At 43.2% G+C, this 117,591-nt stretch overlaps 3 protein-coding genes and 1 long non-coding RNA gene across 14 annotated transcripts; 3 read left to right on the forward strand and 1 right to left on the reverse strand.

The window, feature by feature from the left end:
- Nucleotides 1-5,340: 5,340 nt before the first annotated feature.
- Nucleotides 5,341-8,915, reverse strand: rabac1 (Rab acceptor 1 (prenylated)). Its single transcript, XM_026183782.1, has 6 exons — nucleotides 8,737-8,915; nucleotides 7,230-7,374; nucleotides 6,827-7,039; nucleotides 6,568-6,665; nucleotides 6,022-6,123; nucleotides 5,341-5,781 (listed from the first exon to the last, which is right to left on the reverse strand). The coding sequence occupies exons 2-6, from the start codon at nucleotides 7,349-7,351 to the stop codon at nucleotides 5,693-5,695; spliced, it is 624 nt and encodes a 207-aa protein (XP_026039567.1). The 5' UTR covers nucleotides 7,352-7,374; nucleotides 8,737-8,915; the 3' UTR covers nucleotides 5,341-5,692.
- Nucleotides 8,916-9,180: 265 nt separating this feature from the next.
- On the forward strand, nucleotides 9,181-23,476 carry dedd1 (death effector domain-containing 1). Of its 5 annotated transcripts, none has more exons than XM_026183779.1 (6): nucleotides 9,181-9,292; nucleotides 9,660-9,766; nucleotides 10,838-11,358; nucleotides 11,435-11,563; nucleotides 12,062-12,202; nucleotides 21,515-23,476. In XM_026183779.1, the coding sequence occupies exons 3-6, from the start codon at nucleotides 10,887-10,889 to the stop codon at nucleotides 21,919-21,921; spliced, it is 1,149 nt and encodes a 382-aa protein (XP_026039564.1). In that variant the 5' UTR covers nucleotides 9,181-9,292; nucleotides 9,660-9,766; nucleotides 10,838-10,886; the 3' UTR covers nucleotides 21,922-23,476. The 5 variants fall into 5 exon arrangements, with proteins under 5 accessions (XP_026039564.1, XP_026039561.1, XP_026039565.1 ...); XM_026183776.1 differs by having other exon boundaries at nucleotides 9,660-9,760; XM_026183780.1 differs by having other exon boundaries at nucleotides 9,660-9,760; nucleotides 11,444-11,563.
- On the forward strand, nucleotides 14,020-19,463 carry LOC113031584 (uncharacterized). The gene is made up of 2 exons (XR_003273751.1): nucleotides 14,020-18,106; nucleotides 18,228-19,463. It is a non-coding gene; the product is annotated as an uncharacterized LOC113031584 (long non-coding RNA).
- Nucleotides 23,477-30,878: 7,402 nt separating the features above from the next.
- On the forward strand, nucleotides 30,879-95,200 carry pou2f2b (POU class 2 homeobox 2b). Of its 7 annotated transcripts, none has more exons than XM_026183828.1 (17): nucleotides 30,879-30,904; nucleotides 31,118-31,167; nucleotides 82,467-82,532; nucleotides 82,728-82,762; nucleotides 83,163-83,219; nucleotides 84,052-84,171; nucleotides 84,361-84,696; nucleotides 85,051-85,156; nucleotides 85,249-85,340; nucleotides 85,460-85,606; nucleotides 85,700-85,841; nucleotides 85,998-86,146; nucleotides 86,653-86,850; nucleotides 86,951-87,186; nucleotides 88,462-88,530; nucleotides 88,871-88,944; nucleotides 92,834-95,200. In XM_026183828.1, the coding sequence occupies exons 1-17, from the start codon at nucleotides 30,897-30,899 to the stop codon at nucleotides 93,160-93,162; spliced, it is 2,214 nt and encodes a 737-aa protein (XP_026039613.1). In that variant the 5' UTR covers nucleotides 30,879-30,896; the 3' UTR covers nucleotides 93,163-95,200. The 7 variants fall into 7 exon arrangements, with proteins under 7 accessions (XP_026039613.1, XP_026039615.1, XP_026039611.1 ...); XM_026183830.1 differs by having other exon boundaries at nucleotides 30,880-30,904; nucleotides 31,122-31,167; XM_026183826.1 differs by lacking the exons at nucleotides 30,879-30,904; nucleotides 31,118-31,167 and adding an exon at nucleotides 50,739-51,969.
- The last annotated feature ends 22,391 nt before the right edge of the window (nucleotides 95,201-117,591 follow it).

Genomic DNA, 117,591 nt, shown 5'->3' on the forward strand with positions numbered 1-117,591 from the left:
CCCTCCCCTCCCTTCCCTCCTGCCCCGTTTGTCTCCGTTCGTGTGCACTGTGTGAACCATTGTCCTCGTTAATAGCTATTACAGTACACCTCCCTCCCCCCCAAGTTGGTAAATACAACTCAATCTTTCTGTGTGTTCTAGGAAATCTATATAATTCTATACTGAATTTAAATGAAACAATAAAGGAAAAAAAATGTTGAACATCAGCTCCAGAAAGACATTCATGAGGACGATCAACAAAATTGGTGAGGTAGGGAAAAAAAAGTGAGAGACACTGTATCTGTCTCTCTTTTTGTATTTGATTTGGTTTCAGTTACTTTTGCTGGTTTCTCAGGAGGCTATTCGAACATGTAACAGCAAAGCAGGGCTTTATGGTAATTAAGTTGTGTTTTTACCAAAAGATAGAAGTCGCCAACCAAGACTTTGTGGTTCCTGTCACTGCAGGCGTGCCGGTATGATGTGGTGAAGTGTGCTGTGGAGTGGTGAGTGGAGATGATAAGCCCATGTGCCCGGGTCTGTGTGCATGTATGTGTTGGAGACCAGTGAAGGGCCAGCGGCCTCGGGCTGGGTCCGTCTTAGGTGGCTGAATGGGTTGAAAGTTGAGAATTAAAAAAAAAAAATACACAACTAGTAGAACATGTGTGTCAAATAAATGAAACCAACACCAATAAAACATCTAGACATTTAATACAACCTAGATCTGTCTGCGTGTCTTTGTCTGATTTACTTTTTGTACCACGGAAAACTTTACTTTTGTTTAGTTGCTCATATTTTCTCTTATTTTATATTTTTGGCTCAAATGAGTGCTGCTCATCAGCGTTGGGTGCACACACAATAACAAATCCTGCAAGAAAAATTACTTTGTGTTCAATAGATTCCACCGGAAGCACCGAACTGCATCTTTGAACTGGCAGTTTGTCGCCTGCATTCATGAATACTGACCAGTTGACATCATATTACTTCTACCTCCTGTCTATATTTGGCATTCACTAACAATTTTAGTAGACTACAACCCCTGAATATTGCACCTATATTTGATTTCAGCAAATATATATTCAAATTTGTAATAAAGCAATTTCCTCATGATGAAATATATGCAAAACACCATAACCCTTGCCCATGCAGTACAGCTTTATGCATATGAGAGTATAGCTCAGCAGAATATGACAGAATAAGAATTTTAGGATGAGATGCCATCTAGTGTTGCAAATATATGCACTTCAACCTACAAGACTGCATAATGTTCAAGTGCCATAGGGGGACGAGTTGGCGGCAGCCCAAGGTAATGCACCAAAACCACTCTATACGTGTCAGCATTGTCTGACTCCAACATAAATGAGTTCAGAGATGAGGCTCGCTCCCAGCAGGACCAACATACAAAAGGATTATTGCTCCATTTCCCAAAAGCCATCTCTTTTAAGTTGATAGAAAAATAATAGTGCAGGCAGTGTGTTTATATGAAGGAACAGCTACTTTTTTGATTAATATGCTACATTTCTGGAAATAAAGCAGGTCACCTTCAGGGAATGGGCTGCAAATGTGCTGCCTCGCTGAGCCACAGGGGTCATATATTTTAAATGAACTGCTTATTGCCTACCAAGTACACAAATCAAATAAATTATACATAATGTAATGCTCTATAATGTGAGAATTAAGTTTTGTGTGAGGTCACTTTGCCACAAAAAACAAAAAAAAAAAGAAAAAAATTAGGACACGTCCCTTTGAGGGAGAAAGACAAAAACTTTGTGGAATCGTTTCACTACCCAATGACAAATGCACGCATGCATACGCACACAAACACACACGCGCACCCACTTTCTGTCACTCTCCCTGACAAACACGCTCACGCTCTCACCCTCGTTCTAATTTCCCCCGTGTCTCTGCAGTGAGCTCACTGCAGTGCGACTCCCCCCCCCCCCAACCCGCTCCTCGCCACCCTACGTATAATAGAATATCGATCGCTTGCCTTTGCCGCAGTGTGTAAGCGAGTGCTCCTGTGGACGAGTGTGTGTCTGACTGGGGCCCTCCAAGGTCATCGCTATGGCAACCTGAGCATGGGGTCCTTTCGCTGTGCTGTCACAGAGCACAGGGTCACAGGGGTCACGTGAAAAGGGGGACAAGAGGGGGTTGGTGAGCGCTGCAGTGCTTGGTATACTGGAGGCAGAGGAGAGGAGCCACAAGGGCTGGAAGTGCCCTATTCCACTGTGTATTCAGACTGGAGCAGAATAATGAGAACATGTACAGACCTAAGTGTTGCCGAGGGACACCGAGTTCACTACAACTCCTGCTATGCATGCACAAACAAAAGTCAACTGTAATAGCAACTTTAGAGGAAATAAATATGACTTAATTTGATACTGAATAAAAAAGAAAGAAAGCGAGAATTGGATAAGCTGGCCTTAAGAGTTTATTGCACTGAGAAAATATAGATACAAAACACCCAACTTTTATCAGAATGTAAACGAACGATGAATTTCAATAAAGTATTTTACATTTATGTGACGTTACACCTCCAAGTTCCAAGCTAAACATGTATACATGCTAACAAGGAAATTATAAACCCGATGTAAAATACCATGATTAAGTACTGACCTTTAAAGATGTGTCATCATCAAGCCATCTATATAAGAAGCCTATCTGAATGACCAAACCTGCATTTGTCTAATAATAATAATAATAATAATAATAATAATAATAACAATAATGATAATGTGTGTTTGTGCATTAGCATTAGATACAGTTTTAAAGCTTTAAATTGCACTTTCCTTTGGAAACAATCACAAATTCTCTTTAGAAGTGTAAAGATTACATTGATACATATTATTCAAATCAGAGAGAATGTATTAGCCCAAATATCTACAGCAGAGAGCACAGCACAGATAGCCCATTAAGATATAAGCTGAGAAATATTGCAAGGAATGAAAGACTATTTTACACAAATCAGAGGCATCCAAGGTTTAAAATGAACATAGAAGGCATATTGTTACACCCCGGCCTAGGCAACCGGGGTGCAACGTAGAAAAACAAAGATAAGAAAAAGACACACGAGAAAAAAAACTAAAGCTCTCCACCAAAATCCCAAAACGAGATTTAAAGCAAAATACCACATTTATTTACATCACCAAACACCAGACGTCAAACTATTTACAACGGGGGGGAAGATCGCGACCATGACACACTGAAACACAAGGCTTAAATACATAGAAGGGCAATCAGGGAATGGACAACAGGAGGGAAACACAGCTGGGGCAAATTAGACCTGACGAGACAGGGAAACGTAAACTGAAAACACTAAGATAACACAGACTTTCAAAGTAAAACAGGAAACACATAACAGTCACGCCAAAGCAACACACCGACAACACCAAAACGTAACATTTCCCCCCACCCAAAAATCAAACATGTAACCCCAAGTGAAATGTTTGATCAAAAGCGGATGAAGGCTGGTGGAGGCTGGAGCGGTCCCACTGACCCTCCAGCAGACGACGAAGGCTGGAGCGGTCCCTCGGACCCTCCAGCGAAGGCAGACGAAGGCTGGAGCGGTCCCACGGACCCTCCAGCGAAGACAAACGAAGGCTGAAGCGAAGGCAGACGAAGCTGATGGAGGCTGGAGCGGTCCCACTGACCCTCCAGCAAACGACGAAGGCTGGAGCGGTCCCTCGGACCCTCCAGCGAAGGCGGATGAAGGCTGGAGCGGTCCCACGGACCCTCCAGCGACGACAAAGGCTGGGGCGGTCCCACGGACCCTCCCCCCGGCGAAGGCGGATGAAAGCAGACGAAGCTGATGGAGGCTGGAGCGGTCCCACGGACCCTCCAGCAGACGACGAAGGCTGGTGCGGTCCCTCGGATCCTCCAGCGAAGGCGGATGAAGGCTGGAGCGGTCCCTCGGATCGTCCAGCGAAGACAGACGGAGGCTGAAGCGGTCCTCGGACCCTCCAGCGAAGACAGAAGGCCGAAGCTGTCCCTCCTTCGGACCCTCCAGCGATCCTGGACGAGCCCCCATATGTTACACCCCGGCCTAGGCAACCGGGGTGCAACGTAGAAAAACAAAGATAAGAAAAAGACACACGAGAAAAAAAACTAAAGCTCTCCACCAAAATCCCAAAACGAGATTTAAAGCAAAATACCACATTTATTTACATCACCAAACACCAGACGTCAAACTATTTACAACGGGGGGGAAGATCGCGACCATGACACACTGAAACACAAGGCTTAAATACATAGAAGGGCAATCAGGGAATGGACAACAGGAGGGAAACACAGCTGGGGCAAATTAGACCTGACGAGACAGGGAAACGTAAACTGAAAACACTAAGATAACACAGACTTTCAAAGTAAAACAGGAAACACATAACAGTCACGCCAAAGCAACACACCGACAACACCAAAACGTAACATTTCCCCCCACCCAAAAATCAAACATGTAACCCCAAGTGAAATGTTTGATCAAAAGCGGATGAAGGCTGGTGGAGGCTGGAGCGGTCCCACTGACCCTCCAGCAGACGACGAAGGCTGGAGCGGTCCCTCGGACCCTCCAGCGAAGGCAGACGAAGGCTGGAGCGGTCCCACGGACCCTCCAGCGAAGACAAACGAAGGCTGAAGCGAAGGCAGACGAAGCTGATGGAGGCTGGAGCGGTCCCACTGACCCTCCAGCAAACGACGAAGGCTGGAGCGGTCCCTCGGACCCTCCAGCGAAGGCGGATGAAGGCTGGAGCGGTCCCACGGACCCTCCAGCGACGACAAAGGCTGGGGCGGTCCCACGGACCCTCCCCCCGGCGAAGGCGGATGAAAGCAGACGAAGCTGATGGAGGCTGGAGCGGTCCCACGGACCCTCCAGCAGACGACGAAGGCTGGTGCGGTCCCTCGGATCCTCCAGCGAAGGCGGATGAAGGCTGGAGCGGTCCCTCGGATCGTCCAGCGAAGACAGACGGAGGCTGAAGCGGTCCTCGGACCCTCCAGCGAAGACAGAAGGCCGAAGCTGTCCCTCCTTCGGACCCTCCAGCGATCCCGGACGAGCCCCCATATGTTACACCCCGGCCTAGGCAACCGGGGTGCAACGTAGAAAAACAAAGATAAGAAAAAGACACACGAGAAAAAAAACTAAAGCTCTCCACCAAAATCCCAAAACGAGATTTAAAGCAAAATACCACATTTATTTACATCACCAAACACCAGACGTCAAACTATTTACAACGGGGGGGAAGATCGCGACCATGACACACTGAAACACAAGGCTTAAATACATAGAAGGGCAATCAGGGAATGGACAACAGGAGGGAAACACAGCTGGGGCAAATTAGACCTGACGAGACAGGGAAACGTAAACTGAAAACACTAAGATAACACAGACTTTCAAAGTAAAACAGGAAACACATAACAGTCACGCCAAAGCAACACACCGACAACACCAAAACGTAACAATATAATCTGCATTAATGTGTGGTTAGACTTACGTTCAGAAATCCATTTTTGTGTTCTATGGCAATTTATGTGCTTAAATGAGCTTCAAAAAGCTGTCAGTAACATGACAAGGTACATTCTTGATACCATGGTAAGGGGTTAAAACACAGGGAATTTAACAAGCTAAGAAACATATATATGAACAGCTCTTCCTGTGTGCAAACATATTTGCAGGGTCAACATGATGACTGATAGCCAACCGGCGCCTGCTGATAGTTTAGCCTGGTCTTTATACGGGCTCCATGAGGAGCTCTTCCATGTCCGATCCCTCCAGCTCACGAAACGCAGCATGAGAGCCAATCACAAACAGCGTTGCTCCTGGGAAGATGAATTATAGCAGTATAAAATGGATGTGAAGAGAAAGTAACAAAGAAGAAGGTTTTTCTTACAAATGCGTGAACAAGATTTAGGTTCCACTATTAGAGAAATGTTAGCATTGCAGACAGCAGTGGAATATGTTCAATTATATTTCCAAAATCAGAAAAACACAATAACATTTTTTTTAAAACAAAGATTCAAAAGAGTAACACAGAACAAGTATAATGTGGTTTGGTTTACCAAGAACCCAAAACACGGCAGCGCCAGCTCCGGCTAACCAGAACGCAGGCAGAGAAATGGCTCCAGCCAGGCTCATCTGGTGAGGCGTAGTCAACTCTTTGCCTGGTTTGAGAACACAAATTATGACAGCAATTAAAGATTCCATAAAAATGAAGATGTTTTATTTTCTCAAACTAAAATCTTACATAAATTTAGCTTATTCTTCACTAAACTGACATCTTTTGTGGTTTACTGAGAACTGTAATAGTAGAGAACAATAATTTGCGGGCAGAAATAGGTTGCTTCATTAACCCATTGATTTAATTTCTATACACAACAATTTAGAGGTAATAAATAAATAAATAAATAAATAAATAAATAAATAAATAAATAAATAAATAAATAAATAAATGAATAAAGATATACAACTTAAAGTTTGATGTTTAATTATTCGAGCTAGCTTTATCTTAAAGTAGCTGCTCAAAAAAACATTTATATTACTTGCCGGTGATTCAACAAGCAGGTATTTATGTGATTGTCCGAGTTATTTGAGACACTTTTACTCACCGAGCACAACCAGTTTAGACTCCAAAGATTTGATGTGAATGATGTAAAAGGCACCGGCAAACACAGCCAAGGCGATCAGTAGCATGGGCGAGCTGATGCTGAAGAGAGGAAACATCAACAGTCCAATCGTTTATTACAGTGCATCAGCTGAAAATTTCATTCCTTTCTTTCTTTTTTTACTACCGCTTCCCTTTTTCCCCGTTTCTCATTGGCCTAACCAGATTTATGAGCTCCGAACAAAGTCGTGTTTTGGGCTTACATGCAGTAGAGGATAAGCCCCAAGAAGATGAAGGTGTAGTTGCTGTTGTAAATTTCCACATTTTTCACCACCCTCTTGCACAAGTCTCCAAAGTTGCGGGGTTTTGAAAACTTGCGCTGGTCTACAAAACTGGCCCAAGGTCGAATGGATAATCGGCGCTTGTCGAACCACTCTTTAGCCATGCTAGCTGAGATGCCTTTGGGAAGCCAGAGCCTATGAAATAAGATGAAGACATTAAGAACCAGAAACATTAAGAGGAGTTATGACATGTGCAAAATTTATATTATCACTTGGTGGCTCATTAAGCTTACAAACATTAGTAGCAGGTATAACAGATGCAGAAGCACATGTCAGCTCTATTGTGTGATAAATCTGAGATAGACAAACACATTTAAACTCATACTTTGCCAGGATTCCTGTGCCTCCTGTGCCTGTAGGATGAGCATCCTCAGCTGTGAACAGATCTCCTGCCTTGCTGTCCATGTCCACTTGACAGTTCTCCCCCTTTGGCACTCCAGATGGCATGTACACAGTCTGCTGTCAGACAACTGCAAGGAAGAAAACACAGAATGTAAATACCAGTTGTAAAACATTTCCATCACTAATTCTCAAGTCCCTCTAGAAGCAAATCTCACCAATGGATAGAAATGTTGAAATGCCACAGTTATTTTGATTCTAGGAAGTTAGGCAGTTATTTTGATTCATTATCAAATTTTAATTTTCATCAAAATGTAAAAACTTCCAAGATTCAAAAAGACAAAAGATAAAAAACAAACAAGCACTACAATCAAACTGACTTGGTCTCAAGATAAGGTTGAAAGAAAAAAAAAAAAGCTTTCTTCCCCTACACAACAACACTGGTGGATGAAGTAAGACTCATATAGGTTTAAAGTTATGATTCTCTGACTCATATTTTTGCTGCCAATGCCTTTTATTTTTTGTTATTCCTGAGCAGCTCATTAAAAAAAGTATTTTAAGCTTGACTATAATAAACCTCAATTAGCAAACCAGATTAAATTTATTTCAGGGGTGCCAATTTGTTTTTATATACACACACACAAAAAAATCCTGCTATGCAATTTTGCACATACTTATGATGTTGACTCCCAATAGACGTTTATATTTAGCAACATAAGTTGTTTTAAACCATCATATTATAACACCAAAATCTGGGCATGAAACTCAGTAGAAGTAAGATAGAATACATGTGACTGAAAGTGAGGCAGACGTAACAGTGAAGCTGGAAGGAGTGGAGGCTCAGGGTCATGGATGTGGAGGATATAATCAGCGAGATAGAGGAAATCTGATCTGCTGTGGTTACCCCTAAAGAGAACAGTCAAAAGGAGAAGAAGGGCACCATTCTGGCACCACTTAATTGATTCCCTCTCTTTGTTTATATCCATATAAATGGTTAACTAAAGTATTTATAAACAGGTCAGCCAGTGTAGAATGAAGTTCGTGACCAACACCAGTTTTTATATTCCTGCATTTCTCAGTCCTGTCGTTCCCAGAGGTTGAAGAAACAACACTCAACACAAAAGACCGAGCTTAGCAACAGTAGGCAGAGGAAAATGTTCGTCAGCAAAAGGGCTTGGTCAATGCCACATCATTAAACATACGACAACATTTCCAAGGAATACTCACTTATTTTATTTTTAATTTGTCAAGAATCCTAACTGAATGACATTTTTAAACCCCGGTATGTAGTCCATCATAACTCCTAGTTGTTCTTAATAACTCTTGTTGTTCAAATTCTGTCGCAGCTAGCTTCTCTGCTAATAACCACTCCAGTCGAAGCGGATTTATGATTTTATCGTAGCCCAACTTTACACACCTAAATAAAATGAACCGAAATAAAAATGAACAATATCAACTGCCAAATTTACAATGGTTTAATTACATATACTCACAGCAGGAGATGAGTTTAATGGGACTGCCTCAGACCTTTTGTTGCTGTTTTAGTTTACGGATATGATGTGGCTCTTATTTGCCTTCCTTGTTGTTGTTCCTAGCTGCCTTGGTTCCAAACACCGCCACCTACTGACAGCATCCAGCAGTTTTCCCTCTGCTACGTTTGGGTGTAGCCTGCTGCAGTACATATTCTTGTGCTTATATGCTTATGGACACTACGCTGCAAAGCTCGCTTAAAGTACTGATTTGTTTTTGTTTTGGTTTGGTTTTTTTTTCATGTGGAAGCTAAGACAAAAAAAGTAAAACGAAAAAAAAAAACAGGGGGGGGGGGGGGCGCCCTTGAATCAGCTGTCTTTACTGACTTGATCAATACGATAAAGTGACTGTTTATGAAAAACTGTCTTCAGATCAGTTCAAAAGATCAGCGAGAGCAAAAACGTGACTGGGTGTCGCCGTGGAAGTCAGGGGGCTGTGATTGGTCAATTCCTCAGCGTTGACGTAGTGCAGAACTGCACGTTGCTGTGGAAGTTACTAGATCATTCAACCCACCCGGAGGTGAGTCGCCCCCAGTTACTTTGGGTTTCTTGATTAATATCCCGTTAAAATGCTTTGAATATTAATCTACTGGTGCTTTTTTCACGCTTTCATGTATGTGACCCAATGCTTGTCGATACTACAGCCAATTTAAAGCTGAAGTAAGCTAACGTTAGTAGCTAGCAAGCGATATCCATTTCTGTTCTTTGTATTTATCGGTAATGCATATAGAGGAAAAATATATACATATATTTTAACCCTATAGTTACTGTTATATGTTTCAGTGCGTATATAGAAATGTAGCACACCTGTTAATTTCAGGTTTGTTATTTGGCTAAACCGCTGTTTGCATTGCAGTTCTTGATGTTTGTTATGCTTTTTTCCACAGATAAACGTGACTGGTTACATAACTTGTCAAAGGGGAAAATTTTGCTCCACCGGTTGTTACTGGGCGTCTGAAGAACGGCTAATATCTTTGGCTTCCAACTGGTTAGTGTACGTTTCTGAGCGTAAATGGAAATAAAGTGGTTATAAGGGGGTTCTCCGTTACGCGTTTAAAAACTGTTTCGAGCTGAGGGTGAAAATGGTGAAAATGGCAAGGACTGCTGAGCTAGCTGATGCAGCCATATAATGGTAGAGACTAGAGAACGGGCGTAACGCTGCAGTATTACGCCAACATGATCATTGACTGTGTTACATGGCACAAACGGCTTGCTATGTTTTATAGATGAATACAGTTTAGTGGTTAATGCAGTTTATATGTAGCTACACGGGATTTGTTGGAGCGGCGTTTTATAGCTTAAACAGCGACACAGATGACATTGTTTAGTGTATGTAATGCAATTAAAAGTAGGAGTATAGAACATGGAAGGAACTCGAGGTCAAGCCTGTTAAATGAGAATTGCAGCCTTTACAGGAACGCTGAGTACAATGCATTATGTGTACTGAAAAGTAAAAATGTCAACAAATGCAGTGAAAACAGCCCCGTTTCTCTGACATATTGTCCAGCTACCTAGTTTTTACCTGAAGAAGATGTCAATGTCTCACTAAAAGCTTCATCATCCATTGGTTCGATTAGTTGTACTTTGGCTACAGTTACGCTAGAGTTAAAGCTGCAGGTCCTCTAGTGAATTTGGCTTTCAGGCTAGAAAATATGGCACACTCTTCAGCTTTAGCTCTATTTTTGTTTGACCAGGTGTAAATGCAGATTAGATGTGTTGCTTTGGACTTTGCACTACAAGTGTTAGAGAGTTTTTAAAAAACATGTAACCACACCTGAAAATGCTTTCAGCATTCTACCGCTACCTTTGCCCTGTCATTTGTTCCTCTTCAGTATGTAGCATTATTGACATCTTGTTTTCTTTCTTTCTCTAACCCAGATTTTTTTTTTTCTGGCACCAGAATTTGGTGCTGATTAACAGTAGCACTGACATATTTTGGTTGGTTCCCTCAACAGCACCAGCTCAGTACCCAACCCTACTTATCTGGTTTATATGGTTACTCAGATGTATCTTGTTAGACATCAAAAAACTTTAATAGTAATTGTTCTTCTATTTGTTTTTGTAGTCTTATCACTGGCTGAAACGTGGGAAAGGTCCATAGCCAAATCCTGACCATGGCTGCAGTGCATCATCAAGGGTACCCACTCAGGGATTCACTGTACTGGGATGAAACAGAGTGCCTCAACTACTATGGGATGTTGTCTCTCCATGAAGTCTTTGAAGTAGTTGGTTCTCAGCTGACCGAGACTGACATTGAAGTCCTGTCATTCCTTCTGAATGAAACTTGCTCCGCGACACATCCTCTCGATCCCGCAGGCTGGACAGTTGAACCCCGTGAGGACAATCCAGATGATCCAGGTGTGGCCCCAAGTCCACAGCTACTAAAAGCATGGCAGCAATTAAAGCCTACGGGGTCACAGCAGCCCTTTTTGGACCCAAAACCCAAGAGTGGCCTTGAGCTGTTGCTACAGCTCGAGAGGAGAGGATACTTTAGTGATGGAAACCTGGCACCACTACTGCAACTTCTAAGAGTCCTTACCCGTCATGACCTGCTACCCTCAGTGTCCCACAAGAAAAGGAGGACAGGTGAGGATCTTGAGATTATGTCCTGCTGTAGTTGATCTCAAATAGTTTGCCATTATGTGTTTTTTATGCTTTTCAGTTTCTCCAGAGAGAATTGGACAGAGGTATGAGATAGAAAGCACAGAGTCGGTGTGTACTTCTGGAATAAGTAGCAGCTGCAGGGAGACCGAAACTCCTCTTACATCTTTCGCACATCAATTAGAAACTGGTAAGTTTACTGCTCTTTAGTATTTGGCCAAACTGAAGTACGTTCTTAAGTGTCTTCAAGCTGATTAATGATGATTTGAAAACGTGTGTGTGTGTGTGTGTGTACCAGATTCTTTTGTGGTTCAGAATTGGCCTTCTTTAGCCTGATTGACTCTGCTTATATGCAAAATATAAATTAAGGCATGGAAGCTGCTACTTTTTTTCCCACATAAATCGGTGCCTTTTGTGTATTTCTGACTATTATATATGTCAGTGATTATTATCCTAATTAAAATAATAATATTTAAAAAATAATTTTTGGTGGTTAAAACCTTTTTTTTGGATCTGTGTCTTGTGTGGGGAAGAACGCTGTGTACGCACCATGATCTTAACAGGCATTTTTCTTGTTGAAAGTTGTGATCAAATATCAGCAGTAAAATTTCGATGAAAAGCTAAAAATAGTCCTTTGCTGTTATTTTTGTCTTGCATCCCTGAACTCAGTCAATATGTTTTCTGTCAGGTATTTACACTCCTGTGGCTGGGCCATGTGCAAGTAGGCGGAGGAAGAAGAGGGGAAATGGCTGGAGCCGTAAGTCCAAGAAAACAAGCAGGCAAAGTCATCCTCTGCCTCCACCACCAGCGCCACAAAAAGTGTCCTGTGGTAAGTGCAACTCATGCATTTTCAAAGTGTCTTTCTTTTTATTTATTTTTTTGTTTTTTCTCTTGTCTTCTGTGGTACCTTCATCCTGCTATTTACCCCTGCTGCTCATTTTTCCTTCTTTAAACAGACGAGAATATAATTTTCAGCCTATTAACACCTCCCTGGCATCATCATATTTCCTGTTTAGTTTCTTCAATTCTGATGTTGTTTATCTATGCTAAATCTTGAATGCCAAAATGTTTAAAAATGCATAAAAGCGCCAAGTTCATGCTTAAGAAGATTCGTGTTTAAAAGTTAGCATACAATTTAACATGTTATTTGTAGACTTGGGAGAAATGGACAAATTAAATAGCAGTAGGGATGGTAATTGATAAGAATTTAGTAATTCCGATTTCTTTATCGATTTTGCTTATTGATTCGGTTCCTTATCGATTTCTCATTGCCTCCACTTTGAGAGTCGCCAGCACTTCTAAGCAGCATATCAAATTCATGCAAATTAATTGCGTACGTAATTAACTAGGTGGTGAAATGTTTGTGCATGTTGAAGGCATTTCCCCTCTTTGTTGTGATCAGTGTTGGGGTCACTACTCAAAAAAATAAATTAAAAAAGTTGTTGCACATATTTCACAGAACACTTTTCTTAAAAGTAATGCAGTACGTTATTTAATTACTTCCAGGAGAAAGACATTTGTTATACTACTTGTTACATTACTTTAGTGTTACTCTGTAAAATGATCTGAAACTGACCGTCTCATAATCACAAATCCTAATAAGGACAAACGTGATCTTTCTCTTAGTATTTAGGTATGAACACAAAGCCGACAATGCAAGTCGAAGATAAAAAACCATCACCAAGAGACTTTAAAGCAATCGTCTTGGTGATTCCACTGTAGAAACGGAGACTGCAGTATGACTGCTCATCAGTTTGTTACCTGTTGAAGTTCAGCAGTGGCTGCTTCACTATAACTAATGGCTCACTTTATCATGGTGCTGGGCTTAAGTCAGCATTCACTCAGCTTTAGCATCACTCTGAGTTCCTCTTAGTAGGGCTGCATGATTTTGCATAAAATGAGAATCACGATTTTTTGGCTTAGAATTGAGATCACGATTCTCTTTTCCAGTATAAATATTTATTGCACTTATTAACTGCACATCAACTTCGTAACAGTTGAGACTGAACATAAAAACAATAAGTAAACATAAAAACAACAAATGTCTCACGTTTTGTTGTTGCCGCAAAATGTCGTACTGCTTGAAATTCCGTCTCCACCGTTGCTCGACACTGCGTGTATAGAGCAGGTAGTGCAACAATAGAAAAATAGTTGCGGGACGGCACTGTGTAGCGTTTGTCTAGGGTGTTGATCATTTTCCTAAATCCCTCGTTTTGCACAGTGTTGATGGGAGCCATATCTTTGGTCAGGTGATAAGTAATAGCCTCCGTAATTTCTTTGTGCCTGCGGGAGTTCGACGGGTATAGGGAAGCGCTGTATAAGGTTCCCGTTATTGATGTTTGGGTGGTTGACCGGGACGGATTTTCTCCTGTCACTTTCTCGTCATCCCTGACGTGCTCTCTGTTGTTTTTTTTCCCTGCTAATTTTAGCATCACACGGCACAGCTTCTGTATCACATGGTATAAGGCTCCGCCCTTGTCATTTGTTGAGCAGGAAGAGTGAGCGCTTGTTTTCATGCAGAGTACGTCCCGGATCAAAATGCGGTACAGTCGTCGTCGTCTTTTTTTTTTTTTTTTTTTTTTAAATCGTTGTCATTTGGAAATGGGAAATGAGATCGCACATGAGTATGAATCGAGATCGCGATTTTCTAACGATTAATCGTGCAGCCCTACCGCTTAGCTTAGCGTTAGCATGCTGTGCTTGCGGAATGTTGAAGTTGCGTTAACAGTATAAGGCAGTTGTTTCTGTCCCAGTCTCCACTTTACCATTGCGCTCTCATCCTTTTATACAATAAAAAAATAAAAGAAATGTCCATATTCACGTCATAAACTGCACTACTGTTTTCCTCCTATTACACATAAACTAAATCAGCTGAATGTAGCAAGAGTGCAAGAACGGATAAGCAGGGTCGATAGGCAGGCAGACTAACGATTTGAAGGAAGTAGACTACTGGGAACCAGTTCTTGACAAGAACCAGTTCTCGATTCCCATCCCTAAATAGCACAGAGCGGTACACTAGATTCACACCTACTTATAAAAATGTGGAAGATGGTGTGCTTGCAAAGGCCACTGTACTTTACCTCTTCCTGGAGCTGCACAGAGTCCAAACATGTTCCAGGGTTGAGGAAACTTTTATTTTCCTTCTGTTTTGTTTTTCAACCCAGTGTCACATTTGGTGAAAAATCCGGACTGCAATATTGCCTAAAGCTCTCTGTGCTGTACAGACCACAGCGCTCATACTTTTTATGTTAGTACCAAATGTGCTTAAAAATCCTAGAGCTACTTTTAAGTCTGAGAACTCAATGTGATGCGCTTCCCTTTGATTTTTTTTTTTTTTTTAAAGCATTTCCACATTATGTTTTTGTTGGTACACTATGATCTTGTTGAGACTTAATGATAACCCTTTAACTGTCGTTTTTAAACATACAACATCAGAGTTTTGTTGCCTTATCAGTTTCTCCCTGTGGGAGTCCTTTATATTCTTTTCCCTTCATTCCACCTCTCTTTTCTCTAACCTTTTGGACTATGTTCAGCTGCTGCTGTTGATAAGAATGCTCACTGGTAGGCTGTGTCTTGTCCTTTTTTGTTTTTTGTTTTATTCCCTTTTCTTTCAATATAAGTGTCCAGTCCAATCACTACCAGATAGAGCCATTGTTCTGCTTTATTGCTAAGCTTGAACCAGAGTGGTTCTGACAACTGTCAAACCTTACATATCCCCCAAAAATCACTTTTTAGCAGTTGTTTGAAACTGTCTTAACGCCACTGAAAAGCTGCACTATGTAATCCATTGTCAACGTCCTTGCCCATATTTCCACTACTACCTGCCTTTAAGAAATCAATGGTAGTTTGTCTTGGTACAAAAAGACAGATAACACTAACATCAGTTTCCCTTTTGTGTGAAGTTTGCTTAGTCATTCATGTAGACTTTCCCAAACTTCTTTTGAATGTCCATCTTTGCCTGTTGGTCAGAAATATTCATTACAACAAAAGCCCGATGATTCTCACTTCATTCAAAAAATAAAAGAAGAAGAAATCATTAAGGACAGCCTTTCTTAGCTACTCAGGATGAGTGATGTGCCTGTGACTATGAACTGTTGCTGTCTTGACTCCACATTTGATTCCACCAGGTTGACTCAAGAATGTGACTCAGATCGAGTAACCTAAGACACAATGGATCATGGAGACTGAGGAACAAAACAAAAAAGTCTGTCACTCCACTCTGTCTGCACATACTGCAGTGTGCGCGATCAACTCAGTCATGCGCTCTCTCACAAGTCTGGGCCGATGCCTAAGGTAAAAGAGGCTCTCCCCCTTGTTACAGCAGGGGTTGGTGCTGCCACTTTGCTCTGTATACGATGCTTGTGTATCATAATGTAGCTGCTCCTTACCCTGTCTCCTTCAGAAAACATAATCTGCTTTAACAGAAAAAATCATCCTGTAATGTTCTCTAGTCTTGTGCACTGTGGAAGAAAAAAAGCTTCTATTTGAGATTTTTAGCTTCCTGCCTATTAATGACAAGAGTTATTGGTGTCAGTGTTTCACAGAACTACCAGAGTCCTCAGCAGTAAGTCTCAAACCCAAAGACTGTACAGTGATCTTGGGAAAACCTTGAGTCAGTTTGATTTTACTCAAAGCATACCGAAAGGGGAAGCGTGTAACGAAAGTATTTTAAATTCCCCAATATTTGAAATCACGGGAACTTAACATATTTTCACAAATATGTCCAGCAGAAATTCCAGTAAATGTGAGTAAGGCTTGGGAAAAGAATGAAACTAACTTCTTCCAACCAGATGACCAGATGCTTTATATGGGCAAGAATAGGACATTGAATTAGGCATAGCTGAAAACCTTTAGCTGTAAAGAAAACTAAACTGTTAGCCACACTGACAACATAGCCACTCATCACATTGTCTAACCTTAATTTACGTACACAACCTGAGAAACCAATGCAGCACAGTTCAATCTTACAGGAAAATTAAGTTGGCAGCGTAGTAGCCGAGGAAAAATACAGCAAGTATGTGTACTGTCAGAGTCAGTCTGTCCTCCATTTTAGAGCTGCCATTTCAGATTTTCCTGCAGAACTTTTCACAGTTAATTAAACTTTTCATCGTATGAAGGGTGGTGAATGCCTTCGTTGTACAACAGCCAGTTCTCTCTCTGGAAAGACCTAATTGGTCAGTCTCTAGTCATGGGCTAAAGCCTAAAAAGAGAGCTGAGAGAAGTTGCACAAGTCTAGTTTTGTCTTGGACAACATGCAGAAAGATTATTGTGGAAGCTTACAGAAAAATGTCTGCTTAACTTTGCTACTTTAATAAAATTCAGTAGCCTGTCAAGGAAGCCACCAGACTTAAAGCAAATTGCTCCAGCCTACTATTGTTCAGTCTGAATGATTCATATTCTGAAATGGCCACTGTGCACCAGCCCTGACCTTTGCTCATGTTACACAGTACAGTTTCTAAATGTTATTAAAGAGGATGACACCAGATGAAATCATGGAGGTTTTTAGCTGTGGTGAAAGTTTCAGTAGTAATGCAGAAGTGAAAGCTGTTCTGGTCATTTATTAAAAAAACGTAATGTCTGATGCCTAACCCAAACAGAGATTTAGGTTATATTTGACTGAGGTCATGGTGAGATAAATTAGGATTTACAAAATAAAATTAGAACAAGTACACTGAAGAGTTTAACTCAAAGTGGAAACAGAAATGTGTTGGACATGTTTGTGAAAATGCGAGTCAGCACTGCATATGAACCCATTGGAGACGTGCAAGGCTTATAAATGGCTGCCCTGTGAATTGAACTGACTCATATTATTTTGGCAAACTGAAACATCACGATGCCAGTTCTGGATGCTCAAGAGACAAAAAAAAAAATCCTAATTGGGCATAGAGTCCTGTTCTGTAAGGCCATGTATTCAATTGCACCAAATCTAAAATGGCTGCCAACAGACAGCTCTTTAAAAAAAAAGAAAAAAATGTCCATGTAACCTTTACTCAAGCCGTTCTGGGGAAAATCACCGAACAGTGCTCTGCTGAAGGAAGCTCATGCTGTATCTTATCTCTGTGCCCTGTGAGAGCCCTGGTGTGCGTTTGTCAAGATGGAGCAGAGATAGATAGGGCAGTTCAGTCCAATGCTGGCCCATAGCATTTGAACAGACCTCAAATACTCTTTCTTGTCACCATTCATCATCTCTTAGGTCATTTTCAGTGAAGTATCTCAATTACATTCTGACAATGACAACTGCTGTTACAAATGTCTTAAAGGTGTTTGCACATTCAGCTCAGTAGTGTTTTTGTGTCTAAATGGGGTGCTTGTGAAGGCCCTTCCTTGGTTTAATGAGCACTGTTGATTAACGGTGCGGCACAAATAAAGGGCCGGAAGATAAGGTTAAGAGATTTGGTCAAGGTAAGGGTAATCCAAGTATCCCATTTAGATTTTACCTTGTTATAGTTCAGAGCAGTAAATGCATTTCTGAGCTGATTAATTTGCCAATGCAAACTATTGGCCTTACTGAAGCCTCATTAAAACTAAGAAGTGACTGCTGTGCCATGCCTGCTTGATGTTGGGGGAGGAACAGTCCATTTAACCACTATGCAACCCACTTGTGCTTGTCTGTTTCTCTCCTTTGTCTGTGTTCGCAGTTCTAAACAGAGCACCCTGTGTGTCAGGAAAACTATATCCTCACACACAAAGAGAAGGAGAGAATGAACAGTAAATATTCAAACTACACAAAACGGTACAGAGGATTTATGTTTTTTTTTGTTTTTTTTTAAACTATAGGGAAAAAGTTCTTCAGGCAGACACAGATATTTTGCCTGTCTCTCAATACCCCCCTAACTCTCCACTCTCTTGGTCAGTTGTTCAACAGAAAAACGGATCGATAAAGAGTTGAAGCTCTCCGTGCCAAGTGACTCCTCGTAAATGGGTACTTAAACTTTTTCTCTTTTCCCCCCTCCCTCCTTTTGGTGGGGTGAGATGAGGAGCCAAACGGACTTGGTGTTTAAAGTGAGAAAATGAAAGCTGTGGTTCCTAATGTCCTGTCTAAGTGGATGTCTCTATGTGTGATGAAGCGTGAAGTGCTCTGTAACCCTAACAAAATGACTATCACTGTGTTCCTGTGCTTTTAAATGGCCTCCTCACTGTCACTATCTCTGCCTCCATCCTCCTCAGTATGAAATGGGAAGGCAAAATGGAGGACATCCATAAATAGAGTAATTGCATGAAGGGCAGGTGTTTATTGTACCCTCAGCCCTCACACACTCTATAATGATCCAAAAAGGTCAAATTGTTAATGGTGCTCGAACTTCATATTTTCCTCTATCCATACTGAATATTGTATAAAGTTAGATTATGTGTAGTCTGTTTAATCTTCTATGATAGTTCACACCTCAAAACACAAAAATGCTCAAACTGCAAATTTATCCATGTGCTTGCCACAACGATGGATACGTAATCTTTTTTTATATAACTTCATTAAATCACAATGGACTCCTGCTAGTGATCAACAAGTGTGAGTTTCGAAGTCAACACAAATCTGTTGGGGTGAAAAACTATAGCTTATTGTGTTGAAAACGTATGTGACTCGGACTGCAGCGGGTTTCCTTCAGGATTTCTCAGGAGTTTTGCTGCATTCAATTTACCCTCTACCTTCAGAAGCTGCTGCAGCGAAGCCTCCACACAGCATGACGCAGCCACCATCACACTTGTGGGGATAATGTGTTTGTAGTGGTGAGGAGTTTCTGACTTGTGAAAGCAGTGGGCAGAATTCATAAAATAAGCCTAATTCCACGTGGATCCTCCACTTTTGTAATGCCAGCTTCCTCTATAGTAGCCCGCTGGTTTTATAGGTAGTGTTTCCATGTCAGCTTTAGGATTGTGTAGACCTCCTGTAGACATCTTGGTGCTCTTCTTCACTAAATGTTGCACAAGTACAGTGTGCTCTATAGAGATGAGCAAATTTTTTCATGATATTAAACTGATGAGTCATGTGACTTAGCTTTTCTCTAAGTAATACTTTACAGTGACAAATCACTCAAGTGTTTGTAATGCATTTATAGTACTAGCCCAACTTTTTTTTTTTTTAAATATTAAATGAACATATAAAGGGAATGAATAGTTTTTACAGATGTTTTACATTCTGTGATGATGATCTTTGGTGCAACAGTTTTTCTATGTGTCTGGCTTCTGTATTGCCAATGAATTTACCACAAAAGTTATTTTAGTCTAACACAATTTATTGAAACATTGTAACACAGACATGATTTAATAAACAAAACTTGAACTATAATCGAAGGTTTCTTTAAAAAAATCTTGACATTTTATATTTTTGTACCATAAATCCCTTTTGAAGAAAACATTCTTCCTTCATTCAAATGATTTTCATGTAAAAACTACACATTTTAAACATGGCTTAAAATGTGTTGATTTAGTGTCCCCTTCTAACAAGTCGTCTGTTTTTATAGTAATCTAATTACAGACTTGTGGGGCATGAATGCAAAGCCACTGTTTGCTTATTGCTCTTCTACAAATGTTAAGAGATGCAAAATCAATGGTTTAATTCAACATTTGCATTTCTAATGTTGGCATTTTCCAAACTTTATCCCTCTTGAGTCTCGCGCCATTCCCTATAGCCCCAAACAAAACATGGCTGCAAGAGGGGTGGATGTGACTCTCAAGTCAAAGCGTGTGTTAAAGTGTACACTAATCCTCTGGTACATACATGAAGAAGAGTTCAAGACAGTCTCGTAATCATGCTTACCTTATACTCTGGGTTTTTGTCAGAGGCAAGCGTGAGTTTATTAGAAGTACCTCTGGGTCCATTTCATTCAAACATTTGTGATGTGACCATGTGCTGCTTATTCCTTCAAAATTAAGTATTTCATGTTGTAGCATTTAAAGCGGATTTGATTTTTTTTTCCTTTGAGCCATTTTGTTTATTTTTAGTCACAGTGCTCCTTTGTAAGTTTTTTTTTTTCTTCCTTATTTGCTTCATAAAATGTCATCATGCATTCAGATGCAAATATGAAAAAGCAGCTTCTGCACATGAATTCAGTGAGACTCTTAATGCGAATGTTTCTGGAAGAAATGTTGCTGGTAAATACTGTTTACATCTGCTAAAGGGGTTTGAATGGGAGAAATGGATTTTTGTTGCAGCAAAAGTCGTCAGAAGCTGATTTCCCACTTGGAGCTCTGGATTAATGACATGGGAGATGATCTCAGCGTTGCTCTTGCTCAGTACAGTATGTATCCTCTAATCTTTCTCGCTGTGCTGTTGCATGACCACCAATCCTGTTACTACGGAACTCCAGACGCTATCTATTCTCAGCCTTACCCATTTTGATCTGAATGAATCTGCCCTTTATAAACACCTGTCAGGAACAAAAGCCACTCCCGGGCTTGTCACTGCTGAGTTGTTTTTGTTACCCCCGCTGCGATATTTGCTCAGGGTGCCAAGTTCATTTAATCATATTCAGTATACAAACGCTACAGCCGTGATTTATGAGGACCATGCTGGCTGTCGTACAGAAAATTCTCATGCACCAGCGTCTTCTGATTCAGTCATGTTGCTAAAAACCATAAGTACCTAAAAAGGAATTGTCCATCCAAAAAAAGAAAAGGGATCTACACAGCCGGATGAGCTAAAGACGATTTCTCTCAGTGCTCTGAATATCTTTCACTGAAACAGACGAGAGGGGCTTGTAGCTGTATTGAGCACAAAAGTTCACATGGGTTGGTCTAAGTCCATTGCCCTTCGTAAATAATTTGCCCTGTTCCACCACCGTATTCACTTACTTTGTCATGATTTGGTAAAATCAAATATTTAAGTCCAGTTAGTACTCCTACAATCTCTTTTTGCTTGATGTCTTGCACAAAGTTGAATGAGCCATCTTTTAACATTGTTTTCATGTTTGTTTCTTTCTCTCCCCCGTCTTTGTTTCAACTTCATCACCCCTCCTTTTCTGTCATGGGCCTATCCATTCTTTTCTCTCTTTTTTTTTTTTTTTTTTTTTTTCTTTTCTGGGTAACCTTCACTTTCCTCCTTCCTTTTTCACTTCCCCTCTGCTCTTCCTACCATTACTCTCTCTCCTCACTGCCACTCACCCTTTTGTCCATCATTACTTCCTCCTCCCTCTGCCATTATCAGATATCCGCCTGCGTGTCCGGGCGGAATACCTGGAGCACGAATCGGCATTACGCAACGGCGTCGCCTCGGACAAGCGGCAGCCACTGGAGCGGCAGTTTGAGTTGTTCAGTCAAGCGAGTTCGCTGCTGCGTGCCAGAGACCTGGGATCCATCGTCTGCGACATCAAGTTCACGGAGCTGGCCAACCTCGAGGCTTTCTGGAGTGACTACCTGAGCGGAGCTCTGCTGGAGGCCCTGAAGGGAGTATTCATCACGGACTCTCTGAGGAACGCAGCGGGCTCCGAAGGCGTGCGCCTGCTGATCAGTGTGGACCAAGACGACTACGAGGAGGGCCGAAGGCTGCTGAGAGCTAAGAAAATGATGTCATCCAGTAATGATGGGCACCCAGAGACTCACTGGGATTCATAAACTGATCAGACTCTCTGGGGTGTATTATATTAAACTTAAAGAAGAGAAAAGGGAGGAATGTAATTAATAATGGGTACAGGCAAGCTTGGAAGCATTTGAGGCCTCCATTTGTTGCATTCCATTTAATGACCACTAGATGGCAGAACTCACCATTGGTTCTTTTGTGTTCATAAGGAGCCTTTCTTTTTGCCTTTTCTTTTTTTTTTTTAAGAACTGTCAAATTTTAGTTGGAAGTGTATTATTTGTAAATGAAATATAAATAATAATGTATCACTGTATTTTTTTTTCCTTTGGATTCATGCACAGGTGCTACATCAGGATGACACAGGATATATCGAGATTTTTTTCTTAGTCTCTGAGAACTGGAACAAGCAAGCCTGTGTCACCAGATCAAGTGGTAAGCCCCTCACAGCTTTATCTGTCTTACAAAATAGGGTTAAGGCAACTGGGCTACCACAAATGATGTAAAATACTAAGTTTTGGTTGACGCAAACACATAAAGCACATGGGTGTCCCTACCTCCTTATTTAACTAACTTTTTTTTTTTTTTAATGTGTAACCATGGACATTTCAGATTCCAGCATGAGTTTAAAATTCCCAAATCCAAAAAGATCAATTTAACCAGAACGTCAAGATTGACTGTTGGATACTTCTTTGGGGGTTTGGAAAATAATAATAGCTTTAACTGACAATTATTTTTATTGGATTCTGTTAAAAGTATAAAGTAACCTGCCAATAAAAGTTTCTGGTCTTCAAAGAAAAAATTAGATGTGGAAAAGTGGGCTGCTCTCACAACAGATTGACCCAACTTTGGATAGAGTCCACATCTATATCTAGATAACAAACACTGGAATTTCCAGCCCTGTGTACCATGATAACCCAACTTGTGATTGCTGTGGTCAGTGGATACAGCAGTTGCCAGTAGATGACAGCAGTGATTAGGGCTGGGTCTCAACAGACCATGGAAGATTCATCATCACAAGCTTGTCAACGGCAGCCCGGATAATGCAACAGTGGCTTGTGTCCGGGTTTCCAGCAAGGCCTCAGCAAGTGCTTCTCTCAGCAAGTAAGGCACAGGACAGTGCATCGGTCAATAGAAGTGATGTTGGGGAGATCAAAATCAAAAGTGCACATCCCAGCTCCACTCAGCCCTGCTATGTAGGCCCAGTAGAGTGGCTCATGGACAGCTGTCGACTCACCCTGCTGGAACTAATGCCTGGACTTCACTCATAGAAGACGATCAATAAGCCCCTTCACTCTAAGTCCCTTCATACAGGCACGACTTAAGCAGGCAGACACTGTCTGAAGTGCAGGTCTCTGCAGGACCGGGCACAGAAAAGGACAATGGACAGATTTCCATGTTTACTTTTGTGTGTATTTGTTAAAGGAATTAATTAATGTGTGTTTGTATTCTTTCATGAGAAGAAAGATTAATTCAATCAGGGGAACATTTTTGTTAAAGAAATTTACTTTATGAAGGTCAATTCTTTTTGTGGAAATCTTTATAAATAAGAAATAATTTCCTGTGAATAATAAAGAGTTTTGATGGCCTAAAGCTGTTTACATTTATTACCTGTTTGCGTCTCTGAAACTATCACCACTTGTAATCTGAAATTGTCTCCCAACTCTGAGGTTATTTTGAGCAGTTGTTTGAAAATTACGTGCCCTCCCCCTGCCCTGAAATGGTCTGAAGTGCTCCATTGAATGCAGGTCATCGTGGATCATGTCCTTAATTAGTTCTTGCTTTAAGATATCGGCATGATGAAACCCAAGAATAGCGTGTACCTCTAACATGTTAGTAATTCAACTGCTGTTTCTGGTTTGGCCACTTTAATTTCTTCTTCCATTTATGTGCTAAATTAATTGGACATGAAACCATTTTTTTTCCCATCTCTAACATAATTTCCTATTGATGGCACCTAAAGTGTAACTGTAAATAATAACGGTATCATGTTTATTTAAGGTTATTTAAAGCTTTAACATTTAACCCTCACATATTGATCATGTTCTGTCCCTCCACAAAAAAACAAACATTTGTTATCACAAGCTATTGCTTCACACTTTACTAAGACATGAAAGCCTAACAGCGATAATTCATGTCATGTCTATATTTTAATATTATTATATTCAAAGTGAAAATGGTGTGTAGAACTGTTAGGATCTATTATATAACCTCGTATAACCATTACATGGTTGTACAATAACATCAGAAGAGTTAAACACTGGTCTCACTTCTATGTCATAAAAATGTCATAAGTACAATTTATAAATACAAAACTTGACCCAACTAGTCTGTGGATTCAAAGCAGTGGTAAGAAACCTTGTGTGTGTGTTTTGAACACACATACACTTGCTGAAATGGCAGCTCAGGTCCCTCCATAGTCTTATGACCCTCACAGTCTTTCTTTTTATGTCTGTTTTAATATCGGCTCAGAATAAATAGATTATTATTTGATAAATGGCCTGTATTGTATAGCGCTTTACTAGTCCCTAAGGACCCCAAAGCGCTTTACATATCCAGTCACCCACCCGTTCACACACTGGTGATGGCAAGCCACCCTGGGGCGCACTGACAGAGGCGAGGCTGCTGGACACTGGCGCCACCGGGCCCTCTGACCACCACCAGTAGGCAACGGGTGAAGTGTCTTGCCCACCGACACAACGACCGAGACTGTCCAAGCTGGGGCTCGAACCGGCAACCTTCCGATTACAAGGCGACCGCCCAACTTTTGAGCCACAATCGCCCCACCTTTATTTGATTAATGTTTGGTTATTTTTACATTGTAAGGCACTAGCAGGCACACAGCATTCTTGCATTCATACGGTGCTATTCTAGTCTTAGTGACCAGTCGCCACAAAGTGCTTTTGACTACAAGCCACACTTTAACCTTATATTAACACAGCACTTCATTCTATACACTTCAGGCACCATCTACCTGAGAAGCATCTGTGGACTGTGTGAGGAAGTCAAAGTAGGACAAATGTGCACTCCACACAGAAAGGCCACAACCAGGATTCAGACGAACAGAACTGACTATGAGGTGATGTTGTTAACCACTGCAGCGCTGAGCCGCCCTATTTTGGAGCTTGTGTCCATGTCAAGACATTGGCTGAGCTCTGTATGACTTCTGTTCCTTATGTGAACCCTATATGATTGATTCTACAGTGTTTTGCTATTACACTGTCCACATGATCCTTCAAAGACCTGCAGGTGCCTGTCTCTGTGGGAACAGACTTCTCATGATGGTGTCAAGGTCCTCCTTGAACTCTGTCACCACAATCCCATAAAGAAATCCACAGAGACAAGCCATGTAGAGTTTTCAGTTTCAAACTTGTGTTTAACCACCATTTTATTTTATTTCACTCACACTGGTGGATCTAAATTCAATCACTATAGATACAAGTCAAGATCTTTGTGCAATTTAAAATATTTTCATTTAAGTGTATATTTTACAATTTAGAACAAGTCATCAAATTTCAGACTAAAAGAATGTGAATTAGGTTTTGTTGCTGCTGTCAAATGTCAAAACAGATCAAATTTGACCATATGTATGTAAGGGTTAACGTGTTTGTAATAAATATCTGATGCCGTCCTTACAGCCTAACTAGAGACATGGAATCTATTCGGTGACATGCAAGTAGATCTTTTTGCCTCCAGGGTGAACACACTGCCCCTTGTTCTTCTTCATAGGCGAACAAGATGCACCCCAGGACACTTAATGCACTAGCCCACCAATGGCCAAATGTGCTTCTGTATGCATTTCCCCCAGTGGAAACGATATCTCCAGTTCTAGAGAGAGTACACCTCACTCTGATTCTAGGAGCCTGTTGGTGGCCAACAAAGTCGTGGTATGTGGAGATAATCACCCTATTAGCAGCAAGGCCTTGGCAAGCTTCCTCTCTGCAGGGTGATGGAAGTGATTCATCCACACCCGGATCTCTGGCACCTTCATGCTTACCTGCTGAAAGGTCAAATTTGATAGTTAAGGGTCAGTTCTCTCTTGATGGCCTCGGGGATGTATCGCGCCCAAATGCCACATATTTACCCAAGTTCATTCCTGCAGTTTATAGCTCAATTGAATTTGAGCTTCTGAGCTTTTGGTCCCCTCCTTTTGGATCTGAGAAGCAGAGGAGGATCCATTCTCTGTGTCCGGTGTGTGTGCTACGTACCTACATTGAGAATGTTCTTTTTTGTGACGAGTTGTTTGTCTGCTTTGTTAATCCAGCCAGAGGTAGAGCTTTGTCTAAACAGAGGCTGTCCCACTGGATTATAGAAGCTATCTCACTGACGTACAGCACTAACGGTGAGCCCCAGGTGTGAGAGCTCATTCCGGGTACCTGTAGCTGCACCTAGTTGGCCATCACTGCACACTTTTGTCAGGTGCTATCGTTTGGACATTACAGCCCCTTCGGTAGCTCATACTATCCTTTCTGCTGGGTCACACACAAACACACTAATGTGCTGGTAGTACACCGTGCAGAGCGAGGCGTGTAAATTTGTCGCATACTTAGGTGTTGTACAGAGTGAATCGACTGAAAGGGAACGAACAGTTATATCTATAACTTCTGTTCCCTGAAGAAGAGGAACGAGGTACAACACAAGGTTCCACCTGCTGCACAGCTTGGTTCGGTAAGGGAACAGCTAGCAAACTGAGGGATGACTGTGATGACGGGGGTACATGTGCAGGCGTGGCCATGCGCATGTCATCACTTCAGCCAGGACACACTGGGCGTGATATCCCATACTTATGTGTTGTACCTCATTCCTCTCCTTCGGGGAACAGAAGTTACAAATATAACTGTTTGTTTTTGGACAGATGTGTGTTTTTATTTATGATCCTGAAGAAACACACTGAAACATCTGTAAAACAAAAAACAAAAGAAACCAAACTCAGTGTTTTTTTACAGATATTTTCCACACTTTTAGACAGTATATCATGTAAGGAAGTATGAGGGAACAATTTGATTTATAAAATCTTTAACTTTATAAAGAATCTACAGAATCGTTCGATGAGGGGGAAAAAAAGAAAATAAGGGGCATTACAACCAGAAAGCTGATTTTCTTGTAACATAACAGATGTTGATTTGTGGTGAATAGATGCGAGTTATTTCCTGATGGTCGGTGAGGTCTTTGAGTTTTCCCTGGGCCTACTTCGAGGTAATGAAGTCCTCTGATGTAGCCCAACACGCTCCTTGGTCACATGAATAAATGATGTAAATGTCGGCAAAAGGGCACTTTTTGAAGAGCCACCTCATTTCACTTAGTGACCCTTCACAGGCTTTGACTTTTTCTAATTAGTGCATGTCATTTTCAGCCAGTTAATTATCCTGAAGGTTAGACAACACCCAAACAACTCTTATAATTAATTTATAAAATGTTGTATCTTAGCAGTTATGTTTATTTAGGTTGCTCTAATAGTGCTATATAAGAAAGCTATAAAACCTATAAGACTCTTAAATATTTAATACACTGTTGCATCCATGTCACAACGCTTAACGCTGTCTTTAAAGACGCCACCATTACTGGATCGGTTAAGAGCACTCTGGCAACACCCCACGTCTAAAAAGCTGCTGAGTGTACAAATGAAGTTTTATTATTGAGTTGCCATCATGGAGAACAGTAAGCGGCACCAGCCCTCTGGGAAAAACCTGATAGGGCCATTTCTACTCTGTTCAGAGTGTGCCTTGTTTGATGGCCAGCTAAACTGCCCCAGGCTTGCCTTGGGGAAAACTGAGATTTTTGAAAGCCCGGTTCTCACCACGCCCAGCCTCAAAGCAAAACCAGCGACGTGATGCCCACAGGGATCCCCAGACACTCTGCTTAAGAAGTCTGCAAAACTACTGAGGTCTAACTCAAAGGATGCTGCCATGTTCCTCCTCTGAACAATGACTCCCTCTTGGATGGCCCCTGCCACTATGAGAGATTTGTTTGTCAGAGAAATTGGGACGCATATCTGGAACGCTCAGGAACATAATGCTCACAAATATCCAAGGACGAGACAACACGTCCCGCCGTTATTTCTGTCCAGCAGCTATCTGCTGCAAAACTCTTCATGAGGCTCCTCCATCACCTTCTGATAGTTTTTTCTGTGAAGAGCAAGAGAATTAGGTTGAAGTTGGTACGAGCACTGATAAATCTCTCCCAACTTTCCAAGAAACCATCAAATCTTCTTGGAAAGTCTTCTGATCAGTCAGGATTAAAATGGTGCTTAATTGTCTGGTGGTTAAGAATCAAGAAAAACAAGCAGCTAGCTTTGCCTACTGCTCCTTCTAATGCACACTAATTATTAACACAATGCATTTTGTTTTACAAGCGCCTCTTTTTACAGGACATGCTTCAGAGAGGCTTTGGGGTAACTATCTACTCCCAGCTTCATGATCTCTTGCCAAGAGATCATTTGTGTCACTTGTATGTTTGTGTGCAAATTCACACAGCTAAAAACATTTTGCAGGATTGGAAGGCAGAGGTCATGATGGTGGTGGTGCACAAACAGTGGAAGAACTCTTTAAATGATGTGAATCTGGTGTGTGTGTGAGGTTGTGATCTCGCAGTGTCCTTCTAGTGTCTTTATGGCAGGCTATCAGCAGCTAACTGGCTGCTGGTTCCAGCTTTTTAATCTTACACACAGGCGCGAACATTATTCATCAAACTCTGCAGGAAAGCGAATAAGTGCATCACTCAAAAGTCAAACTATTTCTTTGAAGAACACTTTCACCTTCTGGTGATCGAGGTAGCACTACAGGTAAAGGGTCTCTTTGAATCTGATTGCCAGCCATACCAAACTCCCAAAGTCTGCCATGTTCCCAGCCTAGGCTACTGCTGACCCAGAGAGCCCACGCCCCATCACCGCCGCCACAATCACCCCTCCTTTGCGGCTTCAGCAGAGCTTTCGGTCAAAAAAACTCCCTTCATGTCTCTCAAATCTACATCCAAGAGATGCTTTTGTAGATATTTTAAAGCACATGGTAGGGTAGGGAAACTATCCGACCAGTAGAAGCTGAGGCAGAAGGGAACCAGTGATGGAGTCAATTTTTTATTTTATCAATCGACCACTTTCAACATCTGTTTTCATTTTCTGTTACCTACAACATAACTTGGAGAAAACTAAATAAATCTGGCATTTTTTGTACACCACAGCTCCGTGCACATTTGGTGAAGTGAATGTTCAGCTGATTGCCTAAACCACTTCATCGAGACATCAGAGGTGATTTTGTGTTCGATGGTGCAAATTGTATTGGGGTGCAAAAGCTAATGTAATACTGGGTTGTGTGGCAGGGGACTGGTCATCATCCCGCTGAAGACTTAATTCCACTGTCCGCAGGTGTTCTTCTCACCTCCTTGATTGGATGGAGACTCAAGTCATCTCATGGTAGCTCAGGCCTAAATCAGTCTCCTATCGAAACGTGTCATCTAAAGCTGACAGACACTATAGCCTTCAGTCGGCCCGCTGGGGATGCTGTTATTGTACGTATACCCTGCAGCACATCGTACATTCCTCTGATGGGGGAAATGCTGTGGCTTTTATTGAGGGGGAAAAAATTAGATTAGGTGATTCTTCTCCGAAGCCATCTTCCTTGGTTTACCTCTCCGTGGTTGGTAGTCAGTCGCAGCAGAGTCCACGCAAGCCTTTTAAAATACAACATATGAGCACCTTTTTTTTTCTTTTTTAAGATGCCTGGATGTGAAGTTGAGGTTGGAAGTGTTGTTACAAAAAGTGATTTCCGGTACTTTCAAAAAAAATGTTTTGTATTTAAATTGCTGCAAATGAATTGTTGGCCTGTAATCTGCAAAACATATATCAAACATCTCTCTCATGAAAGATATTAAGTTATTTTGAGCCATAGACAACATTCATGTGACAGGGTAGAAGCTGCAATCAGTTATTGGAAAAGTGACTTTTATATTCCCTTTATTTACCCTGCTAAAAAGCCTCATTGGCATTAAAAATGTCTTTTAAAAAGAGGGATCTGGTCAAGACAGCAGCAAAAATTGCAATAAAAATAACTTAACAACTCTACAGAGATGTTTTAGGTGGGCAAAAAAGACTGGATTGGTTACAGTGTGTATACAGTAACACGAAACCCTATAGGTACTTGCAAAATAGGTCATTTCTTGTATTGAGGGATTATTTTATATATAATCCCTCAATACATCACGTTAACTGCAGTCTTTTACCAATATAAGCAAAGAGATTGCACATAAAAAAAAAACACAAAAAAAACACCGGAAATATTTTTTGCCACAACACTGAATTGGTAAATGAAATACGACATAAAACCTCATTTCAGTCACCCTGTTTGAGACCTCATGCTGAGCAGAAGGCAGTGATCTCCGTCTGTCTGTGTGTGTCGCTTTCTTCTGCTACCTGCAGGTGGCAGCATAAAGATGCATGACCAATTTGCGAAGGCCTCATATTCAAAACAGCAGAGCTGGTGAAAATCAGCTCAGCGGCATCATGTCAGAACCGCACGCGTCAAGAAGTTACAGAAGTTGGAGTGGAATCTCCTTCAGCGTTGATTCAATCTGATGTTTAACTGCGGGAACTTTGCTGCTTCTTTTATGCGCGTTTTAACCGGATTATTATGCAGGGCGTCTCAGATCTAGGGTCACGCCGGGCCTTTTAAACGTCTCTCAGCCGCAAAACAAACCTGCTGCCGTAAAATTAAAGTGGCAAAACAGCAGTCACAGCGTGACGTTTGTTTGTTTGTAATTACGCCTCCGAAATGCTGCTGATTGCTCATTTACCTCTGATGGGGGGCGTGACCCCCCTGCCTGCACTATTAGACGACCGTCTCGCCTCGCCTCGCTCACCGCTTCCTCGCCCTCTCTCACGCACGCGCTTCTTTCTCCTCAGCAGCACCACAGCCACCGGGTCGCCATGGAAACCGCTGAGAGACATACGTCGAGGGTGAGGGATGGAGAGAGAAAAAGGGACAACGAGGGACAGAGAGAAAGAGAGAGAGAGGGGGGAGACATGAAAAGGTTAGTGTGTTACCATATGACAACACCCCACCCTCTCCTCACCTCTAACCCCCCCAAACCCACACCCACAGCCCCTCACTTTAATGCTGAGCCCCTAACCCAGAACAACTGCCCCTCCACACAAACACACAGTGGCCCCCCTTACACGTACCTCTGCCTCCCCCGTATCCTCCTCTCCCCCATCATTTTGCTCTCCATCCCTCTCTTGTCCAGACAGGCTGCTCGCATGGCGGGGATGGAGACGTTCACCGATGGAAGCACTGGTAAATTTTCACACCCACAAAAACAAAAAGAAAAAAGAAAATTATTCTAAGGGGCGGAAGTGCAGGGACTTAACTATTTTCCTCCATGTGTCTTTTCACCCTTTACTGTCTTCAGCTGTGCTGTACACTTCCTCCTTCTCACCTTCTCACATCACAATCTTTCTTTTCTGTGTGAATTCAAGAGGGTTTTTTCTGTCCACTTGCGGGGGAGCCCGACTTTTCCTCATGGCAGGGTCCTGGGGAAAGGCAGTGCAGGGAAGAGAGAGGGGTAGAGAAATATCGGTCCTAATGATTTTTTGTGCGGGGCTGGGCTTTTTCTTTCTTTTTTTTATTGATTAGAACGAAATTAATTCACAGGAGCAGCCCTCGTGTTCCGACTCTCTCTCTCTCCCTCGCTCCCTCTCTCTCTCCCTCCCTTGCTCCTTTGCTCCGTGGACGAATAGCGTTGTGTCTTCTTGCCTGCTCTGCATGTTGTATGATCGCGGGAATATTTGATTCAGAATGTGCTCGGTGTTATGCATAGCCCATACGGAAACCACGCTGCAGCTGCATACCTGCAGTGCTTTCACGGTGTGCGAATATTACGCACGTTGTTAATCTCATAAACACAGAAAGATGGGTGTGTGTGTGGTTTGTTTCCATTGTTGCTGATCGCATTTTTATTTTTTTTTATTTTTTTACATGTAGCCCTCACATTTGAATTCATGCACGTCACGCCGCCGTCTGGGTCTGGGCTTGAAGGAGAATTAGTGCTGAAATCGAGACATCTCCAGTAATTTTCTCTACTCAGTCTCCATTGTTCCGCTGATTCGTCTTCGCTGTGTATTCTCTTTGTTGTTTGGCTCATAATTGTGACAAAAAAAGAAAGGCCACGGCTCGTTTGTGCGCTCTTTCCGCACACGCGGGTGTGAGCGCGACTGCAGGCCAGCTGCGGTTAATGGGCAACCTGTGTCTTAATTCGTGCATAATGTAAGGCAGCAGTTTACAGGCAGATTCTCTCCCGCTGTGGGTTTTTTAATCAGTGTGGTCGATATTTGCTCGTCGGTATCCCAATGTCCGCACATAGCAAAGAAACACCTCTGGGTGGCGAGGGTCTGATTCGCCGCCGAAGGGAAATCGATGGACAGACTGAGTTAATTATGAGAAAATCAATTAAAAGGAGGGGATCTGTGGGCTTTATAAGGCCGAGCAGGAGGCTCGAGTCGGCAGAGGAGAGGAGGGGAGCAGTCGGTGCTTACCTCTGTGCATGGTCGCTGCGCGATGCCCCCGCCGATCATTTGGCAAACCGCTGTGCTGCAGCCTTGACTTACACCGTGTGGAAACGCCTCTGCGTGGTATCACATAGAGCACACCACCGGCATGACTCTTGGCGATCCCCCCAAAATCATCAGATACCCCCGATTCTTTGGCCAGCTGTTGATTTTGTTTACGCACAGTCCTGCTCTGATCCACACCCCAGCGTCTGCTGCGGGTTCGTTCAGCTGTGTTTTCCACACACACACACACCTCTTTCCTTTTTGACCTTTGCTCTTCTTAAAATATGAACGTGATCAGATCCTGTTTAGGGCCTGCATGTCGCATCTTGACTAAAGGTTTCTTCTGAACACTTTGTCCCAAGCCTCGATCAATTCCATTGATGCCTCTTTATTTATTTTAGGGGATAGAAATGAGCTGCGTAATTACTGCTGCAGACTCAGCACCAGCGCTTTAGGACAGGGCCGAGTTCAAGTTCTTTGGAGTCATTTGCAACTTGTGACACTCGGTGTGTGTGTGTGTGTGTGTGTGTGTGTGTGTGTGTGTGTGTGTGTGTGTGTGTGTGTGTGTGTGTGTGTGTCGTAATATTAAAAAAGGCCCAGCATGTATGAAGAAGTGTTAACCACAGCGCACAGATGACTTTAAACCCCATGAGACTAAGACACACGTTATGGTCAACCGACAGTTCTCCTCACAGACCGCTGCACTGAAAGAGAAAACAAAGAAACGGGGCGACTTTCTTTTCGTATTTACCAATCACGTGTTTCACTCTATTATTTCACCCAGTTTGCATTTTCTGATTCTCATATTTAGAAACTTGTGTCTCATTAAAACTCTCCGACTTATTGCATATTCACAGCCGTGGCATCGAGGAACAAGTTGGGCTGTTTTTTTTTTCCAAGACAAGAGAACTTAATTCACACCTGAACTTAATATAGGTTTATTATTATTATTGTTATTATTTATTTGCATTGCCTTCTCTGTTTTTTGGTTATCATATAAAATTTATGCAGACGCCTTATTTTCATAATTATTCGTCCAGATTTATTTAAATATTTTATTTGATATTCTCTTATGCGCCTCATAATAATAAATTATTTAATATTCAGTGAATTATACTTTGAATTGGAGCCTCCTCATTATCGTTTCTCATAATAGAATAGAATAGAATAGAATAGAATAGAATAGAATAGAATAGCCCTTAAAAATCAAACACGTAGTGTTCATCTATCAGAATGTGTGATTTTCCTTATTACAATTATCTGCATTTTTCATTCAAAGTGAATATCTTAAATTTATTATTTGGGGAAGCTATGGTTGAATTAAAAACCCAAACTTTTAAAAAGTATCAATTTTAATTTGATGAAAACTTTGCATAAAGTTTTAGGCTAAATAGATAAACTGCCTCCGAACCGTTTCAGCAGCACTGACAATATTTGTTCAGTTGAATATTTCAGATTTCATCTCGCTTTTTCCTCCTGGATGAGTTAATTTTCACATTTTATTTTGATATTTCTTTCTGGGAATATTTAGATATTATTGTGCTTTTTTGCATAAACTGTGAATATTTAAATATTCGAGTTTATTTCACCGTCATTTTCACAGTTGTTGCTTCAGCTTGTTAAAGTCGTATGCACGATATTCAAATTAGAATCCACAGCTGATTTTAAACCAGTAGAGAGGGAGTCACTGAGAGGCTGATGTGACGCCTGCAGTTTAGAGGCAGCCATTTATTTATTTCGACTTAAATTTCAAAGTTAACTTTAAAAAAAATTGCTGCAAAGTTCAGTAAAATTTAGAAACCGTAGCTGTCTTATTCAAACACGAGGCCTCGTATTTAATATACATTTGAATGTGTTATCAATTCATGTGCTGATTTCGATGTGTCGCACTTCAAAAACTGTTAATTACGGAAGTGTTATCAGTAAGATCAGCCCAGCGCAGGGCACACAGTCGACACTCGAATTATGGGAATATAGTTCTGACGAGATTTGTAATTTAGGATGAGACCTGAGCAGCCAAATGGTTTTATTTCTTTTTTATTACATAGGTAAGAGGCAAAAAAAGAAATGTTTAAATGTAGGTGCTTCTTTAAAAAAAAAAAAGGAAACGCTTTTGTTTTAGCATTTTTCTGAAGTTTTTATAAAAACCAGGAATCACATATAAGGAATCTTACACACACATGGAAATTTAAAAATAAAACCTGCGCTCTCTTTTAAATATATAGATTTTTGTTCATTTAGCATTTGTAAAGGAGCGTGTTCCTGGGAGATTTTATTTATACTTTATATATTATTTAATGGGACTGAGCTGGCACCCTGACACCCTGTCCTGCACCTTATCAACTTCAAACAGACCACAAAACCGATACGTTCAATTTTATGGTTTATGTTAACGTGCATGCAGCCTGCCTCAAAGCTCATTTCATAAACGGTTTATTGGCTCAGGTTTGATGGTAAACAGCGCGATCGTGCCGGTGGGCTTTGATGTACATTTTTCTCTACGTTTTTTTTTTTTTTTTTTGGTCACTGGGCCACTTCAGTCGCTATCAGGCACCAGAGGCGATACAAAATAATCCGTTTTCTGCGCACGACTCTCCTCCCAAATGGTGCGGCGGCTCTCCGTGGCCCTGCTCACAATGCGCTAATGACCTCTGGGTCAAAGGTCGTTTGGCCAGTTCCTCAATTAAGGCGTTAAGATTGCAGTTGCACGATGCATCGCTGTTGTGAAGCGAAGGGACCAGAGGCCGGTATACAGAATATTAGGATTTCTAGTAGGTAAATTTCGCACCTCTGAATGTTCACCAAAGTGCAAAACACGTGTTTTAATAGTTTCTGTTAGAATTCAGTTTGTTTTTTCCTCACATCGTTTTGGGAACAAAACTGCATTTTAAATATTTAATATTTCTTTGTTTTTAGGATGTGGTTGATACTTGGTGTGCCTACAGCACAGCTTAGTTTTACTTGAATGTAATTGAATGGATACTTTTACACTTTGGTACAGAAAACATGAAGACCTGTGAGAAGCTATAGAACACATTGTCACTGTGGTGCATTATAGTTCCTATAGAGGAAAATCAAAAACTGTACGGCTGATTTTTGCTCTATGTGTGTGTGTGTGTGTGTGTGTGTGTGTGGGGGGGGGGGGGGGGGATTGAGAGTGTTTACTCCCACTCCCTCCTCAACATAGTCATGTATCAGTTGTGGTTGTTGAATGTAATCAGTGGGCACTTCCCGATCATCGCTGCATCGATTAGCTGATAAATGTTGGTGGGATTAATCATCCGAGATAGATCACTTTGTCGATGTCATTGTCTTTCTTACCCTGCCGTGCCACGCAGACCTAGGCTTCGCCAGCACAGACAGGACTTCAATAAGTGACAACAGAAAAGTGATAAATTGATCAAAAATGGCCGCAATGAAACAAGCCTCTTGTGAGGCCGCACATGTCCATTACATGAGTGTGTCTGCGGGGTTTGTGGTTGGAATACATCAAGGGCTCAGGGTTAAAGTTCAGCTTCATCCCAGACTGATGACCCTGCAGACTGACTGACCTTTTTTGGGGGAGGAGGCTGCACATACTGGACCAGCTAGAGAGAGAGGGGATGGGGGGGAAAGGGGTAGAGATGGGGGAAAAATGAGGTGAAATTTAGGACAGAAGGGAGGAAAAGCGAGAGCGAAGGTGAATCTAAAGAGGATGTCGGCGGGAGGGAGAAGCAGAGGTGCATGGTTACCGCAGTGGACCTTGAATATATCCTTGTGGTTTTGGTCGATCTGTTCAGTTGCGGTCTCCCCTGGTTTTTGTGTTTGGCTCTGCTTTTGAAGCAGTGAATTAACACCTGACCCCGGCTTCTGACCCTACCCCCTTCCTCCAGCTACCCCCTCCAGATTAGCAAATATGTGCTATCTGGTTTGGACACACACACTCACACGCACGTATTTATACAGCAACACAAAAACACAATCACACATGTACACACGTACGTACTTAATGTATAGAGAGTTTAAAAAAAAGGACAATGCAGCAAGTGTACAATGTCACACAACCTTTGCACATCCCATCGTCTGTCCACAGCTAATTCCCCCGAGAGGAGCCTCAGTGTGTCACTGCTTGTCACCATAACGGTCAGTCCGTAATGGCTGTCTCTCCCCACACAATGACCAGGGAGGCAGACTCCCCCACTGAGACACACACACACACTGACCCTCATTCATTTTTACCTGCACAGCAGAGCCTCCCCACACACACACACACACACTACAGGACGTGCTCCCACCCTGGCATCCTACCACACCCGTCAATGATCAGCGGCTTTTGTTCATACAGTTTGACAAAGGATTTGAGTTCGTCTATCAGAAAAAAAATATCTTTCGAGTTTAATCTGAAAAATATTCACTGACAAAACAAAAACCGAATCTTTGTGATTTTCAGTGGATCCACACATTCATGTATAGTGTAAGCAGCCTGTGCTGAATGTGTTTTTTTGTATGAAACCTTCTAAAGAGGTCTGTGACAGGACAAAAGGAAAAGCAAGAGAGCAACACGGGTGTGCAAAGTCACTTCACTTTAAATTAAACAGCAAAGTCATTACCACAGCGCAATCGTTTTATCTTAGAATCTGCTCTGTTGCATCAGCCCCTGGCATATATTTCTCTATTTTAATGTAGAGCTTTTTTTCTGTATTTTGCTTATTTCAGGGTTAAATTCAGATTTTTTTTTTAAATTAAAATAATCTAATCCAGTCTAAAATCTTATAGATATGATTAAAAAAATGATGAGGCTCTAATATGATGCTTTGGTTCGGTTTGTTATTTGTTGTTTGTTGTTTGTTTTTAAAAGAGAGGGGAACTGAAATGAAGCGATACTAAAATCCTTTTTTTTTCAAAGCAGCACACATTTCATAGTTTTTCTTGATAGATTACTGAAAATATTTAAATGTATAATTTTATAATTTGGGGGATCTGACAGGAGAGAAATGAGGAGAAAGAGAAGGAAAATAAATTGAACTTGGTGTGCTGCAGTTATTAGTCAGCACCTCGTGTCCTCTTGCCTCCCTAATTAGAGATATTGTCATTACCAGAACTGTTTTTTTTAAATCATCTAATCAATAAATCCAGAGTGTTTCAGCATTAAAGTATTGGCATAATTTAGGAGAGACCTAACACTGTAAATTAGTTTATGCTTCTTTCTTTCTTTCTTTCTTTCTTTCTTTCTTTCTTTCTTTCTTTCTTTCTTTCTTTCTTTCTTTCTTTCTTTCTTTCTTTCTTTCTTTCTTTCTTTTCTTTTTTTTTTTTTTACCAATATTAAAAGATTTCTGTGGCTTCTGTGCCTTGATAGTTTCATTCAGACTCTCTTCTCTCAGCAAGAATCAAACTTCTAATTCTTGGCAGTGTTACTGGGTCATGTTACCCATTGGGCATCTCTTTCCCCTCTCACCCCCATCTCCTCCACCCTATTGTGCTGAATGATGATGGCCGCTCTGGCCGGTAGGTGAGAGAGGAGGTTGGGAGTGGGGGTCTCGGCTCGGCTGGTCAGCAGGATTTGTAGTGCCCCCCCTCCGCCTGTGAGTGTCAGCAGAGAGCAGGCGGCGTGTCTGGCTCGATTAGGTTTCCTACCTATCTTCCCACTGTGTCAGACAGAGGAGGAAGGCAGCAGAGAGGGGGAGAGCAGCGGGAAGTTGCCCAGAGGAAAGGCAGGACAACAGAGGAAGCAGGAAAAATACATCTTTTTATCCCTGCTCTCTCCGTCAAAAGCCCTGTACAGTTTCCTCTTTCTGCGCGCCTCTCATTCTCCTGGTTTCAGCTCCTCCCTCCTTCCCTGCCTTTCTCACTTTGTCCTGCTCTCACCCAAACCCCTAATCCCCCTCCTTTTACCCCACACTCATTCCTTAATCTTAAAGCTCTTCTTCTCTACCAGCCCTTTATCAATTGTTCTCCCTGTACCTCTCTGTTACTCACCTCCTCCCTCTTCTTTCTGTCTATCACATCTGAACATGCCACCTCTCAGCATAACCCTTTTACACACTCCAGATGACTGCAGCACACCTTATTTTTTTTCTCCATCTTTTTTCCAGCATTTTTTTGCTTTGTTTTTGTTGCTCCGTTTGTTGTCTTTGCCATCATCTACGCATCCTCTTTTGCGCCACATCACCACCTCTTCGTCGTTCCTGGCCTCGTCTTTGAATGAGTTGCTGCTCCATCCACTGGTCTGCCTGACTCAGATGTTTCCATCACAGTTAATGTCAGAATAAATTAATTAGGGCTCATTTCTAAACTGTTTTTTCTTTGTTGGGAGAACTACAATGTGGTTGTCAGAAAGCATTTGCCAAATTTTTTTTTTCAACCCCAAGAAAGCTCACACCAATTTTAGTCACCCTGTCATTTTGTTGGATGTGATCAATTTTCTGTGATTTGGTCATTTTCAGCTCATCTCTGTTGTGTGAGGGTTCGGCTGTGTTGCCATGTATAGCTCGACATTTCCAGCCTTTCTCTCAGGGCCAAATGACGAATATGAAGTTTTCACTTGTGCATGTTGGAGAATTATCATGGACAGATGTTTCCATTAACAATTACATAATGAAATGACAACATAATGAGTGTTTCTTTCTTCAGCTGAGAAGCTACTTTCAGTTTCACAGTTAAAGTCTTTTTTTTCTTGTAGTGAGAGCGGGCTGTAATTTCAAACCCGGGTTTAACCACACAATGTTTCACAAACAGTCTTTCCGTGCCACCTCAGCACTGCTCATATTATTCAGATAACAAGAAAGCTTCTGTCATGTTCTACAAAACAGGATGTGTTTTCTTAATCTGTCAATGGCTCCGGCCCCTGAAAGACTTCATTTTGGCTGAGCAATGAAAGGCTCACAAACATCAATATGGCTGAGCAGGATAAGAAGAAAGAGCCATATTCCTGGTGTGTATCACTTTCCACCCCACCCCCCCCCCCCCCAATATCCTCACCCTATTTGTATGGTGCAGATATTGGGTCTCAAGCGAGAAATCAGGATTGCGTTCTCGCAGAATGGCAGCATCCGTCTGTTGAGCTGGAATAGGAATGTTATACGGAACCAATGCATCCGGACTGGCCTGGACATCTTGACAATACAACTTCACACTTTTTTTCTTCTCTCCCTCTCCGTCTCTCTATGTCTTTTTCTCTCTCTCTCTCTCTCTCAATAAGTTACTCGCCCTCCATCTCCATCACAACCACCCCGGCGTGGAGGAAGAGGTTTGGATTAGGCCTAAACACACAATCATGTCGGCTAAGCCATGACTGCCTGCTGATCACTATGGGTCCACCATGGAAATAAAGTCTGTGAAGAGAAGAAAGAGGGAAAGAGAGAAAAAAAAACAACAACAACAAGAAGGAAATCCAGTCCACTTCATACGCCTCTCACTTCCATTCTCTTTGTGCGTTTAACGTGTGAAAACGGATTGCTGAAAGGATGTCAAGAAGCAAGAAGAAATAGATAGGAGGAGAAAGACAGTTATCCTTGCTTTCCCCGCGCCGGTCACACTACAATGTGCATGGTTGATAACTAATTCAAAAAAACATGCATGAGCTGGATTTATCTTTTCAAATCACTGGTACGTCTGAATGCGATTTAAAGGCTGTTTTTATGCAGCTGCCTGTGGCTGATCAATGCTGTTCCTCTTGTCATGCTGTGGGTCCATCACATTGGTATACAGCCTTTCAACACTGGGCGAAGGGACCATTTTGCATTGTCTATGGAGAACATTTGGTTTTCAGAGTATGATGTATATGGATGGGGCTTGGGACTGTATTGTAACTGTCAGTGCAGAGAAGAGAACAGCCTCGGCACTGCAGACAGCGATTTCACCGATGTGCAGTCGTTGCTTTTGCCTCCTGCCTTTCATTCTCTCTTGCCCCCCCCCCCTCCCGCCTTCCCAGTCCTCGCTCATCCTATTTTCAGCCTTTCATTTTTTACACAAGGGGAAAATGAGGAAGAACAAAACCAACATATGAAAACTAAAACATGACAGAGAGGGGAGGGGATGGTGAGGGAGGGGAGGAGTAACAGAGGAAGGAGAGGCAATCTCAGAAAACAAGAGGGCTTTCAAAAGTAAGGGATGAAAGCTAGTCAGGCTGTTATTTTTGAAAAATGATCCTTGTGTAGTGCTCCTCTTAAGAGCCAGGTACATATTATTTTATCTTCCTGAGGAGACTCAGCGAGGTGTTTCAACACACACGCACACACACACAAATAAAAAAAAAACCTCAGTGATGCTTTCTTTAAAGTTGCACAATTTATTGTCTTTAATGGGATGCCCGACAGGTGTGTTTTAAATTGCTTATCGGCTTTGGCGTGAAATGTTTCTCTAATCACCTATCAAATTCTCAATTTTCAGATGCGCTTGCATTTTGACAACCAATTATTTTAAAAAAAAGTTTTTTTATACGTCAAATGTATGCACCAGTCCAAACTGGCAGAGTGCCCCCACATTACAGGCAAAAAATGCACACTTCCCCTCGCTAACACGCACTGCTCCTCTGTCCTTAATAGAGGCCGGTGCTGGCTGACACCTGAATTAGAGTGAAGCTGGCATCCGCACAGAGTCTTCTCGAGCTCCCACTTTGACCCTCAAAGCCAGGGATCCCACAGAGGCGCGTGATTTGATGCGAGGGGATGTTGGACTAGTGGACTGAGAGCCCTGAAAACATTTAAATGTCTCTTGGTTGCGGCTGGATCTGAGGATGTTGGTGCTCAGCGATAGTTAGCGCCTCTGCTTGCTGCTGCTGCTGCTGAGCCTCTGGGGCAGGCGTATGTTGAAAAACGCAAAGAAAAGCCATGAAGTTTTATGAATATTGATGTTTTAATTTGTGTTTTATATCATATAAAACATTTTCGCCTCTGTAGAAACTTTCAAAAGCTCTTTGGGTGTGAGCATCATGAGGCATATCCTTCATCATTACAGCAGCACAGATGTTTCTGCTGGAATATGTGGTGGTATGTGTGTGTGTATGCGTTCAACATGTGTCTCCTGTATCAATAGGTTAATAGCTGAGATGTCAGTTTCAGTGACTCGCTGATTAGTTGTGTGTGTTCACTAATCCACACTGGGGCGGGGAACTGTTGGCTTTTCCATTGATTTTAGCGTGGTGAGTAGGCAGAAGATAGAGAGAGGGGAGATCTATTGATTGACCCCAAATTAGCCCCCCTACCACAAACCGCCAAGTTGTTCTGCTGTTTCCCGCACTCAGCAGCAGCTCCCTCATTGGGCGCCCGCGCTGACAAACATTCAGTGCGATTGGACGCTTCGACCGGGAGCGCAATGTCCTCTCTTTTGATGTCACTTGATTTGGAAGTGTTGGCTGTTCGTGACTCCAGCTGTTGCTTGATTGGCTGTCTTGGTGAGGATGAGTGCTGCGCTGTTCTGTGTCTGATCACAGGGAGCGGCTCGGTTTTGGAGCCTTTGATGAAGCAAATAGTACCACTTCCAGAGGGAGGGTATTACTTTTTGTGTTTCTGATCACAAACTGTGACCTTATTTGTAAACCTCAGCTCTCTTTTCTATGGAATATTTAAACAAAAAAAGAGTGGATTAAAAGAAAAAAAAATCCAATTCTGCCCCGCCATCCACATCCGTCAACTTTCCCTTTTCTCCTCTGTTGTCCTTCATGACTCCCAACTGGTTCTTTATCACCATTTGTGTCGCTCACTCCCCGTCTTTCTCCGCCTCTCCCTCCAATCCCTCTTTCCTTGAGTCTAAGCTTTGAGCGCTCTCTCCTGAGCCTTTCCTTCCCATATATCACTTCATCTCATCCCTCTGTGTCTCCCTGATATTCCTCTTTAGGCCTCTGTCACTCTCTCCCTTGCTCCCCCCCTGTGTCTATGTAAGCAAGAGGAGGTTGTTAAACATTTTTCTTCCCTCTTAATTGTTTTGACTGGGCCGATTGGCATCCCGATTAGGCCCATTGATTTCCTGGCGCTAAGTGCATTGATTTTTAAATTTCTTATTGATCCCCGCTCTAAATCTCCTGCACGCTTACTCACACAGTCTCACCGTTCGCAGGGGCAGAGATGGAGGAAAGGATTGAGACAAGAAGGAAAGTAGAGGAGAGAGGGAAGAGGGAAAGGGGGAGAGACTGGTGTTAGGTAAATACACTGACCGGTGACAGCGTAGTGAATTAACAGAGTGAGAGACAAAGAGCAGGAGGTGAGGAGGCGAAACCAGAGTTATGAGCTTTAAGGGGAAGTCGAGTTAAATAAAACACACACGTACACACACAATACGGGTGTATACATGCAGTGTAGAAACAAAAGGCGCAAGAAAACACGGATAGCTCTGCAATCAAACTATTTTTAAAGCATTAAAGCATTTCTACACAGCGTAATGGGGATTTTAAATCAATTTATCTTTAGCACCTCCTGCCAAAAATCTATGAAATGTAAAGGGAATCAATAATTCTGTAATTATAACAAGCGTCAGGAACGACTGGCAGTAACGACTGCCAGCCTGGTAGCCGCCTGGATGGAACATGTTCATCTGTGAAGAATGAGTCACTTTATGGGTGAACAAAGGTTTATGAGGGATAGACAGATATTGGAAATGTCAGAGATGGAATGGAGTGTTTTGTCTTTGCCTTGCTATTTCACACGGTCTGCAGAGCCTACTGGAGACGTGTGTGTGTTATTTCTGGCTTATGACTGTGTTAGGTTTTAGAGGCCCGCTGGACTCCGAATCTTACATGCCCACTGGTGTTTCTCTGAAGGTGGTGGACCTAATTGGCTGTATCCGAGTCTCTGTGTGCGTGCGTGTGTCTGCGCTCACACGCACGCTTGAATGTGTGTGCGTGTGCGAGGGCTCGATGTGAAGTAAACGATGAATTCTTCCGGCGCATGCTCGATAACATGTATGTGTTTGTATATTTGTGTGTGTCTGCGCGCGCGTGTGTGTGTTTGACCTTTTCTTGGCTTAAGTGTTGAAGCTCAAATTCAGACATTCAGTTGATAGCATTTTCTTTTTATAGCCTCTGTACTTGACCAAATTGTGCTAACCTTTTCTAAAGTCATTTGCTGCTTTTCTGTCTCAGCGTGCAGTTGAGTGCCTTGCACAGCACACAATATATGGACCATATGTAGCATTACTGCGTTGCAATTACAATTTACTCTGCGTTGATCCACTTAAGATAAGTGCTTTCAAAAGGCAAGCAAACTATTGTCAGCAACAGTGGGAGAAAAACTTCAATATCACGACTGTTGTCAAGATGATGTAATGCCGCTCCGCAGTGGCATTAAACGCAGGATGTTTTAAAGAGTGCGCTTTAATAGCTGCATTGTTATGATGGTAAAGGCGGCAGTGACAGTTTTGATTAACCATTCTGTGTTTACATTTTCTGTCTGCAGTTTGCATCTGCAGAAAATGTAAAATAACAGATTTCAGGGTTGAGAGGAGTGAGTGCTGGCTAAACAATGGGAGATAAAGTGTTTAAAATGCATACCCTGGGCTGAACCGCTGTTTGCTTTGTAGTTATGGGGCCTATGTTTGCCCTGATGATAGGGATAGGGATGGCCTGACAGCACACATGGTCTCTCCCTCTCTCTCTCTCTCTCTCTCTCTCTCTCTCTCTCTCTCTCTCTCTCTCTCTCTCTCTCTCTCTCTCTCACACACACACACACACACACACACACACACACACACACACACACACACACACACACACACACACACACACACAGAGGGGCTATTTTAAAAATATTCGGATACATTAATATGTGGCTTTCCTTGTTTTAGATTACGCATGTATAAACACACGCGGAGGCGCCCGTGGACAATAAGACTCAAAGCGCCTGATGGTCACCGCTACTGACTTCTCTTTTAGATGAGAAGTAGGAACCTGCAGACTCAGCACACAAAACCACATCAAACACACACAATGTGTCCCTCTCAGCACACATACACATATATGATCAGGGCAGATTCTCGCATAAGGTGTTGCACTCACACACGCACACACAAGCGCTGACGCTGTCCTTGCACACACACCTCTCACACAATCAGCCAGACGGACCGACACCACTTCGTCCAACACACACTCAAAACATAACCTTGACCCGTCGTACTCCCAGCCTGCAGTCTCATACATACTTCATCCGTTCACTGGGGGATGACACACACGCACATACACACACGACTTTTCTGCACACACTAATCACACGGGGCCTGAAAAATGCAAACTCATACCAGAGGTTTGTGGAAAAAGACAACAGCTCCAACTTTATACCTGATGGAGTTTTTGAATTGATAGGACTTTAAATATTTCTTCTTGGTAAACAGTGAAACGTGGCAGAAAGTCTCAAACTCAAAGCTACTCAGCTCATAAGGAAATAAAACTGAGGATGGGATTGTTTCACTTTTTTTCTCGGAGACTGATAAAATTATTAATCGATTATCTAAATTGGTGCCAATTAATTTTCTGCCCACTGACTAACTGATTGATCAAGCGGTCGTCGCAGCTCCGCTAATGAATTTCAGATTTATCTCTCACAAATTGGGACTCTGGCTCCTCGTGTTCATCCAAATGCGTCTATAAAATTAGAGCAGATACAGGCCTACTCAGTGATGAATTTCACTGTCAAAGACAAATTCGAAATAAATCTCTCACTGTGGACTTCGAGCGTGTGTCGCACTCTGATAATTTCCACAATATCCTCTGCAGCCCCCAGGGGCAGATTTTTTTTCCTGTTATTTCTCTCTCCATCCTCTCCTGTTTGTTTCTATCCCTGTAAAATGCTGGTTGCTTTACTGAAATACTGCAGTGCTTTATCTGCCCTCTTTTTCCTCCCTTTAGTCCACTCTCCCTCCTCTTTTTTTTTCTTTTTTCCTCCCTTCTCTAACCTCCCCATCCCGCAACCCAGCCCTTTAGTTGTTGTTGAAGATGGTGGGGGGTGGAGAGGGTAAGTGTAAGGGTGGGGTAATGGGTGAGGCAGATAGGGGAGGGGGTGGGAGCAGAAGCAGCCGAGACCCAATGACGTGGGTGCGACATGTAACCGTGGCGCAGGAGAGGAAATCAATACATGAAAGGATGAGGAGCACTGGGGTGGATTACCGTCTGGGGCCCTGGCTACTGGAGGGATGCAGGGAGATGGAGGGGGTGTAGATGAGGCCTGGGGGGTTGGATTGTGTGTGTGTGTGTCTGTGTGTGGAGAAGAAGGAGGGGTGGAGAGGGCGAGAGGCCAGATTGTCCAGTCCCCTCTCTCCTGTATCCCCTCCCCTGACCAAGCACTGCTTGAATCTTGACCCATCCCATCAACCCTCCCTTGGCTTCTAAACACCGCTCAGTGCCGGTAGGCTGCCAAAGATGGACCTTCAGCTCTCCACACACGCTCATACACACATGCAGGTGCAGTGGACTCTATAATGTGGAGTGAATACATTGCAGCCACTGTGTGTTAACTCTGCCGATAACCCTACACTATCTGTGTGGGGCATAATCGGCTGATATTACCAGTGTAAATTAAAGAGCCCCAGCGAGGCTGTGTGTGTGTGTGCGCGCACGCGTGTGTGTATACGTTTATGTGCCTGTGTGCATGTAAGTTTTCAGCAGGGGGCTTCCACAGCCCTGCCACAAACCCAGATAATAAATATCTATTATAAATATCATTATTATTGGGCCAATCTCCACCAATAACTGAGCCTCTGTGAAAGATGGCATGAGGGACCGAGCTGGATATTGGCAATATATCAGCATTGATTATTGAGAGTGCTGACAGAGAGAGGGAGGCAAAGTTAATAAAAACTAATAAAAAAGACAAGGAATACAGAAAGAACACGGGCTTTAGCTGGATCAGCTGCTTGTTCGCTCGAGGAAAGCGAGAACGGAAGGCGGAGGGCTGGAGATTGTGGTGTACAGTCATCGTTTGTGTGAGGCTGTGTGTATTTTCTGCTTCAACATACGTGTATCTGTGTACGTGAGCGTGCGTGTGAAGTTTTACCATTCTCATTTGGGAATTTTTTTCGTGTGTGTGACTTTGACTTGTGCACACACACAGCTCACTACTTCTTCTTCTTCCACACCTGTATGTGTGTATCTTCTTGGATTGATTGAATCTTGGTTGGATGTGAACTCTACAGTTAGGATCCAAAGCCTGCACCACATCTTGCCTTCCCACACACTGGCACTTACCAAGATCCACAAACAGTACCTGCCCACCCACTCGCCAACACACGCACTGACAAAGACACCAAGAAAACAAACCTCATAAAAGCCCATGCATCATATCCATATTATCTTGACAAATCTATACATCATGTCAGAGCATGGCATTATGTGAATATTACATTTTGCCATCTGTTATTGATGTGTGTGTGCACGGAGAGGATATGAGAGGAGTGTGTTGACGCCTCGCGCTGCCCGGATGAGCCGGGACAAGGCGACAGTGAGAGAGAGAGAGAGCGTTGTCCATTCTAATAGGGCCTTGTTAGGCCGCTGACAGAGCCAGTAACGCCACCGTTGGCCTCCTATTGATTCCCAACCGACGCAGTTATTGATGAGTGAGAATTTAATTCGACCAGCTCGTTTGTCAACATGACATCACCATTTAACTACGACCGTGACATGGCCGCAAACACCCTCAGATGAGCCGGGGTCACACACGCGGAGCGGCGCGTGAGGACAAACACACACACATCCCGCCTGATCAGTACGAACCGTTTCACCGAGGAAAAGGGTTTGGAGTTTTTTTTGTGGTTAGAACTTTTCTTCTGCTTCATCATTTATAATAAAAACTAAAAAAAATCATGTTCAATATTCAAACTCTGTTTCTAGCCAGTCAAATCAATCATTCAAAATGAAGAACAGGCAATTACCAAGAGTGCAATAAACAATATGACTAATGAATGGTCCGTGTTGTGACTAATGTGTAGCCTAAGGATACTTTGGCTTTTTCTGATTGGACACATTTTTCATGCCACATCCTGACCTACAGCACATGACACAGAAAACATTTTGTGGAGAGAAATTGAACAAATTGCTTTCTATGAATAAATCTGCTTGTGACTACTGTAGGTGGGGAAAACTACATAAGCCAGAGTATCAGCTGCAAACAAACTGATTTGTGTTAAAGAAAAAACGCTGAAAGCAAAAAGAACTTCAAATAGTATATTTTTTATTTTCTTCATTTGATCTCTTAGTTTGATATTTTGTCTTTTTATTGGAGATGTTGTCTAACTGAATCCAATAATATGTAATAAGTTTTGAAAAGAGTGATTCAGGAGTTGTTTTTAAATATTTCACTCATTAAATAATTGTGGGGAGTAGCTGTGATGAACGGAGAAGTGTGTTTACCTATTAACAGTGTGTTTTCTCCATTAGCAGTAGCTTATAAATTTATTTGACGACATATATCAATATTGTGGCATCATAACGAGTTCATATATGTATATGATTTTTAGCAAATGTAATAAATTCTAAAAGTACAGCGCAGACATTATGTAATGCAGAAAAACCTGCAAATCCAGTGCAGGACACTGCAAGCAGAAGTCTCATTTATTTTGTAATTTAAAGGGAAGAAAAACTTTCTGGAAGATGTGAAGCACACAAATTACAAAAGATACACATTTATACTTTTTTTGGTTATTAAAAAGAATCATTCGGCAGTTAAATCTCAATCTCTAAACTTTATTTTTAGTTCCTGCTTTCCAGTATTACATCCATTACAGTATTTGTTATTTGTCCCTGAAAAAAATAGAAGCAAAGCAAGAGAGAGCGAGAGAGACAATTTTGGAAGAGCATTTTTCAATACAGCAGGGCAAAGATACAGCCCAGAAAACAATGGAACCAGCTATATATCTCTGTATGGATTGGGAGGCTTGATAGGGAGGGAGGTGGACAATCAGGACCATGGGCCTTCAATGAAAGCGGTCCAGCAGGGGTTATTGGCTGGAGCAGCCCCTCAGGGGAGCTCGCTCTCCCTATCTGTTTCTCTCTCTTTGGGGTTGTGGGTCTCACCACATCCCTTGGGGACTGAAACTGTAGAGCCCACCTCGCTGCGGGGGCCCTATAGGCACCAAGCAAGAAACACACGGAGGGGGCGGTTTGCAGAATTCAGGTGGTCAGTCCCAGACACATGGCCAGGTAGCGAAGCCTCTGTATTCTGTGCTTATTTTACCTGTCAAACAGTTTGCACCTGTGCAGACATGATGAGGGAAAATAACTTTAATAGAGGGAAAAATCGAAATTCTGCACATGCCTGAATTTGTGTGAAAGACGGTCAGTGAGAGGACATGAGAGTTTGTTTCTTTCCTTTAAAGTTTCAGCGTCTGCTGCAGAATAAGGAGATCGGCTCATCTGAATACCTGAAATCCACGCAGGTGTTTTGACGGTGGTGTGTTTTTATGTGTGACTGCCTCATTGATAGTTTTCTGTGTCTTTGTGGCCGCGTCAGGAGGAAGAAAAAGAAGAGTTTGGTAAGAAGAGCGCATGGAGGACAAATGGATGGATGCTGTATGTGTTAGCACCCCTCCTCCTCCCTCCTCACCCCCTCATCCACCTCACCCCTCCAACACCATCTTATTTTCCCCTCCTTCAATCTCACACACCCTCCCTCCATCCCTCTCTTCCACAGACGCGCACAACCACACTACATTCTACAAGAAATAATTGCTTTTGTCTGGAAGGAGTGCGGGGAGGAGGGAAAGGGGGCGCGCATGGCTCCCTTTGTGGAGAGAAGGGGGTCTTTGAAGGACAACTAGTCACTTCGCCCTTCCCTCCTTCTTTCCTCCTCTCTCTTCTTGCTGCCTCACCTCCCATCTCCTCCTTCCCTCTTATTACCCTGCCACCTTACTCCTCTTTCTCAGTTTTCCACTTTTCTACTTCTCCCCTTCCTCCTTTCCTTACTCCCCGTGTCTCCCGTTCTTCTCTCTCTTCCCTCTCCTCCTCTCCCTCAGTGGATCTGCGGATGTCATCTGTCATATGTGAAGCAGAGGGAGAAGGACAATAAAACCAGGTTGTCTACTACAGAGGATGACACATTTTTCATAATTAGGAATATGCCAGTTTTAGTGTGCGGCTCACATTTCTTGGCAATATGGCTGTCTGCTGATGACTGAGTAAATGACAAGTCTGGTGATGATGGGAAAGTAATTTATTGCACGTGCAGTTTCCATTAAAACGGGCCTAATCGCCCACAGCATTAAGTGAGCAGGCATAAACAGTCCTGCGGGATGAGGCTCTCAGGCCCAACAGGAGCAAGAGCTCGCTCATTCCTATCGATTTGCCCGTATTGACTGCAATGTTTAACGTATAGATTTTTCTATTTAAAAATCCATATCGACAATAATCTGGCGTGTAAGCGTGCGGCGTTGACTGATGTTGGCCTGTAATTGACAGCATGTAACATGTCGGGAGCCCGGGAGTGGGAGAGGGCAGAAGGGAGGCCGGCATGCGTGGAAGAAGGGCTTCTGGTGATCACCTTTGTAATGGAGGAGCTCGTCCCCTGACACCTGGGCTCTCTTGTTCTTTATTTTTATTGTTGCTCTTGTTGTTGTCATTTGTATCCTGCCTGCAAACTCAAATGCAAGCACTTATGCATGCACATGCTGCTCCTATCTCACTGAGTTTATAGCCTGCACTGTGTTTTCAGTCTGCTTGATATTTTCTCATGCCTGGAACAGCAGTGGTCGCTCTTGTCTTTCTGTCTATCTGAATAATGATAGACCCTACTCCGCTCGGGAGGGCTTATTAAACGCAGCAGTGATGAGATGACTTAATTGCGTGCATGCTGGGTATCCTGGCAGGTATTAGCACTAAGCACCTATAGGCATCCATGGATTCTCTTCATCCCTACCCAAGGAGGCCAGCAGTAATGCACTGATCACCATTGGCATCATTATAGCCGGTATTATTAAGAGGGGGGAAAAAATCCAGAAATCAATACAGGATACCTTTTGCAGCGGTAGTGAAAACGAGGGAGATGGGGTGGTTGGTGGGGGTGGTGGTGGCGGTGGTGGGTGGGTGGGAGGCAGGAGGGAGGGATTGAGGGATGGAGGGAGGTGCGGGGGTGGGGTGGTGGTGATGTGTGAGTAGTAGCGGGTCCTCTCTCGCCTCAATGTTGCGGCCAGCCTAGTGGCAGATCGCTACAATCCTGGAGGGAGCCGGGTCGAATGAGCTGTTGGGGTTCCCAAATAATATCGGGGACAAACAGACAGACAAAAACAGACACACAGACGGATGGACGGAGATAGGCAAGTGTTCCGATAAAACGCGACACCATAATTCGGATTTCAGTAGATACGCTTTCTTATTTCCGTTTGGGGTTTTTTTTCGGTTTTTAGTCTGATTTTTTTTGTTATTTATTTACCCGCTGTATTTATTTATTTGTTTATCTATCGATTGATTGCGTTTTAATTACTGCCTTGTGACAGAGAGCGAGGGAGGAGGAGCGTCAGGGCCAAGCGCGCGCGCGCGTTGTGTTTGTGTGTATATGTGTGTGTGCGCGTGTGTGTTTGTGTCCGTTCAGCCTTTTTTTGTCCCACTTGTTTATTTGGAAGCCTTTAATGAAGCTGTTTTAATTTAAAGAAGAAGAAAAAAACGCGCGAGCCGCCGCTTTTTGCCCACGCGGATGAATGTCTTACATGTAGCCTTCATGCAAAGGGAAGAAGAGAAGGAGCGCGTGCAGCTAGAGACCAAATACAGTATAGACCAAACCAAATAGTGCAGAAATCCAAATAAGACTTTCTAACTCTGCTGGCCTTGTTTTTTCACTGTCGAGCGCGTTGTTATGCGTCCTTGTTGTGCTGTTTTAAACTGCAAAGCGAATACCAAAGCCAAGCCCGGCCGGTGATGCTACAGGAATAGGCTAGCGACTGTTCTCATGCCTCCTCACACCTACAGGAAACGTTAACTGGTGAGGAGCGAGAGAGGAGTGTGAGGGGATAAAATAAGCTCCCGGGCCTCTATGTTTACTCAAGGAAAACGATATAGCGGAGCAAAGGTAACAGAGAGACGCAGGTGCATCGACGACAGACAGGTGACACGCAGACTTGTGTGTTTTTATTATTATTATCAAAGCTTACTTACAATAGGCCTGCAATTGTAACACAACTTTTCCTGTAGCCTGTAGAAGTGAGCTCTGATCTCCGTTCTGTCCGTCTGTGTGTTGGTCTGGACTGTAAGATAACTGCTTCACTCAAGGGACCATCCTACATAAATATATATAAATATCTAAATATAAATACTATGTTCTATGCACATTTACACCAAAACAAAAGCCGAGCACCAGTCTACAGATGTAAATAAAGTGCGCAGCTGGGGCTACATGTGTACACACCTAACGGCGAATGTTCTGAGCTCTCCATACCAAATATTGTCCAAAAGCTGTCTGCCAGAGAAACGGACGAAAGTGCAGGAGCTTCAGAGGACGACAGAGCTTGTTACAGTACATCTGACAGATTATTTGCATCAAAACAAGAAGCCGGAGGAAGATCATGTTTGTTCCTTTGCCGGTGCCGTTCGTGTTTCAGAGAGCTACCCCTGACCTCAACGCCTGGCGTCTCAAATCCCCTCTGGCTCTCCGCTCCAACTCCGGTAAGACATTTTTTTTCTTCTCCCTGCTACACCTCCTCCATGTCGGCCAAGCCGCGGAGACCCGCCCCGCCTGCCTCGCTCGGTGCCGATGCACTTGCAGCGGGCAGAGCTGGCGGCGCACACACCCACTTGCACACGCACACACACACACACACACACACACACCTCGAGCTCCTTCTGAGGGCTTGAACACAGTCCTCCGCACTTGCGGGGCGGCTGTTAAAAATCAGAGAAGCTGTCCCGGGCGCTTTGCTTTGTCCAGACTGATTGAAAATGAATTGCGTAAAATGTCCAGTTTCTTTTCGCTTTCCGTTCTGTGAAACGATGCGCCACTGCTCCACCCGTGTGTTGCTTAATTTCCACGACGCCCGTGTGTTCCTATTTCCGAGTAGGCTATTTTTTCTCTCCCCGTCTCCGTCACCGTCCTTCCCTTCTTCTCCACTGCCTGCGCCTGAGCCTCAGCCTCCGACTCTCCCCAACTAGACTCTCGGCAGGCAGGGAATATTCATGCCAACTTATCGATCCTGCGGAGATCGATTCCTGGGCCGGTGGAAGCAGAGAGAGGGGGAGATAGAAGGAGAGAGTAGGTGCACGGAGGAGTAACAACATACGAGAGGAGGCAATGGAAACGCTGTTTTCCACTCGTTTTTATTCCAAAGCCAACTGTTTAGTGTTTGTGGTTTATTCATATAGAATAAACCACAAACACTAAATAGACTAAATAACTTGTTAGTGGGTCGACTTTGAGCTCGAAGAACCTTACTGATTCTCCTGACTCAGATTTTGCTCAGACTTCCATCCAGCTTAGCTGGCAATGATCGCATCTTTGTAAACACCACTAGAAATGGACTTGGAGTGATTGCATCTCTCTGTCCCATTGCTTGGGCTGCTCCACGGTTGAGAGCAGACTAGCAGAGGGAGTGTGGAGTCAGGGAAAGGGGGGGGGGGGGGGGGGGACGCCGTCTGCCTTTCATCTGCGCTGATGTGGAAGAAAAGGATGCATGGTGGGAGCAGCCAGTCCGGCTTCAGTGTGTTGCTGTGAGAAACCTCTTGCTCAGTCTAGCATCCACTGTTTCTAAGACATGCAACAGCTACTTAGCTCTTTACTGGCTTAACATCTTTGCTTGCCCTGCAGTCCTGCGAGGATTGTATTGTTTTGGGAAGTGATGCAAAAGGAGGAAAATTAGGTGAAACATTAGTCATTAACTATTGCATACACATAGACAAACTTGTGTGAAAAGCTGGGTTAAATGTGTCTCATATGCACCTTGGCCAGTGGGTGAGCTCTTACAGGCCCAGTCCCCTGCGCTCCCCTCATTTCCAGATCAGTTCAAGCCCATTTGATTTGCCAGGCTTCACCCTTTACTCCACATACTCAGTCAACGGTGCACAGTGTGTGACAGTGAAGGGATAGGTGATAGAGGGGGAGAGAAAAAGAGCGTAGAGGGATGAAAGGGACCTGTTACCTGCCATATCTCTAGAGAGATACATAGAGAAGAGAGGGGAGAGCGGTTGGATGGTGGAAGTGGCAAAGGAGAGAGGGACTGGGGAGGAGGAGTTTTTTCGGTCTCCGCATGTTGAAAAATGGCGAATGTCACAACGAGATTAAAAAAAAAATGTGGAAAGAGAGCGAGAGAGAAGTGGGTGAAAGTACGAACAGATGACAAAGTGAAAAACGAGGAGGGAGAGGAAAACCCAGTTTGAGCTCGAGAGGTGAGAGTAAACCGAGGATGAGCCATTATGTTGCAGTGTCCCAGGCCAGGGCCGGCATCTGAATAAGCAGGCAATCTGATGGGATGTGTACACAGGCTGCTGAATTCCTTAGATGGCAGGATAACGTGATTCACAGTCCTCTGCTGATTTTATTCCAGGTTGATAACATAGCGCGAGGTGCTGTCCTTTCTGAACTCAGAGGGTTTGTTGCCAGGGGAGCGCTGGGTCACTTCAGCATCTGAGGTCTAAAGCAGGAGTTGCTTCTTCACCGTATATCAGCAAACAACAGGAATGATTTAATCTGAAAGTATTAAAGATGTCTTGATGCATGCTCAATCATCCAGGTAAGGAAATCCCAAAAAGTTGATTCTGTTTACTCATCCAAGTGATGAGAGTGACGAAATGCCTCTCACACTGAAAACGCCACATCCACATGTACAGAATCAACTTTTTGGGATATTAAAGATGCTAGGATTGAGTGGACACGCCCACAGAAGTGTGCTTTCACTTAGCCAACAAAGAGCCTTTAATACTGTTACACACACACACACACACACACACAGACGCACACAATGCTTTCTGGGTAGTTGTAGGGCTCTTGACTCAAGCTCTCAGTTAACTTGTCTCTTTGACTGGTGGCAGATCCTTGACTCCTTTGCGTTAGAGCCTTTTGTGGGGTCAAAGGTCACGGCGGGAGTGTTTGACTCAGCCCCACCTGACCCTTTTTAGCCCCCTGTGTTTTGATTCTCTTTCATGTTACAACAGGCCTCGAGCACTCATGCACAACCCCTGTGGGGGCTCACACACGCACACACAGACACACAGAGACACACACTCACTGTCATGAAACAGACAGACCATCATATACACTACCATAAAACAAGCACGTTAGGCTGTTTGCACCTGGACAGCAAGCTGCTGTAACTGATCCAGGTTTTGTTCTATTTTTAATGGCATTGTGTCTGTCGAGGTACAGGTCATGGCCACTGCTGTGTGAACTCTTTGTGTGTATACGTGTGTATGTGTAGTAAAGTGGTTTGTGAAGCCATCAGCATTAACTGGTATATGAAAGTTTAATGGGACATAGAGGAGAAACCGCAGGTTTCCCACACAGTGCAGGGCTTGGTATGATATGATATAATATGATATGATGGGACATCAAGAAGACTGGAGACTGCCTTTCTCTCTCTCTCACACACACACACACACCTGGATTCAGTTCATCTCAGCTATGCACCTTCTGTCACACACCATTAGCCACCATCTTCTACCATATACTCTCTAACTCTCTCTTTCACACACACACAAACACACACATGTGCACTTACAGTACGATCACACACGCTCCTCCGGTTTTAGCAGCTCGTGAGCTGTTTTAGTTCTGCCTCTGCATTTCAGACTGAGTAACATTTAACTATACACTTATTGATATTTGTTTTCCTCATAACATTTCCTGCCCGTGTACTGTAGGGCCGGTCTGATGTTATTATTTCCTTCAGTGTATTCCAATAAAATGTTCAGTCTTAATCCATTAATCAACATGTCCACAGCTCTGTGTCTGCGCTCGCTGCCAACTTTTAAGACATTTCTACATGTGTACAACGTCGCGCTGGCACGTCCTCGACTGCATGATGTAAGACCGTGCATGTGCTTACCCATTTGCTCTGTGTGTGACAGAGCGAGTGTGTGTGTGCAAGAGCATGAGCACACGTGCAAACTAGTGTGTGTAGATATAGATCGGTTTGTGGAGGGGAGCGTGCAAGTCGCAGTGTTAACATGATTGCAAATGACAAAATGTCAACCTGGGTTTGTTAGCAACATAATGGGGAATCAATAGACACGAGAAAGATGTCAATACTACATGCTTTATTGCATTAAGCTACCTCTCTCCTTCTCTGTAGCCCTCTCTCTCCTCTTCTTTTCCCTTTACCTCCCACTCTCTGCTCTCTGTCACAATACAATTCTCTCTCCTCTGCTCTCCTCTCCCCCTGGTAGTAGAATTAGATTGCAGTATATGAGCCAGCCACAGGGTTCTGAATGCTGCAGGCTGATGGCAAAATGCTCCAGGAGCTAATGGGCTGTTGGGCTCATCTATTTACGTATATTAAGCTCACATAGACGACCACAACAAAATCTGACAATGTGACGAGGCCCAAAGGAGGAGCAGCAGTGACGTCTTCTGTTTAACTGATGCATTTACGTAACGAGACAAACATACGAGTTATTGTAGGACACTTTTAAAATCATACACTCTGTAACTGTGTGCTATGGGTGACCTTTAAAATATATAGCACTGGGAATTAAGGCTTTTTCATGGTTTTGGATTAATCCAAGCAAATCCAGTCTATAAAGATTATTAGCAGGGTGCTGCTGTGTTATTCATGTTACAGTGGGGTTTAATAATTCCTTTTAATCCTATTAACTGTTTACCTTTTTATTGGATTTGCTCAGGTGTGCATATGCGCCAGTAGGTTGTATTTATACAAAGCGTGTGTGTGTGTGTGTGTGTGTGTGTGTGTGTGTGTGTGTGTGTGTGCGCGCGTGCACTGATGTGTTTATATTACTTGAGACTAATGTAGTATTAATGCTGATGAGGTCCCTCAGCTCATTAGCAGCAGGGAGTGGTATTGAGTTTCTCCCAGGGAACAGGAGCGACCGGGACATACACACATCCGCTGTAAATTCTTAACAACCATTAGTGTATTGATAACCATTATCATGCACACATATATATACACACACACCCACATTCACCAAACAATGACCTTTAAAGACATTGCTTTTAAATATGCATACTCCAGCACACAGGAGGACACACCACAAAAATCATGCAAACATATTCATCTGAACAGCACTTAGAGGCCATCCATTATTCTCCAATGTGTTCACAGAGACACGGACTCACACTCAGTCAAATGATTTTGTGCAATTGGTCACCGTGTCCGCTGAAATACAGCCTAGCATTAGTCCTAACCAGGGGCTGGGTGAGCACGCCACTTAATCAGACCTGGAGGCCTTAATAACAGAGAGAACACACACAGAGAAGGATAGATGGAGTGTGTGTGTGTGTGTGTGTGTGTGTGTGTGTGTGTGTGTGTGTGTGTGTGTGTGTGTGTGTGTGTGTGTGTGTGTGTGTGTGTGTGTGTGTGTGTGCGTGAGAGAGAAAGCAGCTAATCAACACATCAGCGGGAATAAATACAAACCAGCTGATTCCATCCTAGATATTGATTTACACTTCCTTCTGTGTTTTCTAGTTGCCTCTCCTTATCACTCCTCCAATAGCACACAGGCAATGTACATACTGAGGACTCAGCCATACTTGACCTCTACATGGGGGACATCCTCCTCTGAGTATGTGTGGATGCTCAGTCAGTGGTGGCCTGGCTGTGATCAGCGTCGGAGTGGTCATCGCCACAAGCCGCCAATCAAACTAGGCAGTCAAAACGCGCCTCTGAACGTCTGCTGTCTATACACTTGATTACCTGATCTGGCAAGATTTTTCAAAGTGATTTATTCAGACATCAGAGTAAAATCTCTCTACATTCCCCTGCTTGCTGGGACACGAGTATGCTGTTTCTTTGTGGCGATGCGCGGGTTCCGTCTGGATACTTTATTTGCTGAGATGACATCGGTCTCATTTCTAAACCAACAATGCGTTTTTTACTGGCCGCTGTCTTTTTTGTTGTTCATTGCCGCCGGCTGTCACCTCTGCCACCCTGCTCATGTGCCAGTACATTTAGATAATAAAAAGACCAATAAAACCCAGAGGTTTGATTGGGTGTCTCCCCTTAGCCCAGCAGAGCTGACGACTAAATCAGGGGTCCTTCTCTCCATTTCATTTAGCTGATAAGATTTATGGTAATGAAGGGTTCCTATTAACCTCTGGGGTTCCACTGCTGTCCTTCAGACTGAGGGTGGATGGAGAGTGCTTACCGATCAGGATAAGGCTGCGAACATATCTGCTATAAGCAATGTCACATCATTGCAAAAGCATCCTCTGGAGTGTGCATGCACACACACACACACACACACACGCACACTCATGCATACACATACTCTTCAAGAGCACCTCAGCCCTTTAAGAGAGCTGAATGCATGTTTAATCTCTTTTCTGTCTTTATTACTTCTGAGCATTTTTGCTTTTCTTTATCCTCCCCACCATTCTGCTCTCCATCCTTTTCCCTGCAGGAGATTCTGTTCTGAAATTAATCTGTTGTACTCCCAACACCTCTTGTCCCTTTTAGCCCCCTGTGCAACATCTCTCTTTTAGAACTGCACAGTCACGTTTTTTTATTGTTTGCTGAAAATACTCCAGAATTACAAACAATTGTAACTAATGATTTTAAATTTTACATTAGATATACGGGGGGGGGGGGATCTTAAACATCGTCTGGGTGTTGGTCATCTGTGACAGTTACTTTATTTTCTGTGGAAAGCAACAAACGAAAATACTTTCTTACACATACTGATAGCAGTTCGTCAGGGTGAAACCCTACACAAGTTTTAAGGGGGATGTTTCTCTGGAACACCCAACTGAACGAAAGTAAAATAAAATAAAACCACATTAAATGCACCCTCACAGGAAGTGGTTGCTTCTCTCTTCTACTACTCATTCTCTTTTCTCCATTGCCAGTTTCAACCTGCAGAGAACCTACCACTTGCACAGTTAGGTAAGGGGTCATCTAAACACAAGTAGGTAACTAAAATATGAGTAAATATAAGCTTAAAGATGAATTTGTATCCTGTTGACATGCACCATTAATATGGCTACCTATAATACATGTATACACTGCACATATATATATTTAAAATATGCCAAAGAGAAAAGAAAAAAACAGTATATCGTTCTTCCCTATCTCTCCTGCTCTCCAGTCAGGACCTTATCATGTAAACCTATCTTCGCTACAACCGGTTAGCAGGTGATTCTGAACCACAGAAGAAAACGTCATCAAAACACCAACCGCACTCTGATTGATAGACCAGCTTATACCAAAAATAAATACTTCAGCATGTGATTGGCTGTCAAACACCAAAGGTATAACCTACCTTGCACATCATCCTGTTCTCTCTGTGAGCTTTAGCAGGCTTGGAGGGGAAATCAACAGGTATGGAGAAAAATGTGCCTTAAACCCACACAGAGACCTAATTTTGATTAATATTGGGCTTGACCAACAACTAATTGCTATTTATCAAAAGGAAAGGCACACTTTAGTTAAGCTAGCCAACTGTAGTGTTAACTAATTTAAATTTTAGTAAAGCTAACTAGCATGAACGCTAGCATGGTTTGGGTTATATTACTAGAGCGATGTAAATAAGACCATAGTTACTGCAAACTAATATCATCATTAAAAAATGTGTGTATTAATTCTTTAGCATGTAAATTCTGGTTGTATTTATTTTCAAACAGTTAAAGTTAAGATCAGGTGGAGTTTAGGTTGCGCTAACTAGTGTGGTTTGAGTTTAATATTAGGCTAGTTTAAGCTAGTTTATTTGATATAATTCGATCTGAGAATATTTAAAACTGTTGAATTTATATTAATATGCTTTAAATGTTTGCTAATAACTTATAGCACTGCGCTACACATTAATATTCTCCATTCAATTAACACATTTAGCACATTATTTATTATCTGCCTGCCTATTAAAATTGATCAAAAACCTACCTTTTAACATCTACAAACTGTTTTTGATTCAAATGGAGGGACAGGTGTATTTAAAAAAATAATCACACCTTGAAGCCCTAGTTTAACTCGCTTTATGAATAATATTTCTGTGATTTAGGTTCTTTAAGAGAATTATTTTCCTGTCTAAATGAGGAAATTTCATTTTGAACGACCTCCAGTGTGTGTCACTAATTTCTACCTGCATCCACCGACAATATCAACTGGCTGTCGTTAAATGTTAGAAAGCAAAAAGGAAGGTAGGAGTGACAGAGGGAGGGCGCAACCCCTCCCTCATCTGTACAAGGGCTGCACCCCTCTGTCCCTTTGTCTGCTTGTAAAGGGGACAAGGGAGGAGGTGCAGAGCAGGGGGCCCAGGAGTGACTAAGTGACCTCTCGCTCCCCTTTCTTTTGACGCTTCCATGTTCTGTCCATTTTGTCATGCACGTCCCTCTCCCTCCCTCCTCTTTCATCCTCTTTCGTTCCCCCTTTTTTCAGCCTGGTTAAGTCGCCATGGCTGTTGGCTTCATATGTCCTATTCTCTCCTTTTTTATACCCCCCTCTGTCTGTCTCCCTTCCCCTCCTCTCTGTCTCTCTCCCTCTCTGTTCTCACATCTTCGGCAACAGCAGCCTGGTTGCCAAAGTGTCTGTAGGACACATTAAGGCCCATAAAAGCCTAGTCTGCGGTCACACTCTTAACCACCAGTCAGAGGTAGTGTACAAAAGTGACTTTAAATGAGTCTGTGATTACCCTGGAACATGGAGAGATACTGAAGTGGCCAAGAGAGTGCGAGACAAGGACGGAGCGTCTGAAAGGGGTAGAGAAAGCACAGCTTGAGGGTGTTTCTTGACTCTCTTAAAGAGAATTGAACAGAAATGAATATTTGTTTCTCTCTTAGCTAAGAACCAAAAAGACTACCTGAGTGGAACAAGCGATGACAAGTTGTAGTGGTAACCCAAATTTACTGGCCCCCCTCCTTCCCACACCTTTTACCACAAACTGCACGTCCCTCCCCTCCTCAACACCCCACTTCCTAATTGGCCACATGCTGCCATGAGTGACAAGTGTAATCATCAGTCAAATTATGATGGGGGGGTGTAGGAGGAAGACAGGAACAGCAGAAGGTGGCGGTGGAGGGGATTGAAAGGGCGCGCTTTGATCAGAGATAGAGAGGGGGTGAGTGGGCAAACAGACAGAGCTACATGGAAACCTGCTGTCCACACACCTGCTGCTTCATAGATGGGCAACATTAGCAGCCTCAGACCTCGATGGATTATTAAAAAAGGGGAAAAAAATCACAAGACAAGCAGTTCCTTAACCAAACAACGAAAATGCTGTTGAGCTTGAACTTGAATCTTTCTTGTATCTCCATTGCTTTAATTACAGTCGCAATACAGAATAGGGCAATAAAATCACCGGGTGTGGTAACGGCACGCTCTTTGATTTTCGCTTGGACACGTCAGGCCAGGTCCGTGTTATATTTGGACATAATTTGTTACTGAGAGCAGATGTTAGCTTTCCAGCCAGCTAACAAGGTTTACAGTAATTAGGAGTGCTGATGAAGCGCTTTGATTCCCTGGCTGTGGCGGCCATCTCATTAGCGGCTAGCTAGCTAGTGCTGCAGCAGGCGCTCCAGTCACATCCTATTAGGCGGCTCAATGTACACTCTGAATTAAGACCAGGAGATTAAGTGGAGATGAAAACTGTTGGCGTATACAGACACACACTATTCAGACTGTTTTTTTTAAAGACCAGAAAAGCCCATATATATATATATATATATATATATATATATATATATATATATATATATATATATATATATATATATATATATATATATATATATATACATATATATTAAATATGTACTCACATATATATATATGTGAGTACATATATATATATGTACTCACTGCTATAATAATGAGCTTGTTATAGGAGATTCCTACTCAGGCACTAACCCTCCCCCCTCTTAAAAAGACCCCAAATTTTTCAAAATCTGCTAATGCTTGTGCCGATATTTTAGTGAGAGAAATTTGGTTTTAACAAAATAACCTTGTGTGTGACTGCTTTTTCAGATGAAAGGACACATGCCACAGAGAAGAGATAAAAGGTATCACAGATTTTAAGACACAGGAGTGTGTGTGTGTGTGTGTGTGTGTGTGTGTGTGTGTGTGTGTGTGTGTGTGTGTGTGTGTGTGTGTGTGTGTGTGTGTGTGTGTGTGTGTGTGTGTGTGTGTGTGTGTGCGATTGCATCCAGGCAGTGAACTATTTCCCCCGTGTTTCTTACAAATGAAAGGACAAAATGCTTCCTTGAAAATACTCCAACACAGTTTTTCCCCCTTTCTCTTCGACTCCTCGCCATTCATCAATACTCGCTCCTCTCCTCTCCTCTTCTCCTCTCTCTCTGTCTCTCGTCGTCTTTTGTGTGATGGAGTGATTATTGAGGACGTGGCTCCTGTGTTTAACACTGGTTGATGAAGTCTGCCTTTGTCTGTCTGCTCTAACCTGTCGCAACCGGGACACTGCTTATAGCAAAATCAATACACAGAGTAGAAGAGAGAGGCTGGGCGAGGGAGGTAGAGATGATGGGGGAAAGAGGAGAGGGATTGCGAGGTGGCGGGTGGCGGGGTTGAAGGTAGATAAATGCACCGAGAGTGAGACTCAGGATGAAGCAGGAAGTCAGTGGAAAGAAAAAAGGAAGAGAAACATGGAAGAAAAATTAAATGCTCGACTCTTCCATTGCTCACTGTCCGAGTTTTAAACACGGCATTTGTATTTATGTTTGTCTTGCCTGTGCAAGGCCTTGACCAAGCGCCTGATTATATCACTTGTGGTGTGTGTGTGCAAGTGTTTTAAGTGTGTGTGTGAGTACGCTTGCCGAATGGGGCAACCCCTATCTGTGTGCGACTAGCTCTGTGTGTGTGTGTTGGACAGAGAGAGCTTCATTTGCTTCCACTCCCCAGAGTCAAAGCCGATGTCAAGAGAAGAGGGGAACAACAGAGGACTGAGGAGGAGAGAAGGATGGATGGGGAGAAGGAGAGGTATAGGGAGTGTAGAGGGTGGGGGTTTGGGTGGAGGGGTAGTTGTGTGAGAGAGGCACAGCTGGGAAATGAGAAATGCAAACCCCCCCCCCCCCCCCCTCCTCCCACCCTCCTTCTCCCTCTCCGTACCACCACCTTACACTCACACATATGGCACACACATACAGACACACACGATCCCCATCTCTTTATCCTCCCCTCAGGAAAGATGGGGTGGAGGTAGTGGTGGTGTTGGAGGAAGGAGGGGGGGGGAGTGAAGGAAAGGGAGAGGCAGGGGAAATAGGAAGAGATGGAGAAGGGGACAGATAGGGGCATTAAAATTCATGGTCCCTTTTTTTTTATTTTCCCTGCTGAAAATCAATAGTGTTTACTATGAATGAGTGGAACAGTGGACAACAGTGGTGCCGGGGGGACAGAGAGACAGAGAGGAGGAGGAGGAGGAAGAAAAGAGTAAGGGTGGGAGAGGTAAAGACGTGGAAGGGGAGACTTTATTGCGATAGGCAGAAGCACCGGAGGCCAAGGTTAAAGACCAGCAGGGGCAGCGAGACAGAAAAAGAGAGAAGCACAAAGTAAATTCAGTTGTCTTCTAAAACAGACATACTGCCTTGTAAAATGCATATTTATTGTTCTCCTTCATAATAATGTAATGTAATGCAAACCCTTACAGTCCCCGCACCAACATTAGATGTTTGGCTGGCTTTACTTGTCCACCTTTCCATTCCTCATTCCTCGCTTCAGCTCACTCTACCTTTCAAAGAACTGTGTGTGTGTTAATTGGCAGCCCACAAACACCACTGACATGGTCTCTCACCCCCCCCAACTTACACATCAACACACATACGAGCTGCAAAGCAGTTCACACTGAGTTGTTCAGCAGCCCTGACCCTGTTTCCTGCTGTTGAAAGCCTAGAAGTTCAGGATGGCTTACCAGTGTTTTGATTAAGCACTGCCAGTGTGTCTCACACCACTTGATCAAAGAAGAACAACTGTGTGTTTTTTAGCTGTTATAACTGCTTGTATCCTCCACATTTTTCATGGCAATCAAAGCTTTAAAAAAAAAAAGTTCTGCTGGCAAAATTCAGTCGCGAAAGAAAACGGATCATTTAGGATTGTCAAGTTTTACTTCCAAATTACTGCAAAGTTTTTTTTCCCTCGCACACAAAAAGGCATTTTTTTGTTTTTTGTTTCTTTATGGGTTTTTTTTCTGTTTTACATGCATGGTATATCAAACTCTCACCACGGAGTCTTGGGTCTTTAGGCTGTTTTGTGTTGTTTTCCGTGCTGGATCGCTTGATTTGTGAGTGTGCGCTTATGTGCTGGCGCAGCTATCTTATGCGTATCTGCCTCCCTGTCATTCTGCACACAGTAGTGCTCCTGTGCATATGGAACTGTGAGTGTGAGAGAGTGAGCTGTGCAGGGGGTGATATATATTCAGGCAGCTCATGCATTATGGAGAGTGAAGGTGAGAGCGTCTAAATGTGAACTGCTGGTATGTGGAGGGTTCAGGGCCAGTCTTACCGAGGCCTTTTGTATTAGCATAGCATCTCCATTTCAAATCGGCCTGTCAAAAACCAGCAGCATGTTTTATTCAGCAACAGATATTGATCACATTTTATGCATACATGCCAAATGTATATTGCATACTAAACCTGCACCTTTGGTTTGTTTATGATGCTGCTTTGCAAATATGCTGCATAAAAATGTAGATGTTTGTTATGCACATAAACTTGGGGACACCTCAGTGATGCAAACTGTATGTTTGTTGTTTTTGATGTGATAATTGGATGCAGTAATGTAGATGAGGCCCTGATCGAGGTGTTTACGTAGCAGTCAGAGTGCATACCCGTGTGTGTGGACACTGCACTGTCTGCAGGGATGAGAGGAGTTTACCGAGGTCAGAGTGGCACGGTGGTGATTTCCAGTGGGCGTGTTTTAATGCAACGCCGCAAACTTCAATTCCTCCATCCACTTACAGAGCCTCCAGCTTTGTGGTTAAAAATTACTTCGAGTCACCCTTATACATTAACAGACAGCATTTCACTACAGCAGCTGCTCTTTGTCTATCAACATGCCTTTTTTCCCCATTAATATTATATCTGTATGCATTAAACTGGCCCGAGGCCATCTCTGCTTTTCTATCACATGTCGTTTTTTTTTTTTACCATCACACTGCATCAGTGCCGCACTAAATCTCTCCTCTCTAAATGACTGGAGTGAATGAGAGGTTGGTCTCGGTATACGGGGGAAGAGGACAATGCGGGCTTTAGCTGTGCTAGAGCTTCCTTTTTCACCCTTTATGAGATGAGGTGGCCCATTTGCTGAATGGGACGTGAAGAAGGTAACAGCTGATTTGTTTTGGAAATGCTTTTTTCCCCCCTTCTCTTTCTTTTTTTTTTCTTTTTTCCAGATCACATGACTTTGTCCTCAAACTCCTCGCTTTCCAGTAGACCGAGGTTTGATTCAGTGTTATTTTGGCTGTCTTCTACCTCCTTGAATTTCTTTTTTCCCCCAACTATCTTGTCCACCCCCCATTCTCTCCCTGGTCCCCCCAGCCCTCTCAGTACTCTGTTCCCTTAGCGACTGTTTCCAAGGCGCCCATTCCCAAGGGCTGGAGGAGGGGTCCAGTGATGTCATCCATGCATAACTGTATACCTGTAATTGATGTCCAGCTCTCCCTTCCTCTCTGTCATTGTCACTTATTTCTTTCCTTTCTACATCTCCTCAGCTGCTCTTTGTCCCTACACAAGTGTACTTTCATATACACTTTAGGACATTTCTATGTTAAACAGTAAAGTATGGACCGCATATTTTTACCAGCACTGAACTGCCGTTTGACACGTGTTACAGTTAAAATCACAGCTCGATTCACACCTGTGCTTTTCTTCAGATGCCATGAATAATTTAAAAAAACAGGACAAAAAAACCTTTGTAGGACCGGCCTGATCACTTGGTCATGAACAAAAATTGAGCTCGATGTTCACTCATAACCCGAGCGACCTGTAAATAATTGCAGTTTTCACTGGGATTTAACAGAAGGGTGGAATTCCAATAAAATATCGCAGATGTTTGTGTCGGGGTTTGCTCTCTCACTTTAACAATTGTTACTCTTTTTTTTTTCCAGATTGCCCTGATGACGGCTTATTCTCAAAAGCCACTTGTCATCCTCAAAAATGATTTTAGGAAGTCTAGTTATTGGTTTGTGCAGGTTTTCTGATCGCTTGCATGCATTTCAAGACCAGACAAGTGAGATTTGGACTTTGGTACACACTACTCTTAAAGGTTTTAAAGCCCGAATAATTAAAAACCTCTTACTGTTTTCTATTTAAAGGATATTTGCTACCTGATACTGTGAACCACTGTGGAATTATGCTCAAATTTTAGTGTTCCTACTAGGGCTGGGCCATATCATACCGTTCACGGTAATACCGGTATAATGTTGGGCAACAATAAGAAAATGAAATATCGCGATAGAATATGGGTAAAACATTACGGCTATATTAGGCAGGCACCTCGCGGAGTGATATGTACTGTGCTTCAACATAATATTACCGTACTGTGTGTGTATAACCTCTTTTTAAATTTTGTGGATATTCTACATGGTTATGTTGAGGATATGTTGGCCAATTTTCACTGGAAATGCCTTTTGGTTAAACTGTCAGCAAGGAATTTGCATTTGCACTGTTAAAGTTTTAGATAACTTTAATGCACTTAAAAAAGCTGCTTGTTTAAGTGAAAATACATTGATGTTTTGTTTTTTTGCACTAATAAAGTTGTGGAGTTGTAAAGTATTTTGTCTAGTGTCAGTTATATCGTCAGTTATATCGTTTTCGCAAATTTTCAAATGTATATCATGATAAATATTTTTGGTCATATCGCCCTGCTCTAGTTCCTACTGTAATCTGTAAATTAAAATGAAACTGTACAGTTTAACCCCGGGTACGCTGAATTCAGCTGTTTTTTTTAGTTTTTTAACTTTGCACCACAACTTTCTGTGTAAACATCCATATTTTAATATTTTTTAACACTCACCTTAATAAAGATGGACCTTGGTTGGACTACAGTACACTAATGTGAAATTATAGAAATAAAAATTTAAAAGACTTCCAAGTTAATGATTTGAGATCAAACCACATTTATGGTATGCTTTATAAAATAAATTTTTTTCATTAATACAAAATGGATTTGTATTAATGCTATTCAGCTGTATTCGTGATACATTTTCCTGCAGTTTCGTGATTTGCTACAGTATATTTCACTCCCGCTACATTTGTGCGCTTCCCCCCTCCTCCCCTCTTTCTCTTTTTGATCCTCTCCCTGCATCCCAAACCACGCTTCCACCATCTCCTCTCTAGAATAAAATTCACTTCTGATTGAGAAATCACTCTGGTTTGTTCCACATTTTGATTTAGAGTCACGAGTGTTATATTTTAACACTATGAAACGGTCACACTTATCTTTTCGCTAGCTGTTAAGAGACAGACAGTTGAGCTGCCCTCTGTCTACAGTGTACATGACTCTCTACATCTGCTCCATGTTTAAAAGGTCATTTGTCAAACCTGACATTTTCTGCCCTTACCAAAGGTTTCCTCAATATACAGCCCGGCTTTCCCATTCAGAGTTTGCGTTCTGGGTTTTTTTCCATCTATTTGTTTTCTTTTGTATAAACCTTTTCTGACAATACGTTCCTCTTCGGTGTCAAAAAATATCAAGAGAGTAGGAGGCTGAATTCTATCATCTTGTAATGTTCAATAAACTAAGAAATGACAGATGTGGTTCAGTGTGTGTGTGTGTGTGTGTGTGGGTTGCCTGGGTAATGGGGCCAAGGACTGCAAGAAATGCAAGTTTCAACGGGAAGTGTAGTGAGTGGGTAGGCACACACTCGGGGTCTGATTAGGGATTAATGTGTGTGTGTGTGTGTGTGTGTGTGTGTGTGTGTGTGTGTGTGCGTGCGTGCGTGCGTGCGTGCGTGCATGTGCGTGCCAGCAGGATGTTTTTACTCAGCACAGGTTGTCACTATCCTGTTTCCCCCTGTGTGCCTTTTGTTCCTCCCCTACTCCACCATTTTGGTTTTTGTCTAGGACAAAAAGAGGCCCCACAGCAAGGCCCCCTACCTGAACACCACCTCCCTCCTGACATTTTTCAAAGCCCCCTCTCTTTGGCGCGTGCGCAGACACACACATACACACACTTGTAGCAATTTATCAAATGATATGCAAGTTTCCATATTATATACACTGTGTATACCACAGTCTATGTCTGCTTTAGTGTAGTTGTAGAAGAGCACAGCAGGAAGTCAGCCAAGATATGCATACATGCATGCATAACTTTCTGTGAGTATCTGTTTGGATGTGTGTGTGTGGGGGGAATCGATACGGTAAAGTATTACAATATTTTTGCAATATTGCATCGATATTTCCATGCGTCCATTCTCTGCTGCTTATTCAATGAGGGTGTCTCCAGGGGCTGGAGCCTAACCCTGCTGTCATAGGAGGAGAGGCGGGGCATGCCATGGACCGCTCACCAGTCCTTCGCAGTTCTGTTCTTGCTGTCAAGGCAAGAGTGCTAACCAATGCGCCACTGTGGCCCCTGTATCAATATTTCATGAAATAAAATAAATAAAATACTTTGGGAATACTACGAATAAGACGGATCATCTCGCCTGATAGGCAGCAACTTTTCTGCAAACTGACTGAATGCCGTTATTCTCAGAGAGATTGCTGCAGGTCTGCAAGTAACTGCAGTCTAATTCATAAACACAGACAGATTGCCAGCATGGTGCCATCAGTCTGAATGAGTCTTTGTCAGTGAGCACAACTCGAGGGGACTCAACTCAACTGGCTGCCAGCTGGTTATATTCCTATAAAACAGGAAGGTTGCTGTGCACAAATGTAATATTTAAATGTGAATTTCTGTAAGATGTAATTGCCAATCAGACTGACTCCATTTTATGGCAACATTTATGGCAGGTTTCAGTGACGGTGTCAGCACGCTTGACAGTCTCATTGTATTGTTGTTGGTTAAAACAGACAAAGTTTGACAAAGTTTGACTTTGAGGAAAAAACGCGATTAATCGCAGTGTATGTTACCGCAATAGGAATATGTCTCTGACGAGTACCACCTCTAGTAATTAATATGAGAGTCAAAGGGGTGTGAGAATTAAAAAAAACAGAGAATCATGTTATTTTAATAGATCTGTGTATCTGTGGCTCTTGCAGCTGGCAGAAATGACAGTTTTCTCTGGCCAAGTTTTTGTCCGTGCCCTGGAGTCTCCAGTTTGTGGTCGCTCGGTGTGTACTTAGCTAATGTCTTTTTCAGTCTCTCGCCATCGCTCTCTGTTCAGCTGTGTGTGCTGTGGTGACGGGAGGGCACTGGATGGCTCGTTGAATGAACTCTGTGGTTGTGCTGACAAATCAATGATAAAGAGTAATGACATCAACAATGTAATGCATCTCCTTGTGCTTTCATTGACTCGCCCTCGCTACCCAAACCCCCCCAAACTCACCTCTTAACGTTTATGCCACCTTGGCTCTGTGACTTCGCTTTGCACCATAAACGATGTTTCTGCCTCTTTATGTTTTGTCATTATATGTATCTTTTATCTGTGTCGTTTGTTTCTCTCTGTTGGTCTATCCTCTCTCCCTCCTTCCTCCCTCCCTTTCTCCCTCTCTCTCTCTCTCTATTGATCCAGTCATAGTTTTCTCAGTCTTCACAGTACTGGGCCGCTCTAATCAATACAGATAATTGTCTGCTCTCTCTCGATGCCAAACATAGTCTCCCCTTCTCCCCTCTCTCCCTTTTTATCAATGAACCCCGGTCTTCCCTCACTCCTCCTCACCCACCCAGCCTTCTCTCCCTCCAGACGGGGATTCCCCCTCCCCTAATGACGGGAGATAACCTGCTTTCTTTACCGATTTTTCTCCCACCCGCCCTCCCCCGTACACACACATACACATATCCCTGCCTCGCCCGCTGCCTCCCTTTCCTCCCTCGTTCATCGATTACCGTGAGAGTCGGGGCCCGGCCTGCCCGCCCTACAGATGTAAACACACACAGAGCTCGTGTTGTGGTTTAGTTGCTGTTCAGCCTCTCCTGGTGCTCGAGCCTTTTGGTTAATTGGTGGGATTCAACCGTTTTTGGTAGGTTACAGCACCTTTCTGTGCCCAGGATAATGCTAAATGGATTCACCATCTTGCCCCGTGGTGAAACCTGACCTCTGATTCGTGCCATCAAGCCAGGCTTTGACCATGTAGAAGGCTGCCGTTGTCTCGTTTCTTCCATTGTGACTTGCTTTAGGGTTTGTAGAGGAATTTGTCTTGGAGAAATTTCCGATCTGTGCAGAATCACCAAACTTTTCAAATATGGAAACTTTCAGTATGAGGAAGAGCCAGCAGTGGATGGAAATGGTGCACACTGTATTAATAATCAGCCTAAGAACTGAAATAAGAACATTTACAAATGTAAGTAAATAAACACATACTTATTAACTTAATATTTAACATTCATTATATAAATATTAAATAATAATATTAACTAAAATAGGTTTTGACAAAATTTGAAACAGTGACAAGTGGAGCGAACAGCCACAGTAGGACCCAGTGCAGCATTCATATTCTGTCTCTACATATGAAGTCCTGTGTGTTTAATAATGCATCCACCCATCCGGCCAACCAGGCAAGTTACAGGCCTGCAGGTTAGTGTACTCTGTGTGTGCGCATATGTGTGTATCTACCTTTCCATGCATCCAGTGTGGAGTATCCATCACAAGTCTCTGATGTCTCCTCTATCTCTGAAGTCAATCTGGAGCGGCACATAAACACACAAAAGCAATATCAGTGACAATACATACATATATACACAGTATACATAACCAATGTTTACATAAACATGTCATATCCACTTAGATCTGCTGAAACTGATAGCTGAGGCTGTGCTGTATTTCTTTTTGGTCTTTTTCCACGAGAGGGGTAAGTGAGATGGAGCTGGAACAGATAGAAACAGTTTCAGGTTAAAAATAAGATGATGGGAACACAGAACAAATCATTTCTGTTTGAAATGTGAGAGTGTTTCCGGAGCTTTATGAATATGTTTGCGCATTGGCGAGTTGCCTGTGCGAGCGTGCGTGTGTGTTTGTTTGGGAGCAGGCTAGAGCGTGCAGGTGCGTGCGTACATCTGAGACAAATACAGTATGTCTTGAGGCTAGGCTCAGGTTTACACGTGTGTGATCAGAATAAGCAGGGCTTTAAAGGCCAGCAGTGCAGTGGAGACGGAGGTGGGTGGGAGGGGAGGGATATTGTCCTGGAGGAGGTTTGTGAGGTGGTGTTGGTGGGGGGGGGGGGGTGTTAGAGCTGGGGTTGGACAGCAGACAGCAGGGATCTTCCTCACCCCCAGGGAGTTGAACCTACAACCCCTAACCTTTTTCTAGCCCTCTGGTCATGGACTTGAACCCTGTAACCCCCTGATGGACAATCTGTTCCTCCTCTCCCCAGCCTCACTGCAGCACTCTGCATGCCATTAACGGATAAAAAGGGTGCGTGTTGTGTATGTGTGTGTGTGTGTGTGCATGCATCTGTGTGTGTGCTCACATGCAAGAGTCAAGTGTTTGGTCCCTTGGCTTTGACTTTGACATTGGGTCTTGCTCCCTGTTCATCCACTGCTTGTCAAGAAGAAGAAGCGGTGGAAATAGAGGCAGGGAGTGAGACGGGTTTTTTTTGTTTGTTTGATTTTTGAGTTTCTAGTTTTGAAAGCTTCTGTAAAATTATATTTTATTTTATTTTTTTAATTGAATTTAAAAAAATGGTCTGTGGAGGCCTTTTCTGTCTCTCAGCGGACCCTAGCTCCCCCAGCGTCCCTCTAACCAGGACAGAAGCAGAGAGGTTTATGTATGCTCGGACCCAGCTCATTCTTCACCTGTCAACAAAATCATCCTAACAAAAAAAAAAAAATACAAAATGGGGATACAGTAGTGAAGAGGACAGGAGGGGGAGGTGGCAGTTAGTGAGACAGGAAAGATGAGGAAGAAATAGCACAGAGGCTGATATATTCCTCTCAGCCTTTTTTTCCTCCTTTTATTTCTCCATTTCTTCCCTTGTTTGTGTTTGTGGGCTTTGCTTATCAGATCCCAGCTCCATTCAGGGCCTCAGTCAGGGGAAGAAGCCAGACGCCTCCATCTCTCTTTCATTCAATCTCTGTCTCTCTTTCCCTCTTGCTTTCCTGTGCTCTCCCTCTCCTAACCTTTGAGAATAAGAGCCTTGAATTTGAATTTCAGAGCGACCTAGCGAGCGAGAGGAGGTTTCGAAGGAGGAGGAGGGTGAGGAGTAAGAGGGTAGGGGTAGCCGGTGGAGGGGGGGATGTTGGAGCTGCGGTCGTTGAAAAAGGGCCTGTTCAGCGCGTCCCCCGGCCTACCCCCTCAGAGTGGCCCCGATCGATACAAACTCGGAGCAATAAAGCTTTCCCCCTGTCATCTCTGCAGAATACAAAGCAGAATAGAGAGAGGGAGAGAGAACGAGAGGGAGAGAGAGAAAAAGGGGGAGAGAGAGAGGTGAAAAGCTGTTCCGCTAGCCAGACCAATTTCCTAGCCCCCCTCCCCTCGTTCGCTTCACCACCACCTCCCTAACACACCATCACCACCACCTCTATCACCCCCTTTCCTTACCTCCTTCTTCTTATCATCAGTCTTTCACCCCCCCTTCTTTTTGCACAATATATCCCCCTGACTGTATCGCTGAACAGCTATCCATAATAAATACAGCATAAATTAAGTATACAATAGATTCCCTGTTTGCCCAACTATCAGAGAAAGACAGGTGAAGGTGGAGGAAGAGAGAAGGGGGAGGAAAAGTGGCAAAAATGGTGGTGTGAAGTGGAAAGAAGTTGCTAAGGAGTGGGGTGGATGAAGAACTGAGAGGGAAGATAGTTATAGCAGAGGATGAAGTGTGTGTTTAAGGGGGGATAGGGACAAGGTAGAGAAAAGCTGGGGGGGGGGGGGTTACAAACAGAGAAAGATGGATGTAACAATACAGGTAGAAAGGAAGGTGGAGGAATATTGATGAGGTGGAGGAAGGAGCAAAAATGTGTGGGGATGTCTGAGGCAGCCATGGAGAGGAGACGGAGAGGTGAAGGGGGTCAAACAGCAATCCCTTGAATTGAGAGCCAATTACTGTAATTGTAATCTGGATTCAAAGCATAGAGACGCAGCAGTGACAGGCACAACGGAGGCAGCCGTGAGCACATACATGCACACAACGGACAAAGTGTGTGTGTGTCCACATCTCTGCATGCTGTGTTGATTGTTCTGTGAAACTGCAGTTGTGAGTGCATTTTGTGTGTGTGTGTCCCATCTCCATTCTTCTCCACTGAATGGCAGTGCAGGAGTCAGCCTGCCAATCAACTATTGTACTCTTGTCAATTTAATAATATTTCTGAGTGCTGACCTCCACCGCGCTGCAGCCATCGCTCTATGTGCTTGTGTATTTCTGTGTTTGTGTGTGTGTGTGTGTTCCTATATATTTCTGTCTCTCCCTCTTTCACCTCAGTCTAACCCCCACCCCTACCTCCCCTCTCCGACTCCCTCCCCCGGTCTCTGTCTCTTATTTTCTCCTTTATTAGAAGAAGATAGTGCGAATCCTTCATCTCTTCTTCACTAATTCTCTCCGTTATTGTCCCTCCGTTCAGCCCTCTGTCTCTCCGCACTCCTTCATTCGTGTCCTCCTTTCTTTTCTCACCATGATCTATATCGCTCGCCTCCTTTTTAAGTCGCGCACCGGCCTCCTTCCTGTCGTTTACCCTCATGCTTTTGCTTTCTCTCATTCTTCCTTTTGGCTTGTATCACCTCACATCCATATCTTTGCTACTGTTTCCTCCCCGGATCTCTTCCCTCCATCATCTTATCTCAACTTCCTGGTCCTCTCTCCCTCTCAGTCTCTTTTCACTTTCTCCCAGCCAACTCTTCCTGTCTCATTTTCATCATTTCCCTCCCCCCTTTTTGCTTTTTCATCATCATAGGCCATATTTAGGCAACTCTGTGTCCCCCCCCTTATCTTTCCTCACCCTCCCTCACTCACTCCATCCTTCCTTCCTTCCTCATCCCTCTCTCCCTCCCTCCATCCTGTTCGTTCCCTGGGGAGGTCAGTAATAATGGTAGTGATGGAGTGAGAGAGGGAGGTGCGATTATTGTCTTGTCGGGAGTCAGAGGAATCGATCGGCCCAGAAATATGAGGCGCGAGAAAGAGCCGCTGTGTCAGATACAATAACCACCCGCTCCCGGGGGCTTACACACATACACACGCGCACACACACACACACAACATACAGGCCCGCATTCGACACGAACATACACATTTATTTGGTTCGACGCAAGTGCAGACACTGACACGCACACTCGTTCGTACCATCTTTCTTTTTCATTAACGCAACGCGCACACATCCCTCTTCTTCTGTGGTGGAGGAGAGCAGCGAGGCAGCCCAATCATCTACATGCTTTGATCTGAGATAAAGCATAGAAGTAGATCTGTTCTGATCATTCTTCATGCACAGATAAAGGGCAAGGCGAGGAAAATCGCTCACACACCTTTCACTCACGTAGCTATAAACAGACATAAACACACACATACGTGCGCACGCCACACACACGATCACACTGAGACCTTTCACTGCTGTTGCCTGGCAACGTGGCCGAATGTCCAATCCGAGCAGAGAACAGTGGCCAGTGATGTCACAGCTGCTGCTGACCAGCAGGTCTGAGGGAGAAAGAGGCAGGAGGAGAAGAGAAAGTTTGAATTGGTGAAAGGAAAAAAAAGATGGGGGGGGTGTCACAAAAAAAGAGAGATGGGTGATGATGACAGGGTTTGAAGGAAAAGAGGAGGGACATATGAAGAAGAGGGCAGGGTGACAGGGGGACAGGTGGACAAAAGAACTTGCCCCTAGAGGTAGTGGTTGCCATAAAGTAATTCTGTCTGTATGTTGCGCTTCTGCACAACGGTCTGTGTTGTCCATGTAAGTGAGCATTTTTTTTGTAAAGTGGCCTCAGTGCTCCTTGATCTGGTCATGAAGCCGGGCCAAGGGAACCCAGTCCCTCCCCTGCAGACCCTTCACTCCTGCACCGAAAGAAGCAGAAGAACAAGAAGAAGAGTGGGTGAGAGGCGGAAAGATAAAGATTTGAGCTTCAACCTTGGTAGCGCCGTGGGAGAGAGCGGTGTCTGTCTAGACAAACCCGGCTCCCTATGGGCTGCCGAGATGATACAGAGAGAGGAGGGGGAACAGTGTGAAAGCAGGATGGAGGGGCAGAGGGGGGCTAGAGGAAAAGGAGCAATTGAGAGGTATCAGAAACAGGAAAGGAATAGGTGTTGCAAAGGTGTAGGCGGCTGAGATGGTGCCGGTCCCAAGGTAGCCAACAGTGTGAGTGTGTTTTAGCCCCTGCCGCTTCTCGTACAAAACCTCAACCTCTGTAGTCTCCACACTGCTCGACCTACTGTTTATAATCCTGCTACTCCTCATGAAACTGCACACCACACACACACACACACACACAATACACAAGACTGGATTCTAAATCTCTCACCTTGTATAATAAGAGTGTTGCTGTTTGACTGTGTGTTGGCTTGGTGGGTCCATCACTGAGCCGTGCTCTGTCCCCGTCTATACGAAGAGGAATATGATGGATTATATGAATTAGAGCCAGTGTGTGTGCTCCAAGCCCGAGGCTGCACTAGATATAGGAGGGCTGAGCCATGGAGGGATGCTGAACTGGTTTGGCGTCCTCAGAATCGTCCCTGCAATGACCCATTATACGCCGTCTCCTCCCATCCTGCTTACCCCAAGCAAGTTAACATGCTTTCTTCAATCTTTTTATCCCACTTTGCCTCTTCTCTATTGCTCACCTTTATTCCTGTCACTGTTTCACAGCTCCTTCCTTTTTCCTTTACTATTCCTCATTTACCCTCCCCCCCCCCACCCCCAATCTTAGTAACCTCCAATCCTCCCTCGCTACTTCTCCCTAACTGTCTGACAGTGAAGTGATTGATGGTGCTCCAGAGAACTCAGCCTCCCCTTATCCTCCTCTCCGGGGTCCCGCTATCAGATCGTGTGTGTGCATGTAACTGCGTGTTTGTTTATTGTCTTATAAACTTAACTTCTAGTGGTCGACAAAAACACGCACCAAAATATTGCACATTTGGTTGTTTATTATTATTTATTCAGTTTTCGCTGTTAGCAATAAGATGAATATGTAATTGCTGCTGGTCCATTAATGCTATGTGTTGTCCCCATTATGGCTAAGATTGGGCTTTCTTGGCCATTAACTGTATAACACACACACACAGAGCACACGATTCACCATCCGCTTATTAGGGCTACTCCAACAGCACTCCTGTCACACACACATACACATAAAAACACACAAAGACACATACACTGGTAGTTATCTGCGTAGATTGGGGTTTGAACAAAGGTCACGGCCAAAGCCAGGGTGCCTACATGACCTCTGACCCAGTGGACCGCCTCCTCCGCGACGCGCAGTCTGTCACTGTCCTTGGACGAGCCTGTTGGGTCGGTTCCCTCACAAACAAACCCTCCTTCTCTCACCGCTGATTACTAACAGACACGCAGATCTGCTCTCCTAATGAAGGCAGAGCTGTGTGCTTCAGATAAAACTGAAGGTGTGTTTCAGGCCTGAGTGTCGGTTTGGTGTCCGGTCTCAGAAAGAGCCAGCAAAAAACTAATTTATACACATCCTCGCATTCTTAGTTTTATTTGATCATCTCGGGTGGTTAAGAAAATGATAAAGTGTCCTTAATATGTAGCAGAGGGATTGATTTTTCATGTTATACAGTTTATTTTCTGTTGAATATCTAATTTAGATAAATAATCATTTATTAAATGATCTTGTGTATTTGGGAAGTTCTTTACCCATCACACCACAGTCTTGATCCTGATGTGATCTTTATTGTAACAACATATATGGACAGCTGTAGCCTCAGTCTCTTTTTTTTTGTGATTCAGGACAAATTCAAAACTGTGTCTCTGTATAACTGAGCACCTCCAGTGGAGTGCTGTATGCACTTCTTACTGTGCATCTATCCAGGAGTACATTGGGCTGTTGTAAATCACCACATAAAGTATTTATAAGGTTAAACTTGGGAACTCTGCTGCCGTTAGCTTTTGAATTAGTGAACTCGGACCAAGGGAGAAGGACGGGGAGGGGAGCGGTGCTCTGACTTCTCGTCTGTGGATGGTTCGTTCATCAGCTTTAGAGAATCAAGAGTGCCACCTTGTGGTCGCTTCATCCTGCTGCCAGGGCAGCACGTTGACACAGATGTGAAACCGTAGGCAGTATTAATGCTGAAACACGCTGATCTGCTTCCATATGATCATTCATTGGACTCAGATTTTCACTTATTTACCTCTTAGCCTTTTAATCCTTGTGGGCGACACTGATAACAACGCGTATATAGTTTATCTTCCATGTTCCACATTCGTGCCACATCTACCCATCACGTGTAGAGATTCACGTTGTGGGTTTCTGTGGTGTAGCACTCACTGTGGCGTGGTCAGTGGTACAGTGAGTGTTGTGACTGAGTTTTTCCTTCCTCTCGGCTTAGAGTGGAGCTGTGGTTGTTATACTTAGCTGAGGATGTCTCACATCTTCTCTTGTTGGTGTCGACCTCCCTCGACAGACCACCTTACGCCCACTGGTGTACTCTCTAATGGCAGTCCCAGCGTCAGACATAAACATAGATATGACCGGGGCGCGGGAGCCGTGACTCATGGTAAACTGATAAAACTGCAAGATCTGGCGTAGAATTTAGGGGGGGGGAACGTGATCAGCTGAGTTTTGGAGAAGTTTTGATCCTCCGCTGGGTTTTATAGTATATAAATCTATCATAGAGTCGTCTGTGATGTCAAACCCGCTGTTTTTCTCCTTTGTGTGTGTGAGTGAGTGAGCGTGAGTGTGTGTGTGAGTGGCTGTTTCCAGCCGCGCCATCACTTTCCGACGGCACCAATCATCCCCCTCCTTTTCAACTCCTCTATCTATTCGATCTCCTCGCTCACTCACTCACTCTCTCCCACTCTTTAACCTCTTGCGTGTCTCCAATTTCTTTTTTATCTTTTTTGTATTTTTCTCTCCTCTTTGAGAACAGTTCCTACTCTTTTGAGGCTTACTTCCTGTGTGTTGCAGGATGTGGGGAGGAGGTGGGGCTTGGGGGGTGTGGACTACTGTCATGTGCATGTGTGAGCGAGAGAGAAACAGAGAGAGAGAGAGAGAGAAGAGAGGGGAAGAGTAATTCAACCATATGATTTAATACACTCCTCCTTTTGGTTAGAGAGCGACAGAGAGAGGGAGAGTGAGAGTTATTCTTTAGGTCGCGTATACGCTCTCTCGCAGATATGACCAAGACAGCGGCAATAGCAGCAAAGGACTTCTCCAGCATGTGGTTGCCAGGTGAGTGACTGTCTGTGCAGCTCTCTATCGTTGCTGGCCTTCATTTACCAAGACCAATTAAGCTTTGCGTGAGTTAGAGGGACGTGTGTGTGTGTGTGTGTGTGTGTGTGTGTGTGTGTGTGTGTGTGTGTGTGTGTGTGTGTGTGTGTGTGAGAGAGAGATTGTGATATGCTGTTGATTAATGCCAGTGGGTCTAACAAGCTCAGCTAATTGGGGAACATCAAAGGGTGAGAGGTGGTACGAGGGATGGAGGGGGGGTGGATGGATGGATGGATGGATGAGTGGACGCCTGTCTCTTGCATAGGGAAAGGTCAGTCACTTCACCAGCCCGTAGCATGCCTCTGTTTGTGTGTGTGTGTGTGTGTGTGTGTGTGTGTGTGTGTGTGTGTGCGTGTTTAAACTGAATATTGAATGCTAAATAACCTTGAGGAAAATGTAATGAAAAGTTTATTTGAAGAGTCTTTTCTAACATTCAGCTAATGAAAGGCGACTTCTGCAGCTCGACTGTGTTTCTGTACTGAGATTACTTTTCATTGTCCATCATCAAAACACTTTCTCTCCAGTGATGAGCGCCGTTACTTGTGTGTTCACTTTACAGATGTTTTTTCTGATAAAGTGCATCTTTAAAGCTGGAGGATACTTTGTGTTTGTGTGTGTGCGATGGAGCATTGCATTGATTATTGCTCATTTTCAAGTCTGTCAATGAATTCCAAACTCTCTGATTTAAGGACAGTTATGTAAAAAAAACCTTTTTTTTAGCCTCAGCATTTACAAATAATGCGGAGTAGGAATAGTGTAACTCTTCCTACTCTGCGTCTGGGTGGTCCGCTCAGCACAGCCTATGAGAACAGGCAGACAAAGTCTCGGTTGACCGACGACCTACGAGAGATCAGCAAGCAGTTAGCTGACTCACCCGTTACCCGAAATACAATTTCTAAATGTCAATTAGCTCACATTACTCAGTCTTTGTCGTCGAGATAGAATTTCTAAAAAAATATATATATAAGATCTGTGATGTTCACGGTTTATCAGTGAGTGATTCACGGCACAACATTCACAGAGTCACTCCTTAACCTCATGTGGTCACTGCTGTGACCTCTGGGAAGTTACTCTGACCAAAGTGACATGTCCTTCTCGCAAACTTCAACAAACGGCACATCACGCCAGATTATGTAACGCACAGCTTCACAAAGGTGCACCGGTGTGGAAAGCCAGTGCGGTAAACATTCGTGTATATCGGGAATAATCTTGTACAATTATTTTTGATGTGTCACCTCGTGAGCCGTGTTTAGGTTTTCTGTAAAGTTAATCATTTTTGCTCATTTTAAACATTGAAAGTAAATGAATGAGGGAAATTAAGTGTGGAAATTTGAAAGCACTCAGTCTTATTAATCTGGTCAAAGTACATCATTGCCATCCGTAAAAAAAAATTATTTACACTGTGTAGAAGTGGGAAAAAATGATTTTATGGGCATTATGTGGTGGTGACCTTTGTCTCTCAGTTCCAGCAGCATTTGGTTACATTCATGTGTTTTATTCACTTGTATGAGGCATTTTTATGTGTTACAAACAAAAAAACACAACAATAGTAACTTAGATTAAACAAACGACCCAAACTGACAAGAGCAGAGACCCTCATGACATGTTATGGCCTTGTTGTGGCATCCCAAATTTGTTCCTTCAGGTTCTCACTGTATTTGTTTTTTCAGCTTGAGTTCTTCTCTTGATTCCTAAATCATCGTTTTATTATTATTATTATTTCTAATATTATTAATATCTGTCCAGCCCCATATTTTATCATTACTATATTAACAATTTAGACACTAACATGTTCTTCCTGCTTGTCTCATCCTGGCACAGATATGCGATTGGTGTTGACATGACTCTTTGACATTCACTTTTAAATGGAAAATGTTTCTTTGCAATCAAATTCGGCAACCCTCAGCACCGCTTGGCTTCTCAAATCTGTAGTTAGTAAGTTTTATGACTCCAGTTCCCAGACACCCCCCTTGGCGCTGGGGTTATGTCCTGAATCAGGAAGTTGGGTGAAGAGTTGGTGGGGAGGGGGGGAAGGGGGAGGGGTTTGCAGGGTGGTTGCAGTGGAGTTTCATCTCGGCCAAAATACCCAGAGGAGAATAACAGAAACAGTCCAGACTGAGCACAGGCACTGTTGTTCCTTGTTCCTTTCTATTGCATCATTTATTCATGACACAGGATTATACAGCATTAAATTTGCTCTGCTGTGGATTCACTCAGTATGGTGAAGCAACTCTGAACTCTACTGTTTAACTCCAAGGGCTGCATATGCTGTAGCGGAGCAACAATGACAGGGCTGAGCAATTAAACCTGTTAGAAGCACTGTCTTATCCCTGCAGTAAATGCAGTTTGCACCACATGTGCAAAAAAAACAGTCAAGAGATGCGTCCTCCGCTTACACTGTAAACATGTTCAAAGCGTGTAAGTCACCCCAACACGAAATTATTTGTGTTTGTGTGTGCAGCAGTGTGTTGTAAAAGAGAGGGAGGTTTTAAAAGAGTGAAAGAGAGAGTGAGAGAGAGAGAGCAGGCTAATATTAATAGCCTCGCTGACAGTAAGTGTTGGGTTTAGCACTCTGCGCTCAACCCGGTACAAGGGGAAGTCGGGAGGGGAAGTGAGAAAAAGACACTACATCTTGATATACTGTCCCACCACTGTATTACTGACCACATTATCCACCATGCTACTGTCTGTAGACCATTTTTAACCATGAATCAACGCGCACCTTCTCCCCGTGTCCTGCGACGGGGCAGCGCAGTGCGATAGGCAGCACTTTGGGAGCTCTGCATTACTTCGGTTTTATGAGCTGGGCAATCATTTTATATGAGGAGGGGGATTTGGCTTTAGTATTGTACACTCCACGCGCTGAAGATCGCAGTGTAACAGGGCCCAATGTGGAAGAAGTGGAAATTTTACAGTGTGTTATAGATTTTTGCTGTGGGGTACAGTTTGTTACGCGTGGCAAAAATTTGTGATTATTTAGAGGAAGATGTTATTTCTGTGCATATTCGGTGGGTTTTTGTCAGAAGTTGAGCAACACTGGGCAGTTTTTTTTTTTTTTTTTGGTTTCACTAATAGCCACATCACGTAACACTGAAAGCAGGTGCCAAATGAAATGCTGGAATAACCGCAAACTGACCAGAATAATATATTAACCAGATGTTTGCATCCGCATCGTTGGGTGACCGATTTATCTTCAGCTATTTAAGGGAAATCCTGCAGTCAGTGTGTGTGTGTGTATGCACATGCGTGTGTGTGTGTGTATTTACACAGGGTTATAGCCACTGGCGGCAGAATGGCGCTTTTCAAGCTGATCATCACTTCCCCCTTTCCCTAAAGACACTATGTGTACCAAAGTCCACTGTTCTCACATCTGTTTCACTGAGACGAATGTGTTTCTGCAGCTGAATGAACATCTGATAAGGGAGTGACTCTTGATCGGTATCACTTTTTACGATTAGTGACTGCACTTTACTGATGCTTTGCTAATTTAAAACTGGCCTGGGGTCAGTGTTGGTCAGCAGAGCATCTTCTTCGTGTGTGATTACTGCCCCCTGATGGCGAAAACAATGCTTGACCACTTGCTTGTTGGACATTTTCTATATTTAAGGTGTCATGCTGATAAAAGGCAGAGGGAAGATGTACAGTTTATGTCATGTGCAGCCCGTGAGACTACAGGATGAAGAGAGGAGACATAAAGAGGAGAGGAAGGGGGGGAAAGAGTAGAGAGAAAAAGGAGGAGGGAGACTGAGAGTTTATTATGCAGGTGGCAGATATAATTAGTTGGTCGTTGGGCAGATTTGCATGTTTTCACAAAAGGGAAGTAGCGCTGTGTATCTGTGTGTGTTTGTGTGTGCGCATGTTAAGGAGTCAGAGCAGGGGGGGAAAAAAGGGTTTCAAATGGACACAACAGTTTGTGGTTTCAGACAAATAAAAAGGCTTTTATAATGAAATGGTACTGTTGTACTGTAACATAGAAAGAAAACTGCTAGAGAAACACCCACACACACACACGTGTGTGTAGTTATATATAAACACCCGCTCACCCACACTAATTATCTTCAGTCCCATCTTTCCTGTACACCCTGCTACCAAAATGCTCCCGTGTTTTTGTGCTAATAAAGTAATTAAAGACTTTAGCTTATTGTCTCCCTCCATTCATTGCTGTTGCTATAGGGACTGTCCCAATTCAACCAGGAAGTGATGTGGTCTTGTAATGAGTGACACACAGTGTGAGACATTTTTAGTACACCAAGTCTCCCACGTAAACACCTTGAGTTAAATTTAGAACCAGCAGACACCTTGGGTCAACCTACTCTTATGTTAAACCACTAATTGGAAAGAAAGAATGAATGAATGTGGGCTCAGTGAATGATTCAGCTACATTGTGTGGTGTACAGTGTGTAGGCTCAGGCTGTGACCTGAAAACATTTAACCCTAACCTATCTGAGATGAGCGCCCTGGCCGTACTCTTTTCCCTTCTGTCATCTAGATTGTCTCCGCTTGCTTCTTCTGTTATTCTGTCACTCTCTGCACTTTTTATCTGACACATATTTAGGAGTCAGCCTGTCTGACTTGTTTATCTGCGTGCTTTCCTGTTACAGATATCAGGATGTCAAAGCCAGGAGAGGCTGAAAAAGTCGGGGCTGACTCACCATTGGAGGGCACAGGTAAGCGGCGAGGGTCTGAGAGGCAGACGGCAAACACACACCCACACGTACACGTGATTTAATGCGGAATATATATGTTAAAAAAAACCAAAAAAACAAAAAGAGCGACACATGCATGACTTCGGAAATTGCAGCTGTAAGTTGATGCAGTGATGAAGATGTCATTTATCACTTTTTCCTTTGCCACCCACACAGATTCAGAGCGGAATGGACCAGAATCAAATCATCAGGTACATGTTACTCCTGTGTATTTACCTTCATCTCCCCCCCCCCCCCCCTTCATCTTTTTTCTGATTGATCCACCTAAGAAGAAGATTCAGTGTTGCACACACACTCCAGCACAGAGTCTGACATAAAAAAAAATATTTACTTGCAACATTTTGATAAAAGAGCTCCATCAAACCTGCCTTTCCTTTCTTTTTTTTATCTGTTTTCACCAAAAGTCGGTACTTCCAGACAAACTAACCATCACTTCCCCCATCGATTAGTCCCTCAGTTATTTGCAAGTAACATCGCAAGCTAACTTTTCACACAGTCAGGAATCCAGATATCCATTTTTCTTTTAGCAGAGATGGAATATGATGCATTTTGAAGTAATTTCTAAGACTGTGTCTAATTCTTCTCTTCTAGACTCAGTCAATGAAAGCCTGTCCTTTTCCTCTGTCACCAAACCTGAGCAGCACCAAGGTGAGTGTGTGCTTTTGCGTGTGTGTCCACATTACTGAACTGTGTGTGTGTGTGTGTGTCTGAGCCTGTGTTTGCGTTTGTACATCTTTTGTGTCTCAACGTCACACGCTGGGTTTTATTGACGGTACGGCTGCTTCAGCTTTGTGTTCATTTCTATGCACTGAATTACTCTTTTGTCACGCTCGACGTTGAGGTTGATAATGTGTCGACTCTCCACCCAGTCCCCAATGTAAACACGTTTGCAAAGAGCAGAGAGTATGATGGCACTCGTGTTTTTCACAAAGCCTTTTCAGTACTGAAGTAAATCTGAAATATTACTTCTCACCAAAAGGTAAAATCTTCCCTATTTGCATACCACAAGAGATATTCAAATAGGTACGCTGGAAAAGATCCCCTCTGTCTGTCTGAACATGGCTGGGTCTGGGAGGAAAGATCAACTCTTTGAGAAGGATGGGACAGGGGAAAAAAGTCTAGTGGAGTTGTATTTTATCACACAGACTGGGGACACATTTGAAGCATTCGAGGAAATTGCACGCTTTAAGACATTCAAATGATTTATCCTAGTGAGCTATGTGTCTTAAACATGGATAAATTCTTATAGTCTCATGCTCTAGAATTGAGTTAAAGTAGCACTTAATTAGTCCAATATTATCCAAAGATATTTAATATTTTCCTAACTTATGGATATCTGTGACAGGATGGCATTTGCTTGCATAGTCTCGATTGGATAATTACAAACACGTTTATATCAAATCGAGCTTTAATTCTAGCGCTGGCCCTCTAACCGTGTTTCCATTTCTGTATATGCTTTGCTGTTATGTCTTCATCTTAGAATAAGATGGAGGAGTGTGCTGACATGTCCCCAGCCCTCCCTTCCTCTCACGGCCCGACCCCCTCACAGACTGCTCTGCAACACACACAGCTCATGCTGACCGGCTCCCAGTTAGCAGGGGTAAGACTGACTTGTAGTATGCTCACACAGACACGCACTTGGCTTTTGCTTTTGCCTCGCTCGCTCCTCTGGTGGTGCTTTTTGAACACTTTGTTTCCCTCTTTTGTCACCTTTGTGCATTTCCCACTCTTGATTTCTTAATCCTCTCCTCTCCTTGCTTCTCCTCTCTTCTCTCGTCCTTTCCACCAGTTGACAGCTCTGTTGCCGGCGCAGCAGCAGCTGTTGCTGCAGCAGGCTCAAGCGCAGCTCCTGGCTGCAGCTGTGCAGCAGTCCAATGCAGCCCATGCAGCTCACGCTGCCCACGCAGCCGCCCAAGCCAATCAGCAAGCTCAGGCAGCTGCAGCAGCCAATCAGCAAGCCCAGCAGCAGCAGCAGCAGCAACAACAACAACAGCAGCAAGTGGGGCAGCAGACTCAGTCGCAGTCCCAGGGACAGAATACACAGGAGCAGAGCGCCCAAAGCGTCCCTGTCCCACCTCCTCCATCCCAGCTCACCCTCTCCCAGCCAATCCAGCTCACTGCCCAGGTACTGGCTGCCGTTAAAGCCACTTCCTGATGAGCGGCGTGATTGAGGAGCCGCTATCAATCCATGGAGCAGCTCATAATGCATGTCTACTGTAGATTTCGTGATTCACAGTTTCCACCTTGCATGAACGCACACATTTTCCTTTTCTTAACTCTGACGTGACAGAAAAAGTTTTTCCTTTCGCTTCTACGCGTTCTGTTGGTATACATTTCATATACCTCCTTTCCTGAGCTGGAGGAACCGTATATAACATACTAGCACATTTTGATGTGACTAAGCCGTCCTTCTGCTTGTAGAATTGCAAAATCTTATTGTCTGTCTGATGTATCCGTTCTCTCTCTCTCTACTGGAAAGGACATTCAGCAGCTGCTGCAGCTACAGCAGCTGGTGTTGGTCCCCGGCCACCCGCTCCCGTCTCCTGCCCAGTTCCTCCTTCCACAGGCACAGCAGAGCCAGCAAGGTGGGGAGGCCCTTTATGGCAGAATAACTTATAGATACAGTCATTTAGACACAAATTATACACAGAACTCATATTTTGCTTTTCTTCTTTAGGACTCCTATCGACACCAAATCTTATTCCGCTACCTCAGCAAAACCAAGGGAGCCTGCTCTCTGCTCCGACTAGAATGGGGCTTCAGGCACAGGTACAAGGAAACTTTGAAGCTTTAGTCAGTGGAAAAGAAAAACCCAGCCTCAGCAGCACGAGTCATTAACAAACACTTCTGTTTCTGTCTCACTCTCACTTTCACTCCTCCCGCTGCAGCGAGATAAGGGTGTGGAGGTGAGTGGTGGAGGTGTGACCACGGTGCCTTCCGTGACCTCTCACCCCGAGGACCCCAGTGACCTCGAAGAGCTGGAACAGTTTGCCCGCACTTTCAAACAAAGACGCATCAAACTAGGCTTCACACAGGTAAGTGAGACACCTCTCTACACCAACACTACATGCTTTGGGTTTTTTTGGTGAATACATTTAAATTTCTTTTGCTTTTAATCTGTCCATCAGGGAGATGTAGGCTTGGCCATGGGGAAGCTGTACGGCAATGACTTCAGCCAGACCACCATCTCCCGCTTCGAAGCCCTCAACCTGAGCTTTAAGAACATGTGCAAGCTGAAGCCACTGCTGGAGAAGTGGCTGAATGATGCAGGTGAGATCACTGCAGTCACACAAACTGGAATATCAGATTGAGATAGAGATGATTCACAGTATTTTCCAAGAACTGCAGATGCACAGAGTAGGTGTTATGACTGTTGTCAGTTGAACGTTAAGCTTGTGTGAACGTGCTGGTGAATTTGCCCTTCAGAGACCATGTCCATAGACAGCACCCTGCCCAGCCCCAGCTCCCTGTCCTCACCCTCTCTGGGCTTCGACGGCGTTCCCTCGCGCCGCAGAAAGAAGAGAACCAGCATCGAGACGAATGTACGTGTGGCCCTGGAGCGCTCTTTCATGACGGTAAGATGAGTCAACTTATTATTACAGTGACTGTCTTTTTTTCTGTATTACACAGGATTCTTTTATCTTTATCCCTTTTATGTTGGTGTTGCTCATAGGTTATACACCAAAAAAAACAAAACAACTAAATGTGGATTTTAAAATATTAAAAAAGTCACCGAAATACTTACTTAATAATACTTAATCTTGCCCCAAATGCAAGATCCACCGAGGCAGACTGATCTGACAGTAGCTGGCTTCGCCCCTCTTAAAGTGTTTTTAAGTACAAATAAAGATGTTTGTGGTTTCCTGTCACCACTGTGTATGGTTTTGTTGTCAGCCTCGCAGCACTTGTAACAAACACATTGACAAATGAAGCCTTCAGCTTCATTAGACACCTGACAGTAAAGTAATTTGTGTACACAGCCTTTTATTTTCTGTAATTTTCAGATTTTCATTCTTTGTGGTTGTGAAAATTCTTCACGTCTTGCCGTTGTTAATATTTTCCATCATGCCGCCTTCTGCAGAACCAGAAGCCTACCTCAGAGGAGATCCTGCTGATCGCCGAGCAACTCAACATGGAGAAGGAGGTGATCCGGGTCTGGTTCTGCAACCGCAGGCAAAAAGAGAAGCGCATCAACCCGAGCAGTGCCACTCCTCCTCTGCCCAACCAGCCCCCCACAGCCCCACCAGCGCACAAGCCACCCTGCTACAGCCCTCACATGGTACGCCTAGTCGAACGCATTGCAGCAACTTTCCCAAAAGTATTTTTATCGAAGTCGTCGGTAATAAACACGCCGCTGTCCTCTTTTTCCTCTCTGACAGATGTCCAGCCAGATGTCACAGGCCGTGACGAGTCTCAGCAGCACATCGGTGACCACCATGTCCTCCGTCTGCCCTCTGACTTCCAGCCTCACCTCCACCCACCCCTCTCTCAGCTTAACCCACACCCCACTCAGCTCCACTCCCTCCCCGGCAACTCCACCTCCTCCACCTATTCCTCCCCGCAGCACAGCCAGCCCGGCCACCCCCAGCCACAGCACACTCAACCTTAACACAGGGTAAGAGGCCACGAGGCCTTCACAGCAAAGCACCTCAGAGCACCTCTTACCACCGCAGCTTTCACCCAAATAAATGCAGGTTTGACGATAGTGACAGAGAGACATATGTGGCGTAGCTGTTGTTCTGTCTTTGACAGATTTGATACCTCTCTGAGTTTGACGACTGACTGCTGTGGATCCTGAACGTGGAGCGTCATCTCTGGTGCTAGCAGTGTTGGAAAATTAAAAGCAGCAATTCAGTGCAGAAAAAGAAACGTTCCAGTTTTTATTGGCAACACCCGTTTTGTGCTTGTGAAGAAAATAAACTTTGCAAACAGGAAATATAATATTTTGGACATAACTCAATTCAAAGCTGTGACAAGCACATTTAAAAAAGATTAATTCGCCTCCACTGTCAGCAGAAGTATCAGAAAATATACATCAAAAAATATGTGTAGGAAAAAAAGGGGAACTGCTGTGCTCCTTTTTAGCTCCATATCCCTCTAGACTAGCTCTGCATAATAATTCATAATAAGCCTGAATTATCTTATACCAGCTCCCTGTGCAGCTCCTCAGTTTATCTCCCTTTAGGCCAGTTTTCTTCTGATTGCCTCTCATAAACAAAATAGTTAAACAGAAAGTGAATAGGGCTGATGAGCCTGAGATGATCAGGTTAAGTGTATTGTGCTCACTGACGCTATGTTGAGTCATAAGTAGACAAAAAAGAAGGTCTTAGACTGAAAATTTAGAGCCACCTGAAGCCTAAATATTTATCTCACACGGATTACGTTTACATATACTTGTATCATTAACCCGAATACTAATTAGTCATTTAATATGAGTAATATTATAAAATGCAAAGGATTAATATTTAAAACCAATCTATGTGCGTGGTTGAACATTAACCTTACCCACCAGCAACATGAAGTCAGAGGTGAATCATCGGTTTTAATCATTTATCTTGATCTGCAGTCTGAAAACGCAACTGCATACGGCCACACATTTCCACAAACACTGCTCACAATCAATACTGCACTGCTCCACGCTCGGTTCAGCTGCAATTTGTAGTTAAATGCTTTTTACTGTACACACAAACACACAAACAGTGACTGAGCACATAAGCATTAACTGATATCCCAGCATGCCGCTGGATGCCACTGCTTCCCCTGTGCAGCAGTGCATGCTAACTCTGTGTGTGTGTGTGTGTGTGTGTGTGTGTGTGTGTGTGTGTGTGTGTGTGTGTGTGTGTGTGTGTGTGTGTGTGTGTGTGTGTGTGTGTGATTTTTGTGTTCACAGCTTATGGCGAATGGGTAAAAAGAATGGTGACGTGTCTAACTACATCACCGATTTTGCTGCAAACCTGAGGTGAATACGACTGAAGCACACACACACACATTACACACTTTAGACAGTTCAGATGTGTTTCTTCATTATTTCATGTGAATTCTGTGTTAAGATGAATAATACTTCATTAGGTTGCTCTGTTTCTTTCTGCATTTCGAACCTCGTTTGCATTTGTGCAGCCAACAGTCAGCAAACTTCTGCTCTTTATACGTGCTGAGATGAATTTGCCTTCTGCCTGTCCTTGCCACTAAACCTGCTTTTTCCTCCCCTCCCTCACCTTTTCTCCTCTGCCTGTCTCTGTTTGTGTGTCTGCTTGCACATGTGTCGTGCTTGGTGCGTGTGCGCGCGCGTGTCACAACAGGAACACTGTGATGGGAGTTAACACAGGGATGAATCAAGCCCTCCTCGGTAACAATCCCCTGGCCACTATCCAAGGTGTGTGTGTGTGTGTGTGTGTGTGTGTGTGTGTGTGTGTGTGTGTGTGTGAGAGAGAGAGAGAGAGAGAGAGAGAGAGACATTGAAAGGAAAATAGGAGAGAGAATAACAAAAAAGAGGTACAAAGCCTGCCTTCAGCCCCTCTCATAAACAGAATATAATTAAAAGGTCAAAGCTGAGGTGGAGGTGAGGTGGTGTGCAGTATTATTTCATTTCTTGAGCAGTCTCAGGGTCAGAGAATACATAAAAAAAACCCATCTTCAGCAGAAAGGCGGTGCATCGTCCTCCTCTAAAACTGTTAGAGAAGTCGTCCTCTCAAACACACCTACACACATAAATGTTAAAACTCAAATGCACACTCTTCAGGACCCCTACATAAACCTTCCTACACTCAAGAACAAGACAAAAATAGCCACAAAAAAACTTTTGTGTCCCACAAGAGTGACCAGGGAAGAGTCCCAGCTAACGTCAGTTTAGCAGAGCTAGTTTTTAACCTCGCTTTGTGGGGTGACAGCATGAAGGGGGAGGGAGCTGCAGTAAAAAGAGAAGTGTGAGGATGAGTAATACAGTTAATACATGGTGGGTGAATCAGGTCGCACACGCTGATTACCGACTGGAGACACGGATGAATGGGCAAACAAGTGTGTTCATCCACAGTTGAGAGAGCTGCAGAGAAGAGGAATAAACTTATTTGTCATACATTATCATCTACATGCATGAACCCATCCCATCAAGTGTCTGTGTGTAAGTGACGGTGGTGGTTTACGTTAATGTGTGGGCTTGTTTCTGTCTTCGTGCTGTCTCACGCATCCTTTTCATCTTTTTATCTAATCATCAAAAATATGTTGAGAGTTTGAGGGAAAACCTCAGAAGAAATCTTTTCGAGGCAGTCTGTTTGGGAAGTTCGTCATAAGTCATCTTTCAGTTTAGGTGAAGTTCTTTTTATATCGGTAATTCAAATAGCAGGCAGAGGACTTATGGATTGTTGTCAGAGTATCTAAAGTCAACAGGGGATTTTAATCTTAAAACATCACTGAAAACCAAACGTTATCACCGAAAAGCAAAAAAACCACCATAATTGTTCTTAACAGGCTGTAAATCAGTCAACACATAAGACATTCTCCACTTTAGAGCTGTCTGGTAGCCAAATACTTCTGTTAAAGTGCCCATATTATACTTTTAGTCTTCCTCTTTCCTTTAAAGGGGGCCTATTATGTTTATTTCCCCTTGCTTTTATTCTCGGACTCCACTTGAGTAGCTTTGCATAATTTACAGTTAAAAATAATCAGCATAAATGTACCTTATTTTGGGCCTCAGTGCAGCCCTACTGTTCACCCACCGTCTTGGAAAAAGCGGTTTTATTACCTCTCCCTTTAAGGCCACACATTTCTCTTGGAGCGTTTGCGGTAAACAACACAGAGCCAAGATAATATTAAATATAACTGCTTTCGATGATCATACAGAGCCAACGGTAGGAATAAACCTTCTTATCAATGTTCCAAATAAATATATTTCTAAAGGTGCTATTGGCATGAAATTCTCACCAGATGTCAGTAACAACCCATCCAGTCCACACATGCAAAACAAAAAACACAGATGTCCATAAGTTATGTGTAGTGATGGTAAATGACACAGGGTAACAGTATTACTGAAATGTATTTAATACTTTGTACAAAAGGCTTTATTGGCAATGACAGCCTAAAAATGCCTCATGTATGGAGAAACTAGCTGCGTGCGTTGCTCAGGTGTGATTTTGGCCCGTTCTTCCACACAAACAGTCTCTGAGCTTTAGTCATTTCATAGATTTTCAGTGGCTTTCAGATGATTGGTCTCCATGTTATTCAGCAAACCCTAAATGATCTTCAGCATGCTTTTTCTTCAGCAATGAAGTCCTGTGTGGCACCTGCTGATTCAAGGTCCTTGGCTCTTGGATAACTCTTCTGATAATTCTTTTCACTCCAAAAGATGCTCGCAGGTAGCTTGAGTAGATTAGAATTTCTTCTGTAATGCCATCACTATGTCTGCAACAATAAAGTTGCGAAGGGCTTGAAGGCGCTCATTAGTTTTACCCATCATGAGATGTTTATTGTACGAGATCTTTTTATAGGCCACCAGCTGGGACTAAACTAGATTACTTTCTAATTACAGATGGATTTTAGTTGGTTAGATGGGTTGTTAGTGACATCTGGTGATAATTTCATGTCAGCAGCACCTTTAGAAATGTATTTACATAGAACATTGACAGAATGTAGAATAGATAGATAGATCTAGCATATGAGACACGGTGACTTGATTTTACTTTCTCGCTCAGCTGCTTCTGCAACTCTAAAATGTTTCATATGCAGGGGCGAAGAACTGAACTTTTATTACTTACTCCATTACCTTTTTTGAAACCACAATAGAAGAAGATGGCAGTGAAACCTGCTATGATGTACAGAGACGGTGACACAAAAAAAAACAGGAGGCAGAGCTGAAGATACTCAGATATTTATTGGGAGTGATGGAGATGTAGTCCGAGAGGCAAGGCTGAGATGGTTTGCAGAGGAGGGATAGTGAATATATTTGAAAAGGGATGTTGGAGATGGAGCTGCCAGGTAGGAGAAAAAAGGGAAGACCACAGAGAAGTATGAATGTAATGAAGGCGGAGATGCAGAGGGCTGGTGTGACAGAGGAGGATGCTAATGACAGGATGAGGTTGGGGCAGATGATCCACTGTGGTGACCCCTAATGGAAAGAAGAAGATGATGCTACAGCAATAGACAAATCACAATATAATTACTAACAGGGCTAATGCTACAGTCTTTCTGCTTCTCTTTTACTCTTTACTGCATAACTCTAGGAGAAGGCCGTATTTACAAATGTTTCTTTTCCCAAAGAACAAACATTAGAAGTTGTACAGGCAGTTAATGCTTCCATCGAAGCTGCAGGTTTTGCCACAGTGTCGTGAAATTAATACATTTGTTTGGCATCCAAGCCCAGCCTCAGGGGGTCACCTGCTAGTTCACTTCTCCTTGTCCTACTCCTACAATCCCAAGCACAGATAAATGGGAGAGTTGAGTCAGGAAGGGCTTCGGATCTGTGCCCGATCAACTAAGTGGGTCCCTCTGCTGTGGTGACCCACTGGGAATAAAGGAGCAATCAAAAAAGCATCCTTGGTTTTGCTGTATAGTACACAATCGACCGCAGATCTTTGGTTTTGTTTTTGTGTGAGGTCTATTAGACAGCTATGCTATTTATGTACGTAACCAACGCTGCTTCACTGTCGACAGAGCAGGGTGAAAATAGGCAGCATGAAATTATAAAAGCATGCAAACCTATTTCAGTAAATCCGCAAAATAAAATAAGCCTGCAGATGTGCGTAAAATGAGCACTTTAAAAAAAAAGTGTTCCTTATGCTAAACAGTCATAAACATGAGTGTAATTAAAATTCAGCTCTCTATCTTTGGCACAGTCTGTGCATGAAACAGCCAATCACAGATCTCCGATCAGCTAAACTGATGCAAACCTGATCCCCTAAGATTAGCTCGCTGAAGATATTTCACAATGTTCGATTATTTTTAACAAGCTGTTACATCTCGCGCCAGTGTGTTGAAATGGGGACTGACATTAGGTTTTTTTGAAAAGAACAATTTCCCACTTTTTTCTAACACAGGGTGGGATCTGTGCTGCAGGAAGTCATTTAGTTCAGCAGTGGAAGGTGAAGAAGCCTGAGAGAAGGACCACTGTTACTAAACTAAAGATGATGAATCCCCAAAAGAAATAAGAAAAAAAGACAAATACTAAAAGCCAAAACTTAATATAGTATTGATTTTATATTCTGATATACTGTGAAAGTGTCCTCTGGCCACGGTGGGCAATTTTATTAACCTTTTTTCTCTCTCTGCCTCAGCCCTAGCAGCCAGTGGTGGCCACCTACCTCTTTCCACTCTTGAGGGTGGGAGCAAGGTGATGCTGGGGGCATCCGGGGGTCAAGGTGGGGGCATCCCCTCCTCCCTCTTCCTCAACCACCCCGCCCTCCTCCACATTGGCCAGAATCCCAACGCCGGACTGGTCAGCACCACCGTAGCCAAAGTCTCCCAGTCCTCGCCCTTCCCCTCGGCCAGCAGCATCAGCCCCACACCCTGCTCCCCCTCTCCCTGCTCCAGCCCCGCCTCTTCCTGCTCCTCCAGCGAAATGGCACACAGCCCGCCCTCTCTGGGCGGGGCCAAGATCGAGTGACCCCCTCCAAGGGCCAATCAGAGAGGAGGAGGAAGGAGGATACTATAACCTCGCCTTTCACACCAAAGCTATCTCTTTCTCTCTCTTGTGCTCTTCTTTCGTTATTTTTCTTTTCCTCAATGGCTCTCTCTCTCCTTCTCTCCCAGTCTTTCGATGCCAAAAATACACAGAATGAAAGAGGAGAGATGGAGGGAAAGAGGTGAAAGAGGGGAGAAGGGAGAGAAAGGAGAAGATTGAAACCAAAAATCTTTATCTATCCAAAAAAAACAAACAAAGATGGAAAGGAGGCAACGTGGGACCTTTTTGTCAAGAACACGTGATGTCGACACGGCACCTCTCCACTCTTTCTCTTTGAAGGAAAGCAAACCGATGACTCTTTAACAAAGAGATGTTAGGTAGAGGTGCTCGTCGAAGTGCATAAACCAAAAATGACAAAAGAAAAACTTTACTATATGACAAAGGAATGGCGCAAGGACAAAAAAAATGAAGAAGAGGAGGACTTTGCTTTCTTTTTTTTATTGTTGTTATTATTAATAAGAAAAGCTGCGGGTCTGAAGGAAGAGGAGTGGGGTGGATACGTTTAAACCAAAAATTTACCTGAGGAGGAGGCGGAGGAGGAATACACAATGACAAAAAACAAAAAAAATCCCAAAAAATCGACAACCATACCAAAATCACAAATACCAAAAACCAAAAATACGGAGAGAAAAGCTTTATTCAAAGGACGTGTAAATACTGAAGCTATCCAGGACCAGGACTCTACTGCTACTTTCACACAACATACATACACACGCACACATGCACACACACGCCCATCCATTCTGCATCGACTCATCATGTCTGCGTCTGCTCATGTGTTTCCTATAGGTTTGCATGTTGGATTACTTTGAATGATTTTCTAACATCTGCTGTGTAAAAGCTCATATACGATTGTATGATATGTTTCTCAGCCCTGCTCTATCTTCATGTGTGTTTAAGTCTCTTTACCTACCTCTGGTCGCAAGAGCATAGGATAGTTTGACTTTAACTTCATAGCAGGCCTGACATGTTTTACACTTTGAGAAGATTTTTTTCTTTTCTTTTTTTTTTTTTTGTTAACTATTTATTAGTGCCATTATGAACGGTTTAGCTGGTATTTATTTTGTATGCTGTTGTAGTGTTAGCTTTGGAGTGTGAGTCATTGTCATCGTCATCTTCAGGGTTTCCGCCAGAACAGAGAACAAAAAGCTGTCGGGTCCAGCTGGGGATTTAAGGTGGCACTCGGTTAAAGGTGGCGCTCAATGGCTCCTCGCCCGCCGTCATGCACGGCCTACTGGCAGGACAGCAGGACTGTGTAGGTGCGGCTTTTGCTATTTCTGTGCCGATGGTGAGAAAACGGGAGAAAGGGAGGCACAGTGCGTTTCTCTCTCCTCTTAACATGAAGATAAAATAATGTAGGCTATACCAGCAGGAGAGCGCGGTTAACCTTGTTTACATAACCCCCCAAAAAAAGATCCCAGCCAACAGCTTTAGTCTTTAAATAAGTAAAGTAAAAACTTGCCCCTCAGTTTGGACCCAGAGATCCCGTGAGGGGCTTGCAATACGCTGACGGAAACCCTGATCTTGATCTTCATCGTGGACGTGTCTGTCTTCATGGCATCTTGTTTTTAATGTGAACCTTCTCTGCAGGAACATACGTTACAGTGATAATAAAACGCTCATCTCAGCCCTCACCAAGTGCCAATAGTTCAAAGATAAAGAGTTGGCACATTTCAAGGAGTGAATGAATTTTTTTATTTTATTTTTTCTTATCAAGACCTAAACATTTTCTGTTGTGCTTAATCAGACCCGTTCTTTGCTCGGTCTTAAAGATAACCCATTATCGGTGACTCCACGGCTTAAATGAACACGCCCTGCTAAACTTCACACTCTGAAAATGATGTTTGTAAAGAGTGGTGACCGTTTGGAAAGTATGAAATGGGGCTGTGATTGGAGATTTGCAGGAATCACCGTTTGAGATTGAAGGCTAAACAAGTCAATAAAGCCAAGTTTAGTCACAGCTGGCTCTCGTTCCTGCCTCGTCAATCAGCGTAGACGTCCTGACACCTGTATGTCTAGACATGTTTACTGATATTTGTCTGTTTCCATCATCACCCCATCAATCATTTCATTTTCCACCTCAGACTGCCATTAATTCTCAAATGGAAACCAAAGCATTTTTTCAAGGCTGGGCTTTTCTATAAGAGCCGCAGCCAAGACACATGAACACAATACAGAGACAGAGGTGGAGATGAGGGGGGCGGGGGGAGCTGAGAACAGGAGGGTAACACTGGAAGAAGCCCCCACTCCCCTCTGCTGTAATCCCCTCCACCCGGCCCGTCCAAGAAACCCAACTCGGGAAGGGGGGGTTTCTTTATTTATACGGGACTGATCCTTTACTACAACAAAGAAGGGTATGCTGGGACACGCTGTAGTGAGCAGGGAGCAGGTGTCACATGTTTTTTGTTGTTTTTGCTTTTTTTTTTTTTTTTTAAAGAGGATACCAAAAATAAACCCAAACCAAATAAAAACCAAACAAACCCAAAACCCAAGGAGCGACAGAAGCAAACCAAAAAGAACCCAAACCAAATGTGGCTGGAGGGAGGAGGACGGGAGGAGGACACGGTGCAGGAGATGAAACAAACGAAGCATCGCTGTGTGTCTGTCTGTAAGCGTCAGGGCTGCAGTGCCAGCCTGTCTGAAACTGTGTAGCATGGATGGAGGCGACTTAGAGGAGCAACAGACGGCTCCTCCCCTCCTCTGCCCCCCCCTCTCCAGCTCAGCTCTCTGGTCCTGGATGGAGCTAAACGCAAATGACCTCACTGAACTGAAATCTTATTTAAAAGGAAAAAAAAATCTGTTTTTATTTTTCTGTTGGTTGGTTCCGATTGTTTTATCTTTGCTGTGTCTCTTGATGCCGTTTTATGTACTGTACTTTAGTGCTTATTATTACTTATTTGGGATAACGTACTCGCTTACTTACTACAAGAGCTATTTTTTTTGTAGTCGTGCTAGAGATTTTTATCAGGTGGTTGGAAAAAAATACTGTGAAAATTTAGCTTCCAGATTTTTATTAGATAAAGAAACGGACTGTCTCGGCAGAAAAAAAAACTGAAGACGAACACAATAAGCCAAAAACGAAAAGAGTTGAATAGCAAACCTTAAAAAAAATTAAAAAATGCCAAACCAAATGAACCAAACCAAAAACACAAAGTGGGCAGGGACAGATACCGCCTTTTCTGCACAAGGGTGGAGAAATGTGTTGGTCTCAGTTAGTCTGAGTGTGTTTTTCTGTATTTAAGCGGTGAGAAAAATAAAAGGTTAGCAGTGATCTCTTGTCACTAATCCCGAAACCCAAAGACAGCAGCGTGAAACGCGCTCACAGATACAGAACAACACACACAGCGAAGGCCTCGGTTAAGGTGATGTGTTGCAAGTTGGACGCAAACGTATCCAAAGAATATTTGGTTTGATGCGCACCGGAAAAAGACAGTCGACACACGAGAATCGTTTCACAAACCAAGCTTTAGATGTGGGGAGAAGGGGCGTGGTCGCACCTTGAAGGTGAATCCTTTCCTCCACGTTGACTCTTAGACGGAATGTACCTGTTAGTGCTTCTATAGATTTTGTAGAAAAAAAAGATCTATGTTCTACTGCTTACTTATCGCTAATGTATTAAAAAGAAAAAATGCTTACAAAAAAGACTTTGAGAAAAAAAAAAAGATCCTTAAAAAACATTGATGATAATAACTTGATTTTAGACCAAAAATTTAAACTATCTCTCTTTGGATTTTTCTTTCTCCTTGTTAATCATGATTTAGACTTTTGATTGTACTATTTATTCAGGGTAGAGTTGGTTTGTTTGCTTGTCTTTATCTTTGCTATTTATTTGGTAATTTATTCCTATAGTTGTTTTTTCATTTTCCTATTTTGGGGATGTATTTGTCATGTTTTTCTTTTCAACACCCTTCTGAGGTTCTTTCTTCTGTCTTCAAACCAAATAATACCAGAAATGCAAACGCAGGTTCTGTTAGGGGGGGTTATATGAAGATATTCCCTTCCTTTCCTCATCGAGACGACTTTCCTCTTAAAGGGGAAGGGAAGCACGCAGCGGTGAGAGGTAGCACTGTGCGGACCGACGCTTCATGATTTGCAGGGGCGCAGGTTTTGTGGACGTACTTTGTGTCTGGGTGTAATTAAAAGAAAAAGTCGGTCTAAAATCCAGCGTCGGTGCAGGGAAAGGATAAATATGATTTGTAGCATGAAGTGTTCTTTGAGGCACAATGCTGCCTCTGTTCTCTATCTTTTCTCCACAGGGAGAACACACAAAGCTTTACAGCTACACAACCAAAAACACAAAAGAAGAAGATCAACTAGGGCCAAGGCTTCGCTGTTTTTTACATGATAGAGAGGAAAGAAGGAGGCAAAGGAGAAAGAGGGTGATTTTGAATTCCCAGCTGTAAATTGCCTTCTAACGTCTCACTTTGTCTCCGTTTCTGTTTTTTCTTTCCGTTTCCACTTTTTGTGTAAGGTGCTTTTGCCTTCTTTTTAAATTTCCTCCATCCACTGTAGGATGTAAAAGAGAGATAGTTCATCATATACCTCATATTCTTTGATGATAAACCAAATAGATGAATGCTTTAAATCGCGGGGCTCCAGTGGGTATTGGGGTATGGGGACGTGTGGACTGTGTGCTTGTACTGACTGGAAGCGGCACGGTGAGGTCAAAGGTCATTATTCTTTATGGACAAAAGGTTTGGGAACAATTTGGGAGGGGACCAAATCCTTGGATGGATTGTAGTTTTGGTGCAGTTTAGGGTTAAAAGGCCCCACTGGTTTACGCTCCAGTCTACACACACACACACACACACACACACACACACACACACACACACACACACACACACACACACACACACACATGCCTTGTCCCCCTGAAAACCACCCCCGCTGTCTGTGTTGAGCTTTGAACACAGCCCTCTCCTCACATCCTACCCTCACTGCTGCCTCCCTGTCAAACATGCACTATGGGCTTAAAGCTGCTCTTCTGACATCAAATCTGGATCTGTTATAGACTTTATAAAGCTTCCAGGTTTGTGCCTCGGAGCAACTTTAGCCCTCTTTCGCCTTTGGGTCTTTATTGCCCAATCTGATCAGTCCACGTGCATCAGGAGGCGCCGTAGGGCAGGTAGCCACGGGGACGGCTGAACCCGAGCTTGCTAGGTGACGCATCCAAACACGTTTCACAACTCTGTGTGTGTACGTGTGTGTTTATGTGTATGTGTGTTGAGAAAGTGGAAGTTGGAGGGAGAGATGTACACATGATCAAAACATCTGGATTCTTCCTGAGAGTTCAGATGTTTCATCTTTTTTTCCCTACTCTCTGTCTCTCTCGAACCTCGGGGTTTGAGGGACCGGGTGCAAAGTGCAGGTCTCTGTGGCAGGGATACCCCCTTAGCGAATGATACCAAAGTCAATGCCCTGCCATGTGACCCAGCGCGATGTTCACGCTCCCAAAAATCCTGACGTTGCAATAACTGTCAGGCATTCTCCTCCATAAAATCTTTACAGAAGTTGTTCTTTGTTTTTAAACACAGTTGCACACTGGAGGGATGAAATGTTCGCTTTCTTGCAGAATGTTAGATAAGGTTACAGTAGCATATAAAGCCAATGCGGCCATGGTGATGCCAAAGATTGTCTTGTAAAGTTCAGCTGTGAAGCCTCAAGTTTCATATTTTGGTTGTCGCCTTCTTTTAATCAAAAACAAGCCGTCACATTGGCAGAAATGGAAACTGAGGGTGGCTGCATCCTCGGATAGTAGCAACTGTCAGTCGCACTAAATCCTCTTGACTTATTTCTTGCAAATGGAAGAGTCTCCTCCTGCTGGCCATTAGAAAGAATGCAGGTCTAAGGCACTCCCCCCCCCCCCCCTCCCTTCTGGCTTGACTTTTCAGACCCATCTTTATATACAGTCTTTAACATTTTAACCACTGAGCTTAAGAGGTGTGGGTTGGTGTTTTGTTTTTTTTAACCTGTGGATTGTAGAGGTGTTGAACTGAATCTTTTCTCAGTCACGCATCCCACAGTGGAGACTAGAAGTGCTGTTGTCAGATCAGCCTTTGTACACGGTAGATCAAACTGGCTAAAAAAAAAGCCACACATGAACAGGTTTAGATTTTGCACCAACCTGAAAATAGCTGCTTGAATTTAATGCAAATGTTAACGCTTCTGCTCTCTGCTGGATGTACCAAAGTGCATTTAAACTGTAGTGCTTCACTTAGAGTGAAGCTTTGATGACTGACTGCCAATGCAGTGAGCCAGCATGTGACTGAGGGTAAAGTTGAGAGGATGGTGGTTTATGTCGGTGTGACTTTTCTGTTCATGTTTCTCAACACCAGCTCTCCTTGTGGATGTTAGGAAGGAACCTTGTTGCACGCACCCGTAAAGTATTACTAAGGCTCCCTATAGCACCATGAGTTATTACATCCTGGAACTTAGAAGAAAGTGAATGCTGCTTCCTTTCTTTATGCTACACCAGTCTACCGACAACCCTGGACTGTAGCTTCAGATCTACCCTACAGTCACGATCATCTTATCTAACAATCAGCAAGAAAGCGAATGAGCCCATTTCCCATCTAAAACGTCTGACTATTCTTTCAAAATGTGAGAAAGTAGTCAAATTTTGTCGCTGCGCACGAAGCCATGAGAGATGTAACTGCTGAAGAGTGAGAGACACAGCAAGCTGAGCAAAAGAAAGCTCGTCTTCCTCTGCCCACTCTCATCCACACAGACACGCTCTTCCGCTCCTTCATCCATCCCTTCTCTCTCTCCCTCTTCCACAATACAGCTTTAATCCAAAGGTTCTCCTGCAACACAGCAAAGCAAGTCAGATGTTAAAGAATAAAACCAAAGAGCTCTAACTTGACCTTCTCTTCTACACAAAGCTTCTCCGCTCCATCCTTCACCTCTCTCTCCCTCGATCTCCATCCCACCCTTTCTGTCGTCTCCCCTCTGAATCCTTATGTCACCTAGCGAGCCGGTCTGAAGCATTAACCTCAGCTATCCAAAGGGATATAATAATAATGATAATAATTAAGATGATGATGATGATGATGAAATGTATATTTTTAAGTATTTGTCATTGGAAAAATAATCTTAAGCTTCTCATAATTATGATGATCACGGTGATGACGACGATGATGACGATGATAATGAAGTTTCTCTTGGTATCTTTGTAGCTGTTCTGATCCTTCTTAAGTTTGTGTCCTTTCTGCTTGTGCTGCCAGAGTACTGCTTTAACTACCATCGCCTCCCTCCCTCCCTCTGCACCCACCTACCCCTGCTTTTCATTTGCTTCACCCCGATGTTTGGTCCTAACATCTACCTGTATGACCTTTACCCCTGGATGTTTGTCTACACCTGTGTGTGCGTGTGTGTGTGCAAAAGAGAGAGCGGGAGAAAGAGCGAGCTGTAAAACTCTGACGAGGGGAAGTTTGAGATTTTTTTTGCTGGAAGCGGTCGGTGGGCCGACCTAGTCTGTTGAATCTACCTGTGGGTGTGTCTGTGTGTTTGTCTGTGTGTGTATGTGTGTGACTGGGTAGGATTTGGGTCGTTGGAAAGTGGGATGGGTGTGGCAGACAAAAAGATTGTTCTTTGGAGAATAACGAACTCCAACACATGACCTGTTATGTCAACTGTAACGTGCTGTTTGCCAACTTCCCAGTACATGTAGCTTTAATTCCCCCTGCCACAATAGTCCGTGTGTGTGTCTGAGTGTGTGTGTGTTACTGCGGGTAGGGCTGCGTGACTGTCACTCCTCCCCCTTTTGTGTCTTCCATCCTGTGAGCAGCCCCCCTCCCCTTCTGTCTGCCCCCCTTTATTCTCCCTTGTGGTAGCAAGTTAGCCTTTTACTGTATTTATCTTGAAAACCAAAAAAAAAGGAAGAAAAATAACTGCTTGTTCATTGTACAGTGTTGTTCATTTTAACACTAGGAAGGCCCAGAGCCCAGCCATTTGGCTTTTCTACCTTTAAAACCCGGAGAGCAGCCAAATGGCTGGTAGGCTTTTAGCTAAGCTTTAGCTTCAGGCAAGTGGAAGCTAAATTGGCTAGTCATTCATATGTAAATTGGGTTGTTACCTGGGAATTCTGGAGGGAGGGGAGTGGGGGTGTGTGGATGAGGGGGGGGGGGAGCTGCTAAAAGCGGTGAGCTTCCTTTTGTTTCATCTTGATGCATTCTCAATCATCCAGGGAAACAAATCTCCAAAAGTCACCAACTTGGAGTGTTTCAGTTTGCCATCTTAGGGAGAAATCAACACACATGGGTGTATGTCCTTTGTTGCTGAGATTTATTGATAAAAACAGTACAAAAAATCAACCATTTGTACACATTTTTACAAATAATTATAAAAAGTGAGTGAGTACATTTCAACATTTTCAGCAATCACTCACAATCCTGGCACTGCCATGGTATCTGTAGTCTGCATTTACCACATGTGTATCTGTTGCAGTGAACACATCGCACAGTGGCATGATTGTTCTTGCAATTGTGTTTGACCTGACACATGGCTCTTTTTCCAGGGCTCGGTGTGGAGGGTTGTGTCAAAGGCAACTGTTCTTTTCTTGCCTTCTTCGCAGCTACATGAGAGTGAGCTAACTCCCTTGCAAGCTCCACCAGGAAGTCCACCCGTCTTTCCTTCGTCCCGGAGCATGCTTGATACAGCACATGTGCATTCAGTGCTGCCATGTCAATCATGTTATAAAACACGGCAACTGGCCAGCGCCGTGTTCCTCTGCGGACAGTGTACTCCCGAACCATCTGGTCCATCACATCCACGCCACACTTTGTTTTGTTGTAAAGGGTGACAGTGTTTGGCTTCCTTTTGGTAGTGTTATCAGTCTGAACCACGCCGTGCATGCTGCTAAGAATATAGACTGTCTTCTTCCGTTTGGCCGCATACGCCGTCAGCGTGGCAGCAGAGGTTGAAAACACCTAAGAAATAAGATAAATTGTTATTTCCATAGCACTTTTACACACAATGAAACACATAAACATAGAACCAGAAAAGACCTGCAACATACCTGAGTGGTGAATTCATTGCGATCTGTCTGTCTAGTGGATTGAGGAATTTCCCTGCGAATCTTGTTGACTGTGCCGAGGATGGTGGTTTTCCGTCTAAGAAGTTTTTGCGCAAGTGAAAGCGATGTGAAAAAATTGTCCGTGGTAACATTTCTGCCCTTGTCTAGGAATGGTTCCATCAGCCTCATTACTACATTTTCAGAAAGTCTCTCCCCAGTGGGACGACTGGGGTCCTTGCCAAGATATGGGAAGACATTGCAAATGTACTTGGATTTTAGGTCGCAAGCCACCCAAAACTTGATCCCAAACTTGTCCGGCTTACTTGCAATATACTGCAGGAAACTGCACCGAGTCTTTGATGGGAAAAGCTGTTCATCAACGGTGATATGTAGACCAGGGTTGTAGCACGTGATGCAGTTGGTGACAAATGATCCCCACAAACTGGAAATTGCAGCGAACTTATCAGTCTTTGCTCGATCACTGCGGGTGGACTTGTCATCAAAGCGTAGGTGTTGCATGATTTCTTTGAAGCGGTTTCGTGCCATAGTTCCAATTATCTGTGGGTTTCCCAGGTTTGCTGACCAGCAGTCATTTAGAGATGGAACCCTGGTAACCCCCCGCAAGATGACAATTGCAATAAATGCCATTAGTTCAGGGAGGTCCATGAACCAATGAACATGCTCCGTTTGCTGTGCATGTTGAACAGTCCATTCTTGAATGCTACGAAGCATGTCAAGAGTGATGAAACACAGGAAGCTCCGAAGGCGACTCGTGATATTTCTCCTGGCCTTAGCCGTTGGCTCTCCATCTGCAGCGTACGCTTCTATTGGGGTGAAAGGGAGACAGGTCCCCACCTGTTCTTCACGCCACACTGTGCCATCTTTCGCTGTCTCAGTCCCCAAACAAGCTCTCTTTTTAGGTGCAGAAGCAGTCTCCTCATCTGCAGTGTGAACAAATTCAAATTGTGAGCAATGGGAAGGTCCAGTATCTCCTCCTCTGTATCAGAATAATGTCTGAAATATCTTACTTACAAACTACATCCACTTACTTATTTGAAATGAAATAGGAAATAACATGAAATGCAACTAACCGGAAGACTGATCAGACAGCTCTGAGTCCGAATCCGGCTGAACTTGTAGGTCTTCTCCATCCGAGTCACAAGGGTCGACTTCCCTCAGGATCATTTCCAAGGCCTGCTGAGTGGTGAGTCTTCTCTGCATTTTCTTTCCTTGGAGAGGAGGTCCGTACACCACAGAATTCTTCAGGGCAATGAAGGATTAGGCTAAGTGTAGTGAGATTGTATCATATATATAGGGCTTGGCTTCCTGATCAATGCTCCACTACCAAAAGGAAGCCAAGCCCTGCCACCCTTTACAACAAAACAAGGTGTGATCACATTGATGCCACAATGGACGACTGATCAATGCTCCACTACCAAAAGGAAGCCAAGCCCTGCCACCCTTTACAACAAAACAAGGTGTGATCACATTGATGCCACAATGGACGACTGATCAATGCTCCACTACCAAAAGGAAGCCAAGCCCTGCCACCCTTTACAACAAAACAAGGTGTGATCACATTGATGCCACAATGGACGACTGATCAATACACCCATGTGTGTTGATTTCTCCCTAAGATGGCAAACTGAAACACTCCAAGTTGGTGACTTTTGGAGATTTGTTTCCCTGGATGATTGAGAATGCATCAAGATGAAACAAAAGGAAGCTCACCGCTTTTAGCAGCTCCCCCACCCCCTCATCCACACACCCCCACTCCCCTCCCTCCAGAATTCCCAGGTAACAACCCAATTTACATATGAATGACTAGCCAATTTAGCTTCCACTTGCCTGAAGCTAAAGCTTAGCTAAAAGCCTACCAGCCATTTGGCTGCTCTCCGGGTTTTAAAGGTAGAAAGGTAGAAGCCTGGGCCTTCCTAGTGTTAAGTCATTTTTGTAACTGAAAGTGTTTCATTCATCCAAATAAAACAGGAGACAAAAACTGTACAGACGATCCCCGGCTGCCTCTCGTCTGTTCTTCTTTCTGTGTTGAACCACAGGTTTCACTTGGTTTGGTGAAACCTCATCACCGAAACAGGAACTGTACCTCAGCTTGTCATGCTGGGATTTATCCAGAGGAGGGCACTGTTAGATTTGATATCTCTCCTAACAGGGGCCCGTTTACCATCCTCAGCTGATGAGCTGACCTCCTCCAGTATGGAGGACAACATGTGCCAAACATAAAATCAGTGAATACTTTAAATAGCTGTATGAATTAATCAGTTTTCCTAACCATAAAGTGACCATGTTAAGTCACTTATGTGACAGTTCCAGATTTTGAAACTGAAAAATGTTTCTTGCCATGTGTTTTTCTGCTGTTTCTACAGCTTTTCATGTTTTTAGCTATAAAAGGCTCTGGGGTATTGTCGTCACCATGGCAGCGCAAACACGCAAATTTGTGAATGTGATAACACGTAAGAATTTGGTGCATCTGCTAAAAGTCTTGGACAAGTTCAAATCGCAGTGACCTTGACCTCAAGGTCAGAGGTCAAGTTTTCTGAAAACCTTGTGAATGCAAAAGCTCAAGAATGAGGTAACGTAGGATTTTGAACTTGATACCAAACGTTTATCTACTAGGAGTGCTGAGGGGCAGCACTTTGAATGCCACCGCTATTCTTATTGCAGGAATTGGCTCACTCATATGGCATGGACTAGAATGTTATCCGATCTTAAACAAAGATTGACAGCAGGGGTTCAAACAGAGAGTCATTTCCTCCTAAACTGTAAACCATTCAGTGAACTAAGTAATGCTTACTTTAACCAATCACGCACTGTATTTCCATATTTCAACGAGCTAAACAACATTTGATCATTAAAAAGTCACACACGTCCTTTCTCTTCCTACTTCCACAATACAATTAAGTTATATTTCAAGTCAAACCACTCAATAAACAGCTCTGTAAACAGCTATACATCATAAACACACACACAGAGCTGTTTATTTATTTGGGCTGAAATTTTATTTTGTTTTATTGTTCTTTTATTCCTTTATAAAGTATATTTTGGGTTGGAGCATGGACCAGAGAGTGTAGAGAGCCAGCTTCACCTGACAGTTTTACTCATTATTCGTGGCTATAAAGTCATCAGGTTAGAAATAAACATCAGGACCGCAGTTTAATTTTTTACAAAGCTTTATGTTAATTTTCATTTATCCTTTGAGTTATTAACCAAAGCTAAACTATAGCGTGTTTTACCATCGCATTTACTAAAAAATTATATGGCAACAAATCACAACAACAGTTGCCTCAAAACACTTGAGGCGCTATCTGTAACTTTTTTCACTTTTAGGTCATTGCTGCAATAACAAATGCAACACACTGGATGGTTAGTGCTTCTCACTTAGTGAATCCATCACTTTTCCTTATCTTGCATTATACACGGATGAATATTTTTATGTTGATAAATAACACATTTGATGGCTGTAGAAACTAGTGCAACAGAGAATCCAGGCTCCATCCTGTCTTATATCAACGCTGAAGGCTGGTGGTGGTGGTGTATTACACGCCACGGTCCAGAGGAGTCAACATCCATGTTTTCCAAAAAGAATTCCAGATTTCCATTGTTATAACTGCATAAAAGTTTGCCGGGTTTAAATGCAGTGGGTCCAAAGACTGCGGGCATCCAGTATTGATTGGATGCAGCCTTGTCCCTATCACACAGAGATTTTTCCAGATTCTCAGAATCTCTTGATGATATATACTCTAGATGAGATATTAAATGTCTTTACGATTTTACACTGACTAACATTATTCTGAACTTGTTCCATAATTTCTAGAAGTTTCTACAGATTAGTGAACTTCTGAAAAACTCTCTACGATGCCCACGATACTGCTCTTTTCCTAGTGGATGTGCTGATGGAGGACATGCAGAGGGTTGCTGTGACAGAGGTGGATGTAGAGATGAGGTGAGATGGAGCAGAGTGTCCACTGTGACGACCTCTAAAGGGAGCAGCCAAAGTAAGAGGAAGAAGAAGAAAAAGATGCAAAATGTTCCAAAAGGGTGAACAAGGGTGATGACATTTTCAACTTTTTTTTTTACCCCATCACAGATTTTTTTGAGACATGTTGCTGCCATCAAGTTCAAAATAATCTTTTTTAAAAATAATATTTTAAACATTTGATTTATTGTTATGTTTTTCTGCATTTTATTGTGACTAAATTAATACATGAAATACGAGGCAGCAAAGTGGTGGTTAGCAGTGTTGCATCACAGCAAGAAGGTCCTGAGTTCATTTCCACCATCAGGCTGGGGTCTTTCTGTGTAGAGTTTGCATGTTCTCCCTGTGTTTGCATGGGTTCATTCCGGGTACTCCGCGCTCTCCAACAGTTCAGAGACATGCAGTTAGTGGGGATAAGTTAACTGGAAACTCTAAATTGCCTACAGGTGTGAATGTGGGTGCGAATAGTGGTCTCTGTCCCTATGTGTTAGCCCTGCGACAGACTGGTAACCTGTCCAGGGTGTACCCTGCCTCTCGCCCCCTAAGACAGCTGGGACCCTAAAAAAATATAAGCAGTAGAGAATGGATGAATGGATGAAATATGGGTTCATGAGATTTGAAAAAGAGGTATTCTGTTGTTCTGTACTTTTGGAATAGTTGTATCACGAGCGACTGATATAGGATTTTTAAGACCGATACCATAAACAGATTTCCCTCAGATTTGTTCTGTGTATTTATTTATGATTCCCCTTTAATAATATAAGAATATATAACAATTCAGTTTAAAAGCAATCTTGCTTTACTGGCGCAAGTCATGGATTACTCATTTACACTGTGCTCAGATCTGCTGTTACTGCATTAAGTCGCGCTCCTGGATAAATCGGAAGTCAGAAATTCCGAGTTCCCAGTCAGAAATTTTTTGTGGCGCATCCCCTCAACTTGGATTTACTGCTAGGGAAGTGGAAACAGACAAACGTACCCAGAGTTAGCCACTGTGTGTAAATAGCAGTAAAGATTTTAATCTGTACTGCCACTATTGTGTATTTGTGACTAACTAATCCATTTGCATATAGAGCAGGCTCTATCTGTGAATGTGTTATTAAAGTGCAAGAAAAGAAGTATAATGCTGTATTGCTAGTGATAGGCTCTACCTTGCTAAGAACTAAAACAAAATCCAGTTTTCCTCACTTTTCCTGGAATGCGTTAACTCGGGAGTGACGGCATCCGATTTCCGAGGTATCTGGAATGTGTCATAAGTGGGAAGTTGTAGATGTTCATTTGGTGGGCAAGCTATGCACCATCAACCTCTACAACATAGTTTATTTTTGTGAGTTTTCAACTATCAGCCGTTATAAATACAAACACCGATATTGGCAAATCGCTAATATCAGTGATATCTCAGCACCCACGATACATCGTTCAGGCTCTACTACCTACTGTGTTGTGGATGTCAGGAGTACATGCTACAAGTTAGAGAGAATAAATCTATCAAAGTTGCAAGTTAAAGCTTCAATTTACATTGGACACATTGTTCTATTATCCATATTTTTCATGCTGTAGATAATTAGTATTTTCAGTACTGAGCCATATGCTGATTATTTTAACATCCATCACATGCTTGGGGGGGAAGAGCCATCACAATTTACCACAGGTGATTCCTTTTTCCAGCTTGAACCAGCATGCTATCAATCAGCTGATGAATAAATTGATTAATTGTAGCAGATCTAAACCATATTAGTTACACATGAAAAAAGTGGGTCAAAACAACCCACCGCCTTGAGTAAAACCGATAAAAATAAAAAACATCCTCGGCACACCGGCTCAAACTGGATCTATTTAATGTGAGACGAGCTCATGTAGGCGAGGGCTGCAGACTCTCATCATGTGTCCCCACACCCTGAAGATAAGTTCTCACCCAGCACACTGGGAGGTGGGGAGGAGACAAGAAGTCACGTCATCCTCATCTCTCCCTCCATTTATTTTCTCTCAGCTGCGTCAGGGGGCAGCTGCTAAATGACAAACAGCACTGCATACATTTGGCCTTCCCCGATCTTGTTTCCTCATCCAGAAGTGCATGTGTTTGTCTCCTCGTCTGACTCTTTTGGTGTTTCTTTCCTCGTTCAGCTCTTCCTCCTCATCATCATTCCTCTCCCTCTCTTGTTAACTCCTCTCCTTGAGTCTGTCTCCCTCTTCCTCTCTCCTGCTCTCCCCTGCTGTGTGGCACAGTAGGTGGATGATTAGGTAGGATGCTGGAGTGTGTAAGTGTGACAGCTTTCAGACACCCACCTCCGAGTTGAGTCACGGACGGCGGTGGTGAGCATGTGATCCTATCACCAGGGTGACTCGGGTAGATCTGTGTTGCTGTGTTGTCGCTTCGATACGTAATGTTTGTTCTGCTCCAAAATGTCGACTTCTTAGAGGTAGCTGAGAAATCGTATTTATACATCTAAAGAACATGAACTTTGTTTCTGATCGTTCATTGCAAATGCAGTTTTCAAAGGCTGAGTTTTCTGTTCCACTGTGTATTTGAGGTTGTTTCATTTAAAAGCTGTTTCTAACCCAATCACAATATGCCTATAAGCATTAAGAACCCATTTATATAGACTTAGATCCATTAGTCTTTGGATGATGACACAATGTTTACAGTTTTTGTCACTGTATGTCATCAGAGGGGATTTTAAATCAAACAATAAAGATGTTATTGTAGTGCAGACATTCAGCTTTAATTCAAGGGGTTCAACAATTTTTATACTTAGTGTCTCCACTTTTAGAGACTCAAAAGTTAACTGTACAGCTGACTGGGAGTTTCAGGTCAGGCTAGTTTGTTATTTCGTGATAAATTAAGCAGACAAACGATCTGGAGTTGATTCCAAGTGTTCAAGTTGAAGGATGTTTGCACTAAAACTCTCAATATATGTCCAAAGATGTGGATGCAAGTGAAGGAGGCCATCATTAAGCTGAAAAAGCCAAATAAACCTCCCAGAGAAATAGAAAAATCTTTAAAAATGGTCAAATCAATGCTCCAGCCAGCTCAGACACTTGTGACCCTGTTCAAACCTACACTCATATAACACACAGAGCTGCATACAGAGTCAGGTAAAAGCCCCAAATGTCTTACATTAACAGTATAACAGTAATATTTAAAAAAAATTCCCTGGGAGGACTGGGAGCTTGAGGGTTCTGCACAGTATCTTTGCTCTTCCTAGGACTGCGCTCTTCTGGACAGAGATCTCAGGTGTTGGTCCTGGAATCTGCTGGAGCCACTCGAATAGCTTGGGGGTCACTACACTGAGTGCTCCGATCACCACTGAGACCAGTGTTACCTTCAACCTCCACATCTTGAGCTCTTCTCTCAGCCCTTGATACTTGTCCAGCCTCTTGTGTTCCTTCTTCCTCATGCTGCTAACACTCGGTATCGCTACAGCTGTCACTATGGCTGTCTTCCTCTGCTTGTCCACCACGACTATGTCCAGTTGGTTAGCCATCAACATGTGTGGTAGGTTAACTAGCTGTAGATGTGAATTTGAGCATGATCTGTTGTCCATCTCTCTGTGTTAGTCTCTCATACGAGGCAGGCTCCCAGCCCTCTGCGGCGGGATAAGTGGTTAAGGAAATTGATGGATTTGCTCCTCTGGAACATTTCCACTTCCCTGAGCACACGTGGAAATTCAGAGGTGGGGAGGGCGCAAGCACGTCCACCAAGAAAGAACAGAGCAAGCATCAACATCAACAGATATGTTGGAACAAAACAGCATGAATGGAAGCGCTGGGCTGGAAGTCGCTTGCAAAGTGGAGGAAACCCACTTGCATGATGGGGAAAATGTAGAAAAAGAGAGAGAGCGGGAAGAGGATAGATGAAGAAAGTTAGTTAATCGGGAAATGCAGTGGATTAGCAAAGCAGAAGTGAGGAAGTCCACATGACATACATGTGCAGGTATGGCAGGGCAGTGGACTTTTTAAAAAGATTGTTTAACACAGTCCTGGAGAGTAAGAGGATGCCCGAGGACTGGAGAGGAAGTGTACTGGTACTGATTTTCAAGAACAAGGGTGATGTGCAAAACTGTAGCAACTACAAGAAGATCAAATTCAAATACCATGAAGCTATGGGAAAAATTGTTCAAGATAGGTTGAGAAGAAAGTTGACGATCAGTGAGCAGCACTGATTTCATGTCCAGAAAGAGCGCTACAAATGTAGTGTTTGCTTTGAGAGTGTTAATGGAGAAGTTAAGAGAAGGTCAGAAGGAGTTTCACTTTGTCTTTGTGGATCTAGAGAAAGCACATGATAGGATGCTGCGAGAGAAACTGTGGTACGGCATGAGGAAGTCAGGAGCATGTGAGGGTGTTGCAGGACATGCACGAGGACAGCGAGACAGTGCAGTAGGAGTGGCAGATGTATTCAAGGTGGGGGTGGGATTACATGAGGGGTTGCCTCTGATTCTCTTCTTTATAGCAGTGGATAATGGAGAGGCTGACAGACGAGGTCAAACAGGAGTTTCTGTGAACTATGACGTCTGCAAATGATATTGTGATCTGTAGTAAGAGTAAGGAGCAGGTGGAAGAGATCCTGGAGAGGTGGAGGTATGCGCTGCAGACGGGAGAAGAGCGGTTTGGAGATAAAGTCAGAAAGGCAAGGCTGAGATGGTTTGGACATGTGCAGAGGATTCACTGGAAAAAGGGATGCTGAACATGAAGCTGCCAGGCAGGAGGAAAAGAGGAAGACCACAGAGAAGATTCATGGATGTGGTGAAGGAGGACATGCAGAAGGGTGGTGTGACAGAGGAGGATGTTAGAGATGGTGAGAGATGGAGGCAGATAATCTTTCTGTCGTGATCTTTAAAGGAAGCAGCCAAAAAAAAAAGACACATTGCTTATTTTGTTATAATATGAATAACCACAGCTCAGTCTGGAAATAGTACTGGATTTACTGCCGAGCTTAAACCACACATGTTTACTTCTTTTAGGTAAACTCTGCTTGTGTGTTAGCTTCTAATGCAAAATAAGATCACTGCTTTTCTCAGATCAAATATTGTTGCTATGTAACAGCTCAGAATCAAAATGTCACGACATCTCTTGATAGTTATCATATCAGGGAGCAAATTATATCGCTGTGGCACTGATAGGGATCATAACTTTCCTCGTGCCACACTAAATGTTTGACATCATCTGCAAAACGACGCCCGTAAAAGTCGCTCTTCATGACTGTAAAACCGCACGGTGGCATGTAACCGGAGAGCCACATATCTGGTTAGGTGAGGAGTCGGTTAACACAGTTGTAATTCCACTGGGTTTGGAAGAATCCCAGTAAAGGTGAAACTGGCTACAAATAAGGCCTCAGTGGTACGCGAAGACAGAATGCCAGCTGTCAGTTTAACCAGGAACGCTGCCAGAGTGTGTGTGTGTGTGTGTGTGTGTGTGTGTGTGTGTGTGTGTGTGTGTGTGTGTGTGTGTGTGTGTGTGTGTGTGTGTGTGTGTCGGTGGGTGCCAGTGAGAGGCAGTGCCAGCGATGAAGTGCCACTAAACAGATCTGGTTTCCCTCCCTGAGGAGCAGTGCGTACATGTGTGTTGCGTGTGTGTGTATAAGTTACAGTGTTTTGTGTGGCAGCCACAGCTACTCTCAGGTTGACCTCCTGCTCTCTACTAAAGCCCCACAGAGAAAAAATATTGGTTTATTTAACCCAAACTGTGGCTCATGTGCTAAACTTATCCCCTAGAAATTGTTAAAGGTAGCAGCAATACTTCAGTTCATTCTCACATTTGTGGAAAGGGAAAGTTCCCAGTGAGGATCCCAGTGCTACAAGAACTGTGTCTGGACCAGACATTTTTCCCCTTTTGTTGTCATTTTTCTTAACATATTGTTGTTTTAAAGCAAAGAAAAATGCACTCGAGGACAGTCGTGGAGCTTTTTCCCATTCTCTGGTGCTGCTGCAGCGTTTCTCTAAACCATAGCTCTAATAAATATGTGTCTGTCTGCTTCGAGTGGGAAAGACAAGGACAGTGTCACTGTTTTTAGTTCTTTGACAAAGTTTTTACTTTGTGTTGCTTACTTCTGCGAGAACCACGGGCTGCTTCGCCTTAATCAAAGAAATATTTCAGCTCTTAATTCTTCCACAGAAATCTCTTTAAAAGCATAAAATGAGTCAATTTTCTTCCATTCATCTAACAGACTTATTTGAACAGTTTATAGACATACTTGGCCTTGTCTTGTCAGCACCATTGTTATTCAATCACTCAAAGGTGTACATGTAGAAAGTGTTTAAGACAGGCGTTACTTCCCAAAGCTTCATGGTGGATGAACTCAAAACATCTTGCTTCTTTGCTTTCTTCCTGTCATCTTTTCAGTTCACTGAAGTGTTTATAATGTATTTCTTCATGGTAAATCTGCAACCAAGATATAATCAGGATTATATAAATATGCCACAGTTAGCAGTGGATATGTTGTATGACTCTGCTCTCTAATCCTCCTCCTCTTATCTCTCCTGTCATTCCCTCTGCTTTCACCTTGTCAATAAAATACTGAAAGCCTGAATGAAAGCAGGATGCCGGCACTCCATGGAAATTAACATCAGAGTGCTCTGGGAGAGATAAGGACGTGACAGCCATTTAGTGCCTTCTTCATTCCTTCATCATTGCATTTTTACGAGCATTTGAACAAACAAACACATAAACTCCCTATAAGCTAATAGTGGGAACAACATGAGGGCCAAACGCCCCCTGATTGACACGTCACCCAGGGCTCCCGGTGCCCTGAGAATCCCTCTCACCTCCTCACAGCCTTACAGATGATGGCTTTTATTTTGTTCACTCGCTTCACTCCACAATATTCATACCGGTCTGTTCAAACGAAATCAATAAGCTGTTCTGACAGCCCCATCTGCTTAGAAAGACGATAAGAAAAAAAAAAAAACACTAAAAAGAAGCCTGCCAGTGGGCCTTGTGTTTCGATTTTTTTCTTTCTTTTTTGATTATTTGCTCAAAGGTGAAGCGAACCTTCACAGCCAGACAGGAAATACTGACTCATTTGTGGCTGTTCTGAATATTCCTGTGACAATGTTGGTGAAAAGGTTCAGGGGTACCATAGCATACCAGTTTTGATCTGTTATATGTATTCATCATATACTAGAGGATTACAGCTACAATCCTAAAACCAGTCTTTGCAACCAGGGGTCAGAGCACCAGGATCCCCACCCTCTGGCCACCACTCGATCCACAACTGGCATGGAACTTAACCTCCAAGAATAAGCACCTTAAACTCCACGGCTATGGCTCAGCTGAAGTGGAGGAGTTTAAGTATCTTAGGGTCAGAGCAGGAGAATGGCAGACAGATTGGTTGTATGAATGCTTTACTGGCATGTTGTGATTAACAGAGCTGAATCTGAAAGCTAAGCTGTCATTTACAGGTCGATCTATGCTTCCACCCTCAGCTACATTCATGAGCTCTGGATAGTGACTCTAAAGAGCTCTCCTTTAGAGATAGGCTGAGGAGTTCACTCATTCTCAAAAGGAGGCATTGAAGGAGCTTTGGGTATTTTCAACCAGGAGAAGTCCACAAGGTAGATCCAGGACATGCTGAAGAGATTATATCTCTATATATCTCTCAGCTGGCTTGGGAACGCTTTGATACACTGCTTTTGATTACACTGCTTTTGATTACACTGCTAACCCTGCTACTTGTACCCAGATAAGAAAACAGACGGATGGATGGATGATTACAGCCTGCAGAGCTTTTAGATACAAGTTAAAGGTACATTAATAAAAATAAATTCAAGATCAGTGAAACAATAAAAACAAGACCAACCTAAGCCTAAATCTCCAGTTAGGCCCAAATCATCATACTGGCTCGAATACTTTTCTACTTAGCTCTTATGTCCTCATATGGAACCTATCCCTAACCTATCGTGGATGTGTCATGTTCTGTGCATCCACAGATAGATCTACTTAGAAATTGCAAGAAATTGTGTAAGAAGTCCTTATTGTCTGTAAACGTCAAATAGTACATTTTAATAAAGTTATATGTATGAACTTTATCAGACTTTTCACATATTGTTACTGTTTACAGGTGTCTCTGCCACAGTACCAATCAATCATGCTTAACATGTAAGCACCCTTTGAGCTAAATGCGAACAACATGCTGATATTTAACAGACCTGTAGTATCAACATGTCACAGTGCTAACATTTGTTAATTACTCAAGGTTTAAACACAATGTACAGCTGAAGCAAATAGGAACAGCATTGCAGTTTGTTACTCCAGAAACAAAGGTCATGTACAAATAGACAAATCTGGAAAAATCAGCAACCAGCAGGTTTTTATGTTATCGTGTGAAAAGCACCCACGTACAGGACACAGAGGCCGATTTAAATAAGTGAATAATGAGCCTTTATTCAGCTCACAAAGTCCAGAGTTTAAAATAATACACAAACCAGGAGTCGAAGCAAGTAAAGGTACAGTAAGATCTGGACAAAAGGAAAGACAAAGCCTTATACACACACAACAGGACACAGGACAGAAGACAGGCAATTAACGGCAGGTGAAAACACGCAGGGAGGTGTGGTCGCTTGTTTCTCACACCGAATTTATATATTTTTATTCATTTATTTTTGCTGTCGTCAAGTAAAAAAATCTTTTTTTTAAATGATTATGTATGCATGCAAAACATTGGTTCATGACCAAAAGGTCAACTACTTACATAGTTTTCAACTGTACAAAGTTTCCCTTCAGAGAGTCTAAATCAGGCCTTACTGACACAATTCAAAATTGTGAGATTATTTTCATTTACGTATGGCAAAAACATTACATTTTCAGTCAAGAATTCAACAAGCTTCTATATGGAGCAGTCATATAGGAGGGAAAAGTTAGGAAGTAAAACTAGAACTAGACACAACAGGAAACTAGCCTACAAAGTAAAACAGGAAGTAACTCAAAGAAAAAACACTAACATGTGAAGGGTAGCCATAAACGAGTAGTCAGTGACAAGGATACGCGGATGACACATTAAGGAGTAGGAGTCAAGAACAAGGACTAACAATATAATAACTGTAAAGTCACAAGACACAGAAGGATGAGAAAAAAACTAGAACAGAAATAAAGGAACGAAAATTTAAAAAAAAAAACACAAGAAGAACTGAAGCTCAGGAAAACTAGAGTTATAATAAAATCACAACAATAATCGAAAATTCACAATAATAATTTTAAAAAATGTAAAAGGGCACAAAATATATGTGTGGGCTTGACAATTTACAGTTCATCCTCTGGGATATTTGTTAAACTCTGATGGCAAACCATGTAGTGTTTGTGTTTTTTTAACAAAGCACGACTTTAAAAAACAGTACAGCAAAACTGACGTTGAGCAAATGACAAACGAGGCAGCTATGACAATGAATAATGCTTCACATCAGCACTCGATACACCTGGGTTACTTGATATGACCTAGCGTAACCAGCCAGCCAAAAAAGGTTAATTGCATGAAGCTAATATAACAAGGTAGGCAATGTGAAAGACGGGTACAACAACTTCAAAGACTGCTTATAAAAGTTTACATTTATTGTCATCTTTCTAAGCAAATGGAGTTATCTAAGGTCTTTTCTATCCACTAAAGAAGGCCACGTGAACCAGCTGGTGGAAACCTTGGACAAAGCTAGTGAGATGACCCTGAGTTCAGACTTTTTATTAAACATCTAACAAAATATGTCATGTTCTGTTGTCTCTATTCTTGAATGAGCTGTACTGGGGGAAAAAGGAGGGAAAAAAAAAAGACACCGCACACAGACCTCAGCAGCAGGCAGGGCAAAGATAATTAGCTGAGGGCTTACATGATGTAAAAACATGAACCGTCAGACCGCCTCAATACACAATAGCACGCGCGGGTCAGAAAAAATGAATCAGCGCCACTGTATAACAGCAGCTCCCACACTGTGAATGAGCCCACAGCGCGGCACCTCCACAAAAGGACCTACAGTACAGCGACGCAAAAACAATCACACACACACACAAAGGCCCGCACGTATGTGGAGAAATCCGACAAAGCAAAGGATGATGGTGATTATGACACATAGCTATGCCACCCACAGTGGTGCCTGTGCGAGGGCAGAGCACATCAAACTGAGCAAGTGTAACACATGCTCTGTGTCAGTCCTCCTCCCCTGCACTGGCATGTAATGTATGACACATAGCTGAACCACCTACAGGCCTGCTGTCTCCATGCCCAGCTGATGATGATGGTGATGATGGGAGGGGTACCAGCCAAGGGGACAGATTCTGCCTGATTGAGTGAAAGAGGAGATAGTGTGCATGTGTGAGTGTTTACTAGCTGATGCTTGAATGTGTCAGAGAGAAGACACGTTTTCGATTTGGTCAAAATGTTTTTGTTTTGGGGTTGCTTTTTTTTATTTTAAAAATATCTCCAAATGTCATTGTAGCGTGGAACGTCATTTGCTATTCCCACCCTGGTTAAACATGTGAATCCATGTTGGAATCAGACCTCTGGGTGTTATGTGGCAGCAGGGGCATCTGTCCTGGGCTGAGGGTTATTCTCTGTATGCGAGGAATGTGCGGTATTGGGTGGGCGAGAGGGGGCATTTCAGTGGCTGGTGGCCAAGTACTTCTAGGAGATCCAATGTGAGTGACCCCGGCTTAGCCCGGTGCGAGGATGTCTAATTGAGGATGTGAGATGGGGGGGGAAGCAGAGGGTGTTACTGGATCTGACCCAGACGTCTTCTACAAATACAGTACAAGCCCAACACACACACAAGCACACAAAACAGGGCGTGATCCAGAAACCTAATCTAATTCTGGTCTTGCTGTGACACACATGGATGGATGAGAGGGAGCAGGCAAGTCATTTGTAGTGTGTGGGGGGAGATGATGCAGAATGTAAAATAAACTGCCTTGTTCATTCATTCATTGCGCATATTTTTATTCACGTTATGATGTTGTTATTATTGCAATCTGTCATTTATAGCTCTACTTTTAAAAAAGGTCATTGCGATTACCACTCCATCTGTTTGTGACAAACATACCTTGAGACCTGTGGAGAAACTGGCATGAAATCTTGTAAGCAGATTTAAGACAGAAACGTGGCTATTTTAAGGAATTTCTGAGTTTTTGTTGCTATCTTCTTTTGTCTTGAAACCACCAGCAAGCTTTCCATTTTAAAAAAGGTAACCTCCTCACCATTTATTATATAAATGCTTCTTATATTGCACTTTTATGCTCTACTTGAAAGCACTCAAAGTGCTTTATATAGCCAATATGTCTGTGAAGGTTCTCAGTCATCCAGGTCATCATAGTCTAACGAGCTTGGAAAGAAAAGTGCCTGGATTTCTTTAGGTTTCTTGAAGATGTT

This window comes from Astatotilapia calliptera, chromosome 11, assembly GCF_900246225.1.
Source record: "Astatotilapia calliptera chromosome 11, fAstCal1.2, whole genome shotgun sequence".
Classification (NCBI taxonomy): Eukaryota; Metazoa; Chordata; class Actinopteri; order Cichliformes; family Cichlidae; genus Astatotilapia; species Astatotilapia calliptera.

Coding starts and splice junctions, on each gene's coding strand:
- rabac1 (XM_026183782.1), bottom strand. CDS start 7,351: ATGCCATCTGGAGTGCCAAAGGGGGAGAACTGTCAAGTGGACATGGAC. Junction 7,040..7,229: donor GGCACAGGAATCCTGGCAAA/GTATGAGTTTAA, acceptor CTTATTTCATAG/GCTCTGGCTTCCCAAAGGCA. Junction 5,782..6,021: donor TGCCGTGTTTTGGGTTCTTG/GTAAACCAAACC, acceptor TCATCTTCCCAG/GAGCAACGCTGTTTGTGATT.
- dedd1 (XM_026183779.1), top strand. CDS start 10,887: ATGGCTGCAGTGCATCATCAAGGGTACCCACTCAGGGATTCACTGTAC. Junction 11,359..11,434: donor CCACAAGAAAAGGAGGACAG/GTGAGGATCTTG, acceptor TATGCTTTTCAG/TTTCTCCAGAGAGAATTGGA. Junction 11,564..12,061: donor CGCACATCAATTAGAAACTG/GTAAGTTTACTG, acceptor GTTTTCTGTCAG/GTATTTACACTCCTGTGGCT.
- pou2f2b (XM_026183826.1), top strand. CDS start 51,870: ATGTTTGTTCCTTTGCCGGTGCCGTTCGTGTTTCAGAGAGCTACCCCT. Junction 51,970..82,466: donor GGCTCTCCGCTCCAACTCCG/GTAAGACATTTT, acceptor TTCCTGTTACAG/ATATCAGGATGTCAAAGCCA. Junction 82,763..83,162: donor GACCAGAATCAAATCATCAG/GTACATGTTACT, acceptor CTTCTCTTCTAG/ACTCAGTCAATGAAAGCCTG.